The sequence below is a fragment of the Alligator mississippiensis genome, chromosome 2 (genome assembly GCF_030867095.1).
Source record: "Alligator mississippiensis isolate rAllMis1 chromosome 2, rAllMis1, whole genome shotgun sequence".
NCBI classification, from domain to species: Eukaryota; Metazoa; Chordata; order Crocodylia; family Alligatoridae; genus Alligator; species Alligator mississippiensis.
Window position 1 is genome coordinate 18,901,550 of NC_081825.1, and position 138,961 is coordinate 19,040,510.

Here is a 138,961-nt window from a genome sequence, read left to right on the forward strand (position 1 = left end):
CTCTTTCCACTGACATTGTTTGCTCAAGCTTTAGAAGCTTGGGAAGTTTCCCTGTGTGGTACAAGGAGAGCAGGCCCCTCGCAACAGAGTGGATCTACCCATTCTTAGATGTGCTACAAAAGGCTTAGCTGGGAGGCAAGGATGGTGGGAGGTATCACTTTAAAAAAAGATGCATCAGTGAATATCACCAGGGCTGTCTGGTTTAGTGTAAGCAGTGCCTAAAGCTTCCTTTGTTCCCCTTTGGACAAATCAAAATGTATTATATGATTAATCAGTTGTCATGGGTAGGGCTAGAACTGTCAGAGGTATTCCAACCAAAGTATCTAGTACCCTTCTGACCGGTCCTCCCTTATAAATATATAGAAAACTGATTTCAGTCATATTAGTGCTCCATGACCTTATTTAAGCACTAGACTTTAGGAAAGCTGATTTCAATGAACTCAGGCGATTAGTCAAGGACGCACTGCAGAGTAGGAGTTTTGAAGAGATGGGAGCCCAGGGAGGGAGGCTGTACCTTAAGGAAATGATCCTTCGGGCACAGAGGGAGACGATCCTGATGCGAGCAAAAAGAGGGAAAGGGGCCAGGAGGCTTCCTTGACTGACCAGAGAAATCCAGGGCAGCCTGCGGACTAAAAGGGGAGCATATAAAAAGTGGAAACGGGGAGAGATTACCAAAGAGGAGTATACCTCCTCTGCTCGCGCTTGTAGGGAGGCAGTTAGATGGGCCAAAACTACCATGGAGCTGAGGATGGCATCCCAAGTAAAGGACAACAAGAAATTGTTTTTTAGATATATAGGGAGTAAAAGGAAGGCCCAGGGAGGAATAGGACCCCTGCTAAATGGGCAGAAGCAATTGGTGACGGACAGAGGGGACAAGGCTGAACTCCTCAACGAGTTCTTTGCCTCAGTGTTCCTAAGCGAGGGGCAGGACAAGTCTCTCACTGGGGTTGTAGAGAGACAGCAGCAAGGCACCAGACTGCCATGCATAGACCCTGAGATGGTGCAGAGTCACTTGGAGGAACTGGATGCCTTTAAGTCGGCAGGCCCGGATGAGCTCCATCCAAAGGTATTGAAGGCACTGGCTGACGTCATTGCACAGCCACTGGCTGGAATATTTGAACATTTGTGGCGCATGGGCCAGGTCCTGGAGGACTGGAAAAGGGCCAATGTGGTCCCCATTTTCAAGAAGGGGAGGAAGGAGGACCCAGGCAACTATAAGCCAGTTAGTCTCACCTCCATCCTAGGCAAAGTCTTTGAAAAAATTATCAAGGCTCACATTTGCGAGAGCCTGGCAGGACAAATTACGCTGAGGGGAAACCAGCACGGGTTCGTAGCAGGCAGATCGTGCCTGACTAGTCTCTTTTTATGACCAGGTTACAAAACACTTGGACACAGGAGGAGGGGTGGATGTCGTATACTTAGACTTCAGGAAGGCCTTCGATACGGTATCCCACCCCATACTGGTGAACAAGTTAAGAGGCTGTGACTTGGATGACTGCACAGTCCGGTGGGTGGCGAATTGGCTGGAGGGTCGCACCCAAAGAGTCGTGGTGGATGGGTCGGTCTCGACCTGGAAGGGTGTGGGCAGTGGGGTCCCGCAGGGCTCGGTCCTTGGACCGATACTCTTCAATATCTTCATCAGCAACTTGGACAAGGGAGTGGAGCGTACTCTGTCCAAGTTTGCGGATGACACAAAGCTATGGGGAGAAGTGGACACGCCGGAGGGCAGGGAACAACTACAAGCAGACCTGGACAGGTTGGACATATGGGCGGAAAACAACAGAATGCAATTCAACAAGGAGAAACGCAAAGTGCTGCACCTAGGGAGGAAAAATGTCTAGCACACCTACAGCCTAGGGAATGACCTGCTGGGTGGCACAGAGGTGGAAAGGGATCTTGGAGTCCTAGTGGACTCCAAGATGAACATGAGTCGGCAGTGTGACAAAGCCATCAGAAAAGCCAATGGCACTTTATCGTGCATCAGCAGATGCATGACGAACAGATCCAAGGTGATACTTCCCCTCTATCGGGCGCTGGTCAGACCGCAGTTGGAATATTGTGTGCAGTTTTGGGTGCCACACTTCAAGAGGGATGCGGATAACCTGGAGAGGGTCCAGAGAAGGGCCACTCGTATGGTTAAGGGCTTGCAGGCCAAGCCCTATGCGGAGACACTGGGGCACCTGGACCTCTTCAGCCTCCGCAAGAGAAGGCTGAGAGGCGACCTTGTGGCTGCCTATAAGTTCATCACGGGGGCACAGAAGGGAATTAGTGAGGTTTTATTCACCAAGGCGCCCCCGGGGGTTACAAGAAATAATGGCCACAAGCTAGCAGAGAGCAGATTTAGATTGGACATTAGGAAGAACTTCGTTCCAGACCTTGGCCGCTCTGTGAAGGGCTCCCAAGGGAGGTGGTGCTCTCCCCTACCCTGGGGGTCTTCAAGAGGAGGCTAGATAAGCATCTAGCTGGGGTCATCTGAACCCAGCACTCTTTCCTGCCTATGCAGGGGGTCGGACTCGATGATCTATTGAGGTCCCTTCCGACCCTAGCATCTATGAATTAAGTGATAGTGGCTGGGGAGTGGCTACATGAGATGCTGACTGCACAGTAGCTTGATACTGCTACACAGTAGCATTTCATGGCAGGAAGTGTGATGTGATGCTACTGTGCATTACTGTTTATACAGGTACTAAATGACCGTGCAGTCAGCATCTCATGTAGATGCAGCCAGTCTCATTTAGACAGTGGAGGAAGGACCATAACCTCTTCACAGTTTACCGTTACTGTTCTTTTTGTCTTCCTCTTGCTCCTGTCCCCTATCTTTTCTTTGCCTTGCAGTTGACTTTTGTGGCTCCTTGCTAAAGCTACAGGCAGCTCAAGTTGCCTCCTGTAATACAGCAGAGCTGCTTTTTATTGAGGACTTAGAAAGAAATTACTTTTTTTTTGCCTCAGCAAGTTCCAGCCCTGTTGCTCTTGCAGCCAGCTGCGTTAGGGACTGTGAAGGTAACATGAGGGAGGTTGAGCACCGCTTTACCTGCAGATATCCTCCAACAGTTGTCGGGAGAAAGCAGAACTACCCTTGCTTTAATTTACGGAAACAGTCAAAAGTACATTCTTAGAAGAATTATGCTCATGTTTGCTTCTACCCTGATAGAAATAATTAGCATGTTGTAAAATGACTATGATGCATAATGCAACCAACCACATGCTCTCACAGTAAGCAAGTGGAAATGATTGCTAAGACATATGACTTTTGCCCCTTGGCCAGGGGATCAAGAATGTAAGGATGCAATTATTCTTTTTCCTGAATTAAAACAAATAACTGTTATGGAGCAGGGCAAGGGGAAAAAGAGCAGTCTTATTAATCCAGTTTATTTGAGAGTAGTGAGTTAGTACAAGTTCTCACAGACCTGCAAAAGTCAAAGGTTTGTTTTTTTTAATGTATTTGTCAGGAGTACACTTAACACTTTAGCTTTGCAAACAAAATCCCATGGATTTACTCATATATTACACTCTGCCCATACTGTCCTGAGCACATTTTTATCATTTCATCAGACATGAAAAAAAAACTGAGAACGTGCTTGTGATTGTTTGAGTTTTTTTCCAACACCAGAAAATCCTACCAGCCAGCATATACTGGTTCTGTGTGCCCAGTTACACCATAAGTTGTATGTGGTACTGATTCTTTTGACAGTAATGGAGACTTCGAGGTTTTCCAGCCATATTCTTGCTTTCGTTTCAGAATTATTAAAGCAGCAGCAAGGACTCCACCTGAAAAATGGAGGAATGAAAAGTATTTTCAGAAGTGAAGGTAAACTGTCAGGCAGTGGTTGTCCTTTGACTTTTGGGTAATGCAGTACTTTTTTTGGTAACCTGAGGTTTTGCATTCATTTAGATTTGTGTAAAATCGGTTCTGGGTAGGTACAACATCAACTATCAGAACAACTCTGAAAGTGCAACTTGATTCTAAAAAGTGATTGTAAAGAAAATTGTCAGACTGCAGCTATGCGTTTTCTGCTAACTGTGTGTGTTGTGCTGTAGTAGTAGAGGAAAGAGTATTACCATATATCCCCCCAAATCTTTACCAAGTTCAAACCAGTTGCATGCAAATCTTTTGCAAGACTTGGTGGAGAAACATAGTTCCCTTTCCAGAGTCCTTGTGACTTTGTGGTTCACAGGAAGAGAAGAACCTAGACTGACTCTTAGATCCTGGTTTGATACTGCAGCATCCCACCACCCTCCCCAAAAGAAACCCACAAAACAAAACAAAAAAAACCCTTCAAAAAACCAACCAAACAATCAAAAATCCTAAATGGGGCACAATCAATAAGGAAACACTGGATAAATATCAAGGCATTTAATGCAAGTTTGAGCTTCCTACCATAGTCACAGCAGGGAAAATTGATCTGAATAACTGACTTGTGCTCCTCTGTTGCAGTCCAACAACATGCCCTTCTAAGAGCAGCCACATATGTCCAATTTAGAAGGTGTGTAAGCTCGTGGTAAAATGCTGGATTTATTAAATGAACTATGTATTTCATTTTTTAACTCTTAGGAAAAATTCATTGGGTTTTTTGTTTTTATTTCTGGTGACTCGTATTGCTTTTTACATTTATCCTTCCTCCTGCTGGCCACATTCTTTGAAACACACAAGGTAACTACATCATGATGGACAGTTTTCCTAACAAACATTTCTGATGGAAAAAGCCCAAGGATGGTGGTAGGGGTGTAGGGGTCATTCCAAACTGGACACACTTTTCTGACAGGCTTTTTCTCGTATGTTTTTCCTGCCCAATATCAAGTAACTAGAACCTGCACAAAAGTTTTTGAACATACTGTTGCCAGTTTTTGCAGTGCAATTTTGACCTCTGCTGGAACCAGTATGTCATGCCAGGCTCTGGGTGGCCAGGTCTGGAGGTCACCCAGGGTCAGGAGAAGCCGCCAGTCCTTAGGAAAGGGGAGCAGGGAAAAGCTCTGAAAAAACAGAGAAGTACTGAGGAACAATATCCACAAGGGACAGGACTGGCAACAGAACTTATAGTTGAGCTTTGGATTGTGCAGATGTAAGGTTTGAGGGGCACAGGATAGGTCTGTGGGTACCAGTGCTTTAGCTTTTAGAGAAGCAGGAAGTCTCACATCAGTGAAGAGTCAGCAGAGGCCAAAATTGTTCTGTAAACTTGGGAAAACTGGCAACACTTCTAGTGGGGATCCCCTGTACATGGTCATGAGTAAAACAGCATTTTAAATGCATAGAATCCACCTGCATTGCACATAGGCCTTGTGCTCCCATCCCTCACCCCATGACAGCAATATGGAACCTGGTGAGTGTCCAGCACTTCTGGATTTGGTCAAGTTTCTTCTAAAATTTCATTTAAAAAAAATGTAGTATTCCGATTCTCTGACATGAAACTGCTGTGAATGTTACTGATCAATCTGGGCTTGATATTTGTGGTCAGACTCCCCTGTATAAGTTTGTTCGTATTCATGTAAAGACTTCCCCTACGAAAGACTCTTCGTATCCCAGGTTGAGTTAGTTAATCCTGCTTCATGCAAAGGCAACATCTAGCAGACAAGCAACCCTGAATATCAGCCCAGAAGAGATGGCACAAAGGAAAAACAGCATGCCATATCTATTCATATACCGTATTCCTCTTTTTCCCCCAAAACGAGCCTTCCAATATTGGGATCCATGTTTTAAGCAGGGAAGCTGGTTTTCTACCCAGAATAGACGCAGTGGAGACATTGTAAGATGTGTGCTGTTTTTCCTTCTCTTCCCTCCAGCAGCTGCATGGAGGGAGAAGTAGAGTCCAGCAGGGGCACGTTCAAAGGAGGTGCTATGGTGTACTCTCATCCTTTGATTCCTCCTCCAGCCAAAGTCTAAAACCAAATGCCTGGTACCAGCTGTGACGTTTCTATTACGGCAGTGCTGAGGGAGTCAATTGACTTCATGGCTCATCATCTACCTGATTCCTGCTACTCTCTCTTTAGCCCACGGGTATTAACAACCGTCTCTCCTTTTTAAAATAATCCTGTTGTTCCATTAATCAAGCTATCTTTTCTCTAGCTCTTTTGCTGTCTATTAGCTACTCCTGGTCTCATCTATTTCACAGCCCTGCAGACTTTTTAGCACTTTTTCTTTTCATCGAGTCCAGTCTTCAGCAGCAGCTACAGTTTCAGCTTTTGCCTGAGCAGGCAAGAGCTTGACAGTTCAGCTATGAAAGGGCTAAAGTGTAGCACAGGAAGGGAAGAGTGAATGAGCTGAAGATTAGACTCTGTTCCTGTTCTGTGCAGCCACAGCTCTTTGACTTGGGACAGAGTGATGCCCTTTTTATAAAAATTTGCCTGTGAAAGCAGGGTGAAACTCAGGGAAGTGATTAAAGCAGGCCAGTTGGTGGCCAAGGCTGCTATAATTCCTTTGAGATTATAACCAGTTCTGTATGCATGATGGTGATGTGTAGCAAAGCATTGTGGCTCGCCACATCAGGTATCCCTGAGAAGGTCCAGGCAATGATTAATGATCACAGTGTAGATAGGATTCAGTGAACAAACTGACTGCTCTGCAGCCCCATGCTGGAAGTAGTACTGTCCTCATTCCCAATTGTGACAACTGATGCCCCCCAACACCAAAATATAGCTCAGACACAACTAGAATCACTAGTTTTTTTCCTCCACCACGGCACATCCTGCTCTTAGGTACAATTACCAAATCTGAAGGGACAGTCAGGATGCAGACCAGAATACGCCTACTTCAGAAGCTGCTTGGCACCACTCCACTGGGCACAGTCTGCTATGACATGAGACAGATGTTTAGAAGTCCTGACTATCCCATCCAGTTCCACACTTCTTCCTCTACAGCTCCCTTGCCTCTCCCTTTTCAGCTGATTTCAGCCTGCTATAAGCATGCAGGCACTCACATACCTGATGTTACTTGCCAGACCTCAACTGCAGACCTTGCAACTATGAGATCATTCTTCTGATCAGGTATATCCCATGATGGGGTCCCATTTAAGATCTTACAAGAATGGGTGGCCCTGGAGCATGCAAGAAAGGATTCTCTTTTTGATCCTATCCCCAACTATGATACTCTTCACCGATACCCCAAAACAAGTTGAAGTGCCCACTGAGATGAACTGCATGTACAGGACATCAGGTTCCAGGACACCTTGAAGATGTCTGTGACTGTTTTGAAGAGCCAGGAACTGGATTTGCTGACCAGGGGTGTTCTTTCTAGTCTTCAACCTTCCCATGCTCTGGAGTTAAAGCCAAGCAACTGGCCATGCTGTTCCTGCCTGCCTTGTGGGGCTCCATGATGTAGCTTTTGATGGATATTGTCCACAGTGCAGTGCACTGTATGAACCAGCAAGGCTTTCAGCCTTCCCCATCAAGAAGCCATCAGATTGTAGATATGGTATCATCACTACAAGGAACCCCACTGATCCTAACAATTGCAGGTACCAGCCATCCTTGCTCTAACCATTGGACTAGACTTCTTAAATAGATGCAAAGAGAATTACTTATGGCTTGGAGGAACTAGGTGCAACTCTTTCTTCCCCAGACTTCTTGTGTAACTGGGAGAAACCACTTAGCCTTCCTGTATCTTGCTTGTCCATGTAAAATGGGTATCATAGCCTTTCTTCCACAGAAGGCTGTTGTAAGGAGAAACTGAGGTGTTCAAATACTACAGTAATGAGGGCTATGAGTACTTTGTATAGCCAAATAACCAACTAAATTGTGACTTAAAATCCATCATTTCAATATTTCAGCAATAGAGAATTCCCTTAGTAAGTGTTCGCTATAGAGAACAGCGCCAAGTGCACAACTTCTTCTCAAGAGGTTGCATGAGGCCAAGCTCTGTCCAGACACCTTCCTGTTACTGTTGTCTCTGAGCTTCCTGTGTACCTTGGATATTATGCTATGATTAGAGCCAAAGTCAGACAGGACAAAGTCATGCTGATTCTGAAAGCACATGTCTGTTCAGACCCCATTCATTTACTAAGCTGCCAGGACCTAGTATCACAGAATCACGTTGAGAGGCCGCAGCTGGTGGCTGAGATACTGCCTGCTTGAGCATCTCTGAAAGAGATTGTTTTCAGTAGGTTTAAGAAATTACAGTGCAATGGAGGAAAAGCTCTTTGCTAGGAAGATCTACTTCTCCAAATGGAAATAGTTATTCATAATATGGTGGACCCAGATGGACCTCTGCTAACACAGATGGTCCTAAAACAAGCTGGACTGGTCTGTTAGTTCTTTAAGTTCATTTAGTAGAAGTAACAGGAAGTCAAAGTCGTATTGTGCGTATCTTCACATCCAATGGTTTTGAGGCATCTGAAGGGTCTTCTGCTAGTTAGAGACTCAGCTCTTACGTGGGAACTCATATTGTCCTTCTGAAGCTCCTGGAGCCTTTATTTGTGCTTTTAGATCTTACCCTCAGGATGATCTTTCTACTGGCATGCTGGCTCAACCAGCTCCAAGCCCTTGTGACCAAATATCCTTAAACACCCTTTTCTAGGCATAAGATATACCTGAGACCTCTTCCTAACGTTATGGACAAACCACAAATTAAAACAAATTAACAGGGGTGGGGATTGCCTGCAGAAATATCGCAGTAACTTTATAACGGTAACTTTTCACGTGTCTGTAGTGACCCCACAGTAACTGGAAAGTTAAACTGAGGCAACTAAATGAAGCAGGATTAAGTTGTCCTGGTTTAGTTTTCTACTGCAGAGCCTTTGTGGGCACACAAACAGTTGCTGTGGTGTTCTGTGGCAAGTAACCAACCCTTGTTGACTCGCTTGCATTTGATTACTTATCCATATCCATATCCTTAGTTCACCCTTAAAGTAGGCCTCAGTTTCACTTGATCAATTAACTTAGTTGTCTTCTTTATGAAACCAGAATCCATGATGGGAGAGAAGCTATCTTTTGCCCCCAATATGTTTTCAGAACCTTGTTCTTTTTACCTGTACAGAAAGACCCCCTATCGCTATCTCGCCATTTCTTTGTGGCTAGGTTTCCTGCTCATCAAAAGACCAAAACCATCTTATTACGAAGAATTTCTACATGTGTCTCCATCTCTCAGTTAAGTGGTGGTTCCCTTCCTCCAGACTTTGGGGAGCATTTTCTTAAGGCACATGGAGTGTCTTGGCCTGCTTCAGCAACATACCATTATCTGAGATCTGTAAAGCAACACTATGGAACAGCCAGCTGACTTTTATCAAGCACTATGCTTTCCACTAAGGTGTATGGTCCAATGCCAAGCTTGGACGAACAATATTCCAATCATGACTGGACATGGCTGGCCCTCATCCTCAATGCCTGGAGGGGTGGCTGCTTGTCAGTCACCTACTGCATGATCTTCACTGATGTATCCTTGAAGAAAAAGGATGGCCGCTATCTTAGTGACTGAGCTGATGATATTTGGTGTCTTATACATTATCAGCCTTTCTTCCATGTTTTTTTGGGTTCTCAGCAATGTGGACTTTGAATTGCAAGGTAACTTAGGCAGGTCACTGTGACAGGTCTGGGGCATGGGCGCTACCTCTTCCTGACAGTATTCCCTCAAGCCTATTCCACCTCCTGCTTCTCACCTACCATGATTTGATGGTAACCAGTATGTATTCAAAAGGAATACATCCTTTGAGACAAGGATAGCAGTCCTTTTGTTGGTGCCCTAGGGCTATTATCATGGCCTCCTTGCTGCCTCTGTAACCATGCCCGCACCTCACCAATGACTCTCTATGCCCTTTTGTCAGGACTTCCCATCTCACAGTCTCTCTATGTGAAAGTCTTCATGGGGTCTCTCCAGCCCCAGCCTTTATTCAGACTTCAGCCTGTTCAGCTTTTTTTCCTCTAGCTGAGACCCCCTCAGTTCAGGTCCACTGTTTCAGGCCCTGCTTCTCAGGGTCTCGGGCTCAGCCCCGCAGCAGAGGGTGCGTGCCAGGTACCCTGCTTGTGGCCTCCTGTGCCCTTACAGACACTCCCAGTCCTCCAATTCTTTAACTTAATTCCAAACAAAGGAGGTTAATCACCTTGTTACAAGCCACTCCCAATGCTCCAGGGTTGCAGAAGTTCCCAGGAGTTCCCCTCACTCGCATACCTGCAACCTAGAACTTCCCTCCCCATCCCAGCTCCAGCCAGGTTTATTATCCCTAAGCTCTGCCTTCCTTCGTCACCTGGCCGCTGCCCCAGGGGGAGAGAGAGCCATCCAGGTGTCCCTATTTAGCTTAATAGGCTTCCTGGCTTCCCCTGATTTTCAACCTTTTGCAGCTCCTTAGATGTTCCTGGTCTCCAAGCCTGAGTCTGTTTTGAGTCGCCTACTGCATCTGCTGTTCCCTGGAAGTCCCAAAAGTTTGGCTCCTGGCAGGGGTCTTCCGCCTTCTCCTCTTCCTCTGTTGCATGCAGGCAACAGGGTTTGGTTTTCCTGTCAGTCACCCTGTCTTTTATACTCATATGAGAGAGTAAGGAGAGAAAAAACATGCATGCAACCCTAATAACCCTTGCTATTCAAAAGACTGACCTCATGTGCATGAGGTGTATATGTATATACGAAGGGGTTCACACTAGATTTGATATATTTCATAGACATTAGGGCTGGAAGGGACCTCGGAAGATCATCGAGTCCAGCCTCCCACCCAAAGGGCAGGAAGTCAGCTGGGGTCATAGGATCCCAGCAAGATAAGCATCCAATTTACTCTTGAAGGTGTTCAATGTAGGTGCTTGAACCACCTCCGATGGCAGGCTGTCCCAGACCTTGGGGGCTCAGACAGTAAAGAAATTCTTCCTTATGTCCAGCCTGAAATGGTCTTGCAGTAGTTTATAACTGTTCGACCTCGTCATCCCTTGGGGCGCTCTGGTGAACAAAAGTTCCCCCAGATACTGATGGTCACCCCTGATAAACGTATAGGTGGCCATCAGATCACCCCTGAGTGCCTATACTTTTCCAGGCTAAAAAGCCTAATAGATCTCAGCCTGTCGTCATAAGGTCTATTTTCCTGACCTCTGATTATGCGTGTGGCTCTTCTCTGGACTCTCAAGCTTCTCCACATCCTTTTTGAATTGTGGGGCTGGACTTTGTACTCCAGCTGCAGCCTCACCGAGGCCAAGCACAAGGGGAGAATGACGTCCTGGGATTTGCTTGAGAAGTATCTATGAATGCAAGCCAGCATTTTGGTCGCTTTACTAGCCGCAGCATCCCATTGCAGGCTCATGTTCATCTTGTGGTCAATGATGACCCCCAAGTCTTTCTTCTGTAGTACTAGCCAGTGTAGCATTGCCGAGCCTATAAGGATGCTGCAGGTTTTTCTTCCCAAGGTGGAAAACCTTGCATTTTTCAGTGCAATTATGCAATTACTAATTATGTAACATCTCAAAGAACCAGAAGTAACAGTCCTACACCCTGGGGATTTTTTCGGGAAGTTCAGTGATCAGAGGATACAGTAAAAATCAACCATAAAAACCTTGTTTTGAGGTCATGACTCATGATTTTTGAGTCATGGTATATTGCATGCACCATGAAGAAATTAATTTTATGCTACTGTCTCTGCTCATTAGTAAGCAGAGCATGGACTTACTTGCTTGTGAAGGAAAACTGAATTATAGGAGTGCTCCTTTTACATTTTCCTTTGTATGTGCTACTTAAAATAGCACTTGATAATGAGAACCAAGAATTCTTCACTGTAAAAGCATGGCTGATGTTCTTAAATGTGATTTAAATTCCTATCACATTACTAAAAGTAGGATGTCATTATCCAGCTTTTGTCTTTAAGGTTACTATTCTATACGTCTATCATACTGTGCTTTGGTGCAGCATTTCGGAGATCATGGGAATCCTGATGAACAGGGCATTAAATTGTATTCAAGTAGGTTGGAGAACACGAAGACGCCATAATTAATGTACAGCAGATTGATTCCTCTGAAAAGAGGACTGCAAAAATGTGGCCCAAAGTCAGAAAATAAGCTTCACTAGGTATTAAGCTATCTGGAGATCAATCCAGAATAAACCATCAAGGAAGTATTTTGCTGCTGTTTAAACAAAAGGGTACCAGTTGCAGGTGGAAGGCTTCAGTGCAACATTAAATGTTCATTACTTGCCTGCTGATAAAATGGCTAGTAGTACAATAGTTAAAGGAGCCAGTTCACAAGAATCTCCAGCCTTTTGAAGAAATGTTTCCATGCAGTACTGTGGTTGAGTGCTACCAGCTGGACAGAAGGCATCAGGAGGACACATAATGGGGTTCACATCTGGGCTCTGTTCAAATGAAAATGTATCATGTTCAGCGACAGGTAAGACTTGTTGCTTAAGCACCATCACTGATTGTGTTGCATGAGACAAGGCACTAGGTAAGACTGTCCCTGCACTGAATGTCTTTCAAACTAAGAGAAACATCAGAGACAATCTGGAGGAAGGTATAACTTTTTAGAGTAGCTACTAAACTCTGTGCTTTAAGCAAGAAAGATCTGGGTTTTTAGATGTCACTTGAATGTGGAGGGTAGAAACAAGAGACTGACTAACATGAGTTTTGAGGATGGCATTTTTGGTAAGCCAGGCTGGAGGTTAGGAACTGACATCCCATGTCTCAACTTAGAAAAAGCAAAAGTGGCAAACTAGCTTTGGTTATGTAGGCTGAAATCTTTCCTGGGTTTACCCAGGACGGCACTAGACAGCATAAGAACATAAAAACTGCCATTTACTGAGTCAGGCCGTAGGTCCATCTTGCCCAGCACCCTGTGTCACACAGTGGCAGAGTGGATACTGAAAAAGAGAGAACTGGGTATGACCAGGGTTATTTATTTATTTCCACTGTTCCCCACTCTTTGCAGCCTCCACCATTTAAGGTTTAGAAAATTCTAATTCAAAGGCTGTATCCCCAATTCCCATGCTTAATAGCTACTGATGCATCTTTCCTCCAAGGATTTGTCCAGTTCCTTTTTTTGAATCTAGCTAAACTGTCAGCATCCACAGCACCTGATGGCAATGAGTTCCACACTTTAATTACATGCTTTAGTTACCATAGACTGGAGAACAGCAAATCCTATCTATTATAGACTTGTCCCTATTTCAAATAACTCAGCCCATGAAGCTTTCTCTAGCTTTCTTCTAAATACCCCCAAAACCAGTGGAAGATTTATGAGGAGTGTGAGGACAGGTAATGGCTCTAGGAGTAGTTAACATTTGTAACTATTTCCCTCTAACATGGTACTACCTATATTGGGAGTTAAAATAAAGATGCCATTAATTAAAATGCCTTTAGCTTTTCATGGATCAACTACATTTCTTAAGCCAGGCGTTTGCTGTAGCTTATAGAGACTTACAGGGCAGTAGTGATTTTCTGGGCATATGTCACAGCTCTCCTGGCCCACTTGTAATTGGTATTCTCCCGTCTTGCAGACTTTGCATTGGTTGTCACCAGAAGCTTTAAACATACCTGCATATTAAAAGAAGCACAACATGAGGGTAGGATTAGGCCACTGGGGCTTTTACTGACAATCCTTGTATGATCAGTGCTTCACACAATACTGGTAATGGAAAAGGAAAGCTGCTAAAAATATTTTGTGCACATAAGTAAAATCAGAGTGCTAAGTCAGTCTGTGCTGAGGGAGAAAGGAGACCATAAAAGAGAGCGTGTGAGTTTGGAGAAAAGGGAAGAAGAAATACGCAGTTTTAGATTAGCAAATAGCCAGAGTTAAGTCTGAGGCATGAGTTCAGTGTAAGGGAAATAACCACGCTGAGTTTTCACATGCTCTGCAAGCAGCGGTGAGTGCAAGCTGTCCAGTTCTGAGCTGGGCTCAAAGGTCCGAGGTGTTTACATCTGTAACTCTGGTTTCAGTCCACCTCTCTCGGACTGAAATGTTTTAGCTTTTTAAAGATATTGAATAGTGTTTGAAAAGTTTAAAAAAGGGTTTCTTTACTTCATAGGATGAGAACAATGGGTCTCTAGAACTACCAAATGGTACCTTTGCTGAATTTGAAAGTGTTAATGCTTTTTGGATGTTTTAAAAACATTATGGCCCTGTGAAACATTGTCATGCAGTCCTTCAACTAGCGATTTGAGGAGTGGCTCAAGACTGTTGCTGTGTCAGGGGCTTGCTGTGTTATGCTATGTGATTCAGTGTTACATCAGGCAGCACTGACTGCAGTCTATAGAAAATGCATGTTCTCATTTGCCTTCACAAGCTCCCTGTTGCTTCTGCTTTATATTCTCAAGCCAGTACTACTATATGGGTATACTTAGTTACATTGGTGTGTACTATACTTTGTACTGAACCACCTAGTGTGAACGTACCTTGTACCCACAGAACTGAGCTTTAGCCACTACTTAGTTTATTCCTGAGCAAAGTAAGTTATTGACAAAAAAAAACCCAACCAAAACAAAACAAAAAACCCCTGCTTGCCCGGTACTGCTACAAAGCAAGGGGCTTTTGTCAGCACAGCTGTGTCAGGGTTTATGCTTCTTCACCTCTTTTTCCAACTCAGCTATGCCAGCAAAAGCTTGTAGTGTGGATTTAGCCTTGGAAGTGCTTTGATTGCTGTAATGAATCTTGTCGTTATCAGCAGTGGATCATGATAAATGGGCACTGAAAAGAGTTTGCTCAGTCATTAGCTTGGTAGAATCAAGTCGCAAGAATTTTCTGTACCGCTAAGATGGGTACGATTTCCTCCGTAAGCGACGCCTGAATAGATTTATCAGCTACATGGTTCATTGACAATAATTGTCAGCTGCCAGCTTGTTGATCAGTGAAGAGGGGTCTTAACTGGCGCTACATGAGATGTTTTCTGCAGAGCTGACTAATTAGCTCCGCAGTAGTCTCAGCGGCTACACATGTAGCCCTATTAGGCTTCAGTAAACAAACTAGTAAACTAATAAACTGCCATAAACACACATACTATCCTGCGGCAGAGTTATTTAGCGTGCCACAATGCACATGTAGATGGGGCTGGCTGCAGCACATTGAGCCCCCTACCAGTCAGGGCTGCTCCAACTCGACTCAATGTGCTACAGTCCCAGGCACGTGTGCAAACACGGCCCAGGAGCAATAAACTCCAATGCAAACTCTGCTGGAGTTTATTCATTAACATTATGCATTAATTGCATGTGTAGGTGCACCCACAGTGTGTGTCTCCTGCAACTCTTTCTGTCTAACTCTTTCTTGTCCCTGGCTAGACTACTAGTGCTCTTCCCACCTTTAATTGCATAATTACCTGGCAGGCAAGGTGAACATTCTTCAGAAGCTTCACTGATTGCCTCTTCTCCACCAGGGCAAATTGTGCACGTGCTGCAGTTGGTTGTGCTTTGGAGGGATAGAAGACAAAGAAAAAGCAGTATAAAAATGGCATAGGATATAACAATAACCCGGTGGAGCATGGAGGTCGGGTAGGAAGTGGGACAAAACCCAGGCAACTTGCAGGGGATGTGATGTTGGATACAGGGAGACCGGCGGATGTGGTGTACCTTGATTTTAGCAAGGGTTTTGATATAGTCTCCCACTACATTCTCCCAGGCAAGCTAAGGAAGGATGGGCTGGATGAATGTACTGTAAGGTGAATAGAAAACTGGCTGGATCATCAGGCTCAGAGAGTAGTAATCAATGGCTTGGTATCTAGTGGACAGCTGGTATCAAGTAGAGGGCCCCAGCGGTCAGTCCTGGGGCAGGTTTTGTTCAATGTCTTCATCAGTGATCTGGAAGATGGCATAGAGTGCACCCTCAGCAAGTCTGCAGATGACACCAAGCGGGGGGGGAGTAGTAGATATGCTGGAGGGCAGGACTAGGATTCAGAGTGACCTGGACAAATTGGAGGATTGGGCCAAAAGGAATCTCGTGAGGTTCAACAAGGACAAGTTCAAAGTCCTGCACTTAGGATGAGACAATCCCATGCTTCGGTACAGGCTGGGGGCTGACTGGCTGGGCAGCACCCCTGCAGAAAAGGACCTGCAGGTTACAGTGGATAATAAGCTGAATATGAGCCAGCAGTGTGCCCTTGTTGCCAAGAAGGCTAATGGCATACTGAGCTGCATTGGTAGGTGTGTTGCCAGCAGGTCAAGGGAAGTGATTCTTCCCCTCTATTCAGCACTGGTGAGGCCACATCTGGAGTACTGTGTTCAGTTTTGGGGCCCCCCACTATAAAAGGATGTGGACAAATTGGAGAGAGTCCAACAGAGGGCAACAGATATGGTGCTGGTGCTGGGGGGCTTCTGAGGAAAACTGAGGGAACTGGGCTTATTAAGTCTAGAGAAGAGGAGACTTAATAGCAGCCTTTAACTACCTGAAGAGGGTTTTAAAAAGGATGGAGATGGACTGTTCCCAGTGGTGGCAGATGACACAACAAGGAGCAATGGTCTCAAGTTGCAGTGAGGGAAGTTTAGGTTCGATATTAGGCGTAATTTTCTCACTAGGAGGGCAGTAAAACACTGGCACAGGTTACCCAGAGAAGTGGTGGAAGCTCCATCCTTGGAGGTTTTCAAAACCCAGCTAGACAAAGCCTTGGCTGGGATGATCTAGTTGGGGATGGTCCTGCTTTGAGTAGGGGGTTGGACTACATGACCTCCTGAGGTCCCTTCCTACCCTAACTTCCTATTATTCTATGTTAACGTTGGCTTTATTTCCTCTTGTGGCCTTGGATATGAAAGTTTAAGTCTCCTTCCTCATTAGAGGCTTAGCTGCCATCTGAGCTGTACTGATTCAAACTGCCAGTATAGACCCTTGCACTTGAGACAAGCTATGCTGCCAGTGCCTGTCAGATGTTGTTACACTGGTGCAGCATGTCTCCAGTTGGGCTTTGCACACCAAAGGTAAGCAGAACTTAAACCTAGAGGTGAGTCATGCAAAAGACTGGGAAGGGGAGGCAGAAATGTAATCCAAAAACTAATAATTTCTGAGAATTGCTAGCATCCTAGTTTATTATCACCAAACTGCCCAATATTGTTAAAGAAAAAGGCACACATTTTCCAGATAATTACTTATTTGCCTTCTCTCTGTTCCTTCCCACAGAGGAATTGCTCTAATGCATTCTCAGAAGCCCCACTCCCTTCAAATTAATAACAGGAGTTTGTGCAGAGGAGTTAAGCCGCTGCTCTCTACAAATCCCCGTCCACTGTTTGGCAATCATTGATCCTTCCAGATCATGGCATATGTATGAGAGGTCACCCAGACCTTGGATGCATATGCCTCGGCACAGTGTTTTGTTTTTTTGGTTTTTGTTTTTTTTGCCGGAAGGCGTAGAGGCTGCCCAGACTTCCACCCCGCCTTTAGGCGACTAAGACAGAATCCAAAGGCCAGACTGTGTGTGGTGCCTCCATAGCTGTATTTGTACAAGCATGTGGGAATTGAACCTAGGTGTCCAGCGTGGCAGACAAGGATTCTACCACTGAACAACAGTGGACTCCCCATCCACTGTAATTTGTTTATTAAGTGACCACAGTCCTAATTATAAAATGACCGATTCATCCCAGCACGGCTGTCAGGTGTGTTGGAAGTTCTACTTGCACGGGCGACGAGTTTGCCCCTGCTCTAGATAGAAGGGGATCCCTGGGTGCATCCCCAGGCTAAGCCTCCTCCATGCCTTAGCCTAGGTGTACTGACATTGGGCCAGCCTTATGGCGCAGTTTGAAGGTAGGTGTGGATTCTGGGATTGGGCAAGCATCTCCAAAACGCACACAAACTATAAACATTTGCTCATTATCACTTCCTTCCTTTTCAGGTCCTTGTGACAAGGTATTTAGCAGAATTTGCAGATATGTTGGAGTCTGACAGGGCCATACCATAAGTGCTTCTGCAGTGGCCTTGAACTTGCAACCTCTGGGCTGTCAACTGTACATCTCGGTGCCCACAGCACCTTAACCCCTGCTCAGTATCACCAAGCCACTGACTTCTTTGGGTGCCTTGTCTGAAATGGGTCTTTGCTACAGTTTAGTAAAGGGAAGATTGGAGTATGAAACCCTTCAGGAGCACCTTGCCCCCACTCCTCCCATACATAATCAGACCCTTCACATAATGCTATTCAAGGATGAAAAAATAGGGTTGACTTCTTTTTTTTTTTTTTTGGTCAGGTGAATTAATTTCCTGAGTCAGCTACTGACACCAAGAGAAACTTGCTACCATTCCCAGACCCCCAAACAGTCGCGAATGTATTTCTTACTTGCAGAATGATCCACGAGGACAGGGAAAACAAAATGCTGAGTTTTGCTGGGAGCTAAAATGCCCTGAGAAAGAGAAGAGAGTGAGTCCCTGGCATCTGCCCTTAGCTTTGGCAACATTGCTAGTTACTCAGATGCGTCTGTTTTGTAAGCGTTAAATTAATATCCAATCATTAATGTGTAAAAAGCGTGTGCTCTTCTGTAGGTGATTTTACGGATTTGGGATTTCTTTCCTTTGGTAGCAAACCTATAGAAACAATGGAAAGCTCATGAAGACATTTACTTGATTCATGTGATGCCTGGAAAGATCAGACATGTCGCCTTAACGTCACCTGCAGTGCTACTGCTCTGATTTCAAGCTCTGTCAGGAAATGTAAGAGTTCTTTGCTAAATGTGACATGGCCTCTGTGTTGGGGGATCAGACTCATCAAAGTTCATGGTGGCAGGGTTTGAGGACTTGGTGTTAAGTGAAAGGGCTGTTTGGAAAAGAAAATAATGGGTATAATCAACTAAAATAATGGGTATAGTCAACTAACTGGTATCAAACAAGTTACTGTTCTTCCCTCCCGTATAAGAGCTGTGGGGGTGAGCATTTTGTCTGGAGTGAGGGAAAGCACTTGTGCTTCTGACCCAATCTGCTAGACTAGTTCTGATCAGGGTCTTTCTGAGGACTCCTGAAGGCCTGGACACGTGGTCTCCCCTCAGCAAAAGAAGACCTGAAGAGGGAGGCTCCAGAAAAGACAAGTCAGCTTGGGCAAGTAGATGCTTTTGGGGGATGGCTACCCAGGAAAGAGAAAGAGAGTTAGTTGTTTTGATCTGAAGTCGTGCAACAAGCAGGACAGGGTGGCACCTTAACCTACTTCATTGACAAAAGCTTTATGCCCCTCTGAACGAGATGTTATCTTTGCAGCGGGATCAGCCATGTCAGGATGTGTCTTGCTTCACTGGCATTTTCAGACGCTGCCACGGTGTTGTCTAGGGCTTCAGGAGCCCAAATCTATGGGACAGTGACTCTGGGTGCTGCACCCCACGTGGGGTTTTCCTTGCTTGCAGAAGCACTCCCCAAGTTGGGAAGCAGCACCCTGATGCACTTGCCAGGAATCTGCTGGAAAGGAATTTCTGGGGCTCGCAGTAAGCAAACAGATGTTTTCCCTTACAAGATGTCACAAATAGTACCTGCCTTTAGTTATAGCAGCATTTCTGGTCACTTAGTGGCACAAGTCAATGTCTGTTTGCACCCTAAAGTGCCATCCCTCCCTGCCTTCTGCCACAGGAAAGGCATCTAGTTCAGTGACTCTCAACCCCCTGCCCTCCCCCCAAATAAATACCAAGTAATTCACTGCCTGACCTTGTGCTGTCCACATGTCCTCTATATTTGTACAATATTATTTATTATTCTTCAAATAGAGAACACCCCCATTTTAGAATAATTAAATACTGCATCACATATGTTTATGGTGCTACAGAAACCCTGACTTTGAATGTCAGGACTTCCTTGTTACATAAAGGGAGGCGGAAGGATAGAAAAGGTGAGTGTCTCTAGTGCTTTGTGTGTGAGTTTGCAAGACTATAACTTGCAAGTATGGACATGAAGTCAAAGACACAGCAGAAAAGCCACAAAACCAGCTAAGACCTTTCAGTATAGACATGGAAGTGTAGCTTGAGGATCTGCACTGGAAAATCTAGAGTCCTGCAATACATGAAGGAAAATGAGGGAAGCTAGAAGAATATAAGGAGAAATCTGTGGCCAGCAGAGGTAAGGACAATAAGGAGCTTGAGTAACATTTGACTTGATCCTGCATTCTGATTTAAAACTCTAGAAGGATAAGAAAAAAAAAGTCACCATGGCACTATCTAAGTGGATTAAAAACTGGGCAGCTAATAGATCTCAAAATCTAAGTGTACACTAAGATCTGTCAGGTAGATGTGGTTCTTCTACTGGGAAAGCAGGAATCAGATGTTGGCCCCATGCTATCTAACATTTTTGTCTGACCTGGAAGAAAATGATGAAAGACCTGGGTCTTTCATCAGTCCCATGGGACGCCTATGCCCGCTATGGGACAGGGAAGTCCGGGTGAGGGTGATTCCCTGCCCTCCATTGATGCTGACTTCGTGAAGGAACATCTTGAGAAGCTGGATACCTTCAAGTCAGCTGGCCCTGACAATCTTCACCCCAGGGTACTCAAGGAGCTGGCGAGCATCATAGCCCAGCCTCTAGCGCGGATCTTTGAAAACTCTTGGTGCTCTGGTGTAGTGCCCGAAGACTGGAAGAAGGCCAATGTGGTGCCTATCTTCAAGAAAGGGAGGAAAGTGGATCCGGCTAACTATAGGCCCATCAGCCTGACTTCTATCCCGGGGAAGATCTTAGAAAAGTTTATTAAGGAGGCCATCCTTAATGGACTGGCCGACGCCAACATCTTAAGGGATAGCCAGCACGGGTTTGTTGCGGGTAGGTCTTGCTTGACCAATCTCATTTCCTTCTATGACCAGGTGACCTATCACCTGGACAAGGGAGAAGAGATTGATGTCATATATCTTGACTTCAAAAAAGCCTTCGATCTGGTGTCCCATGATCACCTCTTGGAGAAACTGGCCAATTGTTGCCTTGGGTCCTCCACGATCCACTGGCTGGAAAATTGGCTCCGGGGTCGGACCCAGAGGGTAGTAATTGATGGAAGTTACTCATCGTGGTGTCCTGTGACCAGTGGGGTCCCCCAGGGCTCTGTCCTTGGACCCATACTGTTCAACATCTTCATTAATGATGTGGACACTGGAGTCAGAAGTGGACTGGCCAAGTTCGCAGATGACACCAAACTTTGGGGCAAAGCATTCACACCAGAAGACAGGCGGGTGATCCAGGCTGACCTGGACAGGCTCAGCAAGTGGGCGGACAAGAATCTGATGTTGTTCAACGCCGATAAATGCAAGGTTCTCCACCTTGGGGGAAAAAAAACCCGCAGCATCCTTATAGGCTCGGCAGTGCTATGTTGGCTAGCACTATGGAAGAAAGAGACTTGGGGGTCATCATTGACCACAAGATGAACATGAGCCTGCAGTGCGATGCTGCGGCTAGTAAAGCAACCAAAAGGCTGGCTTGCATCCATAGATGCTTCTCAAGCAAATCCCGGGACGTCATTCTCCCCTTGTACTCAGCCTTAGTGAGGCTGCAGCTGGAGTACTGTGTCCAGTTTTGGGCTCCAGAATACAAAAAGGATGTGGAGAAGCTTGAGAGAGTCCAGAGAAGAGCCACGCGGATGATCAGAGGTCAGGGAAGCAGACCCTACGATGACAGGCTGAGAGCCCTGGGGCTCTTTAGCCTGGAAAAGCGCAGGCTCAGGGGTGATCTGATGGCCACCTACAAGTTTATCAGGGGTGACCACCAGTATCTGGGGGAACGTTTGTTCACCAGAGCGCCCCAAGGGATGACGACTAGGTCGAACAGTCATAAACTACGACAAGACCGTTTCAGGCTGGACATAAGGAAGAATTTCTTTACTGTCTGAGCCCCCAAGGTCTGGAACAGCCTGCCACCGGAGGTGGTTCAAGCGCCTTCATTGAACACCTTCAAGTGCAAACTGGATGCTTATCTTGCTGGGATCCTATGACCCTAGCTGACTTCCTGCCCTTTGGGCAGGGGGCTGGACTCGATGATCTTCCAAGGTCCCTTCCAGCCCTAATGTCTATGAAATCTATGAAAATAGTAAAATCGCTTTGATCATGCAAGGATTAGAGAAAATAACGAAGTAGTGAAATATGGGTCACTAGTACACCTAATCTAGATCTCTTGGTATGTCATCTATCTAGAAACAACAATGTAGGCCATGCTTATAGATTGTGAGACTCTCTTGGGAAATAGTGACTCCAAAAAATTACTTAAGAATAATGGTGGATAATTGGATAACTTTGAGCTTCCACTGCATAGCAGTGGTCATAAATGTTAATGTGGTACTTGAACGTGTCAACGGCCATATATCAAGTAGGAGGAGGGAGGCTTATATTTTCTTTTGCATTTGGCACTGCTAGAATACTGCATCCAGTCCTGGTGTTTGCAGAGGTTTCGGAGAAGACTGAGACTGAATAAAGGTTTAAAAAAACATGCCTTACAGTGAAATAGTTGAGCTTATCATAAAAGACTTAACTTTTCGAGAGCATGCTAAGGGGCTAAAGAAATCTGATAAGAGAGCTCTCCAATCTTGCAGACAAAGGCTATATAACAAGACCCAATAGCTAGAAAGCTGACACTTGGCAAATTCAGCCTTGACATGAGGCATAAGGCTAAGGGAGTATATTAATCCTAGAACAATTTACAAAGGCTTCTGGTGAATTCATCACCACTGAAAAATTAAAATATCTGTAATTCTTGGTTTAGTTTAAACTAAAATTAATTCAGAGAAGTCTTAATGCCTGCATTTATACAGAACAGTCCCAATGATCACAACAGTTCCTTCTGTCCTCTAGGAATGAATCGAAAACTGGTTGTGACATGCATTTTTACCTTGCCAGTGGGGCAGGGGGAATATCTCTGATCAGTTGCTCTTCGGCAAGTTGGTAAGGCAGTGAATCAGGGCTGCTTCAGGAAACAGATAGCACTCTCCTTCCTCCTTTCTGAGAAGCTTTTGAGGAGGGTGACTGAGAAGTTGATGCTACTTTCCCAAAGGGGAAGAGGAGGGAGCACGAGAAGCCCAGCAGTTCAAAGCTGCTTTGCTTCTTCCTTCCCTCCTGTATAAGATGGATCAGTTTGTTCTCTATACCTTCCCCCTCCCTATGACATCAGGCCTGGGAAGGGGGTAAAGGAGTGAATATTGAATAGCCCCTGAATTTGCATCATGTCTTCCACCAAGGCCTGGCAAGGAGATGAAGGTGTTGACAAAGTCCTGGCACTGCACCAGGTAGAAAAGCACTTTGCTGCAGTTCCTCTGGTGGCCTGGGAGGAGAGACGGATGAGAAAGCCCTGAGGCTGGAAAAGCAGCCACGATGCACCTGGGGCAGAACCATGTGTGCCCTGGGTTGTCCGTCATTCATTCTGGATGGGTGGATGTGGGACTGTGCGGTGGGCAGGGGCACAGAATTAGGATGGGGTTGGTGAACAGGATCCACGCCATCAGGCAGACAAAGGGCATGTCTACACGAGATACTAACTGCAGTAGCTTAGTAGTACTGTGCAGTAGCGTGTCATAGCAAAAACAGTGCTGATACGGTACTGCACAGTATTCTTAGGCTACTGTCCGGTAACATCATTAAAAAGGTGTTTGCCAGTGCTACTGTGCAGTAACTGGTTACTGTGCATTTTTTTTAGTACTTGATTATACAAGTACTAATTACTAAATAAATGTGCAGTAACCACTGCAAATTAATGAACATGTAGACATGCCCAGAAAGAGCTCCTGCCACATGGACCAGAATCCCAGATTTGGAGTTACTGGCAGATATGCAGCTCCGCAGGGGGTGCTCAAACATCAAAGAAAACAAAAAGCCCCCAACCAAATAATAGAATAATCTCCTGGCTTAGAGATGAGGGTTTTTTTTCTTTTTGTGGCTTAATTTCTGATGTTGAACTTTGGGTTAGTAAAACTGCAGTTAGGGAAGTGTAACACCCCATGTAGTCCCAGTTTGACTGTGGACTTTGCAGACAGGCTTTTCTCCCAAACTTAGCAAACTATGGATCCTGCCTTGGTTTCCATGTTTGACACTTGAAATCTAAACCTGCACAGCAGTGTCTGCAGAAGGAATGCTCTTTTTGCATAAATAAACAACACATTGCATGTATTCATTGAGTAATTGTAGGAACAAATGCCCAGTAGGTGTTTCACACCGGTTAGGATTCCAGGGCACTATGGTCACCATCACCATTATCTTCAAATTGGAAATATATCTTTATATTTTATTTATATAATATCTTCTTTATATCATCATCATTGTTGTTACTGTTGCTGTTACCATGCCTACATTTGTTGCATACCGTGCAAACGTGCAGACTCACGCGTTCTGAAAATCCAGCCGATAATGACCAGTGAATGGGGATAAGAAAATGATTTGGCATGATATTCTCCTCGCTGTTTAAAAAGTCTTTCCATTGTTTAAAAAAAAACCCCCAAAAACCAAAAAAAAACATTTTTTTTTAAAGTGCTCTCTGAATTATAGGGAAGCTTTTTTCCCAACTCTTGTGGAACACGTTCCCAAGGTGACACTGTACACATTATTACTTTGTTATATGTAAAAAGAGTAATTTATTATGTGGTTCGGTTGTAGTTTCTATATAAAAAATAAACAGCCAGAAAAAAAGGAATGGAAAGGGATTGGATTACTTTTTTCAAAACAGAAAAATAAATGATCATTGACAGTTACTTTTCTCTTAAGTAATCCATCCCTGTATGTTCTGCGATATCATACCACATGTTTGTGTTGAGGTCAGAAAGTCCAAGCATACCTTTTCCACACATGCGGCAAGCTGATGCCCCCGACTCATTGGAATAAAAGCCAGGCTGACAGGGGAGACACGCAGTACTTTGTGTAAAACTATAAAGAGAGAAGAATAGGGTTTAGCTCAGCTTTATATGTTTGTCATGAGGAGAAAGACCTGATGTGAGTTGCTTGAGAGAAGGCTTTGGAGCTCAAAGACATTGTTTGCTTGTACCTGCTTTATCCCTATGAAATCCAGAAATCAGTTCAGCAAAAACAACCAGAACTACCTGGAGCTTGAATTGCTCTGCTAAGAAATGGAGTTCTCTATACTAATGATACATGTTTCCCACAGTTCACTACAAGCTTAATAGAAAGGCAGAGGAGACCAAATGATAAAGTCCCATCTTCAAAAAGTGTAAGCCAAGAGTTTCAAACCACGCCACTAAGTTGGGCTTCAAGCATTTGATATCTAAATTCGATCCCAGTGGGAGCTGCTGGGTGTTGTCTTTGTCCCCCTGTTTTACCTGTGGCAGGTTAGGATACTATGTCTTGGGATTGTGTCAGGGTTGACTAAGAAGTGTTACTAATGGGTTAGATCAGTGGTGCCCAATCTGTGGTACAGTTACCACTAGTGGTACACGGACAACCTGTCAGTGGTACACATTAACAGATTTATTATAATTACTTTATATGACAAATTTGCTGGTGGTACTTAAGGTTGTATTGTTTTAAATTGGCGGTGCACAATTTGTCGAAGTTTAGAAACTACTGGGTTAGATAATGAATTTGGATATGATAGTTTGCATAGGGGTGATCCTGCCTCTGCTGAGGGGGTTGGACCTCTGGAGGTGCCTCCCAGTCCTATTTTTCTATGATTCTAGGAGTCTGCACCAAGTCCTAAGCTGTAGCCACACACGTCTAAAAATCTTGGCCATCCAGTCTAAACAGTATATAAATAGGAGGTGGAGACAGATGCAATAAGTTAAGTCTCCAGGACAGAGGAAAAGGACCTGTTGTATCCATTTCAAATAGCTGTATATAAAATAGCTAGCATAAGGGGCACTTTGGAGAAAGATAAGGGCAGGCTTTTTAGCTCCTTTTGAAAACTGATAGATTGGGTGAGATTTGTGGAAGACAGAAAAGAAAGCATGAATATTTAAGCTGGGCCTGTATCAGCTAGAGTTGTCTCAAAGCTCAGGGGGAGTGTGGTATTTTCAAATACAATGAATAAAAATGTTAATGATCCAATTAAAGACATGCAAAGTACACAAAACTAACATGGGAATGGACGAGAGTAGAGAAGTTATAGCTGCAGCCAGGTCAAGAGTGTATTTTTGATTTGGCTACCCCACAAATTCCACTGAAACCAGAAAGTCTTTGAGGAAATGTATTTGGAGGCATTTTCATGGTGTGATTCACTGCATCTCACAGTCATTAATGAATAAAGCTTCATAATGGCCCCCTGAAGCATTGAAATATGGGATGAAAATACAAAGGTGCAGAAGACATTTAATTACTTGCTTAATTTACTCTGTAGGAAATTTTTGGCAGAGCTGAACAGAGAAACCCATATTTCCTACTTGCTAATCTTGTTTCTTTAGTCATAAAACCTTACTTCCTCCTAATGCATGGAGAATTCAAAATGGGCATCTCGGAAAAGGAGCTGGAGTCTGAGAGCCTTTGTACACTTAGTTTTTTGAGTTAGTATAATCCTGTATCTTCTGCTATTGGAAAGCCTCTTCAACAGTTTCCTTCTGTCACTGGGGTAGGGAAAATTTAGTTCTACATTCTTCAAAATGTATTAACTAATGGTTTTAAGATACAGTTTGGTTCCACAAATACAATCCCAATCCCGACAATGGTCTAGGTACTTACTTAGTGTAATATCCCTGTGGGCAAGGCAAACAGATCTGTTGTCCAGCTAGAGGCTGGTAGTGACCTGCTGGGCAGGATGTGCAATTGGCACGGTCTGCACAGGAGCCTTCTGAACAGCAGAGACAGCTCGATGTCTCTAAAGTGAAATAAAGCCTTTAAATAATTAGAATTGTAACTAAGTCATTGCCAAAGATAAAGTATTAAAATTAAAAAAAATTCAGGGCAGTGCCAGGAATGATAGTTTCAAACAAGCAAATCTTGAAGGGAAAAAATTAATACTCCATATCAGATTTTAATAATCTCACAGTACTTAAATTGGTTCAGACAGGCATAAGAATAATTATTAAACAGACAGTCGGTACTCAAGGGACTCAAATCTGTTGGCTTAATTGTGGAATCTTTGCTTAACAAGGCTATTTTTCCTGCTTTTAATTTGAGAAGCCAGGAAGTTTTTCTTCATCCTTAATCCAAAAAAGGAGAAAAAGTGTATGGTTGCTTTTGATCTTTGATTAATCTAAGCCTGGCAGGAAATAGAACTAAAGCTACAAACCTCAGAGCAGAGAATTCTGCCTTAAGCAGAAACAGTCTTCGAGCATGGATAACTTACCATTCCCGCGCTGTACAAATACGATCCATCTGATTCTACAAAACCAGTTTAATCTACACAGAATAATTATGTAGAATTTGTTGCAACAGTTTACGGGTCCATCAAGTCTGTTATCCTGTCTCTGGCAGGGACCAAGGCCCGCTATGTCATAGCAGATTATGCAGGCCAGGGAAACGTACCCAGACAGGCAAAACAGTACTTACGTGCTGAGAAATACCATTCTGCTTGGCCGCAGAGAGTAACTCATGCTTTGAACCATGAATCTTGAGTGTCAGTGCTTGTTTAGACAGTGATAAAAGTTGTATCATTGGTCTTAAAATTATCCAGTTCGTTAAAAAAAAACACAAAAAAACCACCCCAAAACTAGGATGCTTATTTACCTGCCCCCCCCCACCCAGCTGTTGTGACTTCCACCATCTGACTACATAGCATATGAAGGAGACATACCTATGAAGAGGCCTTTGGCTGTGGGTCTAAATACTTTGATACTAACAAGTATTGTGTGGGAATGGGGATTATGTCCCCAGTAATCTGGCTAATGGAAACAACTGCCACTTGTTTCTGAGCGTCATAGTCCTCAGAGCTTTGCAATTCAGCACTTAAGTCCTAAAAGAAATAAAAGCTTAACAATATGACTGTTGCTCTAAAGGTGGCATGTAATGGGGAGAAGGAAAAGGAAATGGATGGCTCTCTTCCTCTTTAGTAGCATGTTTGCAGACATTTATTTTTCCTCATTGATTTTTTTTAACCTTTTTTTTTGATGTCAGAAATGCCTGGTCTCATTGCTAAAAAAACAAAAACCATTCTTATAAATTAAAAAAAAAAGACAGCAAAAGGGCTGTTTTCTCAGCCCTTACTGTAAAGGCAGGAGTGCAAAGTCCTTAATGGAGTTTTCTTACAGTTGGCTGAAAGAAATAGTTTAAACTTCTTTTATTTTGTCCATATCTGTGTTGATTAAAATAAATCCCCCATGTCACACATCTGCTAACTAACCCAGTTGCAGTTGCATTTGGTTTGTGTGTAGTTGAATAAGTGGTAGGATTATAGCTTAACCATGATGTTTTCCAGGGAAAATGAGACAGATAAAACCTGGATTTCCAGTGTGAAGAAACAAGTAGGTAAATAAGTCCAGCCATTCTTTGCATGAAACAGCAACAAGAAAAAATCAATCCCTGCCTTCCCCCACACCCAAATACACATGGCAAATGTTTGACATGTTATAGAAAAAAAAAAAAAAGAGAAGACTGGGACAGGGAAGAGGATCCTCTGGGACTTACCCTTGTTGGGAAATGTTCCTGGTGAGCAAGGCATACATGCTGTTGTGTTCACTGCGCTACAGTTTGTGGACTCTGTGCTGCTTGTGAATGGAGATGCTGATGGACCCCCAGTTGACATTACTCCTGTAGGAACCTGAACGGCAGTCGCATTTGCAGCAGGGGACGCTGTCACATTTACAGTGGCAGAAAAATCTTCAGCTGATGTTATACTTGGAGTAATAGATGGCTCCCCAGCTTTCGCCACAGGGTTGGAAATGGATGAAGGTGTTGCAACTGGATTTGGTAGGGTAGAGACCTGGGCAGTATTTGCTGTGGGAGAAGCCGGCAACCCGCCAGCACTTGCTGATGCCGATGCTGAGGCCACAGAGACCTGGGCAGTGGTTGTCTGTCCAACAACAATACCTAAACAGAAAAAAAAAGTATTATTAGTGACTCGGTTAATATCTTCCATGTGGGAAATGGGGTTAAAGCTGCAATGATTTTGATCCCCTTCTCCTGATGTAGGAGTATGCAGATATAACTTACATACTTATATAGCTTATACTAGTATTATTCAGTACTGGTTTAACTGTTAAATCTCTTCACACCATAGGTATTTTTCAATAGTTATAGGATTATCAATGGTTGTCACATGCGGTTTGTTCTCTCTGCATCATCTGCCCAAGGGGAGAGTTCTGTAAGAATCGTGGTTTTGCCTTAGTAGGCATTTTTTCCTTTTGAAATACAGATACTGTTTGTGTTGCAGTCATAGCAGAAGATGATTAGGTTTGTGAGGGTCTTTAGTCCTTTCAGGCATTCATTCCTTAGCTTTGGTGCATCCAGCAGTACAACTAGGACGGGGCGAGTGGGGCACTGACTACGAGGAGGCGCCCAGAATCCCCGCTGCTCATGGGAAACCCTGAGCTGCCCCTGCTGCAGGAGCTGGGCACCACCACAGTGTCTCTGAGGGGTGGGCATGAGTGGGGCAAGCAGAATGGTGCAGAGCAGGCACAGCCCTGTTTCCAATAGGTATGTCTTGGAGAGGGAAGGGGAGTGAGCAGGGCACCAGAATCTGCTCCCAAGAAGCTCAGCTGTGGGCTACCACCAGAGCTGCTGCTGAGCAGCATCGCAGGCAGGTGGGACTTTACCCCCCTGCCCTGGGTGCTCAATGAGCTTGCTACGCTTCTCGGTGCCACCATTAGTAAAGGTGCGATTCCTGTACAGGTTAGCATTATCCCCGTTTTAGAACTTTCTATGAGGAGCAAAGTTGTTGGTCTTCATTCTCATGCTGGCGATCCAGGTGACATTTCAGAGATGCTGCGTCCAAGCCATTGAGCACTTTGAAGAGAGAGGACCAAAATCTCAAACCCAACTCAACATGCTATGGCTACCGACCTGCTGTTGCAAGTCCCTTCACCCCTCTGATCCCTTTGCTCCCGCTGTCTCTGCCCTGTCCATTTAACGGCAGAAACCACCTCTCCCTCTGCGTTCGTACAGGGCCTGGGCCCGCAATCATACTTGGGGCTGCCAGGTGCTGTGGTAATGCAAACAACTGCGGCGTGAGAATTCAACTGGTTTGTGACCTCAAGACATTCAAGAAATATGACTAAAATACTGAATTTAATTTCTACCGCCCACTCAGGCAACCAATTCAAATGAGTCCATTGACAGTTTGGCTTTAAGTACAGTGGCCTTTTAATCATGGGAAAACTGAGTTTAGCCCACTTCTGCATATCCTGGAGGTTGCAGACACGGCCACGCTTACTTCTTCATTGCTCTGCAATGTAATTGGGCAGTACAGAAGATATACTAAATAAGCAGAGAAGTACCTGATACCTTGATTGTCTTCCAGACATGCTTACTATGGATTGCTGTTTGTCATGCCTATTCAGAGTGTCAGCCAGTGGTTCTCAACCTTTTTAGCTTCAACGCCATTCCTTCATAACTTTTGTGACTTGAGCACCCCATTTCTACAGCTAATTTCTTTATTAATGTGCTTACGTCCTCACAGCAGTGGGGTAGGGGAAGGAGAAACTGCCTGGGACAAGTGTGCTGGCTTCCTTGCAGCAGGGTGGGGAGCAGCCAAGCAGGGAGAAAAGCCTAAGTGTGCTCATCTCCTCATGCTTTGTGGCACCCAGTTGAGAGTCAGTGACGTCAGCTCTTGTAGGTTTGACTTGTGATGCTTTGCTGTATGTATGCTCTGTTGTAGCACCCACTGTGCACTAGGTGGACAATAATAGTTTTGTGGCATATTAATTACCAGATATTCAAGTCTAAGGACCTTGGGGCCATCAGACTTTCTCAATGCTGGTTCTGACCGTAGACAGGTTCAGCAACAGCTCAAAAGAACACCCTCTGGCACCCACCTTTAGCCAAAGGACCTAGACATTAAAACCTTCTCCCTCACTTGGTCTTCCTTATTCACCATCTGAAGTCTATTTGTTTTCTTGGGAGCACTTTGCAGTGAGCTGCCACGGTCCCATTTTTGTGCACGTGGATTGCTGCTAGTGGGGGGATCCAGAGCGGTGTGGTGGCACAGTCACCCCCACCTTCAGACCATGCTGCAGGAGCAGCAGCCAGAGACTGTCCCTAAAGCAGGTAAGAATAGCATACCTTCCCTTCTCCTCCGGGCTCAGCAGCACCTCCCATCTCCTTCCCTCCCGTTTGTGTGGATACCTTTAAGAGTGTTACGTATAAGTTGTTATGTTGGCCCCGGGGATTACAGGAAGGAACAGCAGATCAGTAGGCTAAGAAGGCTTTCTGAATAAGCAAGCTTTATTGTTTTATAAGTTTAACACCTTGGTCTTTTCAGAATAACACACCTTCTCCCCTCCCCTGCCTACCACTTCTGTTCCCAGCTGACTCTGGAGTGGGGAGATGCTCCAGAGTTGCTCCTGCCCTACTCCAGCTGGGCTGTGCAGGGATCCAGGCTCCACCAGGGACAGCAGCAGTAGTGAGTGGGTTTCCCTCCCTGCTTGGTCCCCACCAGCCCAAGCGCAGGTGCAAGGAGGCACCACCCACCAACTTCCCTAGGAAAGCCCAGCTCCCCAGGCTGCTGCTGCTGGAGCAGGACAGGAGCAGCTGGGACAGCGATGGTAGTAGGCATGTCTCCCCTTCCTGCAGCCAGAGGCATACGTAGAGAGGGCTAGGAGAAGGCGGCAGCGGAGGGAATGGGAGGTGCGGCAGAGTGGCAGTGCCAGGTGCAGAAAGGATGTTTCTTACCTGATTCAGGGACTTGCATCCCTGGCCACTGCTCCTGCAACATGGTTTGCCCACCCTGGTGGGAAAAGGGAGGGAGATGGGGAGTAGGGGAGTTGCATTTCTTTTAGTCAAAAAAGACCATTTGAAAAGAATAAGTGTATTTGGCAAAAAGTTGCTGCTGTTGAAGGCTTCAAAAACAACGAAACATGCAACCTTATAAAAATATAATTGCACCTAATCAAAGAAGTTACTGAAACTTTTCTTTTGCTGGCTTTGGTAGATGAAAAATTCAGTAACAGTTTGAATAATGCCTTTTGGAAAAATATCTGAAAAAATTGGAAAAATAAGTCTGGAAGAGAGTGAAGAGATTAGGCCCACTTGAAACACTGTGAAGAAGGGGGGTGACATCGCCACTCACTCTAGTAACAAATCTGTGTCCAAGTGACATTTAAGCAACCTTGAGTCTGTGTATACTCTGCACTTACTCTGAAGTTCTTGGGGTGATTTATTTTGCTTTCTTGATAGGTTTGGATGCCATAAAAATATATTCCTTCTAACTTGAAAGAGAACTGCTAGCAACCATTGCCGAGGGGCTGATTCATGTGTTAAGCACAAAATGTGACTGGACACAGTTGAGTCGATTGTGAAAGTTTTCTGAACTCTCCTCAGCTACAGGGGCACATGCTTCCTGACACGCACTCACGCTTAACCCCTGCTGTCTATAAGGAAAGCAGACTTTAGTCTATAGTTTGCAAGAGAAGAGCTGTCATACTAGTCTACTGAATTTTTTTTTCTAATCCTCTCTTCCAAACTCCTCCAAGGTCTGCTAAGTGGGAGAAATTGAAGGCTCAATCCAAGAAAACCCAAATTGAATCTAGATTTGTATATTTAGGTGAATGTTAAAGTACCCCTCTCTCCCTCCCCAGGTACACGCACACATGTATCTTGTTCTGCTAATGAATAAGAACATGAGCAAGCCGTTTTTGAGCTGAACTGTCTTCACATTTGGCCAGCTCCAAAAGGAGCAGGGACTCTCCCTCCGTGAATGCATTATCTGTTAATCATGTGCACTGAAGACAGATTAAGATTACCAAGTAATTTATCTAGGCAGTTCAGCCCTTTGAATAACAATTTTATAAAGGCAAGTGTGCTCATTTCAGGATTTCTGGTTTCTTAGTATTCCAATGGTACAAAAGCACACGGAGATGGAGCGAGGGCCAGACACCACACACAACATTACAACAAAAGTACCATCTCTGAGAGCCTGCGCTCTGAATCGGCCTCTAGGGTTTATCCATGCGCAGGCACTGCCTTGTACATAGTCTCAAGAATATAAAATTCTTGGGATCCAGAAGAGTGAAAATATCAGTGCTTTCTGAACCAGAGGGACAAGTTCTGTCCTCAGATACAGGGAGACAATTCTCATTTTTTAATCCACTGGGCTGTGCATCCAAGGGTGGAGTTTGGCCAGTAGCGTATCATCTGTTGTAACAGAGTTAAGTATTTAAGATCCTGCTAGAGGACGTTCAGTTGTTTTTGCAGAAAGACTCTGCTTCGTCAGTGCCTCTTGGAGCTGCAACTGCTGTTTTCCAAACCTTATTTCCATTTTGTTACAAATTTGCAAGTAAAGTGTTGCAGAATATTCAGAATTTGGCTCCACTTGTTAATGTCTTTATCCATAAATATCTGACGTGTAAAGAGAGTGAGCGCCCACCCGTACCACCTTTTTAGGGACATTCTCCCAGCTCCGTGCTGTTATGCACATACACAGTCCGTTACAAAACTCCCAGGTTTCTTATCCTGCAGGCTATTCTCCCCCCTTCTGCATTTTACAGTGCAGCAGAAACCAGTAACTGCATGAATCTGAGAAGCCCCATCTTCCTGCAGAAGCTTACAACTGCCTAAAACTTTCTTAAATCATGAAAACCAAAATGTCGCACTTAAAAAAGGAGTTACTCACCCATCAAGCAGGCTGCGCCTAAACTCCAGAGCAGAGACCTGGGCCACGGACCCATTTTTCCAAGGGTGTACCATAAAGCGCCTCACCAAGCAGGATCAGCCACTAATCTCCTGGATCTAACAGTTTATCCTCTTTAGTCTTTGTTCCCAATATCATCACCTGACTGGTCATGTGGCGGAGTCGCATCAAACTCCCACAATATACCCAGCAGGGCTTACTTGCAGACTGAGGCAGGCCTGTTTCACAAGTCTCTTGTCTTTCGAAAGCGCAAGCCCAAAATAAATATTATGTAAAAAAGGTTTCTCTTGAGCCTGATGATCTTCCTGTTCTGGACTGAAATGTTGGCAAGAGAGCTGAGCTCTGAAAGCTGAAGGCAAAAGGAGCAGCTGCTGGATGCCACACGCAGGGGTACAGAAAGGCTAGGCAGCTGGCTGCTGTCCAAACCCCAGATCTTAACTTCAGCAACCATTGCTTCATTAAAAAAAAACAAAAAACCAACCCACAGAGTCCCTCTTTTCTTTTCTTTTGTTTTTAAACTGCAGCCAATCAAGTTGCAACTAAGAGTACCCTTAATTATGTCAGGGACTAACCTAAGCAAATTTACTAGCATGACAAAAATTGCCAGGGTTGATTAGTGACTGACAACCATACAGTGGCTGATGCATGGAGAGAATTCGTTACTAGATTGCTTGCCACCACCGCTGCATTTTTTTTCTTTTTAATTTGGATGCAGGATCTGCAGAATCATTTCCCCACTCGCAGTCGTGCTTCTAAGTTCTGTGGCTTTTCGTTCTTGTTCTTCCTTCGCTTCTGGTAGTTTGAGTAAGTGTTTTTTTTCTTACTTTGTTTATTGAATGCAAGGTTAATCCTCCTTAGATTTCCCACGCATTTGTCCACCAGCTTCTAATGCTAGACACTGAAAAGCATCTGTCTCAGATTTGTCCATTTAACTGTAGTTAATTAACTGAGAGAGATCAGGAGGAATTTAACACGTGCATTTTTTTTCATTTTGTTCTTTCCAGGCATCACAAATTGCTAGTCATTTAGTGGTAAATTTAGTACTTGAGCACTCTTTTCTTCAGTGTGGACTGGAGCAACAGCTGAAATGTTTCAAAGGATCAGCTGTACAGATGTGCATGCCCTTTGAAATGTTCCAAAAGCAGCTGAAGAACCCCAGGACAGGACTTCTGTAAAAGAGACACTATTATGGAGTACTCATTACATATATACAGGGAGAAAGGACTCATATCCTACAGCTCTCCCCTCCCCACCCCACTTGCTGAACCGAGCAGAAGAATCACTTCCTGTGACTTGCAAGCGACACTCCTGTTAATACATCCCAGGATAGTCAGCTTTTTTTGTAATAAGAGCACACTGTTGGTTTATATTAAGCTCACGGTCTCCTGTTACTCCCGGGTCCTTCTCAGCAGGACTGTGGTCTGTTTGTGCATGCAATTGTTCTGTCCCAAGTGCAGGACTTAGCACTTGTTCTTGTTGAAGTTTGTCTGGTTGAGCGCAGAGCATTTTTCCAGTCCATCTTGGTCATTCTTGATCCTAGCCCTACACTGCAGAGTGGCTGCAACTCCACCCAATTTAGTGTCATCCACAAATCTGTTAAGTATGAACTCAGTCCCATCATCCAAATCATTAATGAAGATGTTAAATAATACCAGACCTAGGACAGGCCCATGGGGAACCCCATTTGATACCTCCCCGCAATTAGACATTGAGCACTATTCGCTGAGTACAATACTCCAACTAGTTATGTATCCACCTTCCAGTACTTTCATCTAATCTGTATTTCCTTAGCTTATTAATAAGATTGTTGTAGGAGATGGTGTTAAAAACCTTACTAAAGTCAAGGTACATCTCATCCACTGTTCTCTCCCCAAACATGGAGCCTGTCACCTTATAATAGAAGGAAATCAGGTTGGTCAGGCATGGCCTGCTCTTGGTTAATCCATGCTGGCATTGTGATCACCTTTTTCTCCTCTAGCTGTTTCAAAATTGATTCCTTGAGGACCTGCTCTATGATCTATCCAGGGATCCAAGTCAGATGTACTAATCTGTAGTTTCCTGGATCTTCCTTTTCTTACAGATGGGCACTAAATTTGCCTTTATCTAATCATCCAGGATCTTACCTGACTGCCAAATTTGCCTTTATCCAATCATCCAGGATTTTACCTGACTGCCACAAGTTTTCACAGAGGCGTGAAAGTTTTCGTTATCTCATTAAAATACTGAAAATCAATGTTCTTCCATGATTAAAATGAAATGCCACTATATATATAGAAAGATCAGTTGGGCAATGTTTCATTGATATATTTGCCATTTTAAAGCAATTTGAAAGCCTACCAGTGCCTCTATTATCATATTAAATGAGCTCTAAATATCTATACACTTTGGCATTTACATTTGGTTTTTTATCATAGAAAAAAAATCAGAGCTCCCCCTGCCCCCTTTGCTCACCAGGATGTGGGATGGTAAGCAGCACTGAGATGTGGGTGCTGACTTGAAAGCATCTTCTTCTCTAAGTAACCCCTAATCCAGCGAGTCTCAACCAGGGTGCTGTGGCTTGCGTCCACAAGTTCAGGTTGGTCAGGCATGGCCAACCGTTCAGCAGTGACAGACCACTTCTTTTTTTGTAAGGGGGATGGGAGCAGGGGTTGTCTTCTTGCATTCTCCTCACCAGACTCTAAGGTGTTTCAACCCCTTTTGCTTCCCCTTGGCCATTCCAGAGCGGTCTCCAAGATGGGGAGACATTTTCTTAATTTGTGTGGAAGCGTTTGCTGAATTTTTGATACTGTGAGCTGCAGCTGGGGCAGCTCAGTGGGACACAGGACTACTGATTTGTGGAAAAACATTGGGCACTATTGAATTCTGTTTGTGTTGCACATTGAGATTTCATAGATATTAGGGCTGGAAGGGACCTTGAAGATCATTGAGTCCAGCCCCCCGCCCCAGGGGCAGGAAGCCGGCTAGCGTCAAAGGATCCCAGCAAGATAAACATCCAAAAGTTTTTTGAATGAATCCAGAGTAGGTGCCTGCACCACTTCTGAAGGGAGTCTATTCCAGGTTTTGGGGGCTCGGACAGTAAAGAAATTTTTCCTTATGTCCAGCCTAAAACGGTCTTGAAGGAGTTTATGACTGTTGGTCCTTGTTTTCTCTTGGGGCGGTCTGGTGAACAGACGTTCTCCCAGATCCTCATGTACGCCCCTTATGTACTTATAAACAGCCACCAGGTCCGTCTCCCTCCTGAGACTGCGCTTTTCCAGGCTGAAGAGTCCCATGGCTGTCAGCCTTTCATCCTAAGGCTTGTTCTCCTGCCCTCTGATCATGCGCGAGGCTCTCCTCTGGACTCTCTCAAGCTTCTCGACATCCTTCTTGAATTGCAGAGCCCGAACCGGATGCAGTACTCCAGCTGCAGCCTCACCAAGGCCGAGTACAGCTGGAGGATGACATCCTGGGATTTACTTGAGAAGCATCTATGGATGCAAGCCAGAGTTTAGTTTGCTTTACCAGCTGTGACATCACATTGGTGGCTCATGTTCATCTTGTGGTCAGTCATGAGCCCCAAGTCTCTTTCAGCCGTGGTGCTAGCAAACAGCCCTGCCGAGCCTATAAATATGCTGCGGGTTCCCTCCCCCCCGCACCGAGGTGGAGTACCTTACATTTATCAGTATTGAACGTCATCAGGTTTGTGTCCACCCACTTACTAAGTTTATCCAAGTCAGCCTGGATTGCTAGCCTGTCCTCAGGTGTGGACGCTATGCCCCAAAGTTTAGCGTCATCGGTGAACTTGGCTGACTTTGCTGAACTTGTCACTTCTAACACCAATGTCCACATCATTGATAAAGATGTTAAAGAGAACCGGTCCAAGGACAGAGCCTTGGGGGATGCTACTGGTCACAGAGCGCCATAATGACTTGTTGCCATTGACCACTACTCTCTGGGTCTGACCTCGGAGCCAATTTCCCAGCCATCGAACTGTGGTGTAGCCGAGGCCAGTTAGCCAATTTTTGAATAAGGAGATCCTGGGACATAAGATCAAAGGCTTTTTTAAAGTCCAGATATATGATGTCAATCTCTTCTCCCTTGTCCAGGTGATGCGTCACCTGGTCATAGAAGGAGATGAGATTGGTCAGGCAAGACCTACCCGTGACAAACCCGTGCTGGCCGTCCCTCAGGATGTTGCCATCAGCCAGTTTAATCAAGAAGGGTGTCTCTCTGATAATTTTCTCCAAAATCTTTCCAGGCATTGAGGTCAAGCTGATTGGCCTGTAATTCCTGAGATCTACTTTCCACCCTTTCTTGAAGATGGGTACCACACTGGCCTTTTTCCAGTCTTCAGGTACTTCACCTGAGCACCAGGAATTTTTGAATATTTTTGTCAATGGTTGGGCTATGACACCTGCCAGCTCCTTGAGTACTCTAGGGTGTAATCTGTCAGGACCAGCCAACTTGAAAGTGTCCAGCCTATCAAAGTGATCCTTTATTAGGTCTACACCGATGCTGGGTATAAATATGCCCTCACCCTGGCCATCCCACGTCATGCTAGGCAGGGCGGTCCCTTTGGGCTGATGAAAGACCGACACAAAGTACCCATTAAGCAGGTTGACTTTCTCCTGGGTGTCGGTTCTCAGTTGTCCCATTTGGTTCAGCAGGGGTCCAATATTACCCTTCTGACTCCCTACATATCTGAAAAAGAACTTATTATTATCCTTGATATGTGAAGCCAGATGGAGCTCGGTTGCAGCCTTGGCTTTCCTGATCCGCTCCCTGCAGGCACGGACCAGTGCTGAGTGCTCCTCCTTGGTGGTACTTCCAGCCTTCCATCTTTCGTAAGTCTCTCATTTTAGGCAAAGGAGGTCCTCAAATTCCCTGCTGAGCCAAGGGAGTTGCTGTGCCCTTTTGCTACCCTTCCTCCAGGATGGGATGGCCATCCCTTGTGCTGTCAGGATAACCCCCTTGAGGAGCAACCACTTCTCTTGGACTCCTCTTCCTGTCATGTCATGGTCCCTTTGTCGATGTCCTAAGTCAGCTTGTCAAAGTCAGTTTTCCTTAAGTCGAGGACTTCATTATTGCTGACTGACTTGCCAGCTTTGCGATGGACAGTAAAGGTGATCAGCTTGTGATCACTATCACCCAGCTCTCCATCAATTCTTAGGTCACTGACTATATCATCCCCTTTGGCCAGTACCAGGTCCAGCAACGCTTTACCTCTTGTCGGTCCATAGACTTCTTGAGTCAGGTAGAGCTCATCCACGCACATGAGGAAGCTTTGCGACCGATCAGATTTGGCCGAGTGCTCTTCCCGTGAGATGTCTGGGTAGTTAAAGTCTCCGATGACAGCCATGCACCAAGAGCGTCCAGCCTCAGCCAGTTCCCTGGCGAATTCCTGGTCCAGCTCTTGTTTCTGGTTAGGAAGTCTGTAGTAGACTCCTACCATGGTGTCCCCTGTGCCATGTTCCCCACATATTTTAACCCAGAGGGACTCCGGTCATCCTCCCTGGGTGCCAATATCAATTTGGAGGGATGTCTAGCTGTCCTTGACATAGACAGCTACACCCCCACCCCTTTTATCTGCACGATCACGCCTGTACAGGGTATAGCCATCTATACCTGTGGCCCAGTCATAGGTGGAATCCCACCAGGTCTCTGTTATCCCTACGAGGTCGTAGTCATTCTCATTTAGCAGGAGGACCAGTACCTCCTGTTTATTCCCCAAACTCCTGGCTTTGGTGTACAGACGTGTAAGTGTCCCACTGGGGGCCCTTGCCTTCCCTACAGACAGTTTTAGGGCTAGGGTAGGGGTGGGTTCTCTTAAGTGCCTTAGCCTGCTGGATTTGCAGAGGTTGCCCAGTGGGCTTGCAGCCGCAGTAATTCCCCCAACCCCCGGTGGGCTTAGTTTAAAGCCTGGTCGAGTAGGTCAGCCAGTCTGGCTGAGAAGAGCCTCCTCCCCAGCGCAGCGAGGTGGAGGCCGTCTCTCCCCAGCACAGCACCGCCTCTCTCACCAAAGAGCGGACTGTGATTGTGGAAGCCGAAGCCTTCACGATGACACCAGCGCCACAGTCTTCGGTTGACTACCTCGATCCTCCTCTCCCTCAGCCCATAGTCCGAAACCTGATGAACATAAGATCTTAAGATCGCTCCCTCTTTCTCTGTCTCTTGTGGGGAGGGAAGGGGAAAGAGCAAGGACGACAAGAGAAAAATTCCAAAAAAAGCTTGTTATTTATTTGACATGTCTAATGTTGCAATAGACTGTAGTCCATTTTGCTGTTTGACATGGAACAATATTTTTTGAAGCAAAAAGTGTGCAGCCATTCAGAGAGCGCACAGGGCAGCTCCAACAGACTACAGGAAGACTCTAAACGAAATACCCGGTACCCAGCTTCAAAATTTTTAATTGAAACAACTCATCACCATTGAGACAATTGCATGGAACTTTCCGCCTGGGTAAAAGAGCAAGTTTTGGAAGCAAGTACATTCATTGAATGCTTTTCCCACTGCTCTCTCGCATTAGCCCTGTAGTTAGTTGTGTTCCTAGACCTAGAAAGTCAGCAAGTCCCTATCTGTTCCCTTGGAAATCCAAGTGCAACCTTTATATATGTAGAAAAATAGCTAGGTTAGTCTGAAGTCATGCAGAAGGCAGGGTAGAGTTGTACCTTATAGAGTAACTGAATCAGAAATGCATAAGCATTTGTGAGCAACATTGCTGTCATCTCATGTAGTGAGCTGTTCTCCATGAAAGCTTATGCATATCTATTCTACCTTTTGCCTTCATATACACGAGAGAAACTTTTTTTGTGTCTAGAAATACTTCCTGCAGCTTGAAAGCATCCACAGGATAGAGGGAGGGTGACAGACAGGCTCCTGCCTGACTTTTCACTAGTGCAAGTACTTTTAACCAACCTTATCTTACCTTCTTCACACAGTGCTCAGTCCACGTGTTCGTGGTTTGATCGAGCTGCTTGTGGCTGGTCCACAGCTCTACTTGAGTCAAGAGCAGCTTAAGTGTGTTATTCCTTCCACATGTGACCTCTCAGTGTGCAATTCCCTACTTGGTATTTGTGGCCTTGAATTGCCCATGTAATGCATAGGATTTCTTCGCACACATTTTAGCAGGAAACTTTTCTGTCTGGGACAGTCTGATTCATCCACTGATCTTTAAAAAACCCCCAAAACAATAAGTGCCAGACTGATAGAGAGCTTTTTTGCCATACTTGTCACAACTGAAAGCTTACACACACACAACCACCCAGGGTGTAATACCCTTGTTGGGACTAGGGTTACCATACGTCCAGGTTTTCCTGGACATATCCTCTTTTTGGGTCCTCCCATCTCTGTTCGGGAGGTGGGTTTCTTTTTTAAAACGTCAAGAAGTGTCTGGGATTTTGCTCTGCCTCTGCTCAGCAAAGGTTTTTCCCTGGCACTTCCTGGCTTGCCCTAGCAAGGAGCTGTCAAGGAATGTGATTGTAGGCAGGGGCATCACATGTAGGGTTACTGTATGTCTAGTTTTAAAAAAAAGAGGACACCTATGCAGGGATGGTAATATGATGGGGGGGGAGTGATATGCCCATGCCCTGCCCCTGCCCCACACTCCCAAGTCACAGACAGCTTAGGCACCTGCCCCCCTTGCGCACACATCCCCTCACACAGACGGACACCCCCACAGCCCCTGGCCCCGGCCCTGCAACCCTGCCCCCCCCCCCCCCCAAACAGACAGAGACAAGACCATGGCTCCGGGCTGTAGGTCCCACCAGGCTAAAAGCGAGGTGCTACTTGCAACATCCCCGTCCTTCTGCAGGGGGACAGGAGCTGTGAATCTCTAGTTTCTCTGCCCCAGCAGGTCAAATTGCAACCACCCTGCATGGAGGTGGGAAAGGAAATGCCAGCCTAAAGCCCGGTTTTCATTCCTTTCTGTATTTTCCTTTTGAGATGAAGTACGTGAGCTCAGCCTCAAGTGTGGGTGGGAGAGCGGGGATGGACTCTCTCACTGGTTATGCAAGTGCGTGTCCTTTAAAATTTGGATGTATTTTTCCTTTTGGGGGTACAGCTAGGTTAATTTGTAAGCACCAACCTTGCCCTGGCCTGTCTCCACTGAGACACTTGTTCACAGGTAAGCTACAGGGTCGAAATGACTGTCAGCTTGGTCTCCCGGTGAGGCTTTGCCAAACCAGCACCTTTAAACTCAGCAAATACTTGACCTGCAACGGCCCCCTCGCCCCTCTCTGAATGCATTTCCCTAGGGAGAAGCACTGCCGCATGGGAGTGCCTCCCGTGATCTCTGGGATCCAGGTTGTAGCCACAGTGGTCTAGAGGCAAAGGGAATCAGAACTTGTGGCAGAGGTGATATCTGTTATTAGACCAACTAGATATTTGCAAAAAAATATATATATATTTAATTGCAAGCTGTGGGGCACCAGCACCCTTCTTCAGGCGTAGGAGAAAAGATTGTAAAAGTTCTCCTGGGTAGAAATGCCTTTGTTCGAGGTCAGTCGCATCATCAGAGCTCAGAGACAACTCACCACGTAAGAGATGCCTGCCCAGAAGAGCACGCCACCTTTTTATTCCTCTGTAAAATATGAAACACCATAACCAGAAAGAAATAGGACTACATCCTGCTTAGCACCACACAGCCTTGAGGTAAATAGACAATTCCCACTTTTCTCTGAGCCTAATCTGCATATAAAACGAACTGTGCCAAACAGGAGATGTTACCACACCTTCAACTCTCTTATGAAATACAAACTTTCACTTCTACCCAGGAGAACGCTTACAATTTTTTCTCCTATGCCTGAAGAAGGGCGTTTGTGCCCGAAAGCTTGCAGTTAATAGGGTTACCATATTTCCAGGTCCAACAAAGGAGACCTGTCGGGGGGAGGGGGGACAAGCCAGCGCCCTGCCCCTGCCCATTCTGTTGCCCCTCACTGACAAGCCACCCCCCCTCAGCCCTGCTGCTGCCCTTCACTCCCAAACAGCAGTACCATGCCCCCCACCCCTTGCTGGTGCCCCTCACTCCTGACCCGCAGCCCCCTGGCGCTGTCAGTGCCCTGCACACCCAACTTGCAGTCACCAGTCCCATCCCATCCCCCATGCCTCTCAATCCAGACCAGCAGCCCCTGCCCCCCTCCCGGCCCTGCCAGTGCCCTGTACTCCTGCCCCCAGCCCTGCTGGTGCCCTTCACTCCTGACCTGCAGACCCCTGCCTCCCCCAGCCCTGCTGCCCAAGCAGCTCCCACATTGCACCTGACAGCCAATCACCTTGTCCGCTGCTCCCAGCCCCAAGCAGCCAGCCCGGGAGAGCAGAAACCCCAGACATTTGCTCTTACTTTAAAAATTTGCCTGGACTCAGCACAGGGGTCCGGTCCAAAAAAAGGACATGTCTGGGAAAACCTGAATGCATGGTAATCCTAAATTAAAGATTTTTTTTTTTTGGAAAAATCTAGTTGGTTTAATAAAGATATCAACGCTACCAGTTCTGACTCCCGTGATCTCAAGTGGTCACCTGACTCAGCACTACTTTGACTTCCCTGGTGTTCATTCACAGTCACGCTTTCCTCCACAAAGCAATAGCCCTGCCACTGCCCCACAAACACTGTATTTATGGGAAAAATCTATTAGAAAAAAGAAGTTTCAATTTTATGCAACAGAATCATGTGACCACATGATGTGAAGGCAAATAGCAGACATTTACTATTTAGATTGTACCTTAATTTTTTTCCCCCCATGCTTGGTGGCATATGCTTCAAGGCAGGGTGGGTAGAGCAGTGTTTCCCAACTGGTGTGCCGTCAGGCATGTCCAGGTGTGTCATGGCCTGCTGCTGCTGTGGACAGACAGATGGTGAGTGTGGCTCCAGCCAGGCAGGAGACATGGCTCCATCCCCTCTGGCCGGGTGTATGGCCCCCCCCCCCCCAGCTCCATGTCCAGTGTGCCACAGTGCTTTTTTATTTAGGTAAGTATGACACAGGGCAAAAAAGGTTGGGAAATGCTGGGGTAGAGCAAGCTACTATGGAAAACCCTGACATGGCTTCTACCTTATTTTTCCACACCACTGAACTCATTGGTACCAGAAAATCCTTCTGCCTTTGCACCAAACTTCTTCCTCCCTGGGAGAAGCCAAATCCCATGTGATAAGAGTAGGTTGGTCAATGATGAAAATCTAATCGACAGGCTCCCAAAGACTGCTTCAAGGCCTAGCAGGAAGGCATAGCAAGAATATGGTTGTAGGGCTAGTTAAGGCACTAATCTCCCAGGCTAGGGACAGACATTACACAAACTGGTTTAAGTGATGAGAAACTGGTTTAAACCTGTAACAGAACAGACATTCAGTGCACATAAACCAGCTTCAAAATGGTTGAAACCAGTTTGAGATAAACCTGGTTGAATGTAGTGTCAGACTTAACTGATTTGGTTCAAAACGGTTTATATCATGTCTGTCCCAGACCCCTTCCTCGTTTAAGCTAAACCAGACTCTTCCAGCATCCCAGCATGCTCTCTGGGCTGGGCTCTGCTCCAGAAAGTTGGACTGACCTCTCCCCTCTGTGCTCTAGCCAGAGCAGAGGCAGGGCATGGCCAGACACTGGCCTGCCATGGCCACCAAGGCAAATTCCTCCCTCCCTCCCTCCCCTCTCTCCCCACTAGCAAACCCTGCAGACCACAGCTGGGGCTTGCCAGCCCCAGCCGCACCTCCACAGCTTGCCTGCAGCCAGGCAGGGACGGAGTTAATTCCCCCCTCCTCCCCGGGGTTTGGCTGCAGTCTCAGTCATCACACGCAGGTGCTGGAGATGTGGTTAAGGGAAGCGGCAGACAGATTCACCAAAGACTGCAGAGCTACAGTTACATTATAAAGCAGAACCTGGAAAAGGTGGGAATACCTAAACAAAGCCGTTCTGAATGCCTGGCTGTAAGGAGACACTCTGCCCTCAGACTTATGCAAGGCTTTTTCTCGTCTTCCTGGCTTACATTTTAAATTAGTCTAAGTTGTATGTGCTGTGTTTTGCTGGGCTGTACATCTTAGCTTAGGCAAAGATTTTTGGTAGTTCCGCATTGTATGCTTTGCAAGTTGCTGTGTTCAATACATGCTTGCTTCAGTGAAAGGACTTTTTCCCCCATCCCCACTCTTCAGTCTGTCTGGCAGCAGTTGCCCCCCCCCCCCCACTTCTTCCCCCCAGGCTAGTGGCTGGCATATCCTATGGTGTGCTAGCCCCGACTGGTGCCTGGCCATGCCCCCTCTGCTCCAGCAGGGAGGGGTGAGAGCCTTAGAGGGCATCTCTTTTCCCTCCTCTTTGGCAGTGGCTGGCAGATGTGCTCTAGCACCTCCCGGCTTCTGGCTTGAGTTAATGCGGGCATGTGGCTGCATTTCCTGATTAAACAGAGAATGTCTGACCAGTTATTAATCAGTTTAAGCTGCGCAGCTTAGACTAACCTGCAAAGAGTGAATCAATCCAGGCTCAGGCTTTTTGAATGTCTGTCCCTAGCTCCAACATAAAAGCTATTACCAGCGTCACTAGCACCCCAAGGTGTTTCTGAGTGAGCATACTGGAAATACTAAGACAGAGAAGCAGGCCGCTGGTGGCAGGAATAACCAAGGTTTGTAAGTTTGCTGCTCTTTTTGAAGCCCCAGCTCCTGGAGCCAGGTGATTAAACATTAAACAGAAAGCTTCTCACTGTGCAAAAAGGCTGCAAAGACAACACAAAAGCTCCCAAAATAAAAGGCAAGTAAACCTACCCTCTAATTTGTGCTTACAGTGACTTCAGCTAGGTGCAATTACCTGGGAATCAGGATCCCAATTTTGGCACACTAGGACAGTAGCATTTCTAGTGCTGTGACCAGGCACAGCATGGGAAAGTTGTGCTGCTGGATCTGTTCTAGGCAGCCACATCAACGAGCCAGAAGATTTAGAAATGCGATTTGTTCCTAGGAAAGTATCAAAGGTACTGACAAAGTGACCACACGGGGGCACCACAGCCTCAGACGGGGGCACGCCACTGTTCCAGGCAGGGCCATTGCAGTTATTTGAGATGGGTTTCTTACGCAGCGGTATATTTATTTTTTCAAAGTATCCCAGCATGCTGCAGTGCATAAACAGAACAAAACCAAGACAAAGGAGGATATTAAAAACAAACAAACCAATGACAGTCAAGGAAGCCACAGAACTAGCATTAAAGCTGAACACACATACCTTAAGCTCCATTTTTTTGTTCTGTTTCGTTTGTTTTGGCAAAGATTTGCATATTGAATTTAGGAATCAGACTAACTCTAACGAAGCTAGACAAGGGACAGGTATGCATCAGACCAAAACCATCATTGCAGTCACCACTAGATTTGGTAAGCAATAGTTTAGTCTCTAAACAGCATGTCAGGCAGCGGTGGGAACAGCGCAGAACTATTGCGTTCCTTTAGACCAAAGTTACCGCTCCCGTTAATGGCTGCATATGGCAGGCCCGTGGGGAGTAGCGTCCGAGCATTGTTTTTGACTATGCTGGGTGCATCTTGCATAATGACCAATGTTTTTCCTTCATAAAGTTGAGCAAATGCAACATTAATGAACTTGTAATACTAAATTTATTGCCTACCCCAACTGCAAGGCCTGGCTTCATCAACACCTCCAGCAAAGGAGAAGTCATTAAATACCACCTTACAGGTGGGTCAGGAGGTTTGAAGCTCCCTGCATGCCTGCCCCTTGAGGATTCCCATATTTACTCTGACATGGAGAGAAGAGCCCGTCTTGGGTTTGAGCACAAGGCAGCCACAAAGGGCAAGTAACGCTATAGCTCTGGCTCCTGATCCGGGTCAGAGGTGCAGCTGCTGCCCTGCGCCCCAGCCACCGCTCTCCCCAGTCTGGTCACGGCAGCAGCAGCTCCAGCCTCAGCCCAGGCTCTGGTCAGAGCTGCAGCTGTCGCCCCGCCTCTCCCACCACCACAGCTTGCCTTCAGGCCAGGGTCCAACCCTACCTGACCTGGTGGCAGAAACAGCAGCTCCAGGCCAAGCCCTGACCCAATTGTGGAGCTGCTGCCATTACCACACACCACCGTAATCGCTTCTGCTGAGCCAGGGAGGGGCAGAACCACCCCAGGGGAATCCCCAGGCAACACATCTTACCCTTAAATATTGACATTTTCCATAACAGAAGCGTTTACTCCAAGAACATCACAGACCACAGAAATCAGCACAAAGTGGCACTGGGCAAGTTGACACAAGCCACTGAAGCCCGTCTGGGGCACCTCGTGCCATTTGCCAGTTTCCTGCACTTCTTCCAGGGCTTGCCAACTGCCAGATCCTAATCAGACCAGAAGCCTTGACATTGCCTCCACAAGTTGTTTGATCCAATTCCTGCGAAGGAGATGCATTGATGAAAGCCAAATTTAGCGGTTTCATCAGTGCCCATTTCCAACCTGGTGAATCTTGGAGTGACTTCAAAGACCATTTTCCAACAGCAGCTGTTACTGTTTTGAGACACTTATGGGTGCCTTGTTAGCATTGCAGACTTGTTTTCCTCCTGCACAGATGACAGCCGTGCTCTGTACAGGTTTCAGAGCCAAGGTACTTAACAGTAAAAAAGGGAAGCATCCCTTATTTAAGCTAAGAGTTAAATTTAATGTAGTCAGCAATTTTAGCTGTACATATTTATATTGTTAATGAATTTTTTTTTTTAGTATTTAAAAGCTCCTATGCATGTTGGTGTAATGAACGCTACATCCTGTAGACTGGTAACTTCTCTATAAAGCAATGATTCTCAGCTGGGGACGTTGAGAATATTAGCACTGTGAGGTGTGCAAACAATTCACAATATAAACCCAATGACTTCAAATAAGAATCCATTGCATTAAAAATATTCTGACCAACTGTGGTATTTCCAAGTTCTTTGCAATGGAAAAAACATGCTGTATTATTTCTTAATAATAAAAAAAAGTGTGAAAACTAAGTGTTTTTTCAAAGGGTGCCTTAAGTCTAACAAGATGTGCCTTAAGTCTAGAAAGGTTGAAAACCACTGTTGTAAAGTATCTTTCCTTGTGCACCTTTCCCAGGAAACTTTTTTCTTTTTTTTAATCAAATCACCATAGCTAAAATGGTAGCTTTAATATTGGCATCTCACCCATGAATACCAGGGACTTTAACTCTCAACAAGAAAGAACCCAAGCAGGAGCAAGTACACTTACCATTTGCAACCTTCCTGGCTACACTATTTTTTAAACAGAAAGAGGTAGTGTTCAGGGAGAAGGCAGGATAGGGGGCACCTTAGAGACTAACTGGTTCAGAGAGACATATGCTTTCATGAGCGACAGCCGACTTAGTCTACTTTGGATGCTAGGAATTGATTACTTCATTTGGCAATCTTCTATGAAAAGTGTAAGAGACTAACTTCAGAGGGTCGAAGGGCTAAAATAGACAACCAGTTTTGATTTGCATCAGAGTGTCTTCTGCCGGGTCAAATCCAGACCTTACAGGCAACTGAACTCAGTGTCCCACATTAAATACCTGTGAATTATTCAAATTAATACTTCACCTCAAAACAATTGTGACTAATAATAATTGATTTAATTGCCATTTAAGCCTAATGCGTAAACAGCTAGGCCACACCTTTAAGTCACATCCCAGACTACATCAAACCAGTTGCCTGTTTTTAGCCTAAGGTGCCACTTGTCCTGCCTTATTTCCACCTGTCCTGCCTTATTTCTAAACAATGACCCTGACACGCGCTGGCCTTAAAGAACATCAGCACTTCTCCTGTCTCGTGTCCTTGCTACAAGGTCTTTAGCAGAACTCACAGATTTGTTGGGATGTGACAAGGCGGCACTGTGAGCACTTCTGCTTGCAATTGCTGGGCCATCAACCGTGCACCTTAGTGTCCTTCTTGATTACTTGAAGGACTAGGGCAATGATGACCAGTTCTTTTCTGGTCTAGGATCTTCTTCAGCTGCTTTCCACTGAATGAGATAAAAATGTGGAGTGGTTACATACTTAAATTTCATTTTTGAAAGACCAGAAGGCTTTTTTACAGTGGTTCTGCTGCTGGAAGAAATCTCTCTCAGAACCAAATGTAATTACAGCATTTTTGAGGGTCCCACACATGCACACCCCCCCTTGTTCTCTTTTACACACAAGAAACTACACTGTTACCACGCAAAATGGAGAAACAAATAAGAAGCATAGTGGTAGTTGGACCACAGGCTCAGTGAGCATTTATACACATGCTTTTGGAGGTGCAGGGGGGTGCTTTAGTGAGCGTTTTTAATTAAAAGTGTCCAAGCATCACATGTACTAGCGTCCCCTGCACTGAAAAATGGCAGTGGGGCACTTTGAACTAAAGCTCATCGAGCAAGCTTTAGTTCAAAGCGCCCCGCCGTTATTTCTTGGTGTGGGGATGCTGATACACAAGGCCAGAGTCTGCTGGAGTGCATTTATTTCCGTACTCCAGTAGACTTGATTGATCCATCTGCTCCGACGCGCTGGATTTCCAGCATGTCGGAGCAGGTTCCCTGCATGCGTACAGGAACCAAGTGATCCTGTATTTGGATGGCTAATTTTATCCGCTGAAGTCCAGCTCAAGACAAATTTCTCCAGCATTTAAAACCTAAACACTTTAACTGAAAAACTTTTCTATACTTGATTGTAAGACTTCAGAATAGATATTACTGTGCAATTTGTCATGCAAATGAGAAATACTTCGCTGCTATGAAAACTAGCAAAAATCAGAGTTCAAGCACCATTCAAAAACAAGATTATAAGCACTATAAACAATCCACTACTGAGTATATTTTGAAGCTGGGCTATAAATGCGCATATTCTGATACAAGCAAGTTATCACTTTACACTGCTAGATCAATCATTGGCACAATATGTGACACTGGGGATTGTAAAAAATAGGCCTTGAAGTTTCTTTAGAAAATCTAAACTTTTATTATACATATTGTATTACACTGAAAATACGTACCCGGAGACAGAAGATCTTGAATTTACAACTGTACAAAAACAATTAATAGAAAACATATGGGCTATGCTATAGATGTAACATTTTACAAATGACATTTCTTGTTAAAGGCACCAGATTCCCAGTGGGCTCTGGCTTAACATTTTTTTCAGTCTTTTTTTTTTTCCAGTCCGATCTTGCTATGAAAATGCAATCCAACCTCAAGCTACACAATGTCAAAGTATCAAGTTTGTCGGCTAGGTCAGCCAGTGGTTTAACGCATTTGGACATGCTTCAGTGGGAGAAATTAGCAATTTCTCATGGGGTATTTTTTAGTAGTAACTAGTCAAAAGCTGATTTTCCCCAGTCATGTCTAGCATCTTATTTAATGGTAAAGCCACAAATAAAAAACAAGTTAACCCTTAGTGCACTAGCCTTATGCTACCATGTTAGTCACCCTAACAAAAAGCCAGTCTTGGATGACTGTGTGGGGATTATCAGAGTCTATGATCATAGGGAAAAAATGTTTTTGGCTAAGGGAGAGGTGGGACTATAACCACAACTCCTGACCAGGGAGCCCGACAAGGCCTCATCCACTCGATTCCATCTTCTCACCACTGCTGGTCCCACCTCCTTGCAAGGAAAGAGGCTAACCTGGAGCCCAGAGACTCGGTGCTCTCATGTGGGTGGCACCAGCAACTAGAAAGAAACCTGCAAGGCAGCAAGTTTTTCTTCCTTATGGAAAAGCAAGAGATGGAAGGTGTGGGCTGGGAAGGACTGGGGTGGGGAGTCACACTCTTCTGTACTTCACAATTCCCAGATGAAGCCAGTTCTTCAGGTTACTCCCAGATTTATGAGCTTACTAGCTCCTCCATAGCAAAGCTGGGAAGGGCTTTCACAACTTTTTCCTCGGGTTTCCCTTTGCTCTCTGCAAGATGGAATTTGCTGGGCTGCTCTTTCCCCCCATGCGCACAGTCTGGGCTGTTTGCTACAATGCTGTTCTTGTGCAAAGGGAGAAGAAAAGGAGGCAACAGAGAAAAAAGGTTAGCTCTGAACCATCTGTGTGCCTTCTACACCGTGTTACCAGGCCATCGGCACATCATTCTGGAGTTAACTATTTTCATTTAACTTTGCAATGCACCTTTGAATCTCACGTACAGAATCCAGCAAGCATCTTAAATGGCTGAATACTTTAGACAAAAAATATCAAGCTCGAGGGGTCAAGTTTGTTTTGTATCCTACTACCTATTAAAGCCCTAAATAACATACTGGAATTCAAGTGTTTGCTTTGCCCTCTCCTGAACTGCCTGGCACTATCCCTACTCTTACTTAACTGCTGGCTCAGTACTTTTGATTTATGAGCCATGGGTTTACCTATAGTTAGGTTTTTTTACCAGTGTAATTATCCTAAAGCATTTAAATGGAAACGCTTTCCTCAGAAAGTTAATTTAAAATACATCACAATACACAGAGCAAATTGAAACATTTTGGTGCTTAGGGCCAGACTCAGCCAAGAGGAGTCTGCTTTTGCCTTTTTTTTTTTTTAAAAGCAAATTGTTGTCGGAGTGTTCCCGTCTTGGTTCTAGCAATAGCAGTCCAGGTGAAGTTAAACTGCAGTCAAAAAGAAATTTTATATTGCAGAGGACTAGTTTGTGAGACTGAAGTGTGTCCATCCACACTGTGAAGGGGCAACCAGCGGACACTTTCATCGTTCTATTATTTTAGCCTCCGATTCCAAAAGCACTTCAAGAGGAGGGACGGGAGCACCTCCGTGCTGACAGCCGAGATTGGGGGGAGGCATCTGTCCATTAGCTATTGCCTGAGCCCTCCCACTCATTTCATGGAAACCAAGGAGCTATCTGATAGCACACTACTGAATGCTGCCCCACTGGACTGAATTTTGAACCAACTACTCAGGATGAGGACAGTTCGCATCCCACAAGTTGTGCAGTCCCCTAAAAATCCTGTACCTTAACTCCAAAACCTACTTATCAAAGCAGCAGCAGTGAAGACTGAAAGGTCTGACTGCCTTATTTTATAGAAAACTTATTACAAAAATTATGCATTAAAATCTGACAGCAAATGCGAAAGGGAATCTCAGTTCTTCCTTACAGCATTTTTAAAAGATGAACGCTTTGTTCATATTCTGACGTTAGCCCTTCATGTGTAATGGCATTAAGTCAAAGAAGTTAGAGCTACCATGCAACTGCATCCTATAGAGAACTCAGTCTAGTAACTAAAACCCACTACACTCATTGTAGCTTGCTTCTATTATCTGTTGACTGACTTGTAACAATTTGGGAAAAAAGCAGCAATCTACATCTCTGCTGAAATGGGGCAATTAGGTAGGGCTGCACTGCACAGTTCTTGCGCAGATAAGTACCGACTCCTTAATGGCAACAAGCTCTGTACCGTTCTCACCAGAACTCAGCTTCCCTGTCAGAACATGAAGCGAGAAGCTCTGAAAAATCTGCTCAAACAAAATTAAGAACGCAAAAATTTTGGTCACGTATGTTGTAAATAAAAGCACACATTTTAAACACCCTCCCCTTCATCTGAAAATTTGAAAATAAAAACATCCACTATAAAAAAAAAAAGCCTGAAATGGCTAAAAGCCTTGTTAGCATACAGAGCTATCACTTTGGGGATGCTGTTTGCTTTCCTCTTAGGAAAAGGTTGCGTGGTGTTGTCTTAAGAGTCAGATTAATGTTTTACTTTAATGCCAGCCTGGAGATAGCACAGGCCCCTCCTGCTCAGTCCCACACAGATGCTTCACGATTTACCTTTGCACTTCTCCCTCCTGAGTGTCACACTCTTAAGTGCAACCCCAAATGTGCACTGGCAGGAACTGAACTTATTGCAAGTCTCCAGTAAGGGCTAAACCCTGAAGTTCTTTCTATACAAATAAAATTGAACTGTTTGTGTAACAACAGAGCTATAACCTCTCTGCGGGTAGACATGCTTGTATCAGTGTAACTACACTTATACTGAAATTATGTATTCCTGTTCAGGAAGGCAATAGAGCTATAGCAGTAAAAGGTATCTATGAGAGTGTAACTGGCCACCCAAGGAGCGGTAGTTTATAACTGTATTGGTGGAAAACAAAAACCACTTAACACAGTTATATTGGTATGAAAAGCATGTTTAAATGAGGACTTGGGTCATCAAGTGCCCAGCGACTGCTCAGTCACACGTGCGCTAAAAAGAAACGAGTCTTCTCAGCCTTCTACATTCACGTTTGCTCGCTTTGCTGCTGGAAGGATTGGTTTTTAAAATCTGTAGTAACCCTCAACTGGTCCCTAAGGGCACTCTCCAGGACTGGGATGCTGTCTGAAGGGCCTGCTGTACAAAAGCCATATGTTAAACTTCTGTTTGAGCCTCACCTGGCAGCAGAGACCAAACATTCCCGGGCAGACCACAAGTTGGGGGTTTTTTTGGCAATCTTAAATTTGACATGAAAGGAAATGGTCATTTTTCCTTAACAGAAGGTGATATTCAATTTTTCTTGATCTCTGCTGATTTATGCCAAACAAGGATTAACTCATGCTGCGCATTAACATTGACAATATAGCAAGGTTAACAACAAAAACCTCTCTCAAACCCACTCTATGACCCTGGCAAAAAAATAAGCCAAACATAGTAAGAGCCACTGGACATTGAACATCTGCTGCTGCAACAGACAGACTTACTGCAACTGAGTTATAGGAATAACTGAAGACAACTGCAGTTTTAACTATCCATTTTTTAAATGGAACCCACATAAATATTTCTGCAGTAAAATCTGTGCCCTTGTGTAAAGTTAAACTGCAAGTAGATTCTGCAGTAGTTCTTTTCCCCATGTGCCTGGAAGTAAACTGCTCCCAATCTGAAAAAACAAGCATTCAGCTGTGATCTCTTTCCAGCATCTTGAGTCACAGAATAAAATGTTAACTTCCCCCACCTCTTTAAAATAACTAAAAAAAAAAAATTTAAAAAAAATCTGTCAGTCTGACACCATCTTTGCGCTGCATTCACCTGAGCCCAGTTAGTTTGAAGAGCCACAACTTCTGTTCTGGAAGGTAAGAAGCCTACACACGAATGCCATTTTATACAGCTGACACTAGGTGAGCTGATCCTAAGCTCGATTTGGTCCGCAGTTTGTTGTTGCTGAATTCCTTAGGAGACGTTAGTTATAGGTTTGTACTTCTTTAGTCTGGTCCACTGGCCAGTAGCATAGTTCATCTCAAAGACCGTATCGACTAACATGGTGGTGCTACCAGTGCCATCTGCCTTTGGTAACACTTCTGTGTGCTCGCTGAGTTTGATTTGAATGATGTCACCTTGCTCTTGGCAAGGATTCTCTGTGGAAACAAGAATTAAAAACATTCAAAAAAATCAAACTGAAAGTTAAACACATCTCAATACTGTCTATGAAACAAATTAAAGGGTAAAAAAGAGCTCTGGATTTGCCATATCAGCAGAAACCAAATGACTGTTACAGTATCACTAGCACCTTGAATCAAGCTGGGACCTACATGCTTACAAAACTCAGGGATTAAGTTTATGAAATATAACAATGGACACCAAGCCCAAGAGACCACACTCCGGGCTTAGCAAGATAGCCGGAGGAAGGTCTTGGAAGCGTACTAAAAGAAACCTCTCCCTGTCAGTTCAGCATTATGAAAATAAATTAAACCCCCCCCACCAAAAAAAAAACCCCACACACACAAAAAAGCCAACCTCTGAATCAGTTTTATCAGACCATACACAGAGCTTAGTACAAGTCTTAGCAGGCTTCAGCAGTTTGGGAATACGCTTCCTTCAAATCCTCTCAAAGCTAAACGACAGTTTCTACCCACTGGGGTAGTATGGATAGTGAGACTAAAGAATACGACCACATACTACACTGTCTGTTTCCTGACCTTTCAAAGAATGCAGGTGATCACAGGAGAATATCTACTTAAAATGCATATGATTCTACATTACAAAAAATGGTCTAGGAAGCTCAGTTTGGAGGTAGTGTAGGATTCTCTTGTTCCTTGAAGCTCAGGAAATACCTTGGGTAAAAAACACATCTTCTCATCTGTGCCAATCAAGATATACAAGAGACTCCTGCAAATTTATAGTAGTTCATACCCATGTCACCTCAAGGCTGGACCGCTGTGATGCATTCTACTTGTAAGGGCTTAGATTCTACGGTGACAAGATCTGTTAAGTATTAAAATCAAAGCCAGAGATGTTGGAGTGAGTTCAGGGACCATTACATCCAAATCGCTGTGTAAAACTTCGATCTATAAACGCTTGATATAACTTGAGATCTGACATTCCAAGATGGTTCATCTCCTAGCGATTCACAGGATCCGAGACAAGAGTGCCTATGTTTAACATACTGAAGAATGGGGGCGAGCAGGATCTGTACTGTGGGACTGCTCAGACAGAACAGCTGAATTCACTGGTTTCTGGACTCAATGCAAGGCTTACAAGTATTTTTTACTTGGCAACAGCCTGGACCAGTTTGTCCATGTGGGTCTGCTCTTCCACATTTACTTTTTGGATATTTATTTATTCAAACGTGTGTGTCCTAAGGGGCATATTTTGTAACTGCCAAAAATAAAAAGTTAGGGCAGCAAGGCAGTCCGATGAGACAACTGTCCCATAAGGATTACTTCCGCTACCACCGTAGGGACAGTATTGACAAAGAACGCAGCAAGGCAGCTCCAGCCCCTTACAAAAGACTCTCTTCAGACTCTTCCAAAATGTTATACTTAAACCACACAATAAGATGCTGCCCCGTTGTCACTAATGCAGCATTAGTCACATCTCTACACCTCAAAATAAAGCCATGTTAGTCTTAATACATGCCTCTGGATCCTGCCATGAATCCAAGTATGAGAGCCTTTTCTGGCCTTGTAACTTTATTTGCAGTCTTGAACATTTCCTGTGCAGCATACATCTGCTCCCTCTGCAACACATTAAAACAAAGTGTGTATTTCAGTAGAGAAAGCAATATTGAATAGAATAGTACTGTATATACTTTTTAAAAGCCAAAGATGACAAACAATCTTTGTTCATACCACACCAGGCACATGACAGCACATGTTAAGACTGCCATAGGATTCACATCCGTCCCACTTTTAAAGCTTCTCTTTTCAGTACAGAAGTATTCTATTGTTTGTGCTTGGCCTTGCCCAGAAGCGGAATTTTTGAGAGTCGAAACAAAAGTTCTTTCAAAAACACCCTCTTCCCATTTTCCCTACTGTCAAAAGGAGGGGAGGGAAGGAAGGAGTTCAAAATGAACTCGTATACAAGAAGCAGTTAAAGAAGAGTCCCCATCATCAATGACTGCTGTATGGGCTTGAGAAGAGGCAGCAACAAGAAGGTGGTTTCAATCATTTTCAAACTGTACTAAGGCAGTCTCTGAAGCCTCTGCCAATACTTGAGCAGATACTAAATCAGTTCTACCTTTTCTGCAACAGCACAATATGAATCTTACAAACCTTTGGTACATTTTTGAGAACAAAAGTGAATGCAACAAACTAAAAAGACAGAAAAAACAGACTTGGCTCCTCCTTAAAATCCAATTCTGGAAACAGAAGCTGTTTGCAGATACAAAGGGAAAAGGCACTTTAAGCTCAGTGCGCTCCTGGGCCAAGCCCAGCACATGCCCAAAAAAGGCATTGTGTTAGCTGCACCTGACTTCCCAAGTCTGCACAGGTCAGGCACTTTAGTGGGAGTTTTTTGGCAGTTTTACCTATTGAATCCGCTTTGGATAAAAGCACAAACAAGCCCCGCTGAAGTACCCGATCTATACAGATGATGCAGAGCTGGGTCAAAGTAATGTGCTGCTGCTTCCCCTAAAGCATGCTCCACCGTCTGTCAGCACCTAGAGATGCTTAGCATAACAGTGCTTCACTTCACATGCTTAACCTTCAAGCATATGCATGTGTGTAGACAGGAACACATGCAGCTCTTTCATCAGGAGCAGAAGAGCTGCAGTTAGGAGATTGGAGGGTGCATGGAGTCTTACAACATCAAAAAATTCAAGGCTTGACTTTATAATATGTCACCTTTTTCATCTTTGTCATTTTACATTATAACTCCTCTCTGAACTGGAATCGTACCATTCCCACTCCATTTATTTCAACTTGTAATCCTAGCAGCCACAGTGGGACCTTTTCATCATTAGAAACAAAAGTAATTCAGTTTTAAACAGTGTAAGGAAATAAGGTAACAAAAAAATCTACGGTTGAACCCCAGAGATGCATGAGAGTGTTCAATAGCAATGTTAACTAGACTGCAATGCGTTTCCATTATCCCTAGGTAACGTCTGAAGCCTCACCTATGCCCCAGTGCCAAAAAACAAGTAATGGCTAGTGAACAAAACAAAAATTAGCATACCCTCAAGGCTAATGGTAAAGAGCTTTCAGGAGGTACAGGAAAAGCAATCATCAAGGAATACATTGATACGTACCGTGAGTGAGAGACTTTTCTTGGGTGGTGGCTGCTGCTGAGTTTGGGGGGTCACTTGAGGTGCTTGTGCAGCAGGGGAAATAGCTGGAGGCGTTGTAGGTGTTAGGGGTGAGGTAGGTGTAGTTGCAGGTGGGTTAGAGTTACTATTGTACATAGGGGTTCTCTGTTTGAACTGAGCAGGAAGAGTAGTAGTGCTTGGAGTTGTAGGCTCTTCTGGCTGCCTGTTAGTCTGCAAGACCTCCCGAGTAGAGCCAGCTGCTGAAACAAAAGCAGAACAGTTAAAAAGGATGCACCCAGAACTGGACATGGCTTTTGTACCTGTAGACAAGCACATCCAGATAGTTACATCTTAGTAATATGATTCAATAAGCCATTTATTTCTATTTATAGATTAAGATGGAAAAAAACACAACCAACAAAGTTCTCTTTTCCTTCCCACTACATTACTTTTTAGCAATAACTGGACAGACTTGAGCAACTTCTAGTGGTTGTATTATATAATTAGAATTTGTATTTAATGGAATCTGCATTACGCACTTAGATTTCATACTGCCATCATTATAAATGTACTCTAGTGGGAGTATACTTATTGTTGGAAGACCAATTATACAGTAGCTGAGACTACAGAAATGTTTCATTTCCTGAAATGAAAAAATAGAAGCAACTTACAAAGGGAAGTGGAAATTGAGGCCAGGTACATAAAAGTTACACTATTGCGCGAAAGGCGTGCAGAGAGTGCTCTACAGTTGTAACCAAACAGGTGGTCAGGGCACAGAGTGCTGTAAAAATGGCAGATCCCACTCTAAGATAACCCTGGATGGATGTGGTATCAGGCTTTAGCACTAAGCGAAAGCACCATACTTAACATCCATAACAGATCCCATCATGATGCATGTTACATCGAATTCCACCAGCAACCCATGGGGCTTTGCAGCACCGCTGCTTAACCCCCCTTGCAGGGCACTGGTCTAGCCTCAGCCAGAGCTAAACTCCTCTACCTAAGCACTGGGCTGGCCCTGGCCCTGGGCTGTCACTGACAAGAGTCAGCAAGGCCTCCGTCCCCAGGCCTGCCTGCATCCTCCCTCCTGGTGGTATATATCCACCTGCATGAAGAAAACTGCTTAGGGCTGAATCTCTTACTGCATATTGTCATGGGTGCAGATGAGCAAATGCTGAATGTGCGTCTGCTGCTATTTTGCCTCTGCTCATACAGTTAACCTGCCCTAAGAACCGATTCATCTCCAGTAATTTCTGGGGGAAGATAAGTTCCCTTAAGGCATCACTACTTTCCACCTTCGCTGGGGAAACTGAATGCATGTGCAAAATATAGACTGTAGGCATGTCTATATGAGACGCTTAATGCACAGTAGCCTAATAACACTGCACAGTAGCACATCGCAGCTTGGATAGCGCTAATACATACTATGCAGTAGCGTCACTAAAGAGGTGTTTGCCAACACTACCGTGCAGTAACTACAGTTACTGCGCATTTAATTAGTATTTCATTAAGTACTAAATTAAATGTACAGTAACTACCATGAATTAATGAATGTGTAGACGTGCCCCGTGAAAAGCACTTACACTTCCTGTGTTTAATACAGGATGCAGGACCAGAAACCCAAAAGTCCAGCTCTCAGACACTGTAAGTCCCAGAAACCTTTGATGCATTCGACAGCCCATAAAGCAGCACAGCACATTTCTTTGTTTTCATGTCTTAAAGCCAAAGTCTAATAGTCCTGGTCACTTAAGTAATAGTTTGGAACCAGGTGCACGCGACAAAAAGCTGGTTCAGACAGTCTGTTAAGAGTTCGAGGTATGCTGCTGGGAGTCCCATAGATACCTACATAGGACAGCTAGCTGTGTGTCAAGCTCCGACATTGTTTGTTTTATTAGCTACCGTTGTTCACTTGTCGCTTTTCCTAACTATATGAATAACATCCAGTGGCCTGGATAGACTTAATGTAGTGTTTCTTTCTTAGACCCACTCAGCAACCATAAATCCCTGCTCTGGGACAGTGTCTATGATGGTCCCCTTAGGAAACACTTCAAATTCCTCATTGGGAGGAAAGGAAATACTTTCCCCACCTTCCCAATCTACTGCCTGTAAAAGCAGCAGTGATTCAATTTTCCCTTCTGAACCCAGTAGATTCCTTAAAATCTGTACAGAATTTTGGAAGCCACCAGACAGAGTCACTTTTCTGAAGCCCTAGTGAGTGGAGGCAGTCAGGTTGTCCCAATTGCCAACTCATGCCCCAGTACTGATGGCTTAGATCGCCCGGTACTTGGTATTGTGTCAATATTCCATCAGTTCTTTTTTGATTTCTTAATTAGCTGGCACTCTAACATTACCAGCCAATCAGAGGCATTGCACTGTGCATTTGCAGGACAGGCAGTGGAGCCATGATTCCCAGCCCACAATACACCATTTACTAAGAAATTGTTTGAAGGTTTTAAAAAGGCACCAAACGTTTGCACTCAGGGCAATAAGCCTCCCACTGCGTGTTTTCTTAAGTGGTCTAATGGATAGTTGGGGGGGGGGGGGGGGGGGGGGGGGAGAGGAGACAGCATATTTAAGGGTGAATGAAGCCAACTAAGGCTTATCAGGTGAAGTTACTGAGCTGTATACACCTGTAAAGAAAAGAATAAGAGCTCTGTGTGTGTGTGTGTGTGTGTGTGTGTGTGTGTGTGTGTGTGTGTGTGTGTGTGTGTGTAAGTTAGAAAGCAAAATCTAGCCTGAAGTGTTTTAATAGTGCTACACTTTCTTCATCTGAAGGCTTCTGTGGGAGAAAGGGGGCAGGGAACGGGTGGGACAGAAAAAAAAATTGAACTATTTCTTGTTTTCGGGACCTAAAATCTATAATATCTACTCTCTCCATCTTGCATTTTCCAAAATGATTTCAGGTGCATCTGATGCAGTAAGCAGCTGCTTACACTCAGAAGTATTCTGCAATGTCCTGAAGCAAACAAACAGTGTCTTGTTCAAACCAAGTTTGTGTTTGCCCGAGACTGAAGTTATTTCTCAACCTCGGAGCCAAAGACTCTGGACTTGCCTAGTTTATAATAAAAAAAATCCCCAAAAAAACAAATCACTTTCATGTAAAGAAGAAATAAAGCCTTAAATATGAAATTTCAATTTAGATTCATAGATTGTAAAGCCGGAAGGGACCTCGGAAGATCGTCGGGTCCAGCCCCCTGCACCAAGCAGGAAATAACTGGGGTCAGGTGACCCCAGCGAGGTGACTGTCCAATCTCCTCTTGAAGTTTTATCTCCAGGGGAGGTGATTGTACCACCTATGGAGGGAGCTTATTCCACGGTCTGGACACCTCGCTGTGAAGTTTTTCCTAATGTTGAGCCTGAATTGGTCGTCCAGGAGTTTGTGGCCATTACTTCTGGTTTTCCCCAAAGGTGCCCTGGTGAACGGTTGCTCTCCGAGCCCTTGATGCACTGCCCTAGTGTAGCGAGCGGTAAGCTGGTACCAGGTCCCCTCTCAGCCTTCTTTTCCTCAGGCTGAAGAGTCCCAGGGTCCCTCAGCCTTTCCTCGTATGACCTGCCATGTAAGACTCTGATCATATGGGTGGCTCTTTGGACTCTCTCAAGCTTGTCCACATCCTTGTTAAAGTGCAGTGCCCAGAACTGGATGCAGTACTCCAGTTACGGTCTCACCAGTGCTGAACAGAGCGGAAGAATCACCTCCTTGGCTTTGCTGGAGATGCATCAAGATATGTATGCCAGAGTATTATTTGCCCTACTGGCTACAGCATCGCACTACCAGCTCATAGTCATAGCGTTACCCATAGGTCCCTTTCATTCATGGTGCTAGTCAGCTTGGTGCTGCCAACCCTGTAAATGTGTTGGGGGTGCTCGTCCTGAGGTGGAGCACTTTACATTTCTCAACGTTGAACTTCATCAGGTTCTGATCCGCCCAACTTGCCAGCCTGTCTAGGTCTGCTTGTATCTACAGCCCATCTTCAAGCGTGACCACGCTCCCCATAACTTGGTGTTATCTGCAAACTTAGCCAATGAGCTCTTCACCCCCACATCCAAATCATTAATAAAGATGTTGAAAAGTACTGGACCAAGCACAGACTCCTACGGGACACCGCTGCCCACTTCTCATCAGGATGACACAGATCTGTTCATTTCAACTCTCTAGGTCCTATCCTGCAGCCAGTTTCTCACCCACCTGACTGTCTCAGAGTTAAGACCACAATCCTCCAATTTTCTCACAAGGACATCATGGGATACTAGATCAAAGGCCTTTTGGACAACATATACAATGACAACCTGCTCTTGTGTCCAGGTGGTGAGTTACCCGGTCATAGAAGGAGATGAGGTTGGTAAGACAAGACCTGCCCGCAACTAAGCCATGCTTCAGAATCTTACCTTCTGCAAGCTTACTGCAGATAGACTCCTTGATGAATTTTCTAGCATTTTCCCTAGGATGGAAGTTAGGCTGATTGGCCTATAGCTACCCAGGCCCTCCCTCCTGCCCTTCCTGTGGATAGGCTCAACACTGGCCCTCTCCCAGTCCTCAGGGACTTCTCCAGAGTGCCATGAGTTGTGGAAGAGTTTTACCAGGGGGACCGCAATGACTTTGGCCAGCTCCTTCAGCACTCTTGGATGAAGATCATCTGGTCCCGCTGACTTGTATATGTCTAATTTTTTTAAGTGGTCATAAACCAATTCTATGGCAATAGTAGGAAGACGATTATTCCTACCGTGATCACCCTGTACTCTACCTGGTGTTGTTTTCCCCTTGGTCCAGTGAAAGACAGAGGTGAAGTAGTCATTCAGGAGTTCAGCTTTCTCCTGGGTGCTGGTAACCAGCTCTCCTGAAATGTTGAGCAATGGCCCCACAGTCCCATTTGTTTTCCTCCTGTACCCTATGGCCCTAAAGGAGGACTTCTTTTTGTCCTTGATTCCTGTTGCTAATCCAAGTTCAGTCACCATTTTAGCCCTTCTTAGCTGTTCCCTGCAAATGCGGACCACCGTGGAACAGTCCTGCTTGGAGCACGCCCCAAGCTTCCATTGTTTATAAGCCTTTTTTTCCCCCTTTCTTAAGAGGACCGTGATTTCCCTGTTTAACCAAGAGGGCTTTCCAGCCCTTCTGTTTCCTTTTCTCTGCATAGGAATGGACTTCCTTTGTGCTTCAAGGATCATGTCCTTAAGGAACAGGCATTCTTTGTACGCACCTTTTGCCTTTGGTCCCTGGTTCACTTAGCACTTCCCCTACCTTGTTGAAGTTTGCATTTTTGAAGTCCAAGACTTCAATCCTGCTATCAGATTTGTCTGCCTTACGTCAGACAGTGAACATGATAGTTTTATCTGGGTTGCTATTGCCCAGACCTCCCTCTATATATAAGTCAGTCACCAGGTCGTCTCCTCTGGCCAGGACCAAGTCTAGGAGAGCCCATAAACTGCCTGGTTGGCCCATGCACCGCCCAAGTCAGGAAGAGCTCCTCAACACAGGTCAGGAAGGATTGCAACTGACCCAACGTGGCTGAGTGTTCCTCCCAGGGGATGTCTGGGCAATTAAAATTGCCCATGACAATCATGTGCATGCACAGCCTCAGTTAATTCTTGGGTGAACTCCAGATTGAGCTTTTCCTGGGGTTTGGTGGTCTGTGGTATAACACCTACAATTAGGTCTCTTTTGCCACGTTCCCCACCCCCACCCAATTTAACCCAAAGGGTTTCAAGCTGTTCATTTCGCAGCCAATGTGTGGGAGAGTATTTGCATTAGGGTCTTAGACCTGAACCTGGCGTATGGTTTTGGTTCCAGCACTAGAATAGTTCTGCTTATGTCTCTTCTTGAAAGGTTAATAGCTCTGTAATCTTCCTCCTTTAAAGTGTCATGCTTTTCCACACCTCATCTTCCACCACAAGTCATCCCAACTTTCTACCTTGTTCAGGTTTATAAACTACGTCTAGATTATTTATTTAATATTAAAATAAATTTGTAATAACAGAAAACAACCACTTGTCACAAGTGAGGAAGTACCTGGCAATACACTGTCATCTGTATAAATACTGAAATCTCTTTAAAACAAGGACTTTGTACAGTGCCAGTAAAAGATGGGGAAAGAAAAAGTAAAAAAAAATGAAATTAATAAAATTTGGCAAGTACTATTTGGGGTTCAAATTCACAATATGTCACTAATAGAATCCATTACACTAAAGTCCCCATGTTTTAAGGGTGTAAAGTAAAAGGTGGCAGAGTTTGTCCCGAAATATTTTTCACCCTTTCCCACCCCCAAAGGCTCCTGCCATGTACTTCACTCTCATGCAGATTGACTCCCTTCTTCTTCCTCACTGATTAGCTACCTAGTACGTAATCAAAGGTAGTTCAGTGTGTGAAGGGATGGCACTGAACCTCAAAGCAGAGAAACACCTCACACTCCAAAGGCATCCATGGGTCTTGGGCCCTTGAATTTTACAGCCTGGGTGGGGCATGTGACATTGCCAGAATCATGGGGTGTCAGCTGAAAGTCCCTGAACAATTTGAGATTCTGGAGGTGATCTGAGCAACCAAGGCCAGGTGAAGCAGGGGCACCAAGCCTCTGAAGAAAGAGCAAAAACCATGCACTAGGAACTGTACCCTCCCACATCCACTGCTGCTTCTATCCATTCGCCCTTACAGCCTGCCATCCACCCCCTTCACAGCCAGACCACCACTCACCCCCAGACACAGAAACCCCAACAGGCACCACCGCAGGCCATACACAAACCCAGACCACCTGCTGCCACCAGCCAAACCCAGGCACAGAACTGGTACTATGGGGAAATAAAGGATCTCATCGCCATCTGGGGCGAGAAACACATCCAGTGCCAGCTTCAGATAGAGCATTAAATCAGAGATGTCTTCAAGTGCATCACCCAGCAGATTCAGGCAAGGGGTCACACCAGACAGAGCAGTGCCTCACCAAAACGACATTAGTGAGGAGGCATTACCGCATACTTGATTCTAGAAAGCAGGCTGTAGCAGGGGGCAGACCATGTCGTTCTTCAAGGACCTCTCCCATATCTTGCCCAGAGCAGGACAGATGGCACTTCCCATGCCCACAAGACCAGGGGTATTCAGGGGATTCCCTGTGGGCAATTCCTCTGAGAGGTGGCAGCAGAGGGGGGCCCTACAACATGTTATCCTGAACAGGGACTGCAGCTGTTCCAGAGCAAGTTCTCTCACACGTCTCTGTGCCCCTCTTAGAGGCATGGAACATGTACCAGCCCCCCATACCAGTGCACTGGCACAAGCCACAGGCCCCATGGCCAGTTTTTCCAACACTTCTCATGATGAGTCAAACCCTGCGTGAGGATGTCGTGCAACCCATGATAGTAACGTTTGTCCCAACTCCACGCAACCGTGATGGGGACTCAGGTCCCAGGGGAAACGCAAAGCCCCAGGGACGGGGGGGGGGGGGGGGGGGGGGGGGGGGGAGGGAGGGGAGGGGAAGGGGCAGTAGGCCACCATAGACCATCACCAGTGGTCACAGCCCTCTCTCAGGCCATGATGGCTGAGAAGCCCACAAAGGGGTTGAGGCTGGAGGAGACGTGGGTAGAAATGTCACAGCATAGGGGGAAGGTGAATTGCTCACTTTCCCCCCACACTGCCACCCTCCCCTGCTGAAACCTGGAGCCCAGCCAAGACACCAAATCCTCTTCCCCACCCCCTGCTCTTGGGCACTTAAGACAGCATGTCCCATTCAATGGGATCATAAATCTGTGCACTTGACATGTCCTTGCCATTTCCATCAGGGCCATGGTGCACTCCATGGGAGATGTGTGTAAACAGCTGCCCGCTCCCCCAAGACACTCACAGAAAGGCATCAATAACATCTGTGGTGCAGCAGGAATAAGAAAAGAGACATCCCCTTTCCAAAAAGCCTCCAAACCTCCCTCCCTCTGAGATCAGGAAAGGGATACATGTGATGGAAGGATTCCTGCATGGGAACCATTATCTCAGCCACTCAGCTCTCACTGCCAGGGCAACCCCTGGGCTCCACATATGGACATGCTGGTAAGCAGCCCAACAGCACTCTCCGCCCCCCTGCCCCCCCCAAATCTCCTCTGATTCAAACCTTGGGTAATGTCCAATGGGCGCCAGCTGATTCCAGTTCTCACAGCATAGGCACTCACTGTACTGACCCCTCAGGGCAACCCCCAACCTTCCTCCCATGACTGTGGGCCCATCGGGGGGTGGCTTGGGTGTTCAGCTCTGCTTGGGGGTCTTTGGCAGCCCAGGGAGCTGGTGGGGCATGCTGCGAGACATGCAAGAGCTCCCCTACACGCTGCACTCAGGCTGCGCAGGGAGGCTCCGAGGCCCCCACCACATGCGTTTTGCTTCCTCCTGACCGAAATGGAGGCACTTCAAGTAAAAGTTGAAAAGTTAGAGTGCTTCCACCATGGGCTTCTTGAACGCCTCTACTTCACCCAATTCTCAGCCCGTTAGTTCAGATAAGGACATGAACAGAATAACTTATTAACAGGAATTGTAGAATTCAAAACTAGTCCCCAGATCATCTGTTGTTTCAAATGTGGACTTAAAATGAGAAGGAGTTCTCTTACCAGGAGTTGGCCTCGCCAATGAGATTTCAATTTTCTCCCCAAGCAGAAACCATTAGTAAAATAAATCTCCCAAATCAGATTTGGAGCCTATTCCAAACCTAGTCTCAAAAAGTTACAATCCAGGGAAAGTCCCACACAGACAAAAGGCAACTACCTGGCCACATTCAGTAACAGCTTTTGACACATGGTTGTCTTCATGCCTCCCAAAAGGTTTCACAAATCCCTGAGCCTGCTATGACATGCACTTGAGTCTTGGTTAAGCAAAGACGGTTAAATATTATAAAACAGGCAAATGACCTGAAAAGCCTAAATCCCACTGATTCTTAAGTGACCTAGGCATTTTCAAAAAGTTTACCACCATATAATAATAAGCAACGTTAAAAGCAAGTTAGAGCAAAAAATGAAGGATCTGAGTATCCAAATGAAACTGGACAGGGACCACTCAAGCAAATATCTGAAAATATCGGCAGGCAGAATCTACATATGCGAGTTGGGAGTTTCAGCAAGAAGCGCATTAGTATGCGTTTTTGCAACAAGGATTGCAGGATTTGCCAATAGCCAACATAATGCAAAATATTTTTTAAAACCTTAAAAAGCCACACGTGCACGGAGCCTGAAAAACCATAAGTAAATGAAAGGGAGGAACGGTCAACAAGAAATATACCGCAAATGGGCAAAGAGGCAGGCACACGCAATCAGAGGCTTTTCAGAAATTTTAGATCAATTCAAGTGTGGCTGGGCAACTTTTTAGAGCATAGGCTACCACTACCCCTGCAGTGCCCAAGATACGTGCTGCTGACTGTGCCATACACTGCTAATGCACACTCCTAACGGCAGTGGAGTGGAAGGGGGCAAGTCTGGCAGTATAAAGGGCCAGAAGGCATCATGGAGAACTGAAGAGGGCATCAGCAACATGGTGCGGTGCAGTGCAGAGAAAGGGGATGCAGTGGGCCAAGCTGCATGCCACTGACCCCCTGTGCCCTATAGGTAGGGTTTGGATTTTCATGGGCTGGATCCAACCTGCAGGCTGTAGGTTGCAGACTGCTGAACTAGAGCATGGAGAGAGGCAGAAGAGTAATCACGTGGTGAATGGACTGCATGCATCTTGTACAACTGACTGTCCATTAATTATGTGCAAGGCTAAAATGTGAAGAAATAAGCAGCTAAAACGCACAAAAAATTTGCCCATTTAAATAAAAATTCAGTTCTCCTATGCCTCTCTGCCTTTATGACACTATGATTTATTTTTGGCCCTGTTCACACTGACTGTGGGCTACAGTCCATTCAAAACTGGATATATCATTTTCAATATTTTTCCATCCGAAGTAGAATGAAAGAATAAATGCAAACGAAACAAGTTATTGATGCAAGAACACTGCTGGAGGCTTGTAATTTTGGGCCTCTCATTTTAAGCAAAACTGTACAATTTTTAGAAAGAAAGTGCTATTAAACCCTCTAAAAATGAGGTTAACCAACTAATGGAGTTAAACACAGGCTCTGGAGAACACAGCCTTTATGGAACAGCGATGTATGTATTTTATGAGGTGGGAAAGTTTGTTATTTACACACTATGGAGAGAGTGGTCTCTGGATGAAAGGATAGCAAGGGAATTGTGATTCCTGGGTTCCACATGTGGCTCTGGCATTAACTCTAGTGACCTCAGGCAAATCACTCAACCCGTGTCAAAATTTCAAACCTGTAGAGCAGACAAAAACCTAGACTTTTAACATCTCTCTCTCTCAGCTAAGAAGTGTTAAGATTCTTAGAAAGAGAGCACAGCTCCTCCAAGATTATATTAAGCCAATGCTCTCTTTATACAGCATCTATTAAAGCAACTTTATATTTGCTGATTATAAAGAGGAGATGGAAGGAATGTGCAGTGAGGAAACATGAAGACAAATACAAGGTTCAGAAATATAAGTGTTGATTTTTCTACAATTCAACATAATGCCTATACCCTAAAAACTAGCACTAGGGCCTGTTAATGCTGATGCTCTTTGACCAGGGTCTTTCCACAGCTGCCAAGTTTCAACCAGAGGGAGGTTTATTCAGAGAAACGTGGAGCTTTGCTTCTGAGCCAGGCACATGTATGCTATGCGTATGCCTCTGTCAGTGGTGAACAGCAAGGCATAGCTCACATACTGAAAAGTAAGCATTGCTACAGTGACAAGTCTGCATGAGCAGTTATAGCTTTCATATGGTTACATCAGTTCGTGTCGACTGAAGCATCCCAAAGTGCTTTAATAACAAAGCCCTATTATTTAGGTATGTTAAGGCATCTTACAGACATACAACATGATAGCTCTCTACCGCAACAACGCTGCAGTCTAATTAAAAATCTAGATAAGTGGAAAGGTGGAAAAAGACCATTTTTTTTTTAAATGCTTTGATCCAAAATATTCTGTCCTTTCATTCTTGACCATCCTCTATTATTGAATGTAATTTAGTTTAATGTTTTTTAAATATTTAGCCATTTAAGCTATTCCTAGGAACCTTTATAAAAAAACAAGGGGAAGACAGAGAGAGTGGAAAGTGTTCAACCATGGACTGTATTAAAGTAGGAAGCCTTCACTACAATTAACACTTTAAAATAGAGTTGAACACCCCCCTATACCAGTCCCACAAGGCAAATTTCAGGATCTACCCACATTACTGATGTTTTACAATCAGATTTTCTATTAAAAAAAACAAGCAAATGAACTATTTAAGAGTTAAAACATGAAGCTGCTTAGCCTTCAGTCAGCCCTGTAACCAACAGCAATTTAATAAACACAAGGAAAGAGCATTTTCCTTCTTTTATAAAAGGTGTGTAGAATGGTGAATCAGGCAATTGAAAAAGAACCCAAGGACCCATTTTGACAACTCTTAATCACACAAATAGTCCTGTGGAAATCAGTGGGATTACTTATGGCAAGAAAGTTTCAGTCCTGCATTTGTAATGCTAGGCAATAAAAATGTACAAGCAAACCAAATGTAGCAAAAATGCCCAGCAGCAAGAAAAAAAAAAGTTTTACCTGGCTGTGTTTCTGAGCTTGGGATATAGGAAGAGGATGGCACCACACTGGGGGTAGCAGGCAAATAGCTTGTAGAAGGTAGAGCTGGCTCATTGTTCAAAGAGCCAAGTTTCTGTAAAACAGCAAACAATTTTTGAAGTTCTGTGGCTTACTGTATGACCTCATGAAGATTATTATATTTTTCAATGCAAATTTCAACTTTAAAAATTCCACTAGTATGTCTGATCCTCTATTTTTCTGTAGCAATTACTCTTCCACTGAGTTGTGGGAAACTCTTCCAGTTATTCAGCTGTAGCTACAGCAATTTAGCTATATTAGTAACTCTTACTAAGAAGAGACAGGCTTCCCTCATTTTAAACTGCTTCTAAAGTGACATACGAGCTAAACATGAAAAACAAACCAACCCACCCACAGTCTGGTGTAAGAATGTTATCTGCATGAGAAGTTCTACTGGTATAGCTGTTTAAAGAATATCATTTCCTAATGTAGATAAACTGTAAGACATATCCTGAAGACATTATGTCATTCAAGGATTATACAGAACTAGCATCTTGCAATGACAAAGAACTATTGCCTTACATTATTTGAGGTACATAGTTCATATGGACTCCATCACTCCTTTCTTCAGAAAAGTGTTATCTGTCAAGGGCCAGGTCTGCAGCCTTGCAGTGTGTAAGCCCTGTGATCAAGGTTATAAAAAGGAACAGGACGCTCACAGCCGCCCCTTAGCTTCTTTACCAATGACGAATCCCATGTCAGGACTGCACATCAATGGGTATGGAGGATGGATTGTGAAATCATCTGGAAGAGTCAGTTACTATTAAGTAACTTTTCTTTCAGGAATTGTTTATTTATATTCTACTCACAGATATGAACGAGAGAGTTATTTATAAATATGAGCTGAAGGACTGCCCTACTAAAACCTGCTCTGAAGTAGAGGCCTGCATCAAAGATTACTGAGTAGTAAAAGTATGAACTGAACTCCACTGCAACAGCTCCACACCTCTTAGTCATAAAGCTTTATTCAAGAGGAAGGAGAAGCCATTTGGGTTCAGGATGCACATGTCTCTATGATGATACCACTGGTCTCAAGTGTGAAAGTCTCAGGGAGGTGCCGATCAATCAATCAAATCCTGTCCAGATTAAAGGACAGCAAAGTTTTGCTTCAGCTGGTAAAGAAAGATTTAGTGGAAAAAGACTCGAAGCTAAAAAGAACAACATCTCAGTTTTCAACTACCTTAGACAAGACCATCCAGGGAACTACAGATCAGTCAGGCTCACCTCAGACCTTGGAAAAATCACGGAGCAGCTCCTCAAGGAATCCATTTCTAAGCACTCGGAGGAGAAGAAAGTGACTAAGAACTGTCAGCATGGATTCACAAAGGGCAAGTCATGGCTGACAACCTGACTGCCTTCTATGATAAAGATAACCGGTTCCATGGATGCAGGGAGAGCAGTGGACATGACGTACCTTGACTTTAGCAAGGTTTTTGATAGTCTCCCATAACAATCTCACCAGCAACCTAAGGAAGAACGGGTTGGATGAACAGACTAAGGTGGCTAAAAAACCGGCTGGGTGGTCAGGCTCAAAAAGGGTGGTAATCAATGGCTCAATGTCTAGTTGGCAGCCAGCATCAAGTGGATTGCTCCAGGGTTGGTCCTGGGGCCAGTTTTGTTCAATACCTTTATCAACGAACTGAAAGATAAAATGGAGTGCACCCTCAGCTAGTCTGTAGGTAGGAAGAGCAGTAGATAGGCTGAGGGGTGCGATTCAGAGAGACCTCAACAAAATTAGAGGACTGGACCAAAAGAAATTTCATGAGGTTCAATAAGGACAAGTACAAAGTCCTGCATTTAGGATGGGATGATCCCATGCAGCACTATAGGCTAAACTGCAGCCCTGCAGAAAAAGGACCTGGTGGTTACAGTGAAGAATATATAGAATATATATCTATGGTCCTGCTCTGAAGGTCTAGATGACCTTCCAAGGTTGCTGCGACCCTAATTTCCTGTGATCAGACAAAAATTGGCAAGCAGCCCTGTACTTATGAAACACAGACTGAAGGCCTATCAGGAGGACCTGGAACTTCCCTACCCTTCTCATGAAAGTGCAGACCACTAGAAAGGGTGCCCTCTTTGAAAGGCGATAGTAGAAGAATGTAGCCACCACTAAGTTTTCATCCCTCCCTGGAATCCCAGAAATATTTATGCTGCTAGAAAGCTCCTTTCAGAATTTTTTTTTAGTGGATATGTCTGTACCAGAGCCAAGTCTGTGACTGCCACTGGATGGACTCCAACTGAGATAGAAAGGACACAATACGTTTCACTTCTCCCCATGATAATTCTACATACAGCAAATTATTTGCTGCTTTTAGTCCAAACTATGCCTTAACTTGATTAGACTGCATCCAACTCTAGTTACAGCAATTCATCTTCTGGCACAGCTGTTCATAACATTGTCTCAATTGCTGTAGAAGACTTCCTGAAAGGAGTGACCCATGCTTTTCTATGAGATTAGCTAGGAATGGCTTGGAACTGAATAGGATAGCCCTTTTTCTTCATATGTTGATAACTCACTATCCCAGAGCCACTTCAGCACAATCTTCTCTGAAATGAAACAACCTGCATGGGTGCAGGCTCTCTAGTCCTGGAAGAACCGTCTTCTTGCCACATGCCCCTTTTGTGGAATGGCCAGGGGAAAAGGTTAAGGAACCTTCAATGGAAGCACTAAGCAAGAAACTGTTTTTAACAAAGGGCATTGTTGAAGGTAATTGCTCTATATGTGCACAAGTGTTGCAGATGCTATTTCCACATATGATCCAGAAAGTAAACATCACTCAAATCTTTTAGTAAGTATAATCTTGTGTTTGTGTCACTACTAAACAGATTATTACTGTGAAAATGTAGATCTTCCACAGTTGCCTGGACTTCAGAAACAAGTCCTCTCCATGGACTGCCACCTTGATGTGGTGAAGAGGCTTGCATGTACTGATAACCCCAAGAGCAACTTAGTTAGGAGTCTTGTACTCCTGATAGGGTCACCCATGGCAGTAAGGTCAAAAGTGATGCATCAGACAAAGAGCAGTCCAATATAAAGACCTCAACAGTGGAGCAGGCAGATGCAGAAGGCACACTTCTCAATGGCCGTGAAGGCAGATATAGGCTGCAGTGGAAAAGTAATCCCGGACGTCTTGGATCTCCTTGCCACTGGACACAGATTTCTCCTCTGTCAAGATCTGGGCGGTTGCTGATGCATAGCAGCCTCCTCTCGTAAAACAAATCAAATGCAGGCTTCTCCCACTAGATCCAATATCTACCATAATAACCAATCATCAATATCCATAACTTCTATAAAGTCCTGCAGTGATGGAAAAGTGGCAACAGGAACAGACAAAGTGATTGCCAGGAGTTCCTAGTCATGGATCCACACACAGGTGGTGGTTTTCTGTTGGTCGCTTCACCCTTGGTATAGGACAGAAGGGTGATTCAGCAGCTATGATTACTACCAAGCAGTCATTTTTAGGATCCTCTTTGCTTACCCCGCACAGGGAGGGGGCTAGAAAAGGTGCCCCAAACATAGACTATTCCATCTTATCCTACCCTACCCAAATAAATAGCTGCTTCCAGGGGGATCATTCAAATTGCAGTCAAAACAAAGATGTCCTCTGCATCCTGGAATGTAGGACCCTACTAGATGGCCAAACAGTGACAGATCTGAATGCAGAACAGGTATTGTTGCCCAACAACTCTGGTGATACAATATATTGATATTGCTGCTCTCAGCAAGACCATCTGATGGAGATGGGGGGGCAGAGGGGCAACTATACATTCTTATGGAAAAGGAAACCTGTAACTGACATGTGAATACATGGCACTGGTGTGTATTCCCTGTTGGCATTAATGAGCGCCTCATGACTCTGTACCTCCAAATGACCAACAATTCGTTTGCTACTGTCATCAGCGCATATGCCACAACACTATGCTGAGAAAGAACAGTTTTATGCTGACCTTGCTGAAATCTTGACTATCATCCCCAAAGAAAATAAAATCATCCTTCTTGGAGACTTCAATGCAAGAGTTGGCCAGGACCTTAGCATGTGGAGGGGCACCATTGGGAAAGAAGGAGTGGGAAAGGTCAATTCCAACAGCATCCTCTTACTCAGTAAATGTGCAGAGCATGACCTTGTCATTACTAACACTATCTTCAGACAATGTGACAGGTATAAAACAACATGGCAATACCCCCACTCAAAACAATGGCACCTCCTCTACTACATCATCTTAAAGAGCTCATGATCTAAAAGATGTCCATATCACACGTCATGAGAGGAACCGACAACTGATGGACCCATCATCGTTTAGTGAGATCAATCATGTTTGATGAAACAAAGCAACCCAAATTAATCTAAAGACAGTACAATATCAAATACCTTCAGACCCCTAGACATCGTAAAGCCCTCCAAACATATTTCAGCAAGATACTTGCCAATCTTAGGATTGAAAATGGTAACACTTGTGTTGAGGACGATTGGCAAGCTCTAAAAGGAGACCATCCACAAGGCTTCCATGGAATCAACTGGTTTTATTACCCAATGCCATCAGGACTGGCTTGACGAAGATAATGCTGAGATCAAAGCCCTTTTCCATCGGAAGAGAAAAAGCTTTCTCTAACTGGCAAAGCCATCCTACATCCAGTCAGAAGCAGGGAACTTTTTGATGGCTTAAAGCTGAAGTCCAGAGGAAGATTCAAGAAATCAAAAACAAATAAGAGGGAGGAGGTCAACATTGTATACCTAGGCTTCCAAAAGGTCTTTGATCTAGTATCCCATAATGTTCTTATGGGAAGATGGAGGATTGTGGGCTCAACTGCTTGACAAGTAGGTGGGTAGGAAGCTGGCTGCAGGGTAGGACCCAGAGAGTTCTAATGAACGGATCTGTGTCGTCCTGGCAAGAAGTGGCCAGTGGTGCCCCTCAGGGATCTGTGCTTGGTCCAGTGCTTTTCAACATCTTTATCAAAGGTTTGGATGTGGGGGTGAAGAGCTCACTGGCCAAGTTTGCAGATGGCACCAAATTATGGGGGAGTATGGTCACACTTGAAAATAGGCTGCAGATACAGGCTGGCAAGTTGTGTGGAACGAAACCAGATGAAGTTCAACACTGAGAAGTGTAAAGTGCTCCATCTGGGGTGGAACAATCCCCAATATACTTACAGGTTCGGTGGCGCCAGACTAGCACCACAACTGAAAGGGACCTACAGGTAATAACAGACTATAGTATGAACATGAGCCATCAGTGCGATGCTGTTGCCAGCAGGGCAAACAATACTCTGGCACGCATCAACCAGTGCATCTCAAGCAAAACCAAGGAAGTGATTCTTCTGCTTTACTTAGCATTGGTGAGACCGCAGCTAGAGTACTGCGTCCAGTTTTGGGCACCACACTTCAACAAGGATGTAGAAAAGTTTGACAGAGTCCAGAGAAGAGCCACCCGTATGATCAGAGACTCGCAAGGCAAGCCATATGAGGAAAGGCTGAGGGACTCAGGTCTCTTCAGCCTAGAGAAGGCTGAGAGGGGACTTGGTAGCAGCTTACCACCATATCAGGGGAATACATCAAGGGCTCAGTGAACAACTGTTGGCCACAAACTCCTGGAAGACCGTTTCAGACTTAACACTAGGAAAAAACTTCTTCACAGTTAGGGTGTCCAGACTGGAATAAGCTCCCTCCAGAAGTAGTGCAATCACCTACGCTGGAAATCTTCAAGAGGAGACTGGATGGTCACATCACTGGGGTTAGCTGACCTCAGTTGTCTTTCCTGACTAGTACAGAGAGGCTGGACCTGATGATCTTGTACGGTCCCTTCCAGCCCTTTACAATCTATGGATCTATTAATAGTGGGAAAAGAAAGTGAAAGAAATCTAACAATTTGTTGACAATCATGACATACGGAGCTTCCTCAATGTAATCAAGGCTGCATATTACCCCACTTAGGTCTGAAGATGGTAGCACACTTCTCAAAGATAAGTCCATCAAAAACAATTGGAAGGTGCACTACCAAAGCTCCGAACTCAGAATCAATGGTGACTAATGAAACCATCTTGCAGCATCCAGTAACAGAAGCTCTTGCCGGTACATTAACCTCTGAAGTCCAGCAGGCAATAAAACAGATCAAGAACAAAGCATCTGGCCCTGATGGCATATGCCAGCTGAGGTCTTCAAAGTAGGCAGGGAAACTATGACTAGCAAACACCACACACTGTTTCTAAAAAATCGGGAATCACTGAAGAAATTCCTGCTGACCTACAAAATGCCAATGTTATCACCATTTTTAAGAAGGGAGATGACTCTGACTGTAGCAACTATCAAAGCACTGCCACCTTTCCACTGCTGGAAAGATCCTTACTCAAATTTTGCTGAAACAACTGTTCCCTCTGGCTGAGGAAATTCTTCCTAAGTCTTAATGCAGCTTCAGATCATTATGAGGCATCATGGACATTAACTCTGCAACCTGACAGATCCAGGAAAAGTGCCAAGATCAACACCAGGAACTGTACATGGCCTTTATTGATTTGACCAAAGCCTTAGACTTTAACTGTGAGACTCTATGGAAGATCTTATCAAAGTTGGGCTGCCAGTGCAGTCATCATCCCCACTCTCCTCTATGAATGTGAAACATGGGTGACCTACTATTATAATCTCAACAGAGGTGTCACCAATGATGCCTCCAGGAAATCCTGCACATCAAATGAGAAGATCACCACACAAACGCCAGCATCCTTATTGAATCCAGCGTTACCAGCATTCAGTCAGTGATCCTCAAGCACCCAACATCACTGGAAGATGAAACATTGTGTGCAGATGCCCGACTTGGCTCCCCAAACAAATGCTACACTCCCAGCTTAGTAAGGTCCCGAGATCTCATAGTGGCCAGAGGAAATGCTACAAAAAAAGACACATTGAAGGCATCTCTCAAGAAAACAGATGCAGACATCAAGAGTTTGGAGGAGCTAGCTGCCAGTTGACTCCAATGGCATTACAACTTCAATCAAGCAACAGCCCGTTTTGAGGTAAAGCATCTTCCCTTCGAAGCAGAAGAGAAGGCGGATGAAGGAAGAGGACAGAAATCCCAGCCTGCAACCTATTCTCCCCTGGGGAAAGTTCTGCAACTCCTCCAGACTGATCTGTAGCTTATGGATTGGACTCTTAACCCATCTCAGGACCCATTAATGAGCTGTGGTAGAGATCATCCTTGAATCAAAGGATTTCCAACCATGACAGGCAAGGGCCTCAAGACAGTATGGTAGCTTACATTACTTTACATGGATTTGGTCTTACACAGTGGTTTTTCAATCTTTTTTCATTTGCGGACCCCTAAAAATGTTTTTAAATGCAGACCTGTTTAGAAATTTCGAATGGAGGAGTGGACCACTTTGTACTGAAGTGTAAGTATTCACGCACTTTTGATTGATCAAAGTAATCTTTTGCAGGTCTTTAGACACAATCTGCAGACCCCCAGGCGTCTGTGGACCACAGACTGAAGACCACTGTTCTAATGGGATAGTAAGCATTTCTTCTCATTATTAGGAAACAAGGAATAAAGAGCTAGAGGTTGTCAGGAAAGAGCTCATCTCCACTGAGTTCTTGCTCTCTCTTCCTGTTGTTGATGTGTTGGAGAAGATGCTTAGACCTGCTAGATCTACCAGGGTGATCTTTACTTGCAGACCTCTCAAGAAGGTTGTTTCGTGATGTAAGGTTGCTATTCCAGAGACAAATAGGGCCACCATTAGCAGATGTAATGAAGGGAAAGAGCCCACATGGGTCAAATTCACTTCTCAGTCCCGAAGATTTAGGGGGATCCTCTAAAAGGATTTTTCCTCACAACTGTCTTTCCATCCCAGAGGGTTATCCATGGTAGGAATGGGCCACCAGGGAGGAGGGTCCATGTTCTCTAATGAGGCTGAGAAGGGGGATTCCTCTTCCACTGAGGAACCACACCAAGTCCCAGACCCAGTCTAATTGATGACCAGTGTCAAAATATCATGAGAGGGGCCTGTTCAATATCAGGGATTTGGGTACTGGTTCAACAGTTAAGGTAGTGCCAATGCACGCTATGGACATTTGTGCCACTACTGTCTGTAGGGAGCTTATGCAGCACTGGTACATGTGGCACCAAAAAAAAAAAAAAAAAAAAAGGTTTGCCTGCTGAGCAGTACCAGAGGTACTGCAGTTCCTTCTATGTGGTGTAAATAGAATGGGAAATTTCATCTTGGGCAAGGCTCAGTGGTGAGGTTCCAGGGAGAGCACAGGCTTGGAGGATTGGTCTCTTCACTGGAGGTCTGTGGTGGTCTCCCTGGTTTTTGGATCCTGGGCTAAAGATCAGAACTGCTGAGCTCAGGATAACACTGTGGCTCACTGGGGGCCACTAGCAAATGGGATAAGTCTTTCCAAATGCTTGCCAGGATCTGAAGATGCCTGTACAGATACTGCAACAAGATGCTGCTTCAGTCTACTTTCTCTAGCTTTAAGAGTACACTAAGAGCACTGGGCTTGGCTTCTCTGATCATAAGGTTACTGTACATTACTGGCAAAGTTTGGAGAATGGCCTTTTTAGGCCTGTACACAGTGGATGAGGGGACAAGAACCTTATCAAGTCGTGAACCTAAGTAAGAGAAATTAGATAGCTATTTAGATGAACTCAGCTCCCAACAACAGGAATTACCTGCTGTCTCTCGATGGCAGAAGTGATTCATCTTGTAGTCGCAGGGTGCACGCAGACTAAACAAGGGGTATGTGTGCACGACACTTTAAAGTAGGTTAAATGCTTTTGCATGACTTTACTGGTGTTTGTGTTTGCATGCGTCAGTGGCATATTGCACATTAATTCCAGCCACTGTTAGAACATTCGGCAGCATAATGCGCCTTAAATGACTTTGGGAAGCAGCAAACTAAAACACCTCCAAAGAGTTTTAGTCTGCTGCCCTATAGCCACGGAGTGAAGCACCAGGCTCCGTGCAGCTAAGAGGCTCTGCAGGCAGCCCGCGAAGGCAGGCTCCACCGAAGGAAAAAAAAAAAAAAAAGCAGAGAGCCTGATCTTTCCTGCCTCTCCTCCAGAGCCTACCTGCCTGAGCTGCATGGGGACCCGGTCCTTCCCTCCATGGCTGCAGTGCCCCCTGGGACCACCTGAGCTGGGTGCATGTGCACAGGTGCTGCTGCTGCCATAGAGGGAAGCACCAGCCCTCCCCGGCAGCTTGCCCTCCTCTCCCTGGGCCAGAGAGGCAGGTAACACACAAGTGTACATGACACAGGGGTTTACTTCACCCTAAATTGACGCGGTGTTTTTAAAAACCCACCACTTCAATTTAGGGCCCCCGTTTCATCATGCCCACAGATAATAAAATGGAACTGGCTGACAGTTGAGGAAGTCTATCCTTTTACTTTCACTAAAGTGGTCAGGAGGGTTCCCAGAACACAGGTCTGACCCCCAAAGAACACTGCTATTCAAAAGAGAACCAAATTTAGTGCACATAGTGCAATCTGCGCGGACACCAACTTGAAGAAAAAGCTACCTTCTACTAAATACTTCTCATCCCCTCCTAAGCCTTAGAAGGGAAAAGCAATCTTTTATTACATTTATTAGAGAGCTTCTCACGGCTTTCTTAGAACAAATTTATATTTGTTCTTTATTGTGCAGTATTAGCAAAATGCATTAATAAAAAATACTTTATAAATTTTTATCAAAATTAATATTAGATTAGAGGGAAGCCTTGGAAGCAATACAAGACAACTCTTTATTCTCAAGCGAGCCAACATTTTGCAGCAAGTTAAAATAAAATCTTACCTGTGTAGATACAAGGCCAGCTGCATAATCTGGAGTAGCATTTTCCACTACTGTTTCCTCTTTGGCTTGCTTTTCCACCACTTCAGCATCTACAGAATACAAAAGGAAGAGTTGGTTCAAGTTAGCTTTCATAACTACAGAACAAGCTTTTTTCTCTTTTTAAGCAATGGCAAAAAGAGTCTATGCAAGATTGATTATTTTTCTAAAAATCAATAAAATGTATATAGTGTGCTGGTTTTGCAAATACAATGCTTTTTCTATAAAATATCCATTTGGTTTTGCAATAAAACTAACACTTAGAATACAAACAAATTTACAATTTACCACGGAACTATAATTTAGCCAGTTCTGATTGCTCAATGTTGCAATGAATATTAGCAAGCTTCAGGGAAACCAAGCACAACAATATTTACTGCAATTATGGCTTCATTCACTAAAATTGTATTTATTTATTTATTTTATGTAGCTTTAAAAATTAATTAAGGTTTAAGGGGAAGAGAAGGTGGGGGACAGGGAGAAGGGGGGCACCTGAAGCCACGTAACTAGAACTGGTTTTAGAACAGTCTACTTGTTAACACTAGTAAACTTGATCGATATTATATTGGACTAACCTAAAGTCTTTCTTCTTCGCTTTGCTTCACGGCCAGCACCAACCATGTCCAGCTCTGAGATATCTAGTAGCTACAAAAGAAGTACCCACATTTACTTTAAAATCCAGTATTAAATTCAAACTCTTTCATCAAATATCTGATTACATTTCTTGGAAATTAGTATAACATACAACTGCTCATACCCATGGCTCAAAAAGGGACAGAAAACTGGAGATCACTTTTGATCAAGAATAGTGAGCTGATAGCACACAGAAAGGATTTTTAAAAGCTATTACCTACCTTTACTCCTCTTTCTTTGCGCAGAGGTGTTCTCGAAGGAGGAATAGGGGTTCTGCTTCCAGAGGGGCTAAATACACTAGGTGTTGTGGGACTCCTGAATGGAGCTTGTTTTGGTATCCCTTTGAGTGGTGCTTGAAGAGAAAGAACAACAGTAATTTATTAAAACATGTTTACTTACTTAGAAACATAGACAATAAGAGCCTAAATTATTTTTGTGCTCTATTTCTTTAGCTTCCTAAGCCACTTCTATGGAAGGCACCACATATATACGCATCTTCAGAGGTCTACTTACCGTGTTATATGTAGCTTACAGTTTGCTACCCAAGACCATAAGGATAACCCATTATTATTAGATGCATACAAATACTTTCCATGCATATGATTTTAAAAATATATGAATGAACCGAAATGCACTCCAGCAGTGGCAGGCCTGGTGTTAGCATATCAGGTGGCAAAATGCTTCCATTCTTGTACAATTATGAACTATAATTTTAGCCATTAAAAGTTCATAATTGTACAAGAATGGAAGCATTTTGCCACCCGATATGCTAACACCAGGCTCCTGCCATTGTTGGAGCGAATTGCACCTCACAGAGCAGAGAGACGCACAGACACCTCACCACAAAGAAATTCCTGCCCTGAAGAGCTTTCCATTTTTCCACTCTCCTGTGAAATATGAAACATCATAACCTGAAGGAAATATACTTTTACATCCTGCTTGCCATCAGACAGCGTTGAGGTAAAAAGACTTTCAACCTTTCTCTGTGCCTAACCTGGACAAAATGAACTATTCCAAACAGGAGACTTTACCACATCTTCAGCTCTTCTGTGAAATATGAATTTTCATTTCTATGTAGAAGAACTTTTGCAGTCTTTGCTCTCTCTCACCTTTCATGAGGCATAAGTGTGCCCAAAAGCTTGCGAATAAAGAAAATGTGTTTGCAAATATCCAGCTGGTCTAATAAAAGATATCACCTCTTCCATGAGTTTTGATTCCTTCTCTCTTAGCACCTTAAGCTCTATTTTACTGTCAAAGACAGATACATTTTTTGTGCAGTCGGCAACATGCTCTATAGTTGAGGATGGAAAATACTTTCCATTATAAAAATCAGGTTTCACTTGTTTAAAACTTGGGCAAAACTTCAACCTTTGACCAAGATCTTCCATGCTAGTTACATAGCTCTAGCTAAAATATAGGGAGTACAGGAGCCCAAGGATGTACCAGAAGTAGCAGCAATGTTGTCAAAACCACAAATCAACAGCAGCTCTTCCTCTGCCTATACCTGTAAAAGCCCCATCCAGGTACAGACTCTAACCACCAATGCTTCCACTTGGGACATGGTCTAGATTTGTGGGATGCATTTCCTTACACATCTCTCCTAATGGATTCCTTCAGGAAACAGATAAAGGGAGGAGGATGTGGCAATGCTAAGAAGCAACACAAACATGAGAAATTCCTTTGATGTGAGGAACAAGGAGGTTAAAAGGCCAAGCATTAGCAAATGCAACCTGGAGTTTAACATACTGGTGTGCAGATGGTGTTGCTTGAGGGGCTTTGGCTTCTTTGGCAATAGTGTGGTGTTCAAGGAAAAGGGCTTGCTGAGCAAGGACCCACCTAATGAAGAGGATGGAAGAACTTCTTTTGCACATAGGCTCTGTGATCTAGTGAGGAGGGCCTTAAAACTAGGCTCAGCAGGATTGAGCAAGCCCCACAGGTAAAGGAAAAGATGATATGGATAAAAGGCTAAAGGGGACAATGTGGGGAGTATGAAAAAAGGTCATGAGTGAATCATGAGCAAGGCAATCAACTAGTCATTATCTTAGGGTGCAAGAAGTATGAGGAATAAACACAAAGAACTGGACATCTTAGTGCACATCAAATTAGGATCTTGAATGGGATAACAGACTTGGTGGCACAGATTGCATTACAGGAATATTGTTAAGGCTGGGTATAACTTGGTTCAGAAAGGACAGATGAGGTATGTCCAGCCAGTTTTGGGGTTTTTTTGACTGTGCTGGGAGCAACCTTTTCAATACAGATGGTGGAAAAATCAACAGGGTAAAAGGGGCTCAATATACTTATTTCTAATAGAGAGGTGATGACTGAGAACCTGAAGGAAGGCAACTTGAGTATCAGTGATCAGCAGGGATCCAGGTTTTCTGTTTGTCATGGAAAAAAAAAAGCCACAGTAAAACCCAGATTTTATCCTTTTAAGAGAAAAAAAACAAACACAGGAAAAGGCCAGTTTCCCCCTTGCAGGCTGGCAGAATTCCAGCCTGCAAGGGGGGGAGAAGGGAAGGGAAGGGAAGGGAAGGGAGCAGGAGGCAGGCAGTCAGCAGGGGGCACCAGGTCATGGGCATGCTCACACATGCACTTGGCAGCCAGGCAGCCTGCAGAGTTCTTGCAGCTCCCCACTGTTAAGTTGGGGGGGGCGTGGAAGGGAACTGAGGCCCCTATAGTGCAGGAGGAAGCCGAGTTGGGCTGGGGCTACTGCCCAGCCCAGGTACTGCATAAGGCTTGGGCCCAGGGCAGGGAGCAGGATGGAGTTGTGGGTGGCTCATCTAGGGTGCACTCCTGTGGGGGGGAACATAGGGGGTATGTGCCCCCCATATTTGTGCATAGGGCGGGTGTGTACTGGTGGCTGTGGGCTCCCTGCCTTGCTGCCTTCCTCCCTGGGACCTCTGCAACCCAGCAGGTAGGACCCACCGCAGCAGGGCAGAGTGGGGCAGGGAGGTTTGGTGTTGCTGCCAGGAACCCTGCAAAGCCGTGGCAAGATGCCCCCTGCCCATGTGAAAGCAGCAGGGGGCACAAGTCCATGCTGCCACCCCCACTGCTGTTGGGTGAGCAGGGGGTGCATTGCCTTGGCAGCACTGGGCAAGCAGGGGTGCCTTGCCATGGTGGCACCAGGCTCTCAGCAGTAGCACTGATCCTCTCTGCTGTGCTCTGACCTGCTGGGGCTGTGGAAAAACCAGGGGAAAAAGCAGGGTAGGGAGTCCCAAGCCCACAACAGGCTGCCCATATTCACCCCTCCCCCTGACAGGCCCCACTTTAGCCTTGCTGCCTACGGGGACGGGGGAGCCAGGCTCTGCACTCCACTGCAGCAGCTGCTGCCTCCCACAGGTGGCAGCTGGGGCTCAGGCAATGTTGGGGAGGGCAGGGGGCTGCAGACCTGGGTACCTGGCTTCAAAGCCCTGGCAGCTGGGGGCCCCAGCACGGGGGGGGGGGGGGGGGGGCTTGGAAGTGAGGGGCAAAGGTATGTGCAGGGCACCAGTATATTAGGGCTGCTCAGGGCCAGAAATGCCAAAATTTACAGGCATTTAGAATTTATTTTATTATAGGAATTGGGGCACTGGTAGGCTTCCAATGCTTTAACACTGGACTGCAGAAATACAGACTTCAAACTCAGAACTAGGGGGCAAGATTCCATGCGAGGCAAGTCTAAGGGAAGAAGGAATCCAGCAAAGTTAACTAACCTTCAGAACAACATTAAGGACACAAAAGCATGCTATGCTGATGCAAAGGATGGACAGGAAGTGCCACAAGAGACTAGCCTGCAACTTAAAAAGGCATCTTCCAAAAAGTGAAAAAAGGCCACATATTTTCACCTGTAGTAATAAGAGTCTATTACAGGGACATGGGGACAACAATCAGGAAGGCCAAGGCACAAATTGAGATACTGCTAGCAAAGGAAATAAAAAGGCAATGAATATACCAGAAGTAAGAGGAACACCACAGAAAAGCTAGGTCCCTTACTGACTCAGGAGATGAACCTAATAATACTTGATACAGAGAAGGCTGAAGCTAAAAGTTTAGCTACCACATTCAAAATAGCTCACAGTAAGTAGATAATCGGCTCAGTGGAGGGAAAAGATTAGTTCAATAGCAGGATGTTTTCAAAACAGCATAGTTGCATGAGATGTATCTAGTACTCAAGGAACTGGCTGAAGGAAACTACAGAACTACTGAGTATTAACTTTAAAATAACAGGAAATGACAGGGATAGGCCTCACCAAATGAAGATGGAGAAGAACATATTTGTGAATAGGCTTGGTAATCAAGTAACAAGGGGTCCAAAACTGCTTTGAATCACTTGATTTTGCAACATAAGATGTTCCTTCAACATCTATCTGGGTGCATCCATAAAAGCAGGAAAGCGTTTAGCTTAATTTTTATACGTTACAAAGAAATTAAAAGATATGGGACAAAGCATCTCCATCATCAACTTTCTTTCAACAAGAAAAAACTATGCATCTCCAGCCCTCTCCTTTTTTTGGAAAGAGTTCTCAGCATTGTCCACAAGGATTGACAAAGCTACAGATAGGAAAAAAGCAGCTGTACTTGAGAACAGAAAATGCGTGATCCATGTAAATAAATGCGCTGACTTCTTAAAGGCTTTTGAACCCAATTGACTGTACAGAGGTTACCTGTACATGCACCAAAGAAGAGACTGAGGAGGCCACTCCATAGTTTATATTCATTTTAAAGTTTAAGGATAAAGTAACCACCACAAGTTATATTAGAAACACAGCATATAAAACACTTACTAGTCTACTTCGTTCAGGTTAAAAACAGAATAAAACAGAAGTAGGGAAAGGGGAGATACTATGGCAAATTGACATCGTATTTTTAGTACATTCAAGCAAAACACACCAGACTTTCACTGGAATTGTTTCAATTTTGACATGTACAGAGAAAAACATCTTCATTTATACTCTGGATACCCTTTTCATACAGGTACTATAAGTCACAAGCCTTGACTGAATTTACATTTTCCATACTTTGAGTCCACCAAGATAAGGTATAGGAATACTTTTTGCTGTAAACATTTCTCTTTTAGAGTACCCTTATGGCAATATACTAAAATATACATATTAGGGGCCCAATTCAACCTTGCTGAGTCATTCCTTTTATGCCATAACTCCACAGATTTCCACTGAGACGAATTTGTTCTATGCCAAAACAGACTGGCTTTTATGTTGAAGTCTTGAAGTTCTCACTCTACCAAGAACTCCTTATCCATTTATCTTTGTTAAGCAAAGCCCTAAAGATGCATCAATCTGGAGATTAAAAGAGTATGGCGCATCTGGCTGTTGCAACCCTTTCAATTGGAAGTGTTCTGCATTTGCTGAAATCACATTCACGACTTGGTATAACAGAGTGCCTTATACCTTGGTTATGACATGGTTAGTATTGGTCTCCTACATTCCCCAACATAGCACTGGGGAACCTCAGTGTCAGACACCAAGGGCAGGAAAGGCTGAGTGGAAGCTACGGAAGAACTTGTGTGGTTGAAGCTGCTTCTGGCTTTAATAACCTCCTGAATGCATGAAAGGTTGTGATGGGCCTTAGTATGTTTTCATATCCAGTAGTGTTTCAACAGTGATAAATACTGAACAGTAATAAAACACTATAAATAGGCATCCCAAACATTCTTTCACATTTAACAGTGATGGCACTCATCTAAAGGAAACCTTTCTGAAGGAGTCTTCATCATCCCTTGCTTCCTGGAACATACCACAGCTTATCCTGCAGACTTTTTGCACCCCTGTGAAAGTTCCCCCAGGATTTCCTTTCAACTGTGGGAGTGCTACTGCCCCACTGAAATATATGCAGCAGCACATCAACAGAAATCATGTATGCACCTTTACATTACAAGCAACTACTACAAATACCATAACTGTTGAATGCAAGAGGCAGGCACACTTCGCATTTTGCTAGTTTGACAGAGCTGATAATGCAGCTTTTAAGTATAATTTCCTTTATGACAAAGAATTGTACATAGTTCTTGATAAATATATTTTATACTTATAGCCTATTTTAAGTACTGCAATAAAATACAGTAGTATTTTTCCCCCTTTCTGTATTTTTAAAGAAACAGTGAACTTTTCTTGTGGAATAATTTGAAATTCCTCCTTGGTATAGCTAACCAGAATGACTATCAGGTTTGACAAACCAGGTAAGAAATACCATCCCTTTGCTTAGCTGCATCTTGGGTTCAGCTCAGAGTATTATCCTGTTCTATGAAATGACAGCAGAGCTGGACAGACTTTAGGCTTTTTCCCCAGCTCAGTAGCCAGAGTAAAATGTCAGGGACTGAAGGGAAGGAAACAGAAGTGTAAGCCATTAACTTGTTACAAAAGCTGTAAAAGTGTAACTCCAACTGCTATCTCCTGGAACAAGAAAGAACTTAATTTACTCCTAGAACTGTGCCACTTACAAACTACCTCTTCCTTAATGGTACCATTTAACCCTATATTTTTGGCAGTGCTGTAAATGTACTGACCAAGTAAGGGAAAACTTATTCCTTTAAAACAAGATGTTGGAAACATTTAAGCAGGGAAAACAGAAATGCTGTGACTTCACATCCATCCAGGAAGAGCACACACCAACTGCTGAAACTTCCTTAGCCTGACGAAGGGTTTTTGAACCCGAAAGCTTGCTTAATAACTATTCTCCAACTATTTGGGTTGGTCTAATAAAAAATATCAAATTCACCCAAGGAACCTTGTCTGACTTCACAGAGAGACACTTTAAAATAAAAGCAAAAGTGCATTGCATTTTGCCTAAACATGAACCAGATACATTTTTCTCAACCAAGTAATAATAATAATGAGTCATACTTGTTGTATCTATTTTTTTGACCAGCCCCCTCCCTTTGGCGTGGAAAGGCACTCCTGCAGTCTTCTTGAGCTGTTGTGCCGTTTCGGTTGCTAAAAGGAGAGAAGCTATAATTATTACAAAATCTTCACTGAAACATACACAACTATATTTCCTACATAAGAGCCTTCTGAAGTTTAGTCTAGTGTAGACAATCCTAATCTTTCATAATGAAAATTATTTTTAATCAAATGCTGGTGACCTGTTTCAATTGTTAATCACATAATAAAATACTAGTAAAAAGCAGAATTAAGAGGGCTCGTGCAGCTAATAAGATTGTCTGAATTAGAGTAACACAATCTGCTTGATAGGAAAAAGCAGAAGAGATAAATAGAAGTTTATTCAAGCTACACATACTGATATTTTCCACTCAAACTGACTAATCAGGTCACAAGGTATACATGAATTGCTACAGAGTGCTATGTGCATGCAGCAAAATATTTTAAGTTCAGCCAGTTAAAGGAGTTAAGACTATTTTTTCTGCCTTTTTGTTAGTGAAAATCCTCTTGGATTTCATCCTCAATAAGCCTACTGAGCACAGGAAAGTACGTGCTTACTGCCTATGCTCCCTGTTGCAAAAACATATGGCAACATAAAGCTCAGTTACATTGCGATTTCATTTTTTTTGTGGCAAGAATCTTAATGAAGGCTTTCCCTAGCAAGTTTCTACAACTGACTATTATATGTAACACAGTGTATGCAACTTTGTTATCAAAACAAACAAATCTTGTGAACTTTGAAATCTAAATACCATTTTAAAACTACAAAAGCACATTAATTCAGTAATTACCCAAATGGTTTGGTTAGGCTCACACCTGCTTTTAGTTTGCTATGATGCAGTTTTACACAAACTGATGCATAACCTTATTAAGAAGGGAACATACAATGTACATTCCTGAACTGAAGAATAAAACAGAATTCTGCACTTTCCTTTTACCAACCAGTTTGCATAAATATTTGATTAACTAGCTGGGATAGTACTTACACTTCTGTAAGAGTTCTGCTCGGAGAGTGGCACTTTTGGGTTTCCTTTTCAGCTGGAAATGTTTCACTGGGGGAGTAAGTGGCCCAGCAAGTGTTGTCAAGGCATTTTTGTTTAAGTACTGGCATTCCAACGGCAACATAGCTGAAGTTTCACATTCGCTTACTGTGTAAAGAATTAACAATACACGTGGGTATAAATGCCTCTTCTACAGCTGATTACAAGACCATTACATAGTTTTGCAAAGGGGGTTTTAAACTTCGGAATACCTACTCAAATAGCAAGGCTAACTACCATTTTATGCCATCAGAGGTCCAGAAACCTGCCAATTAATTTATGTTCTAGTAACCCTGTTGCCAAGGTGGAGAAAAGTACAGCAAGATTTGCCTTGTTAAATATAAAGCCATTTTAAGAGTCTTTTTGCAGAGAACAAAGACTTAAAAGAAGCTGAGGTTTAACTCTCAGACATCTCAAAAGTACAAGCAGCTTGGTCAGCCACAAAATGCCAACAAATTACTGGAACTAGTAAAAGGACACACTTCTGTTTTGAAAAAATGCAGAGTTCCATCTCCAAGGAGTTTTGCTATTAACCTACTCCATTGTAGGGCCCAAAGACCATTTCTGTCCATTAAAATCCCCCCAACATTTCTACAGTAGCAGCTAGTACCAACAACTGTATAGCATCCCTTGCTAAAGTAACTACGGCAGTACTATCACACACATAGCTTAAACAGTTTTACCATCAAGAAATCTATATCTGATTAAAACTGCAAAATTAGTCTATGCTAGCACTGCCACTGCTGTTACCATCAGTAACAACTGCTGATCCTCCTGGATCATGGTGTATGCATAAGGGCCACCCAGACCTTTGATGCATATGCCTGGGCAGGATTTTTTGCAGGAGTGGAGGCTGCCCAAACTTTTCACCCTCCCTTTAGGCTACCGAGACAGAATCCAAAGACCAGACTAAATCCAGATATTTGGTGCTTCCAAGGCTGTAGTTGTAGAAGTGTCTGGGACTCGAACCCAGGTCTCCTGTATGGTAGACAAGGAGTCCATCACTGAACCACAGGGGACTCCTGTTACTATCAGTGGAGCTGCATCAGTGGGAGACTTCCTAAGAGCTGAAAGGGTAGATATAGCCTATTCATGTGGCCCAATAGTTGGCTCCTTCCATGCAAGTCTGCCCACAAAGTCCATTATAGGATCAGAGCCTCAGAGTAGACATTATACTATGCTTTAGGAACCACGGACAGATGGACAACGGACCCTATAACATGGCAGTTCTAAGTTCAACTGTTTTTTAAAATGTACATATATGTATGTCCTAAGTAGAAAACGAACTCCCTCAGTACAAAAACAAACAGGAGGAAAAAGCAAACACAAGATATACATTTAGTACAAGCTAGCTGATATTTTCATATGTTAGATTTACTCCAATTCAAGCTCAGGTGATCATTCCTTGCATTTCAAATGAAACTGAACCTATCAACAAGGATTAAACCTATATTTGCTGCTTCACTGTAGAATCCAGAACATACGGAGCGAAATCTAGGTTTGAAGTCACAAAAGCCAGGATTTTATCCATCATGTTTTGAATGGATTTGTCAGATTTTGTATTTTCAGGCCAAATACCTAAGCAGAAAGCAATAGCTTACCTTTTTCTCTAAGTTCTCCTAAAATATCTTGAACATTGGGATTCTGTTCTTCAAGATCAAGGTTAAGGGAGCCAGTATCTGGAAAGGATTTTAAAATATCAGCTACCATTAAGACCCAGGGGTCTGAATCCAAGGTAGCGAGCTGGATAATTTCAGTCAGTGCACCTTTCATCTAACAAAAAAGAAAAAAGAAAATCAACCAATTGGCAACAGTCTTCAGCAAGTTGCTTTGTATTAGGAAATGTATTCAGATACCAGCAAAAACATGCACAGCACATTACTTCCTATGGGAGCCTAATAGGCATTTTTATACCCCAGAATAAATGCATAAAACCCCGAGACTAGACCTAAGCCACTGACAAAGAATTAAAAATGTGTTTCAAGTCTTCCCAAAATTCAAGAATCTTTTCACCAAAAGTTTCAAATGGGAAAAAGTACTGAACACATTCAGCCAAAACTTGACTGCTGATGTTATTTCCAGATGTAAACAGTGCTGGTTCTAGTCCCCTTACGCCCTAGAGCTCACATTTCGGAGTCATAACATATCTGGCAGCTAAGCAATGAGGTTATTCATCTGCAATATGGGAAGCCTCAACTCAAATTCCCCCCACCCCCCCTTTTTTTTTTTTTTTTGCCAGATTCAATTTGGGCTAAGGTCCCCTTTTCACCCTAGGACACGCCTAGATTAAAGTGGGGCACACCCCACCTCCAGCATGTGGATAGTACTCAAGCCCTTTTAATTTTTTCATTAAACTGAAATATTCAGGTTGTAATCAATCCAAATTTATTATAACTCGAGGTGACCAAAAATGTATTTTGGCCAATAAACGATTTGCCAAAAAACGCCCACTGCTTGGCTTCCTGTAAACTATGTTACAAGATTTTTGCCACAAAGTTAAGAATAAAAGCTATTTTGAAAACTTATTTGTGGGGAGGGGAGAAGCTTGGAAAAGAAGAGAGAATTCATAACACTGTAGTGGGAAAGTTATTACACTATGCTTTTGGTTGCTAATCAAAACATGTATTATCATACTGGAAGATGCAACAATATTAGCCAATACCAATAAGCTGTTACATCTGTATGATTCTGAAGTGCAGTGGTTTCCAATCTTTTTTTTATACTATGGACCGGCAAACTCACTCAAAGAATGTTGGCAGACCGGGTATAGAAACAATTTAATTTACATATTTAAATTTAATTTATGTGGCAGGGGGGAGGGGAGGTTGCGAGGTACATCAGGAACATCATCAGTAAAGGAGATGACAATAACTAAAATTCATACATACACATTGCCAGCTGGCTAACATTACCTAGCTAGCTGCTGAGGATACAAGGAGGAGACAAGCCAGACATTAGTAGCTACGGCAGTCTCTCTGATACAGAAGTGACTAGCCACAGTTACCGCAGTCCAATTTCAAAAGCTAAAGTCACACTGGCCAAGTGACGATATTCTTGCCCAGCCAATCAGCATGATGTGGGCGTGGCCTGGGCATACAACTGTTGCTAGCAGTGGTTAAAGCTCGTGCCACGACCTGGCAGCCAACCCTTTGGGCCATGGCCTGGTGGTTGGGAATCTCTGCTGTAATGGCACAAGGAAAGCAAAACTGTTTCAACTTTAACCCTGCTTCATTCAAGGTCAAATTTCACACAATTTAGCTCACTTACAACTCAATGTCCACTCAATTTGCAATTCTGCAGAAACTGCTAAATCAACTTAAAACATTTAATAAAGTGCTAGCTCCCCAATGGGAGCCAGTAAACCTTGCTGCTGCTGTGGCAGCCCAGTCTGGGGGCTGGGGTGGCGCCAGCTGGTGAGGCAACACAAAGGGCAGCAGACAAGATGGGGCTGCCCCCCCCCCCCCCGTCCCTCCACCGGGGTCTCTCCACCAAATGGTGTCAAGGGGCAGGGCCACATGAAGGGCAGCCAGCAGGCAAGATGGTGCACCCCCTGCCAGGCCTCTCTGCCAACCAACCAGCACTGAGGGGCAGGGTCGTCAGAGCACATTCAGGAAACATCTCCAGAATGTGCTATTTATGCCATGACCAGCCTGTGAAAATTTAGTTCCCATGATTTAGGTAGACCCCTACTTATAACACAATGGCTCGGGAAGATAGAATAGTTACAGAGCAATAGCCAACGTGCACACTAGAGGACAAAGCTTCCCCTCCCCTTTAAAACAGCTGAAACATATGCTTCCCATATTCTTAGCCAGTAGCAACAGACCCAACCTAAACAACATCCACATTACTGACACTTCACACAATGATTTTTTTTTAATTTAACATTTTAGTTCTTCATTTATAGATAGCTCAGGCTATGAAGTACAAGCTGAAAGTTGGACTTTTTAAGTTTTTTTTTGGTTTTGTTTTGTTGTAAGATTTGTTTAAAGGTTAAAAATTAACCTGCCTCAATCTATCCAACCTTTAACAGAACGGAGATGTGGCTTCAGGTAGTTGTGCATACCAGGCCATAAGACAAACAGAACAAAAACTAGCTGATAACTATTAAGTCACTGGCAACATACAATATTAACATTAGAGATTTTATGCATGGAAATGCAGACCTAATATGGAGACTTGGCCTTTTCCATCTCCAATTGCGTTTAACACTGTAAATTGTACAATATGTATTGCAATGTTTGCAGGTATTCAAACATGGCAAGTTATCAAAGACAGATTTTCAGCCTTCAATCTGCATTTCCTTCCCTTTATTGATTTAGAACGGGACCCCTCTTATGCAAACATTTCACTTGCTTCATGCTGATGTGTTTCTTTGCTCTCTTTAGACTATTAACTTGACTTTCTGTTCTCCATTCCTCTCTGAAAACACCTTCAGACCTCAAAAATAAAGTCAATTGCTGATGGTCCTTTTGATTTTGCTGCTTCTTACACAGTGCCTCCCTTCTACCACAAACCTGTTTCATTCCCCAATTTAATTACTATTAATACTATGGACAGAATCTGTTTCCGGGAATTTATAGCCCTTAAACCTCCACTATACCTCCTATTCTTTCCCAGCATGGCTAAAACTCATACTTCGCAATGAAACACAAGTAGACTAAAGGGTAAGAAGGAAAAATGGCATTTTCCCTACAAATCCATCAGAAGTGATTTCCACTACAGCTAACAAAAGAATGAAGTGGGAGCAGAAAGAAAGGATAAAATACTTGAGGATGCCAGTCTACATTTTCACCTCCCACCCCCCACACGAATTCTAAAACTTTAAAATGGGGACTTTCAGGGCCTGTAAATGTAACAACTGTATAGTCAACAAACCTTTCTGCAGGTTTAAGTAATATGGTAAAAAGGCCCCCAAAAACCTGATAAACACATCTACTTTCTGCTAGGTTTAACATTAGTCCAACTGAACTAGTGATTTTTGTTTGGCAAGTTTCTAACACTTCCCCACATTCTGTCTGTTCTTCTTAAGCTGTTTCCTACATTCCCTCACAGCCTGTGTCAAAGTCTAGCCTTTTCTTGTTTTGATCAGGAAGAACCTGATCCCAGGTTGAGCTTACAGGGCCAGCAGGTAAAAAAAAAGTTAACTTTTATTTGCAAACTGAGCACACTGTTGTGATGAGTGTCCTCATTTTTAAGTAGCGTTGGAGTGATGTTGTAGCTGTGATGGTCCAGGAAGTGAGAGGCAAGGATTTTTTGTGGGCAATATATTTTACTGGACCAGCAACATAGCTGTAATAAACTTAGACAAACTTTCAAAAGTAATGCATTCATATCACTCACAAAAATCCATGCCATTTTTACTTTCCAGAGAACCACAAACTAATGTAATTAAGAGTATTGAAGATGTTAAGGTCAGGCCCAACAAATTTTGTCAGTTCTCCTTGCACACCTCATCTGAAATGCAAGTGTTTAGCAAAAACAGCTTTAAAAAGGTATGAAATTGGTATACAGAAAAACAAGGTGCCAACAGTAATTTGCACAGGCAGCCAAATGTTTCTCCAGAAAAGTCTGCTAACAAATCAAATGTATACCTCTCCTATTTCAGTTTTGGATGTAAAACAATACTGTAAAGCTTTAATTTAAACAAAATGAGAAAAATGAAACTAATTTTCACTTGTATTAAACCACAATGAACACTATGAGTAAACAAACATTTGGGGTTAAAGAAAAGAAGAGGAGAAAAAAGAAGAAGTAAGAATGTTTTGGAAGAAGCCCTTTTGGAGCTCTTGCTCTAGAGCGCTGTGGACTAAACATTATAAAGTGGATTCACAACTAGTTATGAAACCTGACATGTTGTAATGGCTCTGTGTCAGTACAAAAGAAACTGATGCAGCATTTTCATTTAACCAAAAAATGTAGTAAGTAATAAGTATGCCAGTATTATATGTAAATGATACAAAGACAGAAAGCATCAACTACACGTGTGTGCACGCGCTATAAATTAGCAGTGCACCGATAAAGCCTTTTTTGGTTGATACTGATGGCTGATACTGATCTGATTGCCGATATGCAGCCCGGCAGCTTGGAGAGCAGCTTCCGGCTGGTAAGTATGTGGGACGGGAGGGGCATGGGGAGGGGAGCAGATGGAGGTCCCTATGGTGAGGGAGGGAATGGGGCTGGTGCAGGGGCAAGCGCTGCCCAGCCAGGGCAGGGCACAAGATAGACCTGCAAATGGCTTGTCTGGGGGGACATGGTGGAGGGGGAGATCCCTGTGCTAAACGCACCCTGGAGGAGACATAGGGGGCATGTGTCCCCCAGATTTGTGCATGGGGTGAGGGTGGGCTGCCTGCTGTGGCCTCTTCGGGGGGGGGGGGGGGGGTTGCCCTAAGGCTGCGCTCAGGATGGGTGGGGGCAGTTTACAGAGTGGGCTACAGCCATCCTAAAATTTGCCATAGCCACCCTGTAGCCCACCTCCCAGCGCTGCTTCTTGCCTCACTCTCCCCAAGTACAGCCCCAACCCAGCCCCCCTGCTGGCAACAGGCTAGCACAGCCCCTGACCCTGAGTGCACAACCCATCCTTGTCCTGCACAGATTTCTGGGGGTCACAGCTCAAGGGAGGTAAGAGACACAACATGAGTACAATGTGCTTGTGCTCCCTTGTACCTTGTACATGTGCTGATTCCAACTTTGAAGAGTGCATAAGGTGAAGGGTCTCCCCACTCAAGTAGACTAGCAAGAGGGGGCACTGCACTGACTACCTTCTACCACGGGGGCATCAAACTCATCTTGCCCCATGGCCTGGATAAGAAGTATGGGACTGAGCTGCAGACCAGACTGGGCCCACAAGCAGCCCTATGCACCAGAGGCAGCGCACAGAGCATACCCCACACTAGGCTTGCATGCCAAGTGCAGCAGTGTCAGCCCCAGCCTGGGACTTAAACTTGAAGCTGGCACAGGGAACATGTTGCATGCAGCACCTGCACCAGCCAGGCTGAGTGCTGGCTTTGGTGCATGAGGGTGGTCTGTGGGCCAGTTTGGACTGATCCCAGAGTCAGAACATGGAGCAGGTCCAGCAGGGAGCCGTATGCAGCATATACCCCAATCAGCCCCCTGTGCCACATGCAGTGTGTGCCTGGTCCAGCCCCACATGCTGCATAGAGCAAGTTAGCCTTGATCCAGGGCTCACACAATGCACACAGTACATTGGGCGAGCATGAGGCAAACACTGTGTGGCACTCACACCAAACCAGCCCCAGAGTCAGTGTCAGTTTGGGTGCCCAGTTCAGCTTGTGCATTGCATGCAGCATACAGAGCTAGGGCCACTATGCGTTGCATGAGGGGTCAGCCCGAGACCCATGGGCCAGATCCTAGGTCTCCACAGGGTGGATTTTTGATGCCCCTTCTCTACATCAATGACTCTCAACCTTGATAGAATCAAGGCACCCCTCAGAAAAATGCTAAACTCATAGTTTTCACTCATTTTTTGAGTGCAGAAAAATGATAAAGCAATTCTTCTGTTGCAAAAAGCTCAGACCACAACAGATCAGGATGTTTTGTCACTATAGATTCCTATTTGATATCTCTGGGATTATCTTGAGAATCATGTGTAGGTCTTTGTGCAGCACCCTTAAAAGTATCTTGCAGCACCCCAGGGGACCATGAAACCCCAATTGTGCAGCAGAGCTACGATGGATAGGACCATCTCCCTCACAGGACATTCCAGGGATAGCAACACACACATTGCTCTTACTCTGGCAGGATCAAAAACAAACAAAAAAAAGATAATCACAGGATAGTTCTACCCGAGTATGTGCAATGCTGGCACAAAAATTCACATGCCATAGGTTAACAGGAGTACAATGTGCAAAGTAAATAAATGTCATTATTCTGACCAAAAAAAAACAAACAAAACACCAACCAGAAACTCAAGTCAACACTGCACTGAGCTTTAGGCATCATTTGAAAAAAATGTGCTTAGCTTAAAAGACATTAGGAGAAAAAGGAAGAAGTTTAAAGAAACAGAATCCATGAAAAAGCATTCAAACGCTTCCATGTTTACCCCAAAGAAGTACTCCATGAGTATAGATTTGACAACTGTCTACAAATACAAAACCAGGGACCAATTATTCTTACTAGTCAGTGATGACAAGCAAGCAGTAATGGGGTTTACGATAGGGTAAAGAAAACACTGCTTGATTATCTATTCCTGCCTTAAGATGATATTAATTCATTAGTACTGGTAAAAAAGTAGAGCTCCTGAACGAAAGGTACTATGGTAGCTACAAAATATAAAATATCAGGGAGAAGAAAAAAGAAGCACAATACTTAAGCAAAGGACCAAGCTACCAAAAGGAGACTGTAGAGATATCCTTGTCTGGACTTGCCTAACCTTCCCTGGGAGAAAAAAAAAAAAAGTGGACCAATGATCCACTAAAAAACCTTTTTAAAACCAAAGGGCATCAGACAGTCTAATAATCCACGTGTTTCACTGTAGTTAGACGATCAGTCCAAGAGGTATTCCACCGTTACAAAGCGCACGTAATCCATCACTCATTTAAAAAGTGAGAGATTCTCTGTCACATGATACTTGTTACAGAGTTTATGATGTTTGTTACAGATATTTTCTCTGTGAAGTGACAGAGCCCCTTGGGACTGCCTTACTCTTCCGTTAAAGAAGTGTAAATGCAACCTGACACGCAGAGGGCACACACAATTTAAAGACTCACTATGTACACCACCCGCGGTGCACCAATTACACGTACAATGCACAGTTTAGATGCACAAAGCTGATGCAATGTGGGTCCTAATCTCATAATATTCAGGTGCCAATGCTGTGCTCCTGTAACCTTACCAGTACACACGTGTATACAAGGAGTCAGAGGAAGTAGATGTACAGTGCTCCAAAAGTACAGAGACAAAGTCAAATTTGAGGCTAACTTGTTCACAGAGAGAAAATTGAATGGAGAGAAACTTGAAGTTGTCACCAGACAACTTATACAATTAAAATCAACGTGAATATAGATGGCTTTTCACTTTCCTGGAGTCATCACTCTCCTGTATTAAAATACATCAAGACTGACAGCCCGCTCAGCGAGACATAACGCACACAACATAAATAACGGTCCGCTCCCAAACACTAAAGAAAAAAAGTTGTTGTTTTTTTTTTAAATGAAAAATTAAACACGGCTTGTTTTAAAAAGCAGCACATGACGAGCACCACCCGAAACCTGGCAGCAGCAGGATGGGTGTAAAGCAGTAAAGCAGCCTGCTGGGGGGACCGGCCCCTTCTCCCTCCACTCGCCGCTGACCCGTGCTGCTTCATCAGTCAGGCAAGGGGGGGGGGGGGGGGTGTCCCTCCCCCAAAACGGTTTGAATGCACACAAAACCAACCGCAGAAATAAACTGCCTGCCCAGACCAGTTTCCCCTCTGTAAAACCCAAATAATAAAAATAAAAAACCGCAATAAAAAAAACCAAACCTTTCATTTCCACCCAGGAGAACTCTGACCGTCTCCCCCCCCCTCCCCCACCCGGTGCCTGACGAAGGGGGTTCGTGCCCCAAAAGCTTCCCATTAAAAATGTATTATTATTATTATAATTTTTTGCCAAAAACAATCTCGTGGGTCTAATAAAAGAAACTGCACCTCTCCCACGAGTCCCGACATTGCCGTGTTACTACGGAGAAACGCAGGGGCAGTTTGTGTCCGGGACGAGTCTGCCTGAAGCGGGGGGAGGCCCGAGGCCGGGCCCCGGGCTCACCTCGTCCACGGCGCGGCGGGGCAGGTGCAGCATCCCCAGCAGCAGCTTGAGCTTGACGGGCGACGAGAGGCCGTGGAAGCAGAGGCGGATGTTGTCGATGACCGAGGCCGTGAGCAGCGAGGCGATGCTGGGCGGCGCCCACAGCTCGTCCGTGGAGCCCAGCTTGTTGTGCAGCCACAGGCCGGTGTCGCTCTCCCGCATCGACGCCATCTTGGGAGCGGGCCGAAAAAAGAGGGGGTTCTGCACGGGCATTTTATGAAGACACCTCAGCGGAGGCAAGAAGGGGCGGAGGGGGCGAGGACCCGCGCTTTTCGTCACCCAAAATGGCGGCGCCCAAGCGCCGACGGGAGGGAGGGATGTGGGAGGGGGTGGGGCCTGTCCGTAATCTAAAATGGCGGCGCCCAAGCGGGAGGGATACAAAATGGCGCCGGGCGTTGCCGTACAGCAATATGGCAGCGCCCTGCTAAGGGAAGCAAGCCGGGAGGCTGTGAAGCGGCTACATGACGAGAGTATCATGTGACAGTATCGGGACAGCCCCCACGGGCTTGTCCTCCCGCACGTGGCGGGAGGCGGGTGATGAAACCGGCGTGTAACGCGGCCGCTGCGGCCTTGTCATGCTCTCTGGGGGGAAGGGGCACTGCGTGCGTGGGTGTGCGCAGCGCCGGCCTTGTCATCCTCTCTGGGGGCGGTGGGGAAGGGGCACAGCGTGCGTGGGTCCGCGGGGCTCCTTGCTTTCCACGCAGGAAGAGCGCGCGCACCAACTGCGGATGCTACCTCAGCCTGACCGCGGGGGTTTCAACCCGAAAGCTTGCAAAGAGGAATTTTAATAATAATAATAATAATAATAATAAAAGATTAGACCCCCAAAAACGTGTCCGCCTGTGTGTTTTGGTTACAACCTCCGCCCCCGAGATGCTCCTCGTAGCACGCAGGGGCGCAGCGTGGCGCGGCGCGGGTCCGGGCGGCCTGTACGGCAGCTGCTGAACCCGAACGAAGGCAGCCGGCCCTGCCGGGCGGGTTGGGAGCAGAGCGACCGGCCTCGCGCGCCCGGGCAAACACATGGTGCCATGTGAAGTCCCGACGCACGCTCTCCCTGCGCGCCTGCCCGGCCCATGCGAGCTCGTTGCTATTTAAATTCGGCCCGTTGGGCTGGGCGGCCAGTCCCCAGCGAACGGGGCGCGGAGTAAACGAGTTGTCTGCTCGTAGTCTTGGAAATTGGGGGAATTACCTCCTTTCCGTTCTGGGAGCCCGAAAGCTTGCAGAAAAAAAATGTATATATATATTTGTTGCAATTTCTCATTTGGTCCGATAACAGGGCTCATCTCTGAACCAAGAGCTCTAGGTTTTTGCACTTCTTTTTGTCTCGGACCAAGACAGCAACCAAATACATTGCTTACCTCCTTTCCGGGCTTTTGAGAAGACCCTGCGATTTATAATGATCTAGCTAAAGAGGAGTTTACTTCCTACCTGGCTTCTCTGTGGGGGATGAGCTGGGTGGCACAGGGGAGCTTTACACGCTAATCCTTCTGGCCTCTCTGCTGCTGCAATGTTGCTCCTGATTTGTGCAACTTGTTTGTTTCTAATTAGTGTCCAACATGCACAGTGTTTTGCAGCCCCTAAAAAACCTCAGTTCATGGAGTGCTAGTTTGTTCCCTGTCTATAAAGTGCTCTGGCACTGGCGACGCGTAGGGGCGGCACACGGGTGCACACGCGCCCCCTGAGATTGGCCACCACCAATGTCGCTGGCGGTGCCTGCGGGCAGTCGCTGCTCGCCACCCTCCGCCCTCCTTGCTGCCAGCGGCGTCGGGGGTGGAAAGATGCTCTAAGAATGGATGATTAACACAAGGACAAGTGTTTTTTTCATCCCAGCCAATCATTTCAGAAATGGCTGCAAGTAACAGATGTATTTTACTAGTGCTATAAATGCATATGCAGTATATATAAAGAATTATGACCCATTCTTATACATACGTGTATATACATATACTTGTATTTGTATATAGGAATGGGTCATGATTCTTTTATATATATAAATCTTAAACTGCAGTGTCTGCACTGCATGTGCATTTATACCACTCTGTATATCTGGGTATATATATGGGTATAATGGGTCATGATTCTTTAGGCCTTAGGGGTGCTGCGTAGTCAGAGTTTAAGTTATTCTCTAGTAAATGGCTTATTGTGGCCCTGGGCAAACCACTTCACCTCTGTGCTTCATGTTATCCAGGTGGAATTTAGGACTGGGGATAATATTTATCCGTACACAGATTTGGAATTTGCTTGTATAAAACAAAGTTAGATATAGGCAACAGGTACCTTGGAACCAAGCAGAAGTGATCAAAATGGAAATCTAGCTTTTATTAATTTTAAACAAACTAGAGGTTAGAGGTGCAATTCTGGGTTCCACACTTCAAGAGGGATACGGATAACCTGGAGAGGGTCCAGAGAAGGGCCACGCATATGGTCAAGGGCCTGTAGACCAAGCCCTATGAGGAGAGACTAGAGAAACTGGACCTTTTCAGCCTCCGCAAGAGAAGGTTGAGAGGCGACCTTGTGGCTGCCTATAAGTTCATCACGGGGGCACAGAAAGGAATTGGTGAGTATTTATTCACCAAGGCGCCCCCGGGGGTTACAAGAAACAATGGCCACAAGCTAGCAGAGAGCAGATTTAGACTGGACATTAGGAAGAACTTCTTCACAGTTCGAGTGGCCAAGGTCTGGAACGGGCTCCCAAGGGAGGTGGTGCTCTCCCCTACCCTGGGGGTCTTCAAGAGGAGGTTAGATGAGTATCTAGCTGGGGTCATCTAGACCCAGCACTCTTTCCTGCTTATGCAGCGGGTCGGACTCAATGATATATTGAGGTCCCTTCCGACCCTAACATCTATGAATGTATAAGGCAGCACCAGTTGCCCATGGTTACAGGAATGATACCCGAGACTTCATTTTGGGGAGAAACCAGTAATAAACCTCAAATGTGGTCCCAATTCATGGGTTGCCATCTTGATTTGCCAAACAGCTCAAGTTATTATGGACAATCGAGTACTCAGTCCACAAGCAACAGATATTACTCTGCACGGCACCACGTTGGTACACAAGCAGCAGGCATATTACTGGGTCCTTACTGATATCCTACAACTGCAGGTAAAGGCAGCAGTGTCTGATCCAACACTGTGGTCCAAAGCAGCTGAATATGAAGTGTTTTATGTATCACAGACACACAAAGAACCCTATGATTAGGGTTGAGCAGGTAAGCATTAAGAAGTTAAAACATGCTAAAATTAAGGACATTTATGCAACATTAACCTGGCTGTCTTGTGTTCATATATAACTTCTGATGCTTGACTTTGCCTCCTCAATAGACATCTTAGATTTGAACAGCTGCATTCCCCCATGATCCCATCCGTTAAAGCTTTCAGAAGTTTAAAACTTCACGTGATCTGGGGAAGATTTTCACTGAGAAAGGCACAATGCTGATTACAAGGCTGTTCTCTCTGCTAAAGGTTAGGTCCAGGCTGCACAGAATTGGAGTGTGTGGGGATTATGAAATATACTGTAATTATGCAATAGGTGATGGAATATTTTATTATTCGTAAATCTTCCAGGTATCCATGATTTGAGAAACAGACAAGCAGACACATGCACACACAGGGGGTTGAAAAGCTACTGTTGGCAGGATAAAGTTTGAGGAACCACAGATAAATGAACAGGTGGTGAATGATGGCAAGGAGATTGGTAAGCCAAGGAGTAAACCTGAAGGTCTTGAATGAAGCCCATTAGTAGTACACAAAGTAAGAAAGAAAGTTTTGTGTATTCGGAGTAACAAGATAGATTTGTGTGAAAGTTTGAGGCTAGATCAGGGGGATAACATGGGGTGAGAGAAATGGATTCTTGCTAGTGTGAACTGATCTGTTGGAGCCAGGCAGCCTGGGACAGGGTAGAGTCTCTCTCACTAGCTCAGCTGTAGGTATTCTGATCAAATGTTTGTACCCATAATTACTGTGTGGGTGCAGTTATTTAATAAGCATTGTAACACTGCTAGTGGTGCTTGGTATTTTGTTACAGTATTTTAGGATGTTTGTTTAATGTAACTAAAAAACAGCTGTTGGTCTTTGGATTTACTTAAGGCATTTTAGCAGGATTGTTGATACAGGCATTTGATTCCAGCAGCGCTACACCTTTTCCAAGGGGGTATGCTCCAGTCTGGGCCTGAGTGGGACCCTGCCTGCTATTGCTACTTTGGGGTGCAGTAGGCCATCCCATGTTTTGTGTCCTGGAACTGAACTGAGAGCAGAGGCAGCTTCTTTGCTCTCAGAGATAATCTTCTGGGCCCAAGCAGTTCATGGAAGAAAGGTGTCAGAATCAAATTTAGTCAGGGCAAAACAACTGTTTTTTTCCCTACATCTTTCCTAAAAATGGCTTTGATCTCCACCCCCAAAACAAAACAATACAAAACACCAAAAACCCAAAATGAAAGCTGGTAGGGTTACTGTATGCCCGGGGTTTCCCAGACATGTCCTCTTTTTTGGTCCCCTGTCCTCATGTCTGGGCAGGTTTTTAAAATGCAAGCAAATGTCTGGGTTTTTGATCTGCCTCTGCTTTTTCTGGCTGGTTGCTTGGGGCTGGGAGCAGTAGGCAAGGTGATTGGCTGTTGGGGATCATGTGCTCTGCACAGCTGGGCTGGGGGGGAAGGGTGCTGCAGGTTGGGAGCGAGGGGCACCAGCAGGGCTGGGGGGCAGAGGCTGTGGGTCCAGAGAGCGGGGCACTGGCAGGGCTGGATGGCAGGGGCTGCAGGTGGGAGTGAAGGGCACTGGCAGTGCTGGGGGGCAGGGGGTTGTGGGGTGGGAGTGGGGCACTGTGGGTTGGGAGTGAGAGGCACTGGCAGGGCTGGGGGTCAGAGGCTTAGGAGTGAGGGGCAGAGGCAGGACACGGACATATCACTGCCCCCCACCCTCCGTCATATGCCACGTCCCCTCTCCTCTCCTCTCCTCTCCTCTCCACCTCCCCTCACTATCTCGGCCGGGCTGAACCGACTCGAGGTGATTCAGAAATTACTCATTTGTCAGGGTGGGCTGGTGAATGGAGAGGCTGACAAGGCTTAATGGTTGCAAAAAACTTTACTTACGTCGCAGGTGGCTGCGACGGAAATGGTTCGGTCGTTTGGACAACAATGTGAGTTGCTCCAGCTGGCGAGGCCAATGCCAGTAAATTTGTCCATAACTCAAGCCAGCGGGAAAAGGGTACGTCTGGGATTGCGTTCGGCGACAGGAAGAAGGGTCGATAGGTGATCAGTCTATCGATCAGCTAGCTGCAAGTCAGATCTCTAAGAGGCACTCTGCAGCGTGCTCAAAGCTCTTTGACTTGGGCGGAAGTCGTGCTAGTTTTTAAACGGCCAGCAAGCCAATTACCGGCCGCCACGTGTGAATAATTTAGCACTAGCCAATTGCGGGGCACAAATTTACATCTGAATGGCGGGAACTCTTTGCACTGTGCATTTCTGTGCTGAAAAGAGAATGCATCCTGCAAAGACAGCTGCAAAGTGGCGGGAACTCTCTCCTGCACGCGGATTCTTTATGCAGTAAAAACCCTCGCTGTGCAAGAGGCTCTCATGTGTCAAGAAAATTTCATAGTGCCGAGGCACCAAACTCACTGGGTTATGACACTCACAAGTGTCCTTTTTTTGATACTGGAAATATGGTAACCCTGGGAGGTAGATCGCTGGAATTAAAAAATTCAGCCCAAATACCTGGGGAAGTTGTGGAATCTCCTTGATTGGTAGTTTTTAAGAAAAGAAATGTATCTAAGATGGCTGAGGAGTAGCGCATTCTTCCTCTGTTATGAAATACACCATCTTCCTGCTCTATGATTCTATGATGAAAGTTTGGCAAGTTTACTGAAAACAAGGCTTCTTAATGGAAAGTCTCAAGCAACCCTATTATGTAGGCAACCTTATCATTAAACCTGGCTCCCAGCACCAGGGACTTAGTATAGAAACAATATCTTCATGGTCCATTATAATCTTCCTGATACTAACTAACTCCAGGTAATAATGACTCTACTTAACAAGGTTTTGTTCCATCTGCTATTTAGTGCATCCCTGTCTGCATTTGTCTCCGAAGCCTGACAAAGGGTACTGTGATACTGGAAAGCTTGCTATACCAACTACAGTGCTGGTCCAATAAAAGATACCGTGAACAAGAATTCTTGCCTTTCTCAAATCACAGTGTTTCAAAATCATACATACGTGACTTTTTTGTTTGCCTACACTTTGTACAAGAAAAGATACAAAAGAATAAACAAGGGGCATGTTAATTAACACACTAATTTATGCTGGGGTTACCCTGACCGAGGACAATTGATGTCAGTTTTGCAAAGTTACTAGTAACTTGCCAAACAGCTCAGTGAAACCCGTTGCAACATTTTCTTCCAACAGAATGAGATGATGCAAACACAAGTAATAATGAAGTCAAAGGATATAAACCCAAGTAAGGTTGATGTCAAAATGAAGGATTCTCTCTTATAGTTTCATAGTTGTTAGGGTCAGAAGGGACCTGAGCAGATCATCAAGTCAGACCCCCTGCCATGGCAGGAATGAGTGCTGGGATCAAATGACCCCGGCGAGGTGATTATCTAGCCTCCTTTTGAAGACCCCCAGGGTAGGAGCAAGCACCAATTCCCTTGGAAGTTGGTTCCAGATCCTAGCCACCCTAGCTGTGAAGTAGTTCTTCCTGATGTCCAGGCTGAACCTACTCTTAGTCAACTTGTGGCTGTTATTCCTAGTTACTCTGGGTAGTGCTCAGGGGAACAGGGACTCTCCCTTTACCCTCTGGTTCCCCCTGGTAAGTTTATAAATGGCCACCAGATCCCCTCTCAGCCTTCTCTTGTGGAGGCTGAACAGGTTCAGGTCCCGTAGCCTCTCCTTGTAGGGCCTGCCCTGCTGCCCCCTGACCATGCGAGTGGCCCTCCTCTGGACCCTCTCCATGCTGTCCACATCCCTCCTGAAGTGCGGTGCCCAGAACTGGACGCAGTACTCCAACTGCGGCCTGACCAGTGTTACATAGAGGGGGAGGATCACCTCCTTGGCCCTGCTTGAGGTGCATCTGTGGATGCATGACAAGGTGCTGTTGGCCTTCTTGACCGCGTCCCCACACTGTCGGCCCATGTTCATCTTGGAATCAATAATGACTCCAAGATCCTTTTCTGCCTCTGTACTGACGAGAAGGGAGTTCCCCACCTGTAGGTATGCTGCTGGTTCTTTCTCCCTAGGTGCAGTACCTTGCACGTGTCAGTATTGAATCCCATCCTATTTTCATCTGCCCACCCCTGTAACCTGTCCAGATCTAGTTGTAGCCTGTCCTTCCCTTCTAGCGTGCCCACTTCTCCCCACATCTTAGTGTGATCTGTGAATTTGAACACTGTGCTTTTCACCCCCTTGTCCAAGTCACTGATGAAGACGTTGAACAGTGCAGGCCCAAGGACCGAGCACTGGGGGACCCCACTGCCCACATCCCTCCAGGTCGAATAAGACCCGTCCACCAGCACTCTCTGGGTGCCGCCCTCCAGCCAGTTAGTGACCCATCTGACTGTGTAGGCATCAACACCACAGTCGCCTAATTTTTTAATGAGAATGAGGTGAGAGACAGTGTCAAAGGCCTTCCTAAAGTCCACCGTGACAGCTGCGTCCAAGGATTTTGTGACCTGGTCATAGAAAGCCACCAGGTTGGTCTGACAGGACCTGCCCCTGATGAACCCACGTTCATAGATTCATAGATGTTAGGGTCGGAAGGGACCTCAATAGATCATCGAGTCCGACCCGCTGCATAAGCAGGAAAGAGTGCTAGGTCTAGATGACCCCAGCTAGATGCTCATCTAACCTCCTCTTGAAGACCCCCAGGGTAGGGGAGAGCACCACCTCCCTTGGGAGCCCGTTCCAGACCTTGGCCACTCGAACTGTGAAGAAGTTCTTCCTAATGTCCAGTCTAAATCTGCTCTCTGCTAGCTTGTGGCCATTATTTCTTGTAACCCCTGGGGGCGCCTTGGTGAATAAATACTCACCAATTCCCTTCTGTGCCCCCGTGATGAACGTATAGGCAGCCACAAGGTCGCCTCTCAACCTTCTCTTGCGGAGGCTGAAAAGGTCCAGTTTCTCTAGTCTCTCCTTGTAGGGCTTGGTCTGCAGGCCCTTGACCATACGAGTTGCCCTTCTCTGGACCCTCTCCAGGTTATCCACATCCCTCTTGAAGTGTGGCGCCCAGAATTGCACACAGTACTCCGACTGCGGTCTGACCAGCGCCCGATAGAGGGGAAGTATCACCTCCTTGGACCTATTCGTCATGCATCTGCTGATGCACGATAAAGTGCCATTGGCTTTTTTGATGGCTTCGTCACACTGCCGGCTCATGTTCATCTTGGAGTCCACTAGGAGTCCAAGATCCCTTTTCACCTCTGTGCCACCCAGCAGGTCATTCCCTAGGTTGTAGGTGTGCTGGACATTTTTCCTCCCTTGGTGCAGCGCTTTGCATTTCTCCTTGTTGAACTGCTTCCTGTTGTTTTCTGCCCACTTGTCCAACCTGTCCAGGTCTGCCTGCAGCTGTTCCCTGCCCTCCGGCGTGTCCACTTCTCCCCATAGCTTTGTGTCATCTGCAAACTTGGACAGAGTACACTTCACTCCCTCGTCCAAGTCACTGATGAAGACATTGAAGAGTATCGGTCCAAGGACCGAGCCCTGCGGGACCCCACTGCCCACACCCTTCCAGGTCAAAACTGACCCATCTACCACGACTCTCTGGGTGTGACCCTCTACCCAATTCGCCACCCACCGGACTGTGTAGTCATCCAAGTCACAGCCTCTTAACTTGTTCACCAGTATGGGGTGGGATACCGTATCGAAGGCCTTCCTGAAGTCCAGGTATATGACATCCACCCCTCCTCCTGTGTCCAGGCGTTTCGTAACCTGGTCATAAAAAGAGACCAGATTGGTCAGGCACAATCTGCCTTCTACGAACCTGTGCTGGTTTCCCCTCAGCATAATTTGTCCTGGTGGGCTCTCACAAATGTGAGCCTTGATAATTTTTTCAAAGACTTTGCCAAGGATGGAGGTGAGACTGACTGGCCTATTGTTGCCCGGGTCCTCCTTCCTCCCCTTTTTGAAAATGGGGACCACGTTGGCCCTTTTCCAGTCCTCCGGGACTTGGCCCGTGTGCCACGAGCTTTCAAATATTTCCGCCAGTGGCTCTGCAATGATGTCGGCCAGTGCCTTCAGTACCCTCGGATGGAGCTTATCTGGGCCTGCCGACTTAAAGGCATCCAGTTCTTCCAAGTGACTCTGCACCACCTCAGGGTCTACGCATGGAAGTCTGGCACCTTGCTGCTGCCTCTCTACAACCCCAGTGAGAGACTTGTCGTGTCCCTCACTTAGGAACACTGAGGCAAAGAACTCGTTGAGGAGTTCAACCTTGTCCCCTCTGTCCATCACCAATTGTTTCTGCCCATTTAGCAGGGGTCCTATTCCTCCCTGGGTCTTCCTTTTACTCCCTATATATCTAAAAAACAATTTCTTGTTGTCTTTTACTTGGGTTGCCATCCTCAGCTCCATGGTAGCCTTGGCCCGTCTAACTGCCTCCCTACAAGCACGAGCAGAGGAGGTATATTCGTCTTTGGTGATCTCTCCCTGTTTCCACTTTTTATGTGCTCCCCTTTTGGCCCTTAGGCTGCCCTGGATTTCTGTGGTCAGCCAGGGAAGCCTCCTGGCCCCTTTCCCTCTTTTGCCTCGCTCGGGGATCGTCGTGCTTTGTGCCTGAAGGATCATTTCCTTAAGGCACAGCCACCCTTCTTGGGCTCCCATCCCTTCAAACTCCTACTCTGCAGTGCATCCTTGACTAATCGGCTGAGTTCATTGAGATCAGCTTTCCTAAAGTCTAGCACTTTCACCCTACTAGTTACCTTACCCACTCGACGTCTTATGGTGAATTCTATTATTAGGTGATCACGTTGGTTGCCTCTAAGCATAATCTCCCCTGCTGGTCCCTCGCAGATGTGCTCCTGGATAATTTTCTCAAAGAGCTTTCCCAGGACCGAGGTAAGACTAATGGTCCTATAGTTTCCTAGGCCCTCCTTCCTCCCTTTTATGAAAATGGGGACCACATTGGCCCTTTTCCAGTCCTGGCACCTCGCCTGAGCACCACGAGTGCTCGTAAAGCCGTGCCAGGGGTCCTGCAATGATCTCTTCCAATTCCCTCAGCACTCTGGGGTGGAGATCATCAGGACCTGCTGATCTGAACACGTCCAGTCCCACCAGAAGTTCCCTGACTAGGGAAACACCTCTGTGTTGAAATGTATACAGATGGCTTTCATTTTAGTTTAGTGATGACTCTTTAGCTTTCATTTGCTCCATCTCTTGAGTTTGGCCATCTTGTTTCTGTTTGTCTAATGCAGAGGTGTAACAAGCAGTCTTTGCACTGTGGGCAGTGAGAGTAGCTGAGCCTGTGGTTGGGCTGGCAGCAGTGGTGGCCACCAATCTTTTACCCCCTCCAAGATGTTCATCCACCCCTGTTATCCTGCTGTTTTAATGTGAACATGAGTAGTGAATTGCTACTCAGGCTCCCCTTTCCTCAACACGGCTCCAGATTTCTTCCCTACTATCTTGTCCTTGTTCAGCAGCATCCCCCTGTTCTGCTGCCTGCCCCCGCATCTGTTTTCCTCTGGTGCTGGGAAAGACCTCAATATCCTTACCCCTTGTTTCCTTTATTCAAAGTGTCTACAACTGAATTCAGCATTTGATGGATATTCAAGGTCAGAATTTGGTCTTTAGATGAGTTGAAAAAAATATTCCTAGCAAAAATGAAGGAAAAAAGTTTGAAACCTGGCAAATTATTAGAAGAAATGAGCATCTCGATGGATGGTTTAGGAGTGATGGATTGATTAATCAAATCTGCTGGAGCATGGCAATTACTGTGCTCCAGCAGCCTCCCACATCTCATACCCCGGCACTTCAAAAAGGTGGTGGAGGGGCTTGTTGAACAAGCTTTAGATAAAGCACCCCTGCTGCCATTTTGAAGTGCAGGGCTGCTGATACACGAGATGCTCCGGGCGCTTTAGTTAAAGTGGCTCTCAGAGCCACTCTAATTAAAATGATTTCCCCCTCCCCCACTCCCAGAGCATGTGTATAAATGCCTCTCATTTGCAGCAGTGCTCTCACTGCCAGCACTACAGGAGCTGTCCTGCATTGCTTGAGGCTGTATTCAATCCCAAAGTTGAAAACTGCTATAAGAGAGTTGAATAGTATTGTTACCCCAAAAGCTGTACTTTTTCCAAGGTCTTGCCTTGCAATTTTATCTCTTTTGCAAGCTCAAAAGTGTCATTGCAAAAGCTCAATAAGTGTCAGAACACTGGAAATAATATCTTAAATTAAGTTTTAAAACAGTTCATTAAAAAAAGTTATGTTGCTAGCAGCTAATATCTTGATTTTGGAAAAAGCCTGGCCTTGCTGTTGGGCTTTTACCTTTTGTATGGCAACGAGTCATGCCCACTTATAAAATAATCCAATTTACGCTGTCTGTTTAGAGAGACAGTTCTGTTCAATGTATCGTTCCCTTCTCAATATCCCCTTTGGTGCACAATGCTGTCTCCCCCCAGAAAGCCTAATTAATGAACCCTTGATTGCCTTCTACAGGGAGATAGCACAAGCTTTGAGATTTTTAATAGTTTTAATGTCAATTTAAAATTTTTTCTTAGATGTTAAAGCAGCCGATGCTGCCACCTATAACCTAAATGTTCCTGCTCCAGCAGTGGGTATATTCAGGCCTTGGGAGTAGTTACTTTAACCATGGGCATTTATACACCTACTTTTTTTCCTGACGTGCTGGAGGTCTGCCGCTTCAGAGCAGATTTGGTTAAGCGAGTCTACTCTGCATGCAAGCTGACATGATCTGTGCTGCACCGTGTGCTGTTGTATAAGCAGCAAAATGCATGTCAGCACACAGAAAATGGCAGTGGTGAGCTTTTGAACTAAAGCACCTCCAAGGTGTTTTAATTCAAAAGTGTGCTGTTTCCATTTTCTCCCTGCTGATGTGCATTTCACTGCTTATACAACTGCAAGCGTCACAGCACCGGGTGCTTTTCAAAGCATCCGGCACTGTGGTGCTTACATGTGTAAAAATGCTCCAAATGACCAAGAGGGCACACATAAGCTTTTATAACTGTCAGTAACAAAAACTCATGCTTCTCTGAACTGGTTAGTCTCTAAAGTGTCACTCTGCCTTGCCTTCTGTCCAACATCACAGAGATCTGGGAGGCAACACATTCCCTGTGAATTTACCTAAACAAGAAGGTGTTATTTGGCACTTTTAACTTTTCCTCAAAGTCAAGCAGTATTTCACTCTCATTTCTTGGTTCTGCTGTAAAACTCAGCGCAGAGGAAAGTTTGGGCATTGCCCTAAACCTTTTTTCTGTCCTCTTTATTATGCTTCAGAAATGCTGTCTTCCACTCACCCTTCTTTTTATCCTACTTTTTGGATGCACGCAAGATTTAGAAACACAGGACAGGAACTTCTTCAGTCATCAAGAGTCCTGCAACCACATCATCAGGGATCCTGGTTTTCTCTGATAAAAAAAAACCCACCCAATTTTTGGTTTAAAAAAAGTAGTCCAAAAGCCACATTTTTCTGTGATCAAAATGAAACACCACTAATATATATATATATAAATAGTGGCATTTCATGTCAGTCAAAGAAATATGTGGATTTTGGGTTACTTTTTTTTTTAATTAAAAAATTGGGGTATTTTTTTTTTTCAGAGAAAGCCAGGATCCCTGCAGTTCATATAACCCCCCGCCTTTTTTTTTTAACTGATTGAGCTCCATCTTAAAGTTGTTTTAGATTTTTGCTCCCACTGCTCCTATTATAAGCCTGCCCCTGAACTCAAGTCCTCATAGGGTGAGACGACTTCTTTTAACTTACAGTGGTAAATGATACCCATTTTTTTGAACATTTTATCTCTTGAGCTCCTTTTCCTTCTCTGAATATTGGACAGGTATTCAATGTAGCACCTGTTCATGCTCACATCTGTGTCTGTTGCTCTTAGTATTGTTGTCCTGTGCCTGCACACTCAGTACACATACACAGATCACTAATTCGTATATCATGCACACAATGATATATATATATATATATATATATATGTGTGTGTGTGTGTGTGTGTATGTATGTATGTGTGTATATGTGTGTGTGTGTATATATATATATATACACACACACACATATACACACACTCACCAGTTCACACACATACAACCCACCTACACGTACACACAGGTATGTTCCTAATTTGGATCGTACAGTGTGTATGTGTGTGCCTGGGGTACCTGGGGGAAGGTTAAGGTGAGAGAGAGAGTTAAAGTGTAGGGAGTGAAAGTTGCCAGAACCAGGATTAGAACTGGTGGACTAGAGAGAAGCTGACTGAGGAACTGAGGCTGGGGGTTACTTAAGGTAGACTAGGGCTGGAAACTGAGGCAGACACCTGAGATATTGGGGGGGGCAGATAAGTGGTGGCAAGGAGGAGACAGCCAGGAAAGAGAGAGAGACAGAAACCTGGGAGCTTGGGGCTGGAAACTGAGGCTGGCAGCTTAGAGATTGGGGGTGGGAGGTGGAGGGGGCAGATAAGTGGTGGCAGGGAGGAAACAGTCAGGAAACGGACAAAAACCCAACTTGGGGCTTCAAAACAACAGATTTATTAAACAGACAAGACACTACACAGCCCCATGAAGTTATTGGTTCCCACACAGACACACGCGCACTCACAATGGTAGCAGGAGAAAGAGACTCAGTGGAAGGGCTGGAGTCTAGGTAGGGAAGAGAGACAGAGTCCAAGTCTTTGGTTGAAGAGAGGGTGGGGGGTGATAGCTACCTATCCAGGCTGGAAAGGGGTCTTTGTCCAGAGGGGGGTCACCGGCAGGACCTCTGGGTGGATAGGTGGTGTGGCATGGTGCTGGTCCAGGTGAAGATGGCATCCCAAGGAGTCAGTCTTCACTACCCCTTCTATGAGGCAGACTACCTCTGATCTCCTATGGGGAGGGCCTGTCTAGGCAAGGTCAGTCCTGTTCTAGAGGGCTCCAGGTGTTCTTAATGAGCATGTGCAGCCTTGGCACAATGGTGGTTGCCTCATCTTTTGTGTCTTGAATACTGAGGGTGGTTCCAGGGGCTGGGTCTTTGGTCCAGGTATTGGTGTTGATGGTTTGGTCATTCAGAGGGACTATTTTTAGACCTACTGCCATTGTCTCTCAAGGAACCTCATGCATCCCCATTCATTCAGGAACCAAGTTACATAGGAGGGTGTGACACCATGTGCCCTTCTGGCAGCCCGGCCTATTGGGGTGTGGCCCCTCCCCTCAACTCGCCTGCCATGACTTTAATGTTAAACTTACTATGAGAGGGGTCTTCAATGGAGATCTTTCCCGGGGGGGGGCCCTCCCAATGGACGGCAGTACTTATGATCATCGGGCACGATGTTCCATGGGGCTCCGCCTCCCCTACACCTCGTCCACTCCCCAACAGGTTGGAGACGTGTTGATGATGGTCTCTGGCCCTGTAGGATGGCCGAGGGCCTGTCTACCTGGGTCCAGTCGCTCTTCCTCCCCTCTCGGGGTTCATTTTAATTCAAAAAAAATATTTCCCTGAGTAGGAGGGGGCTGCAGGGCTGCCTCCCTTATCCCTGCCCCCTCTAGGGGTCTCAGATGCCTCTTCCCTCCTACTGTATGCAGGGAACTCCCCTGCCTCCTCAGTCTCAGCTTCTTCCGGGGGCTGTGGGGGTACCCCTGCTTTGCCTCCCACAGGAGGCTTAAAGCTTTCCCTGATGCTGCCTGCAAGAGCCATGCAGGCTGGGTTGCTCCCTCCCCACACTGGAGCCCGCCTAATGAGCTGCTGGCCCACTTTCTCTCTCTCCAGCTCTCCCCCCACCCCAGATCCAGCGGGGCTTTTAAACTTTCCCACAGCGGCCAGTACAGCTGCTGGGATTGGCTCAGCTGTTTCCCGCACTGGAAACAGCTGATTAAACAGCCGGCATAATGCCGGTTCATGTGGCTGTGGCCGCGGCTCCTGCTCTGGCTGCCCTGTGGGAGGTAAGTTAGCTCTGCCGGGGGCCCGCTTCTTGGGCATGGAGCCTGCGGGGTTCACTCTCTCCCCTTCGAGAGCCTGTGGTGGTGCCTCGCCGCCACAGAGGGGTAGTACGAGTCATAGGTTACACAACCAGGCATGGGGATAAGATGGAGGCTTGACATTACAAGATGGAAACTTGACATGACTTATGCTAACTTACATATATAGGCCTAAAACATTAATCACACAATATAAAAGCAGTAAAAAATCAATGCAAACATAATAATTATCACTTATAAAACAGTGGATATCTATATCAAAATAGCAGGGCACTTATTTGCTAAGAGGGGAGAGAAAAATAAACCTTACTACCTAAAATAAAATGTTAAAGCTTATCTTACATCTTAGCTTACTTATACTTATCTATAGGGAATAGAGAGGGAGAGAAAAAGACAGAAATGGTTGGGGAAGGGGAGGGAATGCATTTTAAAATAAATTGTAAAAAATGGGGTATCTTTGGCTTAAATTCTTTTGTTAGCCTCTGCTCATCATCATAAAGTGCACTGCAAAATAAATAGAATCCTTTAGCAAACCAAAGCAGAGTGAATGATGTATTTCCTTTTGGAAACATTTGTATAGCATGACCTGGTCAATATGTCTCATGCTACCTCGCACTAGTTGCTAACTGACTCCAATGGCACCCCAAGTGGCAGCCCACTTTAAGATAAAATGCCTTGCCCTTGACCAGAGGAAGGAAAAGGAGAGAAATCCTAACATACAGCCAACTCTCCTCTGCAGAAAGACCTGCAACTTCTGTGGACAGATCTGTGGCTCAAGGATTGGACTCTTAAGTCTTCTCAAGGCCCATAAATTCGCCCTCAAATAGAGAGAATCAAGGGATTGCAGGCAACCTTGCATTGGCTAAATGCTAAGGATGTAATGAAAATGAAAGCTAGATAAATGATTCAAGTACCTTTTCTTTTTTTTTATATCTGCTGCTGCAATAACAATGTCCTTCCTTAACACCAGGGATCCTGGTTTTCTCTGACAAAAATGTCCAAAATTATCTGATTAACCACCTCCCCTCCAATTCTCATTTTTCCATGATTAAAAGTAAATATATATAAGTGGTGTTTCATTTTAATCATGGAAAAATGTGGATGGGGGGGGGTGTTAATCAGAAAATTTCGGATTTTTTTAATCAGAGGAAACCAGGATCCCTGCTTATCATTGTTTCCTCATTAATCCACACAGTACCACTATGGCTTGGGGTGGGCCTTGGTTGGCCTGATGATCATGGTGGAGAAGAAAACAAGCAAGGCCATCGTGAGAGGGTGTGGGTAAGACAAACCAGAGCAAAGGGGGTTTTGTGTTTCTGCATGCATTTAGAAAAAGCGATGGGATGTTGTTTATTTATTGTCTAGCATGGTTGCCATTTTAAGCAGTGGAGAAAAGCTTAAAAGCCCAGGAGGCAAAGTAGGCTTATACCAACATGGCAACAACTTGACTATACCTGAATTAGGTTGTATACATAGATTCACAGATTGTAGAGTCGGAAGGGACCACAATGGATCATCGTGTCCGACCCCCTGCCCCTGGCAGTAGAGAGGACCAAGGTCAGATGACCCCAGCCAGGTGACTATCTAGCCTCCTCTGAAGACCTCCAAGCTATGTGATTCACCACCTGTCTTGGAAGCCCATTCCAGATCCTGGCCACCCTTACTGTGAACAATTTCTTCCTAATATCTAACCTAAATCCACTCTCAACTAGTTTACACCCGTTATTCCTAGTCACTCCCTGGGGCGCCCTAGTAAACAGCACTTCCCCTATTCCCCGTTGACCTCCCCTAATAAATTTATAGGCCACCACAAGATCTCCCCTCAGCTGTCTCTTGTGAAGGCTGAAGAGATTCAGCTCTCTCAACCTCCCCCCATAGGGTCTATCACAAAGGCCACTAATCATGCGAGTGGCCCTCCTCTGGACCCTCTCCAGATTCCCTGCATCCCTCTTGAAGTGCAGCACCCAAAACTGGACACAGTACTCCAACTGTGGCCTGACCAATGCTGCATAGAGGGGGAGCATCGCCTCCTTTGATCTATTAGTCATGCACCTGCTAATGCATGACAAGGTGCGAATGGCCTTGTTGATGGCCTCGTTACACTGCTGGCTCATGTTCATCTTGGAGTCAATTATGACTCCAAGATCCCGCTCTGCCTCTGAGCTGCTGACAAGGACAATCCCCAACTTATAGGTGTGCTAGGGGTTCCTCCTTCCCAGGTGGAGTACCTTACATTTATCTTTATTAAATTACATCCTATTTTTCTCTGCCCATTGATCCAACCTGTCCAGATCAGCTTGAATCTGCTCCCTGCCCTCCGGTGTACTAACTTTGCCCCATAACTTGGTATCATCAGCGAACTTGGAGAGGGTGCTCTCCACGCCCTTGTCCAAATTGCTGATGAAGATATTAAATAATACTGGTCTGAGGACCGAACCCTGCGGGACCCCACTGCCCACCTCCCTCCAGGCCGAGAAGGAACCATCCACCACCACTCTCTGGGTGCGGTCCCTAAGCCAGTTGGCCACCCACCTGACCATGTAGGCATCCACTCCACAGTCCGCTAGCTTCCCAATGAGGATAGGGTGCGAAACTGTGTCGAAGGCACAATTATAATTACAATTATAATTGTGCCTTCGACACAGTTATAATTACTTTAATTACAATTACAGTTATATTATGCTGTGGTGTGTAATGACCAGTGACTCTGGTTCCTTCCAGTGCTTACATCTCCATCTGTGATCTTTGGCTGTGATTGAAGGGGTCCCTGCATGTCTGGTACTGTTCCTAGTACCTCTGGGTTCATCATATCAGTGAGATCCTGGATTTCAAGAAAAGTTTTCTCATGCTTCATGTTCTTTTGAAACCAACGGGCTGTGTTGCTGGTGAAGTTCACAACATGAAATAGATGAGCAATGGGATCTCTTGCAAACGTATGGTTTAGCTCCTTGTAGTAGCTGCAAACCCTGTGAGCTCTTACAGAGGCCTGCTTATATCCTTCAGATTAATATAACCAAGCCAAAGCTCCACTTCTTTATTGTAGCCCTGGCTTGAGTTCCACTTGTCCTGCAACCTTCATTTGTCTACGGAGCTACATATAGAATAACGAGGTGCCTATAACAGGCCTATAATTTCTCCTCTTCCTAGGGCCTCAGGCAACAGCCACAACTGAAGTGCAAGGTGCACAGATATATAAGCTCTTCACAAGGTGGGATCACAATAGGCAGCACCTGCCTGTATTCACTTCCTGTGTAAATTGGAAGTGTCATATGGATGACTTGGGAGCAGCACAGGGTAAGCAGGTAAATAGATAGGAGACTTGTGCAAAGCACTGTGGGATAGTAGTGAGACAACTTAGCAGGGGCACTAGTGTTTCCTGATGGGGATGTAGTCTTATCGACTTTTTGTAGGTAAACTCATAGCACTTCTCAGGAAACCCTCTTCCAAAGTGAGTTTAACCATACATGTGAAAGCATCACAATATGGAAAAAATGGTTTGTGGATGCAAGTGTTGTGAAATATCAAATGTAGATAAGCCCACAGAGAAGTAGCAAATACCAATCTAGTTCCACAGATACTGCAGAATCCCACCTTAAGACCACCTGTAGAAACTGTGTAGGGCCGGAGTCTTATGTAAGGGTTAAGACATTGCTTTAAAACCTGGACATTGTCCTTAAAATACATCTGTAGAGAAAACAAGGCTGTGGAGGCTACAAGGAACACAACAGGCTGTGCATAATCAAGGACCGTGTCTGGAGTGCTACCAGTCCTCATTGTCAACTTAAATTATAGTAATCTAAAAAAGAAAATGAGTTCAAAGCTTTTTCAGGTACGTTTTCATGGCACTTATTTCTCTCTACCACATGTGTGGTTAACAATAATATTTTCCTATTTAAAAAAAATGTTTTTTTTCTTCTCTGTTGCTGTGAGAAAGATCCAAACAAAGAGGGGGAAAAGGACTCTGTCAGAAAGTGGTAGGATTATTCACAGGAATTGAGAATGACAATATATTCTCTAAATGCTTTCAGTTACAGGTACCCTTAGGTTTTACTTGAGTAAGATCCATTATTTGGCTGGTGTACAGAGCAATATATTTAGTGCATCCCACATGGCATGCCCTTTTTTTTTTATCTCTAGCAATCATGATCAAGTATTTCTTGTAAATGCTTTTATTTTTCAACCCATTTTGGCAACAGGGTTGAATTTACTCCAAGGGAAGAGCAATAACTTAGCATGTAGTTCCTAATAGTTTCTTGTCCATACTTCCTATGTTACTATGTGATTGTTATGAATTATTAAAAAATGGCTGTTCTCTTTGACAAGCTGAGATACAAAAGAACTGTATTTGTTGAAAAATTGCACTTTCCCCAACATTTAAAACTAATACTATTTCACCATGATGTGAGAATCGGTATTTTCTTGTCTTGCTGGTTTTTTAGCAGCATTTTTGTCACTCTTATATTGAGCAGCTGGCCTTAATGGGCACAAGGCAATATAACTTCAGAAGGTAGAAGCTTGATTTACACTCTTTTAGCCACTGCTGAGCTATCAATCTGTCCTAGGTACTTGTATGGTTCTGATCACCATGGTATTTGATCAGCTCACAATAGCTAATGCATTAGATTCAAAACCCAACCCTGAGATGGAAGAGGTATTATTTTACAGGAAACTAAAGCACATAATATACTATGTCTTGCTCAAGGCCATACACAGGACTTCGGTATAGCCAGGTATTTAACAAGGTCTTCTGCATTCCAGGTCAGGGGTTAACCACCAGAGCATTGTTCCTCCTTATCTGAGGTTTTGCCATTTAAGAATAAAATGCAAGAATTAAATAAAGGGGATACATTTTCCCTTCACCCTTTCAGTCTATATGAATGAGGAAAATACGTTAAAGCCTAAATAATCCAGACAAATCTTTTCATCCCTTCTAATTTTGGTGGGAAATGTAAACTAGCTTGAAAAAATAGTTTGTGTCTCAGGACTGGAATGAAGTGAAGCAGGTAAAAATTTAATTTGCATAGAGAGCTTTTTGATCTCTAGCTCTCAGGGGCCTTTTCCGAGGAATCCTCACTTATTAAGTCAGCATTGATGAAGTCAAAGATGATGAAGAAAATGTGGGGAAAATGAAAAGTGATATATGGAAAAAGATTTACTTCCAATTAGGAAAAACATTCTGCAGAATTTCAAAACCTGAGATGGTTTTGAAAAAAAGCTTCTCTTTTACAGAAAAAACATTAAAACACGTTGATCAGCTCTAGTGTTGAATGCCCCCAAGTTCTGCTGCTTGGGCATTGATGGGAGTTGAGCCACTGTGTTCACATGATCAGGTCTGGCCCTCAGGGGAAGTAAGGATGCCCAGCACTAAGGATGCCTAGAAACTGTTCCATGTGCAGTAATTTATTTACTGTTATTAATGTGTCTCATGCGGTACCTTTAGCTTGTAACTTACAGTATAAGTGGAAGGTACACATCTGTAAAGTGGCATAGAGTTGGCTCCATTTGCATGGGTATCTGAATTAAATATTTAATCGTACGCAGCAAGGAAACATTCCATTTGAAGGCTTGGCATTGGCTTCTCCCCAGCCCTCTGAAAGGCCTCATGGCTTTGCAATGGTGACCTGTTAGATCTTACACTTAGGCCAGGTATAGACATTACACATCAACTGGTATAAGTGACTGAAAACCAGTCTAAGCCCATAGCAGTACAGAAGTTCAGCACACATAGAACGGCAGAACCCGGTCTAAGATAGACCTGGATGGATGTAGTATCAGGCTTAACTGATTTAGGTTAAACTGATCTATAAAACCTCTTTACCAGATCCCCCCCAATTCAAGTTAGGTCATGGCCTCCCAGCATCCCAGGCTGCTTTGCGGCCCTCCCTGCTAACCCCTGTCAGGTGGCACCCTAGCCTCAGTTGTGTTCATCTGCTCCAGCTGAGTGAGCTGTGCATGCAGGAGGTGGGGCTAGCTGTCAGCATGGTGGGCATGCAAGAGGAGGACCACGTGATGGAGTATCCCCCCTTCCCCAGACCTCTGTCAGCAAAGTGCATGTGAGAGGGGAGTTTGCCATGCAGTGGAGAGGGCTGTCGACTGTAGGGCAGGGCTCCATGTGCCCCCATGCCCCTCAGGTTTCCCAGCCTCTTGCTACAGCTCGGTGCTTGCTGGGAGCCACTTTTACCACTGCTTCCTGTGCCCAGATTACCCTGGAGTTTACTAGCTGCCTTTTAAAGAGGGACATTATGGGGCTGAAAGTGCACTGCAGGCTGTAGCCATGTCCTATGTGTGTCTTCCATTTCGAAGTGTGCTTGCTTTTTTCCCCCATGGAGCTTGCTTTTCCCCTCACCCAAGGCATTTAGTGCTTTTAAGGCATGGTTAAAAACAAGTTGCCAGAGCTCTAGCATTCAGGGATGCGACTGGCATGGGGTTAGGGGGCTATTTCCTTAGGTCAGTAACAGGCGTTGAGCTGGTGGTGGGGAGGGAGGGGGCGGGAAGGGACCAGCGATGAGCCTGCACATGGTCCCCACCACTAGCCATGAACAAGCCCCTCATTCAGTCCCAAGCTGCCCCTGCTGCCTGGTAGGGTCCCAACCGCACTGGGGAGCCTCCTATGGCTCGAGCCCAAGAAGGAGCATGTGGAAGGGGGCTAATAACTGGGCTGCCTTCCCAGCACCACATCTGTGGAAACCTCCCCTCAGCTGGGCTAGGCATCACAGAGATGCAGGGGTGCCCTTGATCTCCAGCCCCTGATCATCCCAGGCTGGTATCACAAACGATCTGTGTGTATGTGGGAGGGGGGCGGACAGGATACCTGGGGAAGAAACAAGGCTTTGGAGTGTCCCCAAGCCTGGAGTGACAGCCAAGGAAGAAAGCTTGATCTGAGGGAGCTGGAGAGCAGGATCTAATCCCTGCTCTGCTGGTTAGATAAGCAGTTAGTTTGCATGAGCAGAACATGGTGATTTCCTCTTCTTTCATGGCTAGGGCACTTCATAAATATTTCCCTGTCTTCAAAATATAAATAGTTTCATAGCTGGTAGGGTCAGAAGGGACCTGAGCAGATCATCAAGTCCGACTCCCTGCCATGGCAGGAATGAGTGCTGGGATCAAATGACCCTGGCGAGGTGATTATCTAGCCTCCTTTTGAAGACCCCCAGGTTAGGAGCAACCACCAATTCCCTTGGAAGTTGGTTCCAGATCCTAACTGCCCTGACTGTGAAGTAGTGCCTCCTGATATCTAGTCTGAATCTACTCTCAGTCAATTTATGGCCATTATGCCTTGTTACTCCCGGTAGTGCTCTGGGGACCCATGTTGGTTGCCCTTAAGCATAATCTCCCCTGCTGGTACCTCGCAGATGTGCTCCTGGATAATTTTCTCAAAGAGCTTTCCCAGGACTGAGGTGAGACTAACGGACCTATAATTTCCTGGGTCCTCCTTCCTCCCTTTTTTGAAAATGGGGACCACGTTGGCCCTTTTCCAGTCCTCTGGCACCTCACCAGAGCACCATGGGTACTTGTAAAGCTGTGCCAGGCGTCCCGCAATGACCTCTGCTAATCCCCTCAGCACTCTGGGGTGGAGGTAGTCAGGACCAGCTGATTTGAACACGTCCAGTCCCTTCAGAAGTTCCCTAAGTCCTCACTGACCCTGGGCCTGGGTGTGCCTCCCCTGGGTCTATCAAGGGATCCCAGTGGGTGAGATGGCCTGGACCCTGCTCAAAAAAATGGAGGCAAAGAAATTGTTAAAGAGGTTAGCTTTGTCATCTGATGCAACCACCAAATTTCCTAGCGTGTCCTGCAGAGGCCCCACGTTACCCTGTACCTTCTTTTTACCTGTTATGTATTTAAAAAAGGACTTCTTGTTATCTTTGATCTGGATAGCTAGTCCCAGTTCCATCTCTGCCTTGGCCTTCCCAACAGCTCCCTTACAGCCCTGAGCAACCGAGGTACAGTCCTCCTCGGTGATGGCCCCTCCCTTCCATTGGGTATACACCTCCATTTTAGCTTTGAGACATTCCTGGATGCTTTTGGTGAGCCATGGGGGCTTTGGAGCCCTCTTGCCCCCTTTGATCCGCGTTGGGATTGTCACTCTTTGGGCTTGGAGGATTGTCTTCTTCAGGAACAACCACTCTTCTTGGACTCCCAACTCCCCACCCCTCCGGGACCTCAGTCCCTCCGTGACTAGTCTCCTTACCTCATTGAAATCCGCCCTCCTGAAGTCTAGGGCTGCTGCCTTGCTGCAGGCCTTTGTCACCCTGTGCTGGATGGTGAAATCCAGTAGGTGATGATCGCTGTTGCCCTGGTGGTCGAGAACCCGCAGTTCCCTCACCAGGTCGTCGCTTGTGGCCAGGACCGGGTCTAACAAGGCATTTCCCCTGGTGAGACTGTGCAGCTCCTGGTTTAGGTGAAGGTCCTGTAACTTGGCTAGGAACCTACGTGAGCGGTCAGACCTGGCTGACTGCTCTTCCCAGCAGGTGTCTGGATAGTTTAGGTCACCCATGATGACCACGTCCTTTGACTTAACTGCCTCCGCGAGCTGACCTGAGAATTCCCGGTCCAGCTCTTCCCCTGGTTGGGTGGTCTGTAGTAGACCCTCACCATTAAGTCTCTTTCCCCTCCAACCCCTTTGTATTCTGACCCAGAGCACTTCAGTGGGCCCCTCCTCTGACCCAGTTATGTTTGCTGAGGATGTGTATTGCTCTTGCTCCTTCTCCTCTGAATCCACTCTATATGCAATGGTGGGGAGCCCTGAAGCTTCAGGGCTTGCATGTTTTGTCTGTGATAACACACAGGCTAGGAAGGAAACAATACAATGCTTGTTGTTGTGACTTGGCAATCGTTATTCCAAGAGGTAATCAAGGTGGAGCAGAATACTCAGTCACAGGCTGTTTAGCTCAGTTAGTTGCAGGTTTGATTCTGGGTTGTACTTGATGATCTCTTGAGGTCCCTCCCAGCCTTACTTCTCTATGATTTATTTTCCCTTTAAACTCATGACCTACTTATGGTCTAGGCTGTTTAAAGACTGATTAGACCTGGGTGGGACCTGGGGTGGAGTTATTCTGGCTGCCTATTTTCATATTCATTAGAAATGGGAGGGTGTGCAAGGATCCTTGTTGAGCTTCAAGATATAAAAGCAACTTTGGTTTTCCCCCTTTCAAGTCAACCCTCTCTGAGTTCTGAAGGTCGCACCCTCCCTCCCTTGCACCCTCCCTGTCCTGCTCACAGTCCTCCTGCTCACCATCCAGGCTAGGCAGGGAGGGAAACCCCCACGTGGCTCCCCCCTCAGCTGTTCTGGCTGGGTCCTCCAAGTGGAGACCTCTGCTTTCCCCTGCCCAGCCTGTGGCCACTGGTAGGGAGGTGGGCCTGGGCTGGCTGCCCCCCCTATGGCAAAAAGTGGGGGACATGCCCCAGGCAGTCAGTTAGGGGTGGCCAGCTGCTGAGCTGCATTCGACTGCCCTCGGCAATCTCCGGCATGCTGGGAAGCATGCAGGAGCATCCCCCACCTTCTGACCTCTGCCAGTACAGGCATCTGCTTGCCTCCCCATACTGAAGGGCAAATGTATGTTCCCTTCGCTCCCGATCTAATCTATGCAGTTTAGAGAAACCTGCATAGATTGGATCAATTCTGCCTCGGGCTTTTTGGATGTCTGTACTTAGCTTTAAAGCACAAACCTTGTAACTTACCAGACAACATTTGACACAGCAGGACAACAAAGGTGCCACATTCCCTTCCTCTTGGCTGTACGGAAAGAGCCTCTTTATAATTTCTGCAGTGCTCAATGATGGGCAAAATAAAATGATAAAATGCTGATGCTCTTGGGGTAGGGGCAAGGCAATTCTTTTAGATCTGACAACATGACAGGAAAATACAGCTCTGGAAAACAGTAAGCAAAGGGTAAGCTGATCCTACATAAGCAGAGGTTGGTGGTGAACACAAACACAATGATAAAATTTAGTTTAGTTTTTTGTTTTACTTCCAGTCAGTGTTTGCTTTTTTACTGTTCAAAAGTTTACCAATGAATTGCTAAAGCCTTCCTTCTGATTACTTTTCATAAACCATTAATTGGTTAATCCTAGGTGCATGTACATGTGAAATTAAGGTGAAGCAATAAACTCTGCCATAGTTCGCGCCAGTCAACTGCTCCTGGACACTGCGTCTACATGTGCTCCTGGGACAGCAGCACTTTGAGCCACCTGGAGCCCGGAGTAGCCCTGGGTTACCAGGAAGCCCAGGGGTTCTGCCCCGGGCTCCAGGTGGCAGCATCAGGCAGCTTTGGGGCTGGCTGGAGCACAAGGGTGGTAGTGTGGGGCTAGGTGGCAGGCAGCCCCTGCACTTTAGCACCCTTGCATCCCAGGCAGCCCCTGTTACAGTCTACATGTGCCTTTGATTGCATGTAATTACTCCACCGTTAGATGGAGACAGTACTATCTTATGGCAGAGTTAATTAATTTACTGTGCTCAAATACTGGTGCTCTTGTAGACTGTGATGTTTTACTGTAGAGCTAATTAGTCTACCCCACAGTAAAGCACACGTGTATATGTATCCTAGGCCACATCTCCATAAGCAGGGGTGTACAGTTGCTGCAGGGGGGGTTCAGTAGTGGCACACATTCTTGCCACTGCATTTTGCCCCACCACATACCTCCACACTTGGGGTTAGTATAGGGAAAAATACTTTGAGTGGGGTAGGGGAGGCTGGGGCCAGCATCTGGGCTGGCCCCAGCAGCCTTATCTGGTGTCCTGAGGGCCTCCTGGGGCTCCAGCAGTGGCAATCTGGGCACACAGACGGGTGTGCAGCACCGCAAGCCACACATGTGCGCTCACCTGGACATGCCCCCTGTCTCCAAAACTAACCTTTCTAAACAGTTTGCAAGAAGCTGCAGCTTGTCTTTTATATTCCAAGAACTAACAGTGGAGCAGAGGTTTTACAAGTATAAAGGTAGACAGCAGGATAGCGGTGCACCTTATAGATTAACCGAATCAGAGATGCACGCGTTTTTGTGAGTGAGTGCTATGCTATGAAAGGACTTCTTGGCTGGCACAACAGGGATGTGCTTTCTGAAGCTAAATTTGAGAATGCAAAAGTTCCTTCATTAAGATGGTTGTACTATGTTTTTCATGTTGTACAGGCAATGCTTTTTTCTGTAACTCTTTCCCAGGAACAGCTGCAGAATTTTTACCAACATTTCAAAAAGAAAACATTTAAAAAAAAAATCAACCTAAGGTGGACAGTCAAGAAAATTTCAGCCTAAACAGTTAACATTGGGAAAAATTATAAACTATGAATAATACGTTTGGTAATAGAAAGTGTCTGGAAACTTTAAATATAGGTATTGCTGTTGTTGCCAACTCAAATGGACAGTGGTATTGATCCCAGCAAAAACTAATCTTAAAAATGACTTTCAAATGCAGTGCAGTGTTTGTTTGTTTTTTAATCAATTCTTCCCAGGATCAATATTGTGGTTCATATACCTATTCTTTTAGCATCATTCAAAGATGCAGAAGAAAAAGAAAAATGGGACCAGGGAAAGCCAAATCTCAACCTAAACAGCCTAAACAACTTAAACACAAAAGCCAGGAAGAGACACTTGAGGACTCAGCTTCATCTCTGCTATTTGGCAGGATAGTTATAGTTATGTTTTGCTCCATGCCAAATTTTGAAAAACCTTTTAAACTCTAAAAATAGTTATGCCAAGGTTGTAACATGCAGTAGCTTATTTTTCCAAGCTCTTAATTCTGGATAGCTTGTCCCCTTCCATTCCAATGACTGGTGTTTTTTTGCCCAGCATGGCATAGTTTGGGGTTTTTTTTTTAAACTACCCACATTTATGTCTTCAAGGTATTTCTTTGTATAATTAAACTAGCTGTAATTTAACAGTACATATCACCAATACACAGGAAAATATTTTTCAAGATTTTCCATGGGACTAAGGCAGCCCTGAGATTTGTGCTACATTTATGAGTTAAACCATGAAGGAATACTTCTTTCACCACGTACAGCTTCAGAACATTTCACTGCGGCAAATGGGTGCAGTGTTTTTTATTTTCTCGAAGAAATCTTTCCAGATTGTACCTGTTCCCATGACTATAGCCAAAAGGTGGCAGCATATTGTCTACTATCCCCTTTCTTTCCACTTTATAGAGACACCAGCAATAAGCAACCAAATGTTACTTGCTCAGTCTGCAAAGATGCTGGAAAGACTGGTATGACCATACTGACTTAAGGGATGGAAGGGATATCTGAGTTTATATGAATTCAGCCGCTTATCACCTTTAAAAAAGAAATGTGGCGAAGAAGCACAGAATATTTCAGTTGAAGCCTGCTTGTACATTACTGTTTGACTTTTGATACAAGAGAGGAAATACAAAATGGTTAAATTTCAGTTCACTGTGAGCCTGCAGATACAGCTTCAGAAAGAACATGCCCTTTGCTTATGCTGTACAGATCTGCTGTTAACAAGAAAGCCTTGTACCAAATGTTATTTGTAGTGCCCACCTTGGAGAACTGGGCTGGGTACTGGTGACCTCTGCAGAATCACTGGGGTGAGGGTTTGGGTTCTTTCCTTGAGACTAGTGCCCAAGGTGAAATTATATGAATATGCCAATTGAGTTTTGCTGCATGATTGCCTCCGATTAGAGGCTTCTGGAAAGATGCCCAAAGATGCACATTTCCTTGCTTTGGTCAGGGAGGGCAAAGGGGCTGGAATTGTAAGACATGACTTGCTCTCTCCACTGCAGTAATCCAATATACATGGGCAGGAAGCCATCAGCCCTCAGGAAACCCCAAAAGATACAGAACGCTGCAGTGCATCTCTTCAGCCACCTGGGCCACAACAAGTAAAAGTCCTTTCATCTCCACACTGGCTTTCTGATGGTCAGTTCAAATGATAAGGGTCAGTGACCCGGGTCTAAGATCTCCAAACAATGAGGTGAAACTGGGGGGTGAAGACTGTTGCTGACATCTCCACCTCTCAGGCCCCATGGACCTTCCTACCATGGCACAAGCTTACAGAGGGAAACTCGTGTGTCCGGCAGACAGATTTTTCTCAGGGGCTGGACACAGACTGTGCAACCAACTCTGACAGGAAGATAGCAAACCACACACAGCAGGCACATCTCGTCTGCTGCCTTCTCCAACTTAAACACAGAGCAACAGGCAAAGTTATAAACAGAAAAGGTATCCCGAGAGTTAAAATGTACACATTTCCCCCTAGAAAGAGGATGAGGCAAAGAGCAAAACTCACACAATAGCTATGAGCAAGGTAGTTTTACATGTCAGTGAAAAGTGCTTAGATATACAGGGTGGTGAAGGAGTGTAAAAGCTTTTTTAGAATGGACTAGATCTCCTGGGTTTCCATTTTTGTCTTACATGAATATAGATTTCTTGGGAATTGCTGGAACTTGACTTCTTTATTATATATTGGTTTCCCTATTTTGGGGCATACAGATTTAGCACCAGGCCTGGTTTGCACCCCTAAAAATGATGACTGCCCCTCACAAAGTCATACCCTACTTACAATACAGGAGTGACAGGGGGCACATGTATATGAGACGCTTAATGCACAGTAGACTAATTCTACTGTACATTAGTGCGTTATGGCCAAAGTCGTGCTAATGTGCAGTAGAATTAGTTGACTGCACATTAAGCATGAACGATTGGTGCCTCCTGAGACTGGGGGGGCACCAATTGTAGGTGGCAGCATCAGCGGTGAGCGGGTAGGGGTGGCCAGCGGTGGGTGGGGACTGCCTGTACACACCAACAGTGGCATCAGTGGCAACAGGGGTGAAGGGGTGGTGAGTAGTGAGTGGGGTCTGCCCGCAGATGCCGATGGTGGTGTTGGCGGCAAGGATAGGGGGTGAGCAGGGACCACCCGCAGACAGTGACGGTGGCATTGGTGGCCGGGGGTGGGGGGTGTGGCAAGTGGCGACTGCCCACAGAAGCCAGCAGCGGCCCCTGCCCCCCTGTACCTCCCTATGCATCGCCTATGACATTAAGCATCATGAAAACACTGTGTGCCTTTGCTACTGCGCTACTTTGCTATTGCACTGGCTACTGTTCATTTATGTAATACCTCATATTAGAGGTACTGAACTTAAGGTGCAATAGCAAAGGTGAATTAATGCACATGTAGACACACCCAGGGAGAACTAAATGTATTCGTTTTCAACTTGGTACATAGAAATCTAGGAGAGGGAAATGATTTCATAGTGTCTTGCTTTTTTTACTTGTTTTCATCCTGGGTAAGAGAATACTCATTTCACTGTGCCAACATGAACAGATTTTGAAGCCGCTTGCCTGTTGCTCTATTTCCCGTCTCGTGTTGAACAGCTGGTCTGTAGAAACAGAGGAAATATTTCCACTGGGAGATTTCAAAGCCAGCGTGAAAGACGAGGGACAGAGGGTACTTCAGTATGTTCTCTCCCCCCTTCTTGCCTCCTTGCACTCTAATTTGGGAACTGTTTGTTTCATTGGTAAATCTTATGCCTTTGTAGATCCGGAGCCAAGCATCCAGCTCAGGCTGACTCTGAGCAATAATTGCCTTGTCCCCTGTGAACAGGAACTCGACTTCCCTTTATCCTTTATTTTAAAAGCATCTGTGATTCAAAGCTTTGCTCAGAACACAGAATGCTTACAAGCCAGCCTGTAAGAAGAAAATGCCAACATAATTTGGTGTAAAGCAGTAATGCTTTATAACTTTTTCTCTTGAGGCAGTGAAGGAAATTTTTGAAAGCTCTATACTTACATATGCCCTAAATGAAGATGTTTTAGCTGAGTCTTCAGGCTGCACTTTCTTGACTCTGGAGAATTACAATTTTCTATAACTTTTTATTTTCCTCATACTCCGCTGTAATATTTATAATTCCCCACCAGCCCCCTTCTGGTTAGGAAGGCAAAGCAGAATTCATACTCCTTTCCAGATGTGCAATCTATCATTATCCCCTCTGCTCAGGGCCACACACATCACAATTGGGATTAGAAAGGATTTTACCCCATGGTCAGAATGTCATTGCCTTCCTGTTGCAGAGTGCATAATCCTCTTCCTTGGATCTTCCCAGTACGTTTTCACCACCACTCCTTGACTTTGCAGCAGCAGGACATGGGCAGTGCCCTAGTTCAATTGTTTGACCTGTGCCATATTAGGGGGTTCTTGGTGTTTTAAGGCTGTGTGCCTGGTAGTTGTCTGACAGGTGTGTGCGTGTAGTTGTAAGACATAGACAAAGACTCTTACAGGATTCAGTTTGTACAGGGATGGTCCTGCCTTGAGCGGGAAATTGAACTGGACAGGCTCCTGGGCTCCCTTCTAGTCCTGCTTTTCTGTAATTCTGTGATTATACCACGGAGGCTAAAAACAGACAACAGGTATATTGATATTTTATCCCGTGGCAAACCCCAAACCTTACAGACAGACAAACCCATTTGCCTACATTAAGTGCCTGTGAATGATCTGAATTAACACTTCACCTTGGAACAATCACAGCTAATTTAAGTTCATTGCTATTTAAGCAATTGTGTGTAAATGGCTGCGCCTCATCTGTCTTGATGCCAGTCATTTCCTGAACCAATGGGCACCACATTAACCCAGTGGTCTGCTTTGTGCCCCTGTCTGTGAAGATGAGTCACAATAATGCCCCCATCAAATTTGAACCATTTGCTTTATGTAAAGCATGACTTGGGGCGTCATCCATGTTACAGGGGTGTAGGTTGTAGCCGTGTTGGTCTAAGGATACAGGCAGACAAGGTTCTTTGGGTGAATTTGGTATCTTTTGTTTTCCAACTATTTAAAGTTGGTCTAATAATTATTAAGCAAGTTAAGCAACTTCGTAGCTGAACAACAGGAAAGCTTTCTACACTTCCCTGCCTTTCTGCCATCTGACACCACCAGGGAAGGAATCCTGCCTTATCTGCACATCAAAGACATTCTCATGAACCCAGAGGAGCAGACTTGCACCTTCAGCTTCCTCTGTACAAAAAATTGGAGTTTATTTTCTACCTCTGGGGACTTTTTACTACTTTTAAATTTTCCCTAAGCCTGAGGAAGGGCATGTGTGTCCGCAAGCTTGCAGAAAAAGATAATTTTTTGTGATTTCTTAGTTGGTCTAATAAACAGTATCATCTCTGAACCAAGGGTTCTAGCGGTCTGCATTTCTTTCTGTCTCAGACCAACACGGCAACCAAATACATCCCTTTTCTATCTAGTAGAACTTTTACAATCTTTGAATTCCCCTTAACCTCACAACAGGTGTTTGGACCCAAACACTTGCAAAGAAATATATTTTTTTTGCTACTATTTATCAGTCTAATAAGAGATATTGCCTCTGGCCCAAGAGTTTTGTTTGGGCGCACACATGCAGTTGGAAGGTTATAGCACTCCTTATCGCCAGTGGCCCTTTCACCATTAAAACAGCCCTTTACAAAACTTGTTTCTGCATTTATGTATATGTATGATCCATAAAAGAAAACTTTCTTTTTCTAGCAACTGAAGTTGTTAGTTAGTAGGAAACAGTAGCCATTTTGAGGAAGGGCCAGTTGTGAATAATAGAAAATAAATGGATCTGGTGATAATTAATAACTTTGCTTAACTACAGCCATGTTTCTTCAAATGTCCTTTTGGTACTTTTCAGTAAAGTTTCACTAAATTAAATATTTGAAAGATAGAAAAAAGTCCCAGCTCTTTGGATTTCTTCTTCCAAAACATCATCATCATCGTTAATGTTGTCATTATTTTCTCACTCTTTCAGCAGCACATTAAAATCAAATCAACAATGGCATTTAGGCCTGTTTAATAATACCAAATGGATGCAAAATGTCATGGTTGGGTTAAGTCTTTTCAGTAGCTAATTGCTATTTTCCATTACTATTTAATTGGTCTGAGTTCTGTGTTGCTCTTAAGCTACCTATTTGGATGGCAGCTTGGGCAGCAGTGACCACGCAATGACCGAGTTCAGGATCCTGAGAAGAGGGAGGACCCTGGACTTCAGAAACTCACTCAGTGAACTAATGGGCAGGATCCCTTAGGAGGCCAGTCTGAGGGAGAGGAGTCCAGGAGAGCTGGCTGTACTTTAAAGAAACCTTACTGAGGGCGCAGGAACAAACCATCCTGAAGTGCAGGGAGGCTAGCAAGTATGGCAGAAGGCCAGCTTGGCTTAGCAGGGAACTCTTCAGTAAGCTAACACACAAAAAGGAAGCTCATAAGAAGTAGAAATTTTGACAAAACTAGGAAGGAGTATTGCTTGGGCATGCAGGGATGAAAGCAGGATGGTAAAAGTGCAACTGTAATTGCAGCTAGCAAGGGATGTGAAGGGTAACAAGGAGGGTTTCTACAAGGATCATTGAAAGTGTGGGTCTATGACTGAATGGGGGAGGCAACCTTGTGACAGAGGATGTAGAAAAGGCTGAAGCACATGATGCCTTTTTCCTCAGTCTTCACAGGCATGGTCAGCTCCCAGACTACTGCACTAAGCAGCACAGTTTGGGGAGGAGGTGAGCAACCAACAGTGGCAAAAGAACAGATTAGGGAATACACACAGAGTTGGCTGATGTGATTGCAGAGCTGCTGGCCATCATCTTTGAAAACCCATGGTGATTGGGAGGAGAGGTGCTGGATGATCTGAAAAGGGTAAATATAGTGCCCATCTTTAAGAAAGAGAAAAGGGAAGATCCAGGGAACTACAGACCCATCAGCCTCACCTCAGTCCCTGGAGGAATCATGGAGCAGATCCTCAAGGAATCCATTTCTAAGCACTTGGAATAGAAGAAAAAGTGATTAGGAACAATCAGCATGCTTTCACCAAGGGCAAGTCATGCTTGACCGACATGATTGTCTTCTATGAGGAAAGAATGGGCTCTATGGATGTGGGGAGACCAGTGGATGTGGTGTACTTTGACTTTAGCAAGTCCTTTAATGTGATCTCACAACATTCTTGCAAGTGTAACCTGGGCGGTACTCCAAAAGGTACCCCCTCTCCAATTGAAGGGATCAAGGCAGGTGCACAAGAGCTGTGGGAGGTGTAGGGACTCCCCTCCCTCTATAGAGGGGAGCCAGACCACCACTGGGGACTTAACTGTCGGGGCCGAGGGGCTGTAGCCAGCAGCCCGGGCACGTGGGCCGGGGAAGTCGGTACAGCAGACTAGAATTAGGCACTGATGTGTAGAGGTTGATTAAAGATTATTTTACTTACACCATAGATGGTCACGGTGCAGGTAGGAAAAACTTGCTTTGTTACAGTTGTAGATAGAAGAAAACTTGAACGATGAGAGCTCTCTGAACCGATACGAGAGTCCGAGCTGTGACTCTCCACGAGCGCGCAGGGCAGGGGTACATCAGGGATCATACGGTGACAGGGAGAGATTCTTGCTGGCTGATCAAACCACCATTCGGTCCGAGATATATGTAGAAATCCACAAGGTAATCGTGGACTCCTTGCCGGAATTCTCTTGGATTTCTCCCAGAATTCTCGGAATCGGGGTTCTCAGGATCCTCCCGAGATTCTCGGAGATCTCCGACTTGGGCAGAAACTGCTCAAGCCTCTTATACAGCTAGCAAGCCAATCACTAGCCGCCACGTGGGAATAAATTTAGAAACAGCCAATAATGGGGAACAAATTTACATACGGGTGGCAGGAGCTCCTTTGCACCGGGGTTTCTCTCTGCAGCTGAGAATTGCACCATGCAAAGAAAGCTCCATGTGGCGGGAAATAATTCTGCAGTGTCGAAGCACGCACACAATCATTGGGTCATGACATTAACCATATACCTTTTAATGAGGGAACAATACTGAGAACCTAACAGGCATAATCAAGGGGTATAGTGGACACTACAGTGCCCCAAGGGGCAGGATTCAACAAAAGTTAGACACTTACAATCATTGACAAAAGACAGGGTTAACAAAATATAAAACACAAACAGCAGAGCAAACAATACTGGTTGGGGAAATATAAAAAATGTCAAAGGACAAAGAAATATAGGGCCTAGGTACCTGGAAGGGGAGAACACACAATGGCCCCCTTCTACTGCAAGAGGAATTTCTTCTTGTTAGCTCACTCACCCCAAGTCACTAAAGCTGGGACTTGAACCTGGATCTCTCTTGTGACAGAGAGAAACACTGCCACACAGCCACCAGTGCTGGTACTGCTCCAAGCTATGAGGGGTTTTGACCTTCCTGGAGCCCTGGCCTCAGGTTGAGCTGCCTGGTCTGATTGGAGGAGCTGGAAGCCAAGCTGGGAACCCCTCAGGTCGCTGCTCAGATCCTTGCTGAAGCAGGAAGCCTCTCCTGCTGGCCACAGCCTCTCGTAGGGGATCCTGGAGCCCAGCAGGGAGCCTCCCCTGCCGGCCACACACTGTGCTGCTGAGGGTCCAACTGCTGCCTGCAGGTCCTGCTCCTTCAGGCTCTTCTGGGGCAACTGCTCCTGCCCCGCTGGCTCAGCTCTTGCCAGCTCTTTGAAGGTCCTTCCTCATGGTCCCTCACTGGTCTCTCCTCCCCGAGTCAGCCATGCTGCCCCTTTTATCCCCCTCCAGGTGACCCAAGGGGCCAATCAGAGGACATGAGGGGTGAGTCTCTGGAGCCTGATTGGTGAGTGTCACAGGCAGGGTCCTCCAGGAGGGCCATGATCTCATTAAGGCCCCTTCCTCCATGCCAAGTTGGCCCGAGGGCACCCTCCGATTCTTTCCCGCCACATCTTTGATGTTTAGGTAAGTTTGGGAGGCTGTCTTACGCCCTTTTGGTCACTCCTTGGTGTTGGTTTAGACCCCATGGTTTCCCAGGCCCCTTATGGGCTCTCACTTTATGATGGGGGCTTCAGGGGCACCCTAGCTGTAGGGGCTATGCGTGGCTCCAGCCAGCCTTTATCCCATACTCCAAGCCTTGGAGTTGGAATAGACATTGGTCTGTCAAGTATACACTCACCCTCTCTTAGGGCCCTCTCCGTAGCGCCGATCTCTCCGGGATCCTCTGCACCGCTGCCCTCTCTCTGGGGCCTTCTCCACAATGCTGCCCCTTTCAGTAATACTGCCCCCTTCTCTGGGGCTCCTCAGTACTGCTGTCCTCTCCTCAGGCCTTCTTGAGTGCTGCCCCCTTCTCAGGAAGGCCACCCCTCTCCTGGGACTCCCCGTGCCCACACTGGGCCTTCTCGGTAAAGCCACCCATCTCTCAGGGCCACCACACTGCTGTCCCCGTTCTCCAGGGTTTACTGCATTGCTGTCCCCCTTCCTCAGGGGCCCACCACACCCGCACTTGGGCTTCTCAGCCACCCCTCTCTGGGGCTGGGGTCTATGCACCCTGCAGGCAGCGCCCTTACTGGCGCTGGGGTCCCCTATGAGGCCTCCTCCATCCCCTGATAGCCTCACCCAAACCACCAGTGTAACAAACAGCAACACAAACTCAAGCCTCTTGGCTACAACTTAAACATAAGCTGCCTGGCTATAACAACATTGCTCAAACATCCCAGAGCTGCCATCCATTACTCAGCTTACACTGTACCTGTAGTCAGGCTTCATCTCACATCCTTGCTGCAGAGAGCTCCTTTCTCTCTGACTGCTGGCAAGGAACTGCCTCTGGCCTCAGCTCCTGGGCTTTATAAGAGCCAGGCCCTGCCCCTTACAGTCAGCTGACCTCCTGGTTGCCCTGGCAACCCACAGGTGGGTTCCTTATTCTCTGCCAGGGCGCTTTCTCTAGCAGTTTCCGCTGTCTAGGAGCAGGGCACCTCAGTGCTCTGCGACAGTGAGGGAAGGGAATCCCAAGTCCTCCAATCATCTTTTGCCCTTTCAAAACCCCTGGGCTAGGTCACTGCCAGCTAGCCTGTCACACAAGCAAGCTAAGGAAGTCCGGGCTGGAGGTATGGACTGTAAGGTGGATAAAAAACTGGCTGGAGCATTGGGCTCAGAGGCCATGTCTAACTTGTGATGCTTACTGTGGAGTAGTTTGTTACTACTGTGCAGTAGTGTTGCATGACATGAACCATGACATGATGCTGCTGCGCAGTAGTAATGAGTTATTGCACAGCCAGTGTCACCAGGAAGCCGTGCGGGGATATTACTGCTAACTGGACCTACTGGCTAACCAGCAGCTCTGCAGAAAAGGACATGGGGGTTACAGTGGACAATAAGCAGACTAAAAGGCGAATGGCATACTGGGCTGCATTACTAGGAGTGTTGCCAGCAGATGGCAGGAAGTTATTTTTCCTCTCTATTCAGCACTGGCGAGACTATATCTGGAATACTGTGTCTAGTTTTGGGCCCCCGACTACAGAAAAGACGTGGACAAATTGGAGAGAGTCCAGTGGAGGGCATCAAAAATGGTTTGGGGACTGGGGGACATGACTTATGAGGAAAGACTGCAGAAACTGGGTTTATATAGTCTGGAGAAGAAAAGACAGGGAGGATTTAATAGCAGCCTTCAACTACTTGAAGTGTGGTTACAACGAGGATGGAGCTAGACTGTTCTCAGTGGTGGCAGGTGACTGAACATGGAGCAATGGTCTCAAGCTGCAGCAAGGGAAGTTTAGGTTAGATATTAGGAAATATTTTCACACAAGGAGGGCAGTAAAACACTGGAACAGGTTACCTAGAGAGGTTGTAGACTCCATCCTTGGAGGTTTTTAAGACCTGGCTAGACAAAGCCTTGGCTGGGATGATCTATTTGGGGTTGGTCCTGCTTTGAGCAGGGGGTTGGATTAGATGACCTCCTGAGGTCCTTTTCAGCCCTAATTTTCTATAATTCTATGATTCTATGATTTGTTAGCAAAAGTAAGATCCTGGAGGCATATTTTATAAGGATTTTAATTTTAATTAACTTTAATTCATAAACTGTTTATTTGGCTGAAGTCTTTCAGAAAAATTGCATATTTACTCTCAGATTATATGCCGTACAGAACTGAGGTTGAATTCCTGTTTGGAATAGATAATACCCATTCCTAATGCACAGATGGTGTATGATGTAGTTAAATAAAAGTTCATTTTATATTCAGGGCCTTTCAGCTTTAAGGATTCAGGACTTTAAAAGGACTGCATCTCTTTTTTTCAGTAAAGAATGTAGATTTCAACAAAGCTTAAAAATTAGGCAAAATATGAAGACTCTTTTAAAATATGTATGCTTTTGTAGGAAATTGCTGCTGATTGGCTGTGAGGGCTGTCTGTCATGTAACCTTGCCCTTTGCCACCAATTTTCCCATGCCCTCCCTTCCGCTGGCCTCGCCACTGCAGTGGCTGCTTCCTAGCAGTTGATTGGAGCTTTGCTTCCCAGCAAGGGCTTTGCACCAGAGTGCGGCGAGGGGTCTCAACTGGCCTGGGGCCCATGAATTTGCTTGCCTAGGGCCCACTAAAGAGTTAATCCTGTCCTATTTGTAAACATTGATGGTCACTCCTGACCCAGTGCCCCCACCCCTAGGCCCCAGCCCCCCCAGTATGTGGGGCAGAGGGTGGGTGTGTGGGGCATGGGGGGGCCCAAGCAGCCCCTCGCAGGCTGGAACTCTGCCAGCCTCCGAGGGCAAAGCCATCATTTCCCTCGTTTTTCTCCTTTAAAGGAGAATCCATTTCTAATATTTGTTTGCAACCCTTTCATATATTCTTGCGACCTACTTTTGGGTTGCGAAATACTGAGCTAGAGAAAGCATTAAAAACACAATATCAGCTTAAAAATAGACCATTATAAGTATCCTATATATTCTAAATCACTCCTGAAAACAGCTCAACCCCACAACAACTAAATTCTACCATGCATATGAAAAAAACATTAAATGCACATAACTTTAAAATGACGGAGCAGGTGTTCTTCCACCTTGGCTTGCTTTGTAGCTATAAAACCACCCAACATTATAAATAAAGACTGAGGCAACTCTGAATGATACAGGCTCATTTTTTTATTGGAACAAGTAAGGAATGGTAGAGTTAAGGCAATCAGGACTTGTAGCAGAAATGATATATTTTATTAGACCAACAAGATTTTTGCAAGAAAATTTATTTAATTGCAAGTTTTTGGGCACAAACACCCTTCATCAGGCATTGGAGAAAAGATTGTAAAAGTTCTCCTGGGTAGAAATGAAAGTTCATATTTTGTAGGATTTCACGGAGGAGTCAATACTGCAGAAAACTCTTCTGGGCAGTCCGTTCATAGCTGGTATGAAGCCTCTCACCTCCTGTGAGGATCTGTGATGATGCAGATTGCCTTGAAACAAAAGGCGGGAGCAGGATCTCAGGTTTTGGGTGGTCACAGTTGCTTCCTGCTTGGGAAAATATGAAGATTTCATTTAAAAAAAAATCCTATGATCAACAAAATGGTAGATTTGTTTTTGAACAAACTGCATGTATCCTGCTCAAAATATTTTCATCAAAATCACTTCTGTGCTGAAATCAAGTATGGAAAACTACAGCCTCAAACAAATTTGTTTGCAAAAGTTAGGAGTGACTGAAGAGGTTAAGTAGGGGTTTGTAATAGAAGTTAGAATCCAGTTTTATCTAGTGAGTGGTCAGTAGCCCACATTAATTTATCTGCTCAATTTAGTGGGGTTTGAGAAAAGCTATAGTCCTTCTTTGTTGAGCTTTTTCTTATAATTGTTACTTAAAAACCTTTGCTTGTCTGAACCACATTGTAAAGGTATCACAAATCCACTGGAACGTTGGAACTTTTTTTTCTTTCTTTTTCTCCCTTTGGATCTTGAAAACTATTCACTTCAACCTGCATATTTAAATGTTTCCAAATTATACAATCCGTACACCATGGATATGAACCTGTTTATCAATTCAGGGCAGAACTGGATTGTACTGTAACTCTATGAAGGTGACAGCACTGTGAAAAAAATAGCATATCACAAGTGTTCTATTAAAATAGACATGGTAAGAATATGCACTTTGTATAATAAATGTTTTTAACCCCCACCTAACTCCTTTCTGTTTTCCATATACAATTTTCAGAGTGGAGCTGGAAACCTGGGTAGAAGTCTGTTTTCTAAGGAAATGAGATTACTCATAGTGATAAAACCTAAATGTGTCTGCATAGAGCAGGTTCCTAGTCATTAAAAATCATTTGAAAATCAAAGAGTTCTGCCTTTCTTTCTTCTTTGGGGCAGTGAGCAGTGACTAGAACTGCAGTTTCCAATATCAAAGCTTCAAATACTCATTTAAATTGCCCATAAAACTAGTAATAAAAGGTACTTTGGCTTCCCTATGTTTGTGTTTGCGGGGAATTCCACTTTAGTGCAGGGCTTCTCAACTCAGAGACTATGAAAAGCAATCAGGATATTATGACAACCCAGCTAAACAAGAGTTATGGTTAGGGCTGGCCTTATATTTTTTAGAAGGTTTTTGTATGTTGTCAAACTACAAAATACTTTGCCACCAGCACTCCTCTATTCCCAGCCTCCCCTAGAAAAGTTACTTAGTTCTGTCCCACCTTCCCCCAAAATGAATATTATTGATCTTTGAACACCATGATCCCTTCCTACTGGGCACATACAAGTAAACACCACAATGCCATCTTGTGCACATCTCTGACTGTCTGTCTTGGGATTTTATTCGGTTACTGCAGCATCTGAATGACTTCACTGTTGCTACCAATTTTATAGGGAAGTCCCTAGGTTAGTAGGATAATTCTGTGGCTTTGCAAAGAAGTAATCTCTGTAGTTTTAGTTCTTGTATCCTTTTACAAAAACAGGGTTTTATAATGACCACAGGAAGGAACTGCTGGCCAGCTGTGCCAGTGACACCAGCAGCTGCCCAGGTGAGCACCTTAGGATGCCCTTGCTTTGTCATAGAATTCCACCCCACTCTTTATCAAGTTTTCCGCCAAGCATTACAAATGAGCTGACCTCCCACATAGTCAGGTCCATGGGGGTGGCTAAGACCCTGGGCACTCTGAATGGCAGCCTGGAGGCAACAAAGCTGCAGTGCCTGCTACCCCATTCAGGCAGCTGCTGCTCCAGGCAGAGGGCCAGTGTAGTGTTGTGCAGATGTGCACAAGTGTGGCAGGCTGTCAAGGGCTGAAGCAAAGTGAAGAGAGAAAGGACTAAGAATGAAAGTGAGAGAGAGAGAGAATGAGTAAGCACAGCAGAGGGAGAGCTAGGAAGGAAAGAGAAAAAGGGTGAGGAAAAACAAACAAGACAAAAACACCAAAAGATGGAGGAAGAGAGCTGCCTTGTTCCTTGCCCTCTCTCTGCTGCCTACAGTCCTGTGCATACCTCCTCAACCTCCACAAAAACATCCTTGGTGGATTCTTTTCCTGGGGGACCAGTCCCAGCTTTTCACCTTGAAGGTTTGGCTGCTTTATAAATAACCTGCTTTTATTTTTAAACATAAATAAGGGCTCAAGGTATTAAGCTCTTTTAAGTGCCCATGCAAACTCTTGCTCAGGCAGCTCTGAGCTTTTTGGAGGAATCTATTTGAACGATGCTATGGCATGTACATTCACCTATCAGATGGTTGCACTTAAGGCTTTTGGACACTTCTTGGCTCTGCTGACAACAACTCTGCAAAATCTGAGAATTTTTCTTGACTCACTGGTTTCAGCTGCTAAAAACAGCATTTTGCAAAAGTGACAGGAATGGGACGCAGTCAGGAACATGGAATTAAATTTCATGAGCGCATCTCCTGTGATTTGTTCTTCATTATGAGATGTTTTCTAGGGATAACAAATCATTTGAAGACTAATTTGTAGCTTAGTGGCTCGTGGCAGAGCTGTGCTACTACCTAGCACGTCCGTAAGTGGCAGATAGTGGAATGACCTTCAGGAGAGGTTAGCTGCAAAATAAGCAAGGGTAACTCTGACAAATAAGCAGTGGCAGACCAAGAAGCAGCAGTACCACAAGGATGTGGTAGGGACAGCAGATGGCAATGCTTTCCCTCCTGAAAAGCCACATATATCCTTTAACAGTGGTGTGACATGGCAAGTACAGGTCACCATTATAATAAGCCTGTCCAGCCCCCAGCCACTGGTTTACAAGTCCTCAGTGGCAGAGCAGGCAGAAGATATTGGAATCCCAATGGCTGCAAAGGCGGATCAAGGCTTCATTGGAATGAGATTTCCAATTGTGTTGGTCTCCTTGCCATTGGATCAAGGTCCTGTTCTTCAAGGACTGTGTGCAACCTGATGTGCAGATAACCCGTGTTCCACCTTTCAACACTAGCAGTTGGCTTCCTTTGTTTTCCTTAGTTCACATGATGAAGGAAACCTTTACGAGGAAAAGGCTAGGATCTTACTACCTTTTAATAAAGAGTCTGTGGGCTTGAGCTTGCAAGCCTGCAAAATCTGGAACTGGTTCTTGATAACATAGAAACAAAGACATAACAATGAAGCCAGGTGTTGGGGGCAGTGGCAACTTCTGGCTGCTGCTGTGCTGTTGGCACAGTTGTGTGGTTGTGGTGGCAGCTGGCCTGGTTGTTCTGCCCTAGTTACACTACTCACTACTACCAGGAGCAAAGCATAGCCATCTGAAATAGCTATGTATCTGTAAGACTGCTGCAAAGGACTTGAGGCTTAACAAATTCAGTGTGCTGGCAATGCAGAAATTTTATAGGCAGTGCCATAGGAAGGGGTGGGGGTGGTGGTGAGTGGGGCAATCGCCCTGGGCACTGAAGCAAAGGGGTACCAATAGGTGCTGCCCAGCTGGGGCAAGGTGCAGGATAGAGCCGTGAGCAGCAAGTTTGGGGGGGTGCAGGGACAGAGGAAGGGCAGCTGCGTGCACTCTCAGCCAAGCATGGGGGGGGGCATGTGCCCCCCAGATCTGTGTGTGGGGCAAGGGTGGGCTGCTGCTGTGGTCTTTGCCCCGTGTGCCAGACTTTGTTGTTACAGTACTTCTATAGGCCACAGTTGTAGAAATTATGCACTCAGAAATAGCTTAAGGACAGCCGGGGACATGATACCTGTTTAATCACAGGTGTGTGGATGGGATGGAAGAGAAGGCATTGGGTGCAATACCAGGGATAATATTAACTCTTTTTGAAAAGCACCGTGGGATCTTTAAATTCCTTTAAACTACTAGAGACAGGCAGGAAGCTTTGACCTCAGTTTAACATCTCATCTGAAAAGTAGTAAGTACTTCTGACAGTATAGCATTCCCCAAATGCTACATGGAAGAGAGAGCATTGGATGGGAGCCCAGTCCTAGCATCACACTGAAACCCAAGATATTTGGGGCCTGAAATGATTTTGAATGAGCTATACTGTGAGTGACAGTGATGGTGGGAACTAAAACCTATGTGTCGCTAACACAGAAATCATTTCTAAAATTACAAATGAAAAAAGTACCTTAAGGAAGGGTTTCAGGAATTTAGCCACTA

At 45.1% G+C, this 138,961-nt stretch overlaps 2 protein-coding genes across 5 annotated transcripts; both read right to left on the bottom strand.

The window, feature by feature from the left end:
- Positions 1–3,353: 3,353 nt before the first annotated feature.
- LOC102565712 (sushi, von Willebrand factor type A, EGF and pentraxin domain-containing protein 1) lies at positions 3,354–33,860 on the bottom strand. 2 transcript variants are annotated; one of them, XM_006278787.4, is made up of 9 exons: positions 33,430–33,850; positions 28,290–28,691; positions 26,406–26,541; positions 24,556–24,644; positions 18,131–18,194; positions 15,197–15,285; positions 13,309–13,421; positions 12,088–12,244; positions 3,354–3,768 (listed from the first exon to the last, which is right to left on the bottom strand). In XM_006278787.4, the coding sequence occupies exons 1-9, from the start codon at positions 33,482–33,484 to the stop codon at positions 3,617–3,619; spliced, it is 1,257 nt and encodes a 418-aa protein (XP_006278849.1). In that variant the 5' UTR covers positions 33,485–33,850; the 3' UTR covers positions 3,354–3,616. The 2 variants fall into 2 exon arrangements, with proteins under 2 accessions (XP_006278849.1, XP_019334328.1); XM_019478783.2 differs by lacking the exons at positions 3,354–3,768; positions 26,406–26,541 and having other exon boundaries at positions 12,137–12,244; positions 33,430–33,860.
- A 15,449-nt stretch (positions 33,861–49,309) lies between these two features.
- NELFA (negative elongation factor complex member A) lies at positions 49,310–96,854 on the bottom strand. Of its 3 annotated transcripts, none has more exons than XM_014607723.3 (11): positions 96,558–96,854; positions 88,398–88,569; positions 86,743–86,904; positions 85,721–85,810; positions 79,100–79,230; positions 78,821–78,890; positions 78,210–78,298; positions 68,373–68,484; positions 56,794–57,050; positions 55,185–55,284; positions 49,310–53,683 (listed from the first exon to the last, which is right to left on the bottom strand). In XM_014607723.3, the coding sequence occupies exons 1-11, from the start codon at positions 96,807–96,809 to the stop codon at positions 53,499–53,501; spliced, it is 1,620 nt and encodes a 539-aa protein (XP_014463209.1). In that variant the 5' UTR covers positions 96,810–96,854; the 3' UTR covers positions 49,310–53,498. The 3 variants fall into 3 exon arrangements, with proteins under 3 accessions (XP_014463209.1, XP_006278848.1, XP_014463210.1); XM_006278786.4 differs by having other exon boundaries at positions 56,794–57,047; positions 96,558–96,853; XM_014607724.3 differs by lacking the exon at positions 96,558–96,854 and adding an exon at positions 96,443–96,549.
- Positions 96,855–138,961: the final 42,107 nt, after the last annotated feature.

Excerpts from the sequence above, each read along its gene's own strand:
- NELFA (XM_014607723.3), bottom strand. The coding sequence starts at position 96,809 with ATGCCCGTGCAGAACCCCCTCTTTTTTCGGCCCGCTCCCAAGATGGCG. Across the intron at positions 78,891-79,099 it reads GCAAAGAAAGAGGAGTAAAG|CTACTAGATATCTCAGAGCT; the intron begins GTAGGTAATAGC and ends CTTCTTTTGTAG. Across the intron at positions 68,485-78,209 it reads CTGGCCTTGTATCTACACAG|AAACTTGGCTCTTTGAACAA; the intron begins GTAAGATTTTAT and ends GCTGTTTTACAG.
- LOC102565712 (XM_006278787.4), bottom strand. The coding sequence starts at position 33,484 with ATGGGTCCGTGGCCCAGGTCTCTGCTCTGGAGTTTAGGCGCAGCCTGC. Across the intron at positions 13,422-15,196 it reads ATGTTCACCTTGCCTGCCAG|GTATGTTTAAAGCTTCTGGT; the intron begins GTAATTATGCAA and ends TTTAATATGCAG. Across the intron at positions 3,769-12,087 it reads ACTAGCCATTTTATCAGCAG|GTGGAGTCCTTGCTGCTGCT; the intron begins GCAAGTAATGAA and ends TCCATTTTTCAG.